General features: G+C 36.6%; 1 protein-coding gene across 1 annotated transcript; it reads right to left on the bottom strand.

Moving 5' to 3' along the window:
• Nucleotides 1–3162: 3162 nt before the first annotated feature.
• Nucleotides 3163–89782, bottom strand: LOC117329439 (gamma-aminobutyric acid receptor subunit beta-like). The gene is made up of 9 exons (XM_033887379.1): nucleotides 89672–89782; nucleotides 82140–82231; nucleotides 60612–60679; nucleotides 21636–21862; nucleotides 18121–18203; nucleotides 13543–13680; nucleotides 11678–11830; nucleotides 4702–4943; nucleotides 3163–4374 (listed from the first exon to the last, which is right to left on the bottom strand). The coding sequence occupies exons 2-9, from the start codon at nucleotides 82180–82182 to the stop codon at nucleotides 4006–4008; spliced, it is 1323 nt and encodes a 440-aa protein (XP_033743270.1). The 5' UTR covers nucleotides 82183–82231; nucleotides 89672–89782; the 3' UTR covers nucleotides 3163–4005.
• Between the last annotated feature and the right edge of the window lie 15445 nt (nucleotides 89783–105227).

The following is a 105227-nucleotide window of genomic DNA, read 5'->3' as shown; positions in this document are numbered from 1 at the left end:
ATACTTTCCCTTTGTTTAAACCCTGTGGTATATTTTCCCTTTGTTTTAACCCTGTGGTATATTTTCCTTTTGTTTTAACCCTGTGGTATATTTTCCTTTTGTTTTAACCCTGTGGTATATTTTCCTTTTGTTTTTAGCCTGTGGTATATTTTCCCTTTGTTTAAACCCTGTGGTATATTTTCCCTTTGTTTTAAACCTGTGGTATATTTTCCCTTTGTTTTAACCTTGTGGTATATTTTCCTTTTGTTTTAGCCCTGTGGTATATTTTCCTTTTGTCTTAACCCCGTGGTATATTTTCCTTTTGTTTTAACCCTGTGGTATATTTTCCTTTTGTTTTTAGCCTGTGGTATATTTTCCCTTTGTTTAAACCCTGTGGTATATTTTCCCTTTGTTTTAAACCTGTGGTATATTTTCCCTTTGTTTTAACCTTGTGGTATATTTTCCTTTTGTTTTAGCCCTGTGGTATATTTTCCTTTTGTCTTAACCCCGTGGTATATTTTCCTTTTGTTTTAACCCTGTGGTATATTTTCCTTTTGTTTTAACCCTGTGGTATATTTTCCTTTTGTGTTAACCCTGTGGTATATTTTCCCTTTGTTTTAACCCTGTGGTATGTTTGCCTTTTGTTTTAACCCTGTGGTATATTTTCCCTTTGTTTTAACCCTGTGGTATATTTTCCTTTTGTTTCAACCCTGTGGTATATTTTCCCTTTGTTTTAACCCTGTGGTATGTTTTCCTTTTGTTTTTACCCTGTGGTATACTTTCCTGATGTTTAAACCCTGTGGTATATTTTCCCTTTGTTTTAACCCTGTGGTATATTTTCCTTTTGTTTTAACCCTGTGGTATATTTTCCTTATGTTTTAACCCTGTGGTATATTTTCCTTTTGTTTTAACCCTGTGGTATATTTTCCTTATGTTTTAACCCTGTGGTATATTTTCCTTTTGTTTTAACCCTGTGGTATATTTTCCCTTTGTTTTAACCCTGTGGTATATTTTCCTTATGTTTTAACCCTGTGGTATATTTTCCTTATGTTTAGCCCGCGGTATATTTTCTTTGTGTTGGAAGCCTGAGTTAAATTTTCTTTGTGTTTGTAGCCTGTAGTATATTTTCCTTATGTTTTAACCCTGTGGTATATTTTCTTTTTGTTTTAACCCTGTGGTATATTTTCCTTTTGTTTTAACCGTGTGGTATATTTTCCTTTTGTTTCAACCGTGTGGTTTATTTTCCTTTTGTTTTAACCGTGTTGTATATTTTACTTTTATTTCAATCCTGTGGTATATTTTCCTTTTGTTTTAACCTTGTGGTATATTTTCCTTTTGTTTTAACCCTGTGGTATATTTTCCTTTGGTTTTAACCCTATGGTATATTTTCCTTTTGTTTTAACCTTGTGGTATATTTTCCTTTTGTTTTAACCCTGTGGTATATTTTCCTTTGGTTTTAACCCTATGGTATATTTTCCTTTTGTTTTAACCTTGTGGTATATTTTCCTTTTGTTTTAACCCTGTGGTATATTTTCCTTTGGTTTTAACCCTGTGGTATATTTTCCTTTGGTTTTAACCCTGTGGTATATTTTCCTTATGTTTAGCCCGCGGTATATTTTCTTTGTGTTTGAAGCCTGAGTTAAATTTTCTTTGTGTTTGTAGCCTGGGGACTATTTTCCTTATGTTTTAGCCTGTGGTATATTTTCTTTGTGTTTGTAGCCTGTGGTATATTTTCCCTTTGTTTCAATCTTGTGGTATATTTTCCTTATGTTTTAGCCTGTGGTATATTTTCCTTTTGTTTTAATCCTGTGGAATATTTTCCTTATGTTTTAGCCTGTGATATATTTTCTTTGCGTTTGAAGCCTGAGTTATATTTTCTTTGTGTTTGCAGCCTGTGGTATATTTCCTTTTGTTTCAATCCTGTGTTATATTTTCCTTATGTTTTAACCCTGTGGTATATTTTCCTTATGTTTTAACCCTGTGGTATATTTTCCTTTTGTTTTAACCCTGTGGAATATCTTCCTTTTGTTTTAACCCTGTTGTATATTTTCCGTTTGCTTTAATCCTGTGGAATAGTTTCCTTATGTTTTAGCCTGAGTTATATTTTCTTTGTGTTTGTAGCCTGTGGTATATTTTCCTGATGTTTTAACCCTGTGGACTATTTTCCTTATCTTTTAGGCTGTGGTATATTTTATTCGTGTTTGTAGCTTGTGGTATATTTTCCTTTTGTTTTAACCCTGTGGTATATTTCCCTTTTGTTTCAATCCTGTGGTATGTTTTCCCTTTGTTTTAACCCTGTGGTATATTTTCCCTTTGTTTTAACCCTGTGGTATATTTTTCCTTTTGTTTTAACCCTGTGGTATATTTTCCCTTTGTTTTAACCCTGTGGTATATTTTCCCTTTTGTTTTAACCCTGTGGTATATTTTCCCTTTGTTTTAACCCTGTGGTATATTTTCCCTTTGTTTTAACCCTGTGGTATATTTTCCCTTTTGTTTCAATCCTGTGGTATGTTTTCCTTTTGTTTAAGCCAATAGTAAATGTTCCTTATATTTCTAACATGTGGTTTATTTTCCTTAAGTCACGAGCCTGTGGTATATGTATTTGTTTCTCGAACTTATGGTATATTTATATGTCAGTATTCAAATTTGTTTTTATGATATTTCTATTTGTTGAAAACTATTTCACAAATTATACGGAAAGACTACTGCGGTGTTGACGCAGAATGCCAAGTTTCTCGTGCTATAAAAGTCCAGCGGGGATAGTTTTTGTTTTGTTTTTGTTTGTTGTTGCTGAATCTGTTTATTAAGATTGTTGTATAATGTGAGTACGTAAGCAAAGTATGAACCGAAATGAGTATGAATACGAACAATGCATAGTCACCATTGGCTATCGCCGAAGCCCAAGGACATAAAGATGTAATATAGCGAGCTTTGTATTAATTCACATCAAAATTAGTTATCAATGTATCACGTTAAGGATGGCAATCAAATCAGCATGTTTAAAACCTGAAAAGTTAGTACCGTCAACACAGTCACTTTCTGTACCTCACTGCTAAGCTATTGTGTGTTATCTGAAATACTGGCGATATTTTCCCCATAAAACGAATACGAAAGCAGTTTAATGTTTAAACCTTGCATCCATGGAAACCGTGTTACAGACAAAACAAAGTCAAAACAGTATGTGAGAAATATATTTATCTGTTACTCCGTGCGTAAGATAAGGTAAACAAACACATATTTACAAAACATGATATCGTTGGAAAGATAATGAAAGCACACACATCTTATAATATTGCTGACCGTGAAGGAATATTGCTCGAAGACAAGAAAATTTCAAAAAAACATCTATAGACAATGTTTTACAATGTTCAGCTTGGTTATTGCAATGTGAAATGAATAAAAACGTTCAAACATGGAAACGAGTATGAACTGCTTTGTACCTATTAAGCGTTATGATACCAAAGTAGTTTTGGTTAAGGTAACATTTTCTCAATCACCTCGGTGGTCATACTTGCACTTCCTGTTTGTGAATTACATCAGCGACACAACGTCAACACCGAGTGACGTCACACACATGATGCAATAGCTCGTCCAATGTTTGTCCAGTCATTTGATGTATCGTAAGTGTGAAAAATATATGTATGGAGAAATTGGAACCAAAGAACATTAGTTCTTTCCTTTCTGGTATCACAATTAAAGATTTGAAAACATTAGCTCCAGGTTCCAATATTTACATAATAGCTATTTTTCCTGTAACACTTTGTAAACATCGAGTGGTTTGCTATAAATATCTCGGCCTGTTGAAATTTACAAATAAAGGACGTAACCGTAAATATTGTTTTGTATGAAGTCGTTGGCCTCATCCTCAGACAAATTGAGCATAGTTGATTTCAGGTGACATTGCTTGAAGGAAACGGCATGGAAACCTTCAATTAGATCGTATGAATTCCGCCTTGACCTTGCTTGCACTTTCGGTGTTCTGTTTTCCTATTACGATGGATGTGACATTTATATATGATGATCCTTCTAGAACAGATAGAAGCCCCAATAACAGAAATTGAAGAGAAGGAAGAGAAGAGGAAAAAGTAGCCGTGAGTATCGGTCTATGTTGTTCACGTCTTTCACTCTAGGGAATTTTACTTTACATTTTTTGAATTTCGGTTTAAGATTTGTATAATATTTTTTCTTTTTATTCACTGTCGAGTTATGTTTTCTTCTCACTAAGTCATCGTGTAAATATCCACGTGACATACAAGTCCGCGGGAGGTCGGGAATATTCGGTGGGGTTTCTAAGTGTTCTTCCTCTATTGTAATTTTAGTTCCCTGTGAATTTCTTATAGCTACTATTGGCGACATTTGTACCTCTTCTGATTCTAAAGGTTTTTCATCGACCACCTGAAAAAGAAAAAGAAAAGGCGTTGACAGGAATGCTCCTTTATACATTCGTAACATACACCATTATCAATATTACTGCTCTATACAGAAGTGATTTTGATTTCTATTTAATTGTCAGGCGTATTAAATGATGAAATGATAACATACAAAATTCACGTGTTCTAATCATTATAATTGTTATGATATATCTTAACCTTATAGATATCGACAATTATACCATGGAATAAAATCTTAATTAACTAATGCTCTTTATTATTATTGACATCCATTATGATTCCTTAACAGGGTACGGTATTATCTTAATAACAATTAAAGCTGCATATTTACATCGGGTTCGTCATCAACAGGTTGTTGTAGTGTGATCAAACCGTCTTTGAATTTTTTCGTCTTTTTCTTTGCCCTAGCTCCCCAGAATGTGTAGTTAACGGCGGCATATTCTAACAGTGCAGCAAACACAAACACAAAACACATGACAAGATAGATGTCTATAGCCTTGACGTAGGAGATACGAGGCAGGGAGGACCGAACTCCATTGCTGATTGTCGTCATTGTCAAAACAGTGGTAATACCTGTAATGGATAGGAAACATTTGTTTGTTTTTGTTTAACGTCATATTAACAGCCAGGGACATTTAAGGACGTGCCAGGTTTGGAGGTGAAGGAAAGCCGGAGTGCCAGGAGAAAAACCACCGGCCTACGGTCAGTACCTGACAACTACCCCACGTAGGTTTCGAACTCGCAACCCAGAGGTGGAGGGCTAGTGATAAAGTGTCGGTACATCTTAACCACTCGGCCACCGCGGCCCCAATAGGATACATACATATATACTTGTATCCTAACCTGTGCATACAGACAGCAAAACAGAGAAACAAAATAACTGATATCTGTACAAGAATCTCCGTCTGCCATCGGTATACAACCCGGACAGTTTTACATTTATTTAAAACTCTGAGCCATGTAGTACGTTTTACGTTTGTAATTACCTAAGTAAGTACATACAGAACAGTTACGACGTACATCAACTTTATGTCCTGCTTAAGACTTTATAAAAACAGAAAAAAATGGAACAAAATCAATTTGCCTTTCGGTGCTACCCTTCAATGGAACTGTCATTCAGAAGAGTCCTTGCCTCTACACGTTTCGCTTTGACTGATGTAGAAGAGGCGGCACATCAGTTAAATGTCTAATCAATTAAGAGTTACAACAGCAGTATGTAGTTATTTTAACTCCATATATAGCTTGCGGCTTTTGTGAATAAAAATTGACTAAATGATCATGACAGTTGTTGCTGTCTTACGGTATAACACAGAAATGCGTTTCACCAATCTGTACTGTCGTACCTTTTTATAGATTCCGACACTTTCTGTTTTCTATTGCACCAATATTGAGCAAAACTGCGTGCGAAAGAAGTATTTGCCAGATGCACATATTACAAAAACGAAGCTGTAGAGTATTCCTTTGCATCTATTAATGTCTACGACTTGTCCACATTTCCCTAAAACTGTCGTTTATAGTATAGGCATGGATACACCCCCAACATAAATGTGGCGATTTAAACACACATATACTAAATAAAATGCCCGTTTTCTCCCCAAACGTCTCTTCAAATTCGCACCATTCCGAAAAATTACATAACGTAGCATGTCTATCCCCACCGAAACGTTATGAAAACCCTGTATAATTTTACTGGCGCTGAAACCCCCGTACCGCAGTAGCTCCACGTCTGTGGACTGTATGGATTTATCACGAATTGATTGTATTATTTCGACTTCTTTTAGTTTAAAATCAAATCATAAACCAACATTGTGTCCTAACCATATTCTGTTACTGAAGCTAAGTGTACTTTGAGGTCTTTTCCGTGAAGAATTATCGCGAGACTCCAGAGAGAACACGTTGGCAATTTGTCTTTCCTATAGCTGATTCGCATGTGGATTGCATATTGATTTGTTACGAATCCAGTGATAGTAGCAAAAAAATCTTAGAAATTAATTTTAATTTCAGCAATTGGAAGAATTTGATTTATTTCTTGACGCTCATTAAGTCATTTTGCATTGTTTTGGGATTGCTTTCTATCACGGCCATAAATTTATAGAATGGCTACCCCACAGATATGGAATCACACCCCCAACATCTAAGATGTACGTATTCAATGTCACCACATATCACCGGCGTCTCCTTTACACTCAGCACATACCGATCTGGTGACACACCAATGTTCATTGAACAAATCTACTCCAAAGCCACCAGCGTTTTTTGTACTCTCTACTTAAATCTATACTTATAACATACCACCAACAGCTACACACGGTGAAAATATCTTTATCCCGAAGTCACGTCACCAACATTTCCTGTACAATGAAATATCCCTATCCTAACCTGAAGTCACGTCTCCAAAAATTCCCGTACTTTGAAAATATTCATATCCTAATGTAACATCACCAAAATGTTTTAAATTGAAAACATTTCTATAAAAATAGCTACACTTTTACTACAACACATCACTTACAGGGACCCGATATATTGTATCTGTCAGAGTATTTCAATTGTGTATAGACTATCTTAGACGTCTCAGGTGGACTTAGTGCTATCAATTTACCGAATGTCAGTCTAGCCCCCTGAAATCCTCTACACACGCCAGGCTCAGCGGCGACTAGAATGTAACACATTCTAATGTCCCCGCGACATCGCCAATATGGAATATGCATTTAAACATATCCGTACCACAGAGTCACTACACGACGATTCGAGAACATTCATTAAAATGATATACAGAAATGTATATTCGGTGCGAGATGACATCATATATGCATAGACAGTCTGCGTATCTGTTAACACACGTATATCTCAAAGGGTGCACAATTTATAAAAAAAAAAAAAAAAAAAAACCTACTTGCATTGGTTTCAACTTTACATCAGCTTGTTCATACACCCGATGGCTCCTATTCACCACCCTAGGTCTTATATTGAGGATGCAACCTAACTCGGATTTGACCCAGATTTGTACGCCAGGCGTCGTCGATTAATCAGAAGACGCTTTACCTTCCGAAACATCTGGTCTAATTATCCTTGTGCTATTGAATGCTTAGGAATGGTCTCCATTAAAACCTAAATTTAGTACGTTTTATCCTTGTATTATAATCCTTGTGCTATTGAATGCTTAGGAATGGTCTCCATTAAAACCTAAATTTAGTACGTTTTATCCTTGTATTATAAGTTTTTAGTGGTAATTATGCTTTTGTTTGCAAGTCGGAATTTTCTCAATTTAAACAAATCAATATCACAATTATACATATATAAGATTTTCAAACTTTTGCCCCCTTGGTGCTTCGCAGGATATTTCTTGATATATGTTTATACTAAATCATTTTCCATACGGAAAATAATGATATGAGAAAATATAAGCATATATCAAAAGGGAATATGTATATGACCGTAAGTAGTAAGGTTGTAAGTGGCAGACACTTTTATTTCAAGAAAGTGGCATTACACGTTTTTAAATAACAGTATACTTTAAGTTAATGGCAGTTCAAATGATATCCGTGATTGTATGAATTATATAAGTAGACAATAATTGGATAATTGTAAGTGACAGAAAGATGTATGTACATGTGGCACTGAGAGATACCATCTACTTAGACGAACGACACTACAGTTAAACATCAGGAATATACACAGTCTATAAGCGCACGTTTCCTTCCATAAGTACTAAAATCACTTTTATTTCTCGAGTGTGTCAGTTTAAGTACTTCCTAACTACAGCTGGTGTGGTTTACAGTCGGCAATACCTTAGTTATTGTACCAGAGCTGTGATTTACGTATTTATAACTTAATTATATTAGGTTACTAAGCAATCATTTGGCAATATCATTACATAATTACACGTGTACGTATGCCGTTTCCATTCATAATCTCTGTTCGAATATCAGTTTGAGGTGTACTCGTTTCGAACATCACGTGACTTTTTACGGTACTCTGACGATGTAATTTAATATAAATATATCCTATAGCTATTTAATTTGCGAACATTGTTGCAGGTGTGATAATCATTCTACAGCTGGAATATTTATTTTTCAAGAAATTGGCAGAGAACGTAACACGCATCGTACATCATTAAACTGTGTCACGTGTCAAAGGTGTTTGTTCGTCGAAAAAGATTTGAAATGTGAGTGTGTGCTTCATTTGCAGGAGAATGATAAAAGTTACACATACAAGTATGCATAGTCACACAATAAGTCTTCGCCTTTTGTTTTTCATTATTTTTCTGAAGGTTAACCAGAATCGATATGATTCCATGCTCAGTGCTTCAAAACAACGAGCCAGTATATGTAACTAGCATATTTGGTGAATTACGTTGTGAAATCAGTTTGTCAGAATGAATAGAACTGGTTGTATAAGGCCAGTATTGATTTGTGTGTGTCTGCCTAATGCATCGAACACTTGATACCAACTGACACAACAGTGTGGGTAAAGTATGTAGGAAGCAGGAGAAGCCTCACGCCAGCTCTATAGTTTCCTGATATATATATATATATTGTACAAGCTAGCACTTTGTTATGTGGGAAAACTTTACATAGCTTACACACAAATAGATTTGTTTGTTGATATAGCGAGAGTTTTAGACAAACCTAATGTTCTGTAGACTCGAGACAATTAGAACTAGTTTATAATTAGATTGAAAGCGATTTGGAAATGAATGTATGGGGAAGCTAAATGTTTTAAAATCAAACTTTAACGAAACGGATCCTGTAAATTTCTAATCAACAGACATTCCAGTTTAGAGGGATGATGCTGGTGACATCTGGAAAATTTATGTGAAACAGAATGAGAACACTGTTATGTCATCAAGAAGGAGAATTTAATTCAAAATCGATAAATTTAGTATCACAAATATCCACACACTGAGGAAAACAACGACACACTTTAATAAAACAAAATTACCACGTGTTGCCAATGGTTAGGCGCATTACTTACTATCTGTGATGCTAAAAAGAAGATATAATCAATTCATGCCACGTACGCTTATCTTAACATCTTAAACATATCTTAACATTGTTTTTAGGAAAAATGGTTCAACTGCTGAGGAAAAGATGCAGATTTCTGAAAAAAAAACTTCACAGGTTAACGATTTTTCCTAAAAACAGTCTTAATACTATGTTTTTAGTTATTAATAGTTTATAATAAAAACATTTTTAATTAGTGAAATGCATCTTTCTGTACTTAATATGTTTGATATTCGAAATCGTTATTTGGTCAAAACAGAATCAATGTTTCGGTTTTATAGAGACATGTCCGGCCAAAAATTGTCCCTTCGGCGTGTTATAGACTATATAGTATAACTGTATTGTTATTTTATGCAATATATGTAACCCACAAGAACTTAAAGTGTTCCGCAACAAACATTTTTCGCATTTTTGTAGTAATTAACATTTATCAATTTAGCAAATTACAAGGTAGAACTATGGTTAGCCTTGAGATATACTAACAATTAATCAAGTTACTTCTGTTGCACCAGAGTAGAGATTTATATGCTATTTAGATGACCCTTAATTCCCTGCTTAGGCCCTAACTTCGAAGATGTCAATGTGTTAATTTCAAGTGTCGAACTATCAATCCAGGAAGTTGGGAATAACCTTATAGCTCATGTACTAGCAGTACCGCAAGTGGGGAGCATCCTTGAGGTAATCTTGTAGTTAAATGTGTATCGCTATTAAGGTTGTTTCGCTTGATATGCTGATGAGTCCCAAATGCATCGCACAATGCAAATGTTTATGGCTGTTTGTCATTCTGATTCCTCTCATCGAAGCTTCAAATATGTATTCCATACCTCCTGCGTCTAAAAGTATAGGTCGAAGTAAACTGTAGATGTAGCACCTATCTGGTATTCTTAATTTCTAGTTCATGAGGGTTAATACAATTAACGGCCAATAATGGAATACAGGGTTGAACTAAAGCAAGCTAATTCACCAATATACAGTAACAGAGCGGACACAGTGGAGCTTGTTATTGTATTACTGTGTTATACGAGGAGCAAAATGTTTGCAGAGGCTTAAGATCAAGGACAGCAGCGTGTCTTTAAGTGGCAATAAAATCACTTTTTAAGAAGTGCCATTTCTATTATATCTATAGGTCGATGCAAGCCAAACCAACCGGTAGACAATTTGATTTTGTTTGTATCAAGAGGGAATAGAAGAGGTTGAGGAGAGATGTAAAGATATACCAACTTCTAACATTAAACATGATACTTAAGCAGTGTAATTTTATGGATAAAAACCTTATAAATCTATGAAATTATGAAAGGATGATGTCTGCAATCTAACCTATTAAAATGAGATTCTTCGACAGGAAATAACATCTCCAGTTATTCCTTTTTACATATAGGCCTACATGCATTAAAATTCTAACACAATCCTTCTATACCAAATTCCTCTTTTTTTTCTCCCTTGTTACTACGTCACTTTTAGTCCTTGGTTAGGCGTTCGCCTCTGTGAGGAAGGCTTTGGGTTTTGTCCACTGAACGAGACATATCAGAGTCTCTAAAATGGTGGTTGCTTGCGCAGCTCTTGCAATAAAACTAAGGTATTTGTCATGGTGTAACTGACCGATGGGAAGCAAGGACTGTCGCTACTACGGCCTTAATCAACCTTTAGCTGAGTACCTGGTATATCAATATCATTTATGACTCTTCCTTATGAATATCACATTAGAATAAATAAATAAATAACCATTTTCCCCTCATACTTAAATTATACAATCCTTAAGTTGGGTCAAGATAGAAAAGAACATTGATGGATAGTACATTTAGGAAATATGTGCAACTTATTTGGGGTTATCTTACGCCTAGCCCGAGTTTCCTCTGGCCCTGACACCAGACATGGTGTCAGGGCCAGAGGAAACTCGGGCTATCATACGCCACGCAATGCATGCAATTAGAACTAGGCCTGTTATTTTCCTGAGCCTTCAAGGTTTATACAGTACGGCACTGTGTAACGCTATTGTTTCATATTAGAGCTACATAATGTACATTTCGGATTTTATTGCATACACGAATGATAAGTCAGTAACTATCTATAATATAAACATAGTGAGGTGATGGTGTTTCAATAAAGGTAAAGTCATTTTATTTACACCAATAACGCATTGTCGTAAGTAGATGAACGTTATTCAAGGAACGTTAATCTAAAGTCATTTCTGCCAACAGAGAGGCACTGATGTTTGTATTAATATACAGGAAGCAAAGGATCTCTAAATCGCAAAAATGATAGACATTTAATCATAAAATCAAAACAACTTTCCAGCATACGTACCTAGTGCTACTCTAGCGGAAGTGGCCTCGTGGTTTATCCAGAATGATACCCAAGACAACATCACAATCAGGATTGATGGCAGGTAGGTTTGGAAAATAAAGTAACCAACATTTCTGTGAAGTTTAAAACTCAGCGAGAGCCTTGGGTAGTCACCTGTAATAAAGCACGTGCTGTCTATCAATAATGTTAAGGTACCTATTTTGTAGTGATGAAAACCTGAAGAGTTTGCATGATTTGTATGATAAAATTTAAGTCCACATGCATATATCAAAGATACATATGTATATGTGCTATTAGGTTTCCCCTGTATGATTGAGTTATAAAAATAAATCTGCACACCATAATATCATATTATATACAGAATAAAACGTAATTATATGTTGTGAGTTTTGAAAAAAACAAAAAACAAAAAACAAAAAATCTCTTCCACTAAATAGCATGGAAACACCCTGAAATGTGTAAATACTGTATTGTTGCATTGCAAAACACATTATATTGCGCAATATCACTAATTCTCTAAACTTCCCTAAATATTTCATTTTAACCCCCAAAATCACTCTATCTAAAAAGTGAACAGAACAGACATCTGATTTATTAGTGAATCCGTTCTTTTGGACATAAACTAAATTGTAATCAATTGAATGACAAATCGTGGAGTGTGATTAATGGTACCGTATGACCATATATCAGCCATCAACAACCTATTTACAAATGAAATAATTGAGTAAAATGGTTACAAATCCGATTTATAACTATGATAATTATATTATATGCCAGTTTTAATTATACTACTTTCAGTTTTAATTAATTAATGATCTAGGACCGTATAAGTGATTCTTAATATCAATATAACCACATTACACATATATCTTACATGCAGCTTCACCTATTTGATTAAAATTGACTAATTAATAAAAATTGTTACCGAAAGATAATTGGCAATGATTTGAGATTGGAGTTATCGTTACAAGTATACGAATGGGCTCTTCGTTTGATAATGGTCGATGAATCATAGCTGCGTCTTGCAGTGTTCGAAGACAATGTACATGGAAATGAAACAAATAAACAATTAAATTAAGATACATGTATGTAAAAAAAACTTTATCACAAAGCTTGCTGAAATACATGCATGTAAATTATTAACCTCACTCATGAATGGAGAAGAGGTGCGTGCCTATTTACATACCATACACCAGATACCAACACGTCCAATTACCCTTTGTGCTTTGTTTTTGAGATTTCAAAGTGTCTCCATGTCATCTACTTGTTATAACAAAGAAATATGGCGTAAACGTGGAGATGAGCTGTGAATATGTAAGATCTGTTTTGGTCGACGTGTCAGGTCAGAAAAAAACTATAACAAATTGACATTAGGATCCCGGTGGATAAATGACTGTTGCTATATGTATTGCGGTCTAATTTATGATACGTTGTCATGAAAAATACCAGGAAATGTTTGGTTCGTTTAGATTTGTGAGATATAGGTGAGCCACCAAGGGAAATCTGGGAGTGTACACAGTGTCATAGACAACTGTAAGCGACGATATGTACTTTTATACATGTGCACCTTTATCCTATATCGGTACAAAATCATGTAAGATAGTAGGATCTCAGGTGATAAACACATGGTAAGTAATGGAACTATCAGACTTTTTCTATTTACGACAATGTTGGACGATTTCTATATCCGATAGACCTTAAACACTCCCATTCTGTATTTGTGTTAACCCTATATCATGAAATATGTGTATCTGTCCGACATATGTTATGTTATACAGCGTTATATCGTTGGCCCGGCTTGTACGTGTTCTGATGAATATACATTATCCATTTGGGTTTCTCCTTATGCTAAGTAATAAACTGACCTGTAGAAAGACTTTCGATCTTTTCTATCGTCCTGTATTCCACGATATCAAACTGTGGCAGCTGCACCTTGTCGACTCCCTGGACCGACTCCTTCCCATTCCGCCAATGAGGATAGAGGTCATGAAAGTCGTACCCATCTGTGTGACGAGAACAAATAATTCACATGTCAAGGGGGTCTTCGCAGAGGGGATATGTGTAACTAAACCAAAATTTGTAGAGGTCATGGAGGTCATACCTATTTGCGTAACTATATATAAGAGACCAACCAACCAATTGTTTTCCCATAGACTTTAGTGTTAACGTTTTGGAGTATTTCATTCAAATTCTTGAATTCAATATGACAATTATGGTTTATAACAAAAGTTTAGGGTCTGATATAACACCTAATCAAAAAAAGAGTTGGGTCCTTCAGCTCAAATTTTCTCCAGGGTAGCCATTTTGAAAATGGGTGAATTTCGCAGTAAAAATTCTCAAAAATCTTAAATGTTTACCTGTTAATTGCTATTACCTGAACTTTTGGGGAAAAATCAATCGGACTTACGAAATTAATATCATCATTTTTTATTGATAGCTACCTATCAGGCTACATATCTATTTTCTCGCTTCATAACATACTGGCCAATCAGTGGCTGCCAGACATTTTATCCTTGGCTCAACTTTCAATACACAGGGGCTGTTTCAAAAATATATTTTTTCAATTGGTTGGTTGTTCCCTATAACAGAGGTTATAGATGTCATACCTACCTGCGTAACTAAAACAGAGGTTGTATATGTTATACATATTTGCATAACTTAAACAGGGATTGTAGATGTCATACCTATTTGTGTAACTATAACACAGGCTGTAGATGTCATACCTATTTGTGTAACTATAACACAGGCTGTAGATGTCATACCTATTTGTGTAACTATAACACAGGCTGTAGATGTCATACGTGTTTTCTCTGTAATTGATTGTTTTTAATTGTATTTATGGCACGAAATTGGGACAAATGTTTTAAAAAAACTACAACATTCTCACATATGAAAACTAAAAACATTCTAGCTTATTTATTTAATTATATTAGCCTTACGGATATCGTTATGATTAAACTGTAAAAATCACATGCACTATAATGTTGAAACAGTTTCATGAAGTAGTCATACGTGTTTGGAGACAAAGGCAACACATACGATATAGAATATTCGATTTGCGGATTTTAACTCAATCCGGAGCGTGACAAACGAGTCCAGACAAAGCTGTGGTCTCTGCCTTGATTTGATATATTAGTACCATATAAGGGAACATGGCTGCCTGCGTCCCTAATATTAGATTATCGTGGCACCAGACAAAACAACGATTGTATTCGTGATCCGACTTGGTTATAATGCATGAAACGATTATTAAAGAAGCTTTATTTTTTTCTTTGTATCTGTATTATATCCCCCGCTGTTTCTGCTCTCAAGCTCCCCTCAGACTGCCATGTTATCATATCAAACATAGATAAGAATCCTTAAAACACATAGGAAACTACAAAACAAGTGTCTATTAGATGTCTTTGTGTACGATGCGTACCCATATACAATTTTACCCATGGATATATAATGTTGATTCGTGCACATATTTACCATTGTATGCATATGGTTTGTTTTGGTTTGGTATTTATACATATGATTTATAAAATCAAGTTATTCAAATTTTTAGGATAGATATACAATCTTTCAACATGATGGGGTTGAGTTATAAAAGATATGTGATTAAGTAAATATTGTTATTGATATTGCTTTTCTTTTCTCAGATTGAGAATTTTAAAAGTTTACATATTATAATGAAAACTATACCGTATGTTACAAGGTGTTAATCACTGAAATAGATAATATGATATAGTTTCATTAAAATAAGTTATCCATCTATTTTTGATATAATATGGACCATGGAAAGGTATGGGGTCACCTGCTCGACCACGTGGGGTTTCTCCGGATACTCCAGTTTCCTCCCACAGTAAGACACCTCACCCGCTTCAATCAGCGCCATCAAGTGTGTTTAATATAATAAGTTGATATAACTGACATTATTGGCAAAATATTCTTTAAATGAAAACATATGTTACTGAAAATCTCGAAACACACTCTCATTGCTTTGCATGGCACAGATATGAAGTACATGTTTTACTGGAGTGGTATTTAAAAGAGATACACTATTATGTTTCCTTTCACAGCTTTTCATTCATATGTATGAAATATTCTGTAATATTTAGATAATGCAATGCAATGAGGCAGAAATGAATCTTTGATACGGTGTAGGACTTTCGCGAAATTGGTTTACTGTTAGTCCTTACATTCCGATGAAATAAATGCTATATATTGGTACACCTTCCACAATAACGGACGGAATGCTAGTATATCAGTATTCTTAGTGTAATATGTCAACGTATTGTACACAGATCTACTGGAACAAACAAAACGTCAAACACACACCTGACGTGTCAGCCTTTCTACACTGGACTATATTTGTTATTTCCAGCTATGGTATTTATTTAAGCATTGAACTGCTACCAAATGGTAGTATACAGCCGATATGAATACAATTTGGGTGACAGATAAATATATTTGAACTAGATGACGTCAGTGATAGGATAAGCGGCAAATTTAAACGCGTCATAATCTACAGAAAATAAAAAAAATCTTAACGAATGTAAATATAAGCATTGAACTGCTACCAAATTGTAGTATACAGTCGATATGCATACAATTTGGGTGACAGATAAATATATTTGAACTAGATGACGTCAGTTATAGGATAAGCGGCAAATTTAAACGCGTCATAATCTACAGAAAATAAAAAAAATCTTAACGAATGTAAATATAAGCATCGAACTGCTACCAAATGGTAGTATACAGTCGATATTAATACAATTTGGGTGACAGATAAATATTTCATGTCGCTCTAACTGGCGACATTCTATTTATCTGTCACCCAAATTGTATTCATATCGACTGTATACTATCATTTGGTAACAGTTCAATGCTTAAATATCAACTGTCGATAATCACACACGGAAGCCAAAGTTCATGTTAGATTCTCCACTATACGTCTATAGTTGTTCCTACCTGTAAGATATGTGTGGCACTTTGAATGTCTGCCATGTCTGGACGTATATCAGGCGTACCCCACCTACTCGCATGTTAAATGCCACCCCAATGTATGGCGTAAACACTTAGTCAGATCATGGCAACCAAGCAATGTCAAGTTGATACCATAATTTAAAGAATCATTAGTGGAACTTTGTGACGTCACTACAATAAACGACAACCGGCGGTGTCGGACATGTTCCGCTGACAGGAAGTCATTCTGTGATATATCCCCGCGTAATGCAAAGAATGCATTTGTCTGCACTTTTGTGGCGCGCACGATATATTTGTTTCACTAAGAGTACATTACGTTGCTCGTGCCAACTTGACACGGTCGTTAACAATGTCCCACGACACATTTCTAGGATGAGCTGATTGAGACGAGTCTTTTTTCATAATCATATATCTCTTTCTTTCGTGCATTCAGTTACTGGTGGTTCCTAAACTGAACAAAGATTGCAAATTAATAGCAATAGGGTGCAGTGGGTCATCTGTTCATGTATGGTACGGCTGTAAGGGATTTACACGAAACTGTATAATACTTATACGCCAATTTCTGATTTGAGTATTTTCCAGACAAAAGTATAGTTTAAACACCTACAAGTCATAAAACCCCAGTAAGAATAATTGGGCTGTTGATTGAGTTTGAATGGCAACATCGTTACTATTCAGTGGTAAATCCATTTCTTTTATTTTTGTTTTACAGAAAGACGACCTACAGGTGACCTGATGGCATGCTATCATTACATCTTACAGTAGCCGCTTATCATCATGTGTTAACAATAGCATGATTGGTCGGACAAGCTTATAATCAATAATCAGCTATAATTAATTAATTATTTTTGGAGTAATATACCTCCTGTCTATACAGTGACCAACTCAATATTCTTTGTAGTTATAGACGGGCTAACTTTGGACTTCATTGGACTATTAATTGCTAGGAAGACAGGCAGTTTCGATACATGTAAATATATACGATCCGATTAAGATTTTTGGAGTTATGGCCCTTTATACATTTGCATTTATAGTGTCTGCTCATCATCTTGAATCGTCTTGGAGCGTAATCACCATAGAAGCTTGGACAGATTGATAATCTGTATTATGTGACAATTACATTTACCTTTATATACCGCCCCACGGTAACCTTGTTGCGATATAATTACTGTAAAGAAATGTTGTTTGGGTCAATGGAATTTTCGCGGTTTGATAAAAAATGTATGCGTTTTCGCGGAAATCATAAAAGTGACCACGTGTTTACTAAATATATTTTCAAGGTTTACATTTTCACAATTTTCATTTTGCCTTAAAAAAAGCAGAGAGAAAATCTTTTGAATATAAGCAACCTTTGAAGTATCACTCAGTAGGTGTACCCGTAAGCGGGAATAATTCGGGGGCGAGTGTGTAAATTATTGTAAATGAAATAATAATCCACGTAACTCATGCTGATTCAAACAAAGCTTACTCACAGCTTTCTATTTCCACAGTGCAGTTTTGTACATCTAAAGGATAATTATGGAGGTCCATCATGCAGGCAAGCGTTGTTGTGAATCTGTAAAATATAAACACCGTCTTTGTTTGTATGAAAAAGGGAGTAAGTAAATAACCTTCATAAAATTGTATAATTATATCTTTTTACGGTGAATATCCTGAATATACGTTTAGTTGCAATGTTAGGAAGAACAGAGAAGCAAACAAAATTGATGAACTCCTTGAATATAAACATTATAATATGTTCTTTTGTTCCATGTAATTAGTCAAGCAGTCTAAAGGGAGCGTCCAATGAAAAACAAAGTAATACATATTTGTTAGTTAACTTTACAAAGACATACAGGAAACATTTATAAATATAGACTAAATGGGATTGTTCTTATTGATAGAAATTGGTAAAAATGAGCCTTTATTTTCTAGCATGAAATATATACATTGTACTCATATTTATACATTTATATCAATATATATTTCTTTTGGAAAAAACAATACGGATGACACATTAGTGATATAATGAGATGTACAGAAGGAATACTGACGAGTAATCGCACACAACCACGTGGTTTTTATAATTCATTTTTAAAGGAAATCTTTCATTTCTGATAATATTTTAGCCGTAACTATCCCCATACTCGCTTCCATAGTTGCGAGAATCGAGTGTGATGTTGGACGGTTATCATGGTTTTTGATCTCGTACAATCTCGTGTAATATTAATACTTAAATGTTAAATGCAGGCCTTGGCTAAGACACATACATGTATATGTTGCGTTTACATAGTTTAAGTTCTAAAAGCAACACAGAACACTGGCATAGTAATAAAACAGCAATTCTAATTCTAAATAGATAAAACTAGGGCAATATATAAACAACAATACAGACTTTGAATGAAGATTCATGAAAAAGTACAAGGAGAATGACACTAAGTGATCCAGGGGTGGGAAGCGTCTTCTTCTTCATCGACGACAACTGCCAAACGAATCTACGTCGAATTTGGGTTAAGTCCCATTCTCAAAATGGGAAATAGAGGGGTGACAACGGAACCACTAGGCATATAATTAAGAATCAATCTCGCTTGCTATAGGTTGAATCTTAAGACAACATGTCTTTACCCTTAGATAATTAATTCTTACCTACAACTCAAAATGCAATCCAGACAGTTGTAGAAATAGTTAATGTGGTTTTGACTGCTAAGGAAATAGCTTATACAAGATGGCGTCTCTGACAAGAAAATTACGTGAATGGATCTGACTGGCAGGGAAATGGTTTATGTGAATCTATCTATATTGGAAATGATTTTTGTTCATCTAACTAATGCGTGGATGGTTCGAGTGAATCTGACTGCCTCGAACATCATTGGTATGGATTGTGTTTTTCGAGGTGAACCCAGTTATATTACAGAGCCGATCATTGATTACAGATGGCGTAATATGGCCATCGTTAGTTTTTGGATTCCAAAATATTTCAATTGAAACATGGATTACACTGGAAAGACCCTAATAACAAATGTATGCACGCGCTGCTTTGTTAATACATGTTTTATAGGCCACTTTCCTGCTATTTAGCAATTTGAAAAACATTGTTTACACATGGCGTAATATGGCCATTGATAGTTTTTGGATTCCAAAATATTTCAATTGAAACATGGATTACACTGGAAAGACCCTATTGACAAATGTATGTACGCGCTGCTTTGTTAATACATGTTTTATGGGCCATTTTCCTGCTATTTAGCAACCATTAACTTACTCATTTACCTGTTAATTACCATACGCACTCATCTCCAGTTGTTTAATTAACTCATGGTAATAACTATTTTCTCCGATAACTCTACTTTATCATGTGTGCCTTTTTACTTTCCTGTATTCCGCATTTTCATTATCATTTTCATTTTAACTTTATTATTGACATTTTCATTCACACTTTCATTCACATATTTAACTAGACGTAGAAGAAAGAAACATAGGCTGTGTCGTTTTATTCCTTATTTGGTTTTATATACTAGTGAATTATTACCTAAATGTGTTATCATATATGTCTTCATTACCACCTGCATGAATATCCAGTCATTAATATCTCATATCCCATGCTGATGGGATGACTAAACTCTTTTGTAAACAGACTGAATCGGCATTTTCCTTCTTTCAGGTTTCCAAATGGTGTTCAGGAAGATTCCGAAAAGCAATTACTATTCTAGTTGCTGGGAGAGAGTGGTAGTGTGTTGGACAGGGTGACAAACAGTTAGTTTTAACGGCTTATGTACGAATGTTGAAGGGTTCACGATCATACTACATGAAATGCAAAATAAGGAAGAAGTGTTTATCATACATGATTTAGACAAAGAAAACGAAAAAATACATATTTTTTCATTAGGAATAATTTTCCAATATCCAATTAATTCTGGAGTTTCATTGAAGATTAGTATATTATAATGTGCCTTCTAAATGCGCGCTTGTGACGACATGTATTGAATAACATGTTTATATCTGCAATGAGAAATCGTCACTATTGGCAAAACTGTCATACAAGCATCTTATTCCCAACACGTCCTCAGAGCCAGGCACAAAGCATTGTGCAAATATAATTGAATCCATCATTATAGATATCTATTCTTGAAAGGCAATTTCTTTGAGTCGTTTTATCTCGTTATAGATCACAAGAAAATAGTATGAAGCGGGGTTTTCGTGGACAATCCTCTATAGAAGCAGGGAGTGGTATTGTAAGGTTCAGCGAATACAATGATGACATAACATTTATACACGAGTGCTTAGAATACAGCTATAAATCAGATTGGGATGGCGGGACAGACAGCTTTTAGGATGTAAGTCGTGAACAAAAGGTTTGACGATCGCTATAGGCCTCATTTATGTCCCGGATTAATCCTAAAGAAAACATCAATGCAGAAAAACATTTTTGCCGAACCGTTTTATTTGTGAGTATATATTGTTACTACTCCCATCTCTGTGATATATGTACTGCTTTTCTTTAAATATCAATTTATCTTGTCTTAAACGACCTCGGGTATTACAACGATCGAACAGTGTATACATCGCATATATTCCATGGCAAAATACAAACTGTTTAACTGCTTTTATTCCAAACCTTGTTTCGATTTAAACTTTAGATAAATCCATAGAACTCGTCGCAAAGAACTTTCTATGATCGAGCTAAGAGTAAAAGGACCCTAGAACGTTAGACAACTAACCTTCTCTAATTTTTATAATTGTTATGTGTTCCATTCACCGTGTTTACTTGTTTAATTACCAAATAAATATATTTACGTATTAACCTCGTTAATTATATTTTAAACCTCACTTTATTAATAACCTCGACTCATCCTGTCATTCATTCAAAACATCCAATGCGAACCTTCAATTGAAGGCAAATATGCTGATTAAATATTCCACTCCCTATTATAGGTATTTGCCAAACTTGATTCCTTAACACAAGGTGTATTTAATTGGGGTACATTAACAGCACTACCAGAAGCCTTACCTCATGCCGTAAACTACAGATCCATTTCCATACAAGCGAATCATTTTATTTTTCTCTGTCACTTCGTGCAAAAATGAGTTCTTGTCATTAGCGAAGAATGTATCAGGTACCCAGATTTTCTCGGCAAAGTCTCCGGTCAATGTCATTGGTGCACCGTGATTGTAACGGGCAAAGGCAAGTCTATCATCCGCCCAGTACTGGTTCAGATAAATGGTGATGGTATAGTCCTGCAAATAACGATGGAAATAGAATAAAACAGTTGTAGTCATTTAGTAAAGAAAGTGGTTTTATTAACTAATGACGCGGGTTCATTTAACATTGTAACATCTGGAGCAGTACTTGATAGATCATCACGTAGATGACAGTAATAATGTCATAGAAAATGATTTGCGAATGTATCCCAGAAAAGACACATATTGCAAAACCGAACCCGTCACACTTGTGTTATTTCATTTATTGACACAAACAACAATTTAAACAATTTTAAAGCAACTGTTATACCGTATCTATATATAATGGTGAAATCGATATTTTATACGGACATATATTGCTAACATAGAGTTAACAATTTCACATATTTTCTGTTGACAAAGGCCTGGTTTTAAAACAAGATCAAGACTGTGTCGGGGAAAGGTATGCCGTTATAGTACATTATTCAGTGTTACAATATTCACAACAAGACCAAATGTGTCGACCCAGATCCCCACAAGAAGATATCAGGATAAACCAAGTGCCAATCGAGATTCTGAGATATATAGTATGATGGACCGAGTGTGTTGACCCAGATCGCTACAGAAAGAAATTGGAAGACACAGATCCTACAAGACGAGAATAGGATGAACTACAATGTAAGTGTGTCGACTCAGATGATCCCCACAGATAAATAGTAGTCGACACAGATCCCCATAAGACGAGAATAAGATGGACTAAGTGTATTGACTCCGATCCCCACAGATAGATAGTAGTCGTCACATATTCCCACAAGACGAGAATAGGATGGACCCAGATCCCTACGGGGAGATGAAAGGAAAACAAAGTTTGTTGATCCAGTTCCCCGCGTGGATATATCAAACTGATCAAATATGTTGACCTTGTTGCCCTTGAGGCCACCAAATGTGTTGATCTACAGGAAGATAGCAGGATGGGCCAAGAGTGTTGATCCAGCTTCCCACACAAAGATTGAAGGTGGACCAAGAGTGTTGATCCAGATTTCCACGGGGAGATGAAAAGGAAACCAGGTTTGTTGACGCAGCTCCCCACAGGTAGAGAGTAATCCTACCAGTGTGATGACCAAGGTCCCTCAAAGGTAGTAAAGTTTGTTGACCCAGTTCTCAATGGGAAAACAAAGTGTGTTGAGCCAGTTCCCCAACAGGGAGATACATGTAGTAAACCGAACTGTGTGCTGATCCAGTTTACCCACGGGGAGATAGTAAGTCGACCACGTGTTTTGACCCAATTCCACCACGGGGATATAGTAAATCGACCAAGTGTGTTGACCCTGTTCCCCAAGGGGAGATAGTAAGTCGACTTAGTGTGTTGACCCAGTTCTTCCCACGGGGAGATAGTATGTCGACAAAGTGCGTTGACCCAGTTCTCCCACGGGGAGATAGTAGGTCGACCAAGTGTGTTGACCCAATTCCAACAAGGGGAGATAGTAAATCGACCAAGTGTGTTGACGTAGTTCTCCCACGGGGAGATAGTAAGTCGACCAAGTATACTGACCTAGTTCATCAACGGGGAGATAGTAAATCGACCAAGTGTGTTGACCCAGTTCTCCCACGGGGAGATAGTATGTCGACCAAGTGTGTTGACCCAGTTCTCCCAAGGGGAGATAGTAAGTCGACTAGTGTGTTGACCCAGTTCTCCCACGGGGAGATAGTAAATCGACTAGTGTGTTGACCCAGTTCTCCCACGGGGAGATAGTAAGTCGACTAGTATATTGACCCAGTTCTCCCACGGGGAGATAGTAAGTCGACCAAGTGTGTTGACCCAGTTCTCCCACGGGGAGATAGTAAGTCGACCAAGTGTGTTGACCCTGCTACCCCACGGGGCGATAGTAAAGCGACCAAGTGTGTAGACCCAGTTCTCCCACGGGGAGATAGTATGTCGACCAAGTGTGTTGACCCAGTTCTCCCAAGGGGCGATAGTAAGTCGACTAGTATATTGACCCAGTTCTCCCACGGGGTGATAGTATGTCGACTAGTATATTGACCCAGTTCTCCCACGGGGTGATAGTAAGTCGACTAGTATATTGACCCAGTTCTCCCACGGGGAGATAGTAAGTCGACCAAGTGTGTTGACCCAGTTCTCCCACGGGGAGATAGTAAGTCGACCAAGTATGTTGACCTAGTTCCCCACGGGGAGATAGTATGTCGACAAAGTGCGTTGACCCAGTTCTCCCACTGGGAGATAGTAAGTCGACCAAGTGTGTTGACCCAATTCCAACAAGGGGAGATAGTAAATCGACCAAGTGTGTTGACCTAGTTCTCCCACGGGGAGATAGTATGTCGACCAAGTGTGTTGACCCAATTCTTCCACGGAGAGATAGTATGTCGACCAAGTGTGTTGACCCAGTTCTCCCACGGGGAGATAGTAAGTCGACCAAGTATGTTGACCTAGTCATCAACAGAGAGATAGTAAGTCGATCAAGTGTGTTGACCTAGTTCCCCCACGGGGAGATAGTAAGTCGACCAAGTGTGTTGACCTAGTTCCCCCACGGGGAGATAGTAAGTCGACCAAGTGTGTTGACCTAGTTCTCCCACGGGGAGATAGTAAGTCGACCAAGTGTGTTGACCCTGTTCTCCCACGGGGCGATAGTAATCGACCAAGTGTGTTGTCCCAGTTCTCCCACGGGGAGATAGTAAGTCGACCAATTGTGTTGCCCCAGTTCTCCCACGGGGAGATAGTATGTCGACCAAGTGTGTTGGCCCTGTTCCCCACGGGGAGATAGTAAGTCGACCAAGTGTGTTGACCCAGTTCTCCCACGGGGCGATAGTAAGTCGACCAAGTGTGTTGACCCAGATCGCCATCGACCCTTTAGTGTATGTCATGTCGTATTGTCCACATATCCACAGCCAAGCATCACCTATTGACGTCCGAAGTTAATCAGCACATCGTCAAGTTATTGACCTCTCCTGTCAATTATCACACCAGTATTTGCATGTGAAATGTTCAGGTCCTGTATTTGGTCAAATTGTAGACATTCCGAGATTGATTCAATCAAATTATGAATATTTCATGTCGGATGTTGATGTATATAATAGTACGTGTACGTTGTATTGCTGATACTAGATTGATATACTCGTCCTATTAGGTTAGCAATACGATCAATGACCGAAATGATGAATCGAGTGCACCAGTGACCTCCGATCTGACCAGTTGCTCTTTGGTCAGCCAGAGTACACAAGGCGAGACCATAGTTTATCTACTGATGCTTACGACAGCTCCCTATGACGACCACGAGACAGGTACCACCATGTTATTACATATGTTATAACACCAAGGTGATACGACATAACTATATATTTATTTACGTAAACTCCCTTTCAAGCATTAAATGGCGTCTAGGGTTCTTTTAAAACCGTAGAAAATGTGTAGTTATAGGCGTGTGTCATGTCATAAGAAAATAAACGTGTTTCAAAGGTCTTTCAATAAATTCTATTATAAGTGTCATCAGTCAAGTTATGATTGACTGAATTATTACTTGCTGATTATATTGCTGATTATTTTCCAATTACAATCTCGGAAAGGATTGTCTTCGCAATTGTGCTACCTCGCCATCCAGGAGTTAAAGACCGCAAGGTAGTCTGTATTATTATACTTGATAGACGCTGTAATATTGCAGCACCGGACACACCTCTAACAAAAGAAATGAAACAATGACAGTTCTGATGAATAGGGTGGGTGGTCAAGTTGTGATAAATGTTGCAGATGCGCCTGTACGTTTATACTTTTGTGGAATAAAATAATGAATGCCATTCAGTTCTTTACTTTGACCCTTTATATGTATATGAATGTCACTTTAAGCGCTTGGTCTCCTTTAACCTTGCCATTGGCAGTTTCTCTTTTCATGGTATCTGGGCTAATGGCCCGCTGATAAGGTGGCCTTGGGATCCAATCTTACACATATATGTCTCGTCCCCTTAAGGTAAGCTTTGTTGAGATGTAATTCGCTTGTTTTTTGGATGTCAGAAAATGAGGGATTCGTCGAGCATTCTTCCGAAATGCCAAACATACCATTTATCTCGGTAACAGTGTAACGACAATCCTTCGCAACGTTTTCGTAGCAGTAATATTATTTTTGGTGCTGAAAGGACTGGTTAATCTAGCTGTGCTTCGGCATGTCAATTGTATCATTCTGAAATCCATTGACTTAGGGAAAACGGTTCTTAAAGTGACAATGAAAAAGCCATGATTTATATAAATATATCTTACATATAAGATTCAGTGAATCACAATTAGTCACCGACCTGCATTTTAGCATTCAAAGTTATGGCATTGAACAGGAATACATACCGTTTATCAATGCATAATTTGCTCAAATTGGACATTGTTGAAATTACGAACATGTTTTGATTTCTAAAAGCATTTGCCGTATTTTACTCCATGTTTGTACGGGAGACGTAAAGTGACATTATTTTACTCCATGTTTGTACGGGAGACATAAAGTGACATTATTTTGACGGCATGTTTGTACGGGAGCTGTGAAGTGATATAATGTATTGAAAGACCTTCGTACGAAGCTAGTTTTGATTTTACTATCCGTGTTCCACAGGTTTGTTTAGAGTCATAAGTATTCTGCATATAAAGTTTTGTTTTAGTACGAGTCTTAAGGGTCATCTAAATAGAAGAACGGGATAACGGTAGAGCTTTATGTCCCTCCTCTGGCCAAATTTCTCAGAAATAACCTAATCAATTCTTAGTAGACCTTGCTTTTGTCATTTAATTTTCTAAACTGTTTGGCAATTTCGGCAAAATGAACGAAAAATGCATGTTTCAGGAGAAACTATACAGCTTATGTGGATCACATATTTTACACAAAACGACCATGTCGCTATGTATACAAGTGCCTATCGGATGTAGGAAGAATTTGACTAGCTATGTCTCCATAAAAGCTTACACATTTGCTTTGTATGGAACTTTAAATGCAAATGACAAGTATGAATGGTATTACACATACAAAATGTATATGATACTTCAATGGGTATGGTAGTTCAATTATCAGAAATGCTTCAATTGGATACCATTAAGACTTCTGAACATAGTAGGAAGCAAATATGTAGTTAAACTGTGGAGTTTGGGTTTACTTTCAAGAAATCTGATTATTCTACCTTTAACTCGACGATCAACTGTTTTTCCGGTGTTCTCGCTATGTTCAAGAGTTCTTATTAGGGTCTAATAATATATTTTTTCATAATTTAAATACATTTGTAATGAGTAACATATTTTTGTAAAGACATATTAAGAGGGAGCTTAAATTATAACAAGTCATTACTCTGGTGTAATTCAAGAGACGTATATTGACCATAAGTTAGTATGTATCATGGCTTAACATGGGCATTGATTTTGACATGTAATTTGCCAAGCTTTCTGTCAATTCAAATTTTTTTTTTTTTTTTTTTTTTTTTTTAGAAAAATGCAATTTTCTGGAGAATCTATGCAGTTAACGTGGATCACAGAAGAGCCATTCCATGATGCTTTCAAGTGTCAATCAGATGCAATAGGGTCATTTGTTTGACCGGGTCTTTAAAAGCGTGCACATTGATTATAGTTTTGACCCTGAAATGGTTGTGAATTATATCACCTTAATATGGTACATAAAGAGGTACAGTCGCATCTTTGTAAAGCACGTTGTGTGTTACAAGTAGAGGTTTTGTATCGAGTGGTGATGTTCATATTGAACAGAGGAAGCTCGGCTCAGCAGGTTGTTTTCTGTTGAGGTTTACATTCGATATTTATATTTTGCTCTATCAGTGCCAGGGATATATCTAACAGAGACCATTTTCCCACCTTTGTACATCTAGACATGGATGTATATATCACCAACATGTACCTCCTGATAAGGATTTGTAAAAACGGGTATATCTAAAATGTGTTACGAGCACCAGCTTAGATGATCATGCCGCTTTTGTAATTTAGTATACACCACCCTGCAGACGTAGGCGCCCTATCCTTCGCCCCTATGTCTGCCAGACAGGAGTTCACTGCCCAATTGCCTGGTCCCGTATTAGGTTGTGTCTATGTGTGGTGTCATTAATATTTACTCCTTCTCCAGTCAATGACAGAATAGCAGTTATACTATTGGTATTAATTTCAAACCCGGAATGTCTCCTGTTTTATATTTCAAAATAGTGCCTACTCCTGAACCACTCAAAACAACATAAAGTCATTTGTTTACTCCACGAAGGGAGAGCGTTTCCTCCATCACACGTGACATCCGGTGGGCGATGTTATCCTGGAAGATCAGTATGCATTAGTTCGCATGGGCAGCCATACACAACGCAATTAAGCAATGCAGCTTTTCATGTAGGATCTTTTAAATCAAACATTTTCAAATTAAGCAAGGTTTTAGCTAAAAGAATAATGATTATTATCAATTTGATGACAACTTGTGTGTTTAATCAATGCACTTCACCATTTCGTTGGTTTGCGCATTTCCTTATGGTATCATTTCACCAGAGTTGTAATTCGTGTTATTGTATAAAACTAATGTGGGTGCTCTGCTAATGACATAACCGCCACTTATAAGAGTGTCTAATACAACAGACACAGATCCCAAACCGTCAACAACAAGTGAGTCTGACACACACTACCCCTAGCTTCCTCTTAATACCAGGACCTCCTCCATGTTTTCTGGTACACGTGACCCATTTAACCTTCAAAACGAAATTTAAAAATAGCAAAACATACCGTAAATCATCATCTGCCTGAATTACCAATGCTGACTTGCAATGACAAGCAACTTTGAAAGTGCTGATTGCTAATGAAGAGGTTTTTAAATTAATAAATATTGATTGATTCCAAAGGGTGATATTCTTGGTTGTCTAACCCGATGCTCTGTCGAGGGTTAAGCAATCAGAAATATTACCCCGAGAGTTGAAGATTTTCTGTCACATCCTCAACGTATATGCCTGTAACATCATACTGTAAACAGATAATCTGCCTGTTTTCAGCAATCTGAACAAACATTTTATTATGAAATTGGTAAGTCAAGTTGTAAAGCATTTACAAATGTTAAGACCAAACACTGAATGTTTGTCACAAAACGGGAATAGTAATATATGTACTAAATTCTCTTATATTGGATCATTGCGCAAGACCTCGACGACTTTTGCGATACTTTTGCTGTTACATTGAATGAACATCTAAAAATGTAGCTGATACGATTTATCAGAACAGTTGTAGATCTGCTTCCTTATTTTGTTATCGCTAAAAAATATTTCCAAGTACATTCTAATATTCAATAATAGAATAGTTTTACAGAAGTTAAACAAAATTGCGTCGTAATTTGGAACGGTTTTATAGTTAGGTGACCCAGCAAATAAGGAAGAATTCTTTTTCTTATGTATGTTTTTCTTAAATACGTTAAGGTAACTCTGATCAATTCTGACCACTGGTCATTGACAATTGTTCTACAACAACGACCTACATCATCGTGCTATCTAAGTATCATTCAAGTGTCCAAAGCTTGGCTGACACAGTACATCCAGTGAGTAGGTCGGATTACACTGGTTCTAACGTAAACATCATAGGGACATGGAATATATTCGGCCTACAATTACTTGTTTTGAAAGGCGCAGAAACCCGCCTGCACAATTGTACAGATTGTACAAAGACACAAGACAAAAACACATATCAATACAACCTGATATACATTAGAAAACTGCATCATGCAAAATAATTATAAGCGTTGATGTCAATTATTTTTTAGTTTCATAGAGTATGCAAAAAAAAAAAATGGTTGCAAACTTTATGAATCCGCGTAGCGGATTCTTACAGAAGTTTGCAAACAATTTTTTTTCATACTCCTATGAAACTAAAAAATAATTGACATCAACGCTTATAATTATTTTTTGAAAATAATTTTCTAATTCAAAATATGATTTATGTACAATTTTACTGGTTTTATAGGGGATTCTTTTTCTCAAATCAATATGCAACGTCAATTTTCGTATTGTGACGTCACATTTCTCGCGCTATTCTCGGAATTTTTTTCATAGAGATATGAAAAAAAAACCTCAACCAATCAGAAAGCCGCATTCTGCTTACAAACAATGGAAAATTGATTATCCTTCTATGACTGACAAGTGATGATAAGGGCATGATACTAAGTAAATATATCGTGTATTAGGACACTAGTAACACCAGGATCGTTTAGTATGTCTGGTTTCTTATTAATGTCACACATAGCCTTTGATAGGTAGCTATGCAATGGCGATGTCTTCATTTTCCGCACAGGTGGATTGTAAGCTGTAAGCAGATATTCTCGTTTAATGACATAGACATTGCCCCAAACAGAAGGTATATCATATAGATCGTCAGGTGTAGTGGATGGTGTCACGGGATTGCTGTGGCGTGTCATGAGTTTTAAACTGAACATCCCGTGGTTTGAGAGAGATGGATCTCATTACAACCAATTATATACGTAGTCATGTGTTACACATTTTCTGGTGTAATGTACGCAATTATCATGTCAAAATATACATCCTTTAAGTCACTATCAGGGTCACATCATCAGGTGTAGACACATATACATGAACACCAATGAAAAGTATTAACATATAAATTAAACACAAATTGATATATATGTATTAGATTTTGTATGATCTATTCCTTGTACAACAACATTTTAATTATATAGAAATCAATTCAAATTACATGCGCAAAACTACGAAACTACGTAAACGTTGTGTACTACAGTGGTGATATAAATGCTGTAGTATGTTTCTAAAACCTGTCAACAATATGGCAGAAAGAAACAAATCTCCAATGTCAGATTTCTTATATGTGTAGCATGTTGTTGTAACAAACATGTTTCCCATTTTGATATACACTAGCATTGAATATCCATGTATTACAGTAATACAGGTCAGACGCACAGACATTAAATGTCATGTCCATCGAGAACATATCACGTGACGTCATGCAGTTTTGTCATTGCACCATTCAAGCCAGTGCATAAACCGCATGAAAAATGGCGATATGACGAATGATTTATACCGTAATTACAAAAAATAAATCGTGCGATTTATCAACGCTGCTGACACGCAGTAACATGGCGTTAACATGAAAGTTTGATGTCCAACGCTAGTAGTGGACAGCGAACGTGTCCGGTGTCCCGTAATCAATATTAGGCTCTGGTCAGCAGGCGTTTCAGTGTCCACTATATCAGTGTCACTCGCGGACACATTAATAGGTCATCTGTAGTCACGGGGTAGTCGTCGTGTAGGGGCAATTACAGAAAGCCATTGATGGTAACGGGAAATATGCCTAATGCATAGCTGCTACAATAGCTCAGTAGTAAGGTAGGACTGAACTTGAAGCAGTTGAAGAAATCTATATTTTGGCAATGATCGAAATTATTTTACAATACGGTGCTGGTAGCTTCTGACCTAATTACGGAAAGTTGATTGCTGTAACGTGCTATAATCTTCTGATTATGCCGCAATAATCGACGTGTTTTACAACTTAGATGCCACGCTTGTTAGAAACAGGTCAAGAGTATTGATAATCCGGATTCGATCGCATACAAGTGGTTGTTATTGCCACCGTTTTTATTACCATAGTCTATGTGATATTTCCAAATATCTTCAATCTGACGCGGCACGACACGATCTAGGTTGTTTGTACCATTCATTCAATGGAAGTCGTAAACTTTTATTTATATATTTATTTATTTTACATACATGCTAATCTTTAGATAATAATTCATCTTTAATACTCAAGCACTTAACCAAGCTATGAGGTCAGTGTGGATTATATATTAATGATTTTTGGGATACTTTGCAACCACCTGCGGGAGGCTAAATATCACCAGCGAAATACATTAAAAAGATCTGGTCAAGGTAGGAAATCCTTTTCAATATACCAAGCACATTAAATGCTATTGATCTATATCAGAGTGACGGTTGTCGTCAATGAAGCAGCAGGCGCTTACAATTGCGGAACACCAGGTCATTTTTCCACCGACATATACGTCTCCTTTCTAAAGTTGTCATCACCTTTATCAAGTTTTAATTGAAATTGATGTTGAGCTTGCACGACGATATTCTAGGAATGCTGCTTTAGTTGGATTTCAGTAAATACTACCAGTAAACATGTGATCGCTGTGCCGAGGGACCGCGATGGCCGAGCTGTTAAAGTGTCTCGACATTTAATCACTAGCCCTCTATCTCTGGGTTACGGGTTCAAAACCTATGTGGGGCAGTTGCCAGGTACTGACCGTTGGCCGGTGGATTTTCTCCGGGTAGTCCGGCTTTCCACCACCTCCAAACCTGGCACGTCCTTAATTGACCCTGGCTGTTAATAGGACGTAAAACAAAACAAACCAAACGAGGATCTCTCGCGAATGAATATTACACTTTTACACGATTTGGACATCATAATAACACCTCCGATAGAAACCACAACATTTTGTACTGGCCTTTGTTGTGAATTCTGGAAGTTCGAAACAACAATGGATTTCTGAAGCATTAAGCCTGTTCGTAGTAAGGTCATTTTCGTCATTTTCGGTTTCTTACAAAAGTAATGATGCATTCTGCAATACCTGAGAAATATGACTAAAACAATCCACTCTTTACATAATAGGTTAAATGATTTCACGGAGTAAGAACAGGGCAGAATAGAACTCCATTTATGCAGTAGGACAAGAATACAGAGTGAATGATAAAGGGCACCGAAAGGATTACGATATCACCAATATTCATACTGTATCCCACAACATGTCGTAAGAAGGCGATTAATAGTTGGATACCCTACACGATGAAGACATTTTGAATAATACTATATTCATACTATTGCATTTTGATAATAGGAGGCGACTAAAAGCTGGACTCTCTGGTCTCCCTATTGCGATATCTACGGGGCATCGCAGTGACTAACATGATCTGCATCATATCAACGTGATAACAATATTTTCTTTGGCCAGTATTAAGGTATTATATGGTATTACATCACTAACGTTCATTTATGGACTCGATTTTCTGGAAATGATATAACGGAAGTCAACATTCAATTATTCGTCTTTTGTACCTCCTCATCCAGCATGCAGACCATTTTTCTGATCTGTTTTAAGTTTCCTTTAACTTCGCCTCCTGTATTCAACACTTAAGACTTTAGCATCACTAACGAGTCCTAGACAGACGAAACAGCTACATGGTCTAACTAATTTCGGCGTCCGATTCTCAATTTGGTTTGAAAGGTACTTATATAATGTGTGTCTTTTGTGCATTCCCTTGATCTCATTGAACTTCTCTGTAGTGAGGGAGGGGATGAATTTCTAAGAGGATACAAAATGCCAGAGAGAAAATGACCTTGTGATTCACACAGGAGTATAAAGCATGAGTCTTATTTTGATCCCTTGATGATGCGGGTGAGCGTGATATTATAATGCTGTTGCAATACAGCTTATCCTTGATTGTCATCGTTTTTAACAGAAAATTTATTATGTAGCTTAAAATTATATTTATGAGCAGAAGACATTGATCGATCTGGTGTTTTCGTCAGGAAGTTTTATAGAATGCCCTGTTTCTGCCTCTAAGAAATTGTATTGATCCCAGCATAGCGCCGATTCCTCACAAGTCAAATGTAACCTTGTACCATAACAACGTAACGAGTTAAACTAAGACTATCATATTAATGTATGGACATAGATCATTGTTTATTTATAGATCTCTACGAAATGTTGCGTCATATGATCAAGTATTTCTATAATTGAAGTCAATGTATTTGCGTAGACTCCATAAAGTGGTGTACACTTTTGTACTTGAGTCCTCTCAGAAAGTAGCCACGTGTTAATTTAGCATTGTCGTCCTTCTCATACTTAATTGAGCATTGTCGTCCTTCTCATACTTAATTGAGCATTGTCGTCCTTCTCATACTTAATTGAGCATTGTCGTCCTTCTCATACCTAATTTAGCATTGTCATCCTTCTCATACCTAATTTAGCATTGTCATCATTCTCATAATATTGTATATCTATTTTGATGACATTAATATATTTTATTCTTAAAGTGGTATATGTTAAACTTATATATTTGTTTGAGTTAACATGATATTATACATGTTTTGGATACTTATTATGTACATAAATCTGTGGCACTGCTTCCTGAAATACCTCCAATGTTTTTATCTCTGTCAAGGAGGGAAGAAACAAAACAGAATGTACATCCAATCGTAATAATTTGTAACACCAGACAATGTTACATTTAAAAGCATTTAACCCGGTGTAAGTATATTGCATGAAAGTAAAGTATTGCATATTGCTATCTGATACTGAACAATGCATTGTGAATGACCTTGTGCCGTAGACTGGCTGCCGGCTAAGACTGTAGAAACATATCGAAGACAGTGTGTATAACCTTTTGTATAAGAGAAGGATCTCTGAGTGTGATAATGTTTTGTCTGATGTTGAACAGCCCATCAACAACTACGGCCATTTGACCATGTTTGTGAGCTCCCAATATATGTGACTAAGTACATGTATGCCGAAGACATTTTTGTTTATGTTTATTGTCTAGGGAAACAATGTTGATCTCTTAGTGTCATTCTATTTACATATTATATCGGAGGCAGCCAACACGACAACACGCCCGGTCACCCCACACTATTATCGAGTTATCTAGTCATTGCGCACATCCCTTAAGGCTAATTGTTGAGCCGATAGCAACCAACACGTCTCGCTATTTAAGATTGGTATACCCAGGCCTGAGAACAGAACCTTTTGTCTACTTTACTGGAATTAAAACTCTATGGTCAAAGGTGACGAAAGGCATCGAAATGTCTAAGAAAATGGCAAATGATGGCGAACTAAACCAGAAGTTTGGGATACAAATAATTGGAAATTGCTGCTGTGTATAAATGCACAGCGCAAATACCTCGTCTTTAAATTGGTATTGCTATTCGTCTTGTACCTGCTACTAGAGCTGTAAGACACTGACACCCAGCCCTAAGGATTTGGAAGATGATAATCATGAACAATAAAATATCAATATATATTTCTTGGTATGACCGTGAGTAAAGTTTATTTAGAATACCACATTGAAAGGAAAGTTGGGATATTATGTATTCAATGTGACAGTTGTTACTGTATACGTCGTATCTTACAAAACCTTATTTTCAATTTTAATGAATACGAATCATTGAATAACACCCAATATTAAAGTCGCCTCAACACAAGGCACACCATAAAAGTAATTGTCATTTCAAATGTGGATACAGGACACCTTTAATTTTGTTTAAAATACGTTTTATATTTAGTAAGTAGACAGTTTTACTTGCGTCAAATCTATACTCACAATCAGCTGACAGTCATAGGGTCTCTACCGGAAACATTTACTTACACGTGGTCAGCTGACATTTACGAGGCCCTTCAAATATCAAAATCTAAACCTGGTAAGCTGATACTCGGATAGAGACACCTACTTAGTTGACAGGTATACAGAAAACACGTGAAGATGAGGAAGATAACGAGACAGACAGCCTTGAAGCTACATGCAAAATCCGGTAATCTTCCCTAAACCCCACGTCTGGCTTTGTTATATTTTTACGGGTTGCTGGCGTGGAAAGTCTTATGACTTCAAGTAAATGATTAGGGTTTAAATAGTGCATTGAGTACAACATACATCCCTACCCGATATTAGTGTACTTAGTGTATTCGCGGATGTACAGCAAAACAATTAATTACAGAGTAAAATGCTACTCATGATTTTGTGAAATAAAGCAGAGATACAAGAACTGTCGTTGTAAAGCACACTTAAGCAAACACATAAAATAAACTGAGCGACAGAATATCTAATAAATAAGCCTGTTTTGTCGAGGTCAAACACTGCAAAGGTCAGAAACGAGCGAGTTTGCAAAGAGAGATAACTCTGGGAAGTGGAGGTTTTATAGTGGACAGGATGAGGACGGTATGACGTACTGAAAACGTCCGACTTACGATCGCTTTAACCTAAATAGTAATTCTATAGACATCATCTAAATTAACTGACCATTATCTTAAATAAAACTGGGCCCAACGACAATTAGAACTCGAGTCATACATCAAAGAGAACTGAGCTCTATACAAAATACAACTGAGTCTGTATCAAAAAGCCCTACATCAAATACAACTATATGCCTACATCAATTAGAACTCTAGCCTTATATCAATTAGAACTCAAGCCCTACATCTCTACATCAAAGAGAACTCTAGTCCTAAATCAATTGGAATTCTAGCCAAACATCAATTAGGATTCTAGTCCTACATCAATTAGGATTCTAGTCCTACATCAATTAGGATTCTAGTCCTATATCAATTAGACATCTAGTCTTACATCAATTAAAACTCTAGCCATAAATCAATTTGAACTCTAACCTTACATCAATTAGAAATCTAGCCCGACATCAATTGGAACTCTAGCCTTAAATCAATTATAACTCTAGCCCTACATTAAATAGGACTCTAGCTCCCCTACATCAATAAATCTAGCCCTACATCAATTTGCACTCTAGCCATACACCAATTTAAATTGTAAGCCTACATCAATTAGAACTCTAGCCTACATCAATTAGAACCCTCTGTCTACATCAATTAGAACTCTAGCCCTACATCAATTAGGACTCTAGCCCTACATCAAAGATAATTGGGCCCTAATGGAATATAACTTAGCACCCAGAATCAAACAGAACTTAGCTCTATACAAACATAGCTGAGTCTGTAACGGACCTGACACCCGCCAGTAAAAAGCAGAAAGGACCCCCTATGTCCCTATATCAGAAAAGCATTATTATTGATTGAATCGTCAGAATATGACATGTTGATTAGACATTGATGGGAAAACGTATTTCTGGTTTAGTAAGATAACTTAATATAAATATATATAGACGGTATACCATAACAGGAAATGAATTTCTAAATTGACATTACATCTCCGACAGCTAAAGGCTAGGATATAGCGGCGCGCTGAGATCCGAGGAGGAGGGGAGCCTTGTGTAAATAATGGCGTCTAGAGATGGCTAGGAAGGGCTCAGCAGGTGTTATACTGGGTCCGAACTGAGCAGTGATGTAGTATGGAGGTTACATTTACTCCTAGTGTACTGGCGCCGGTCACACCACGAAAACCGGGCGCTCATCACTTATAATTACCGCACAAATCATTAGGAAGCACACGTCAATACTAGAGCCTTACAATGATACGGCAGTCCATTACGATTACATAAGGATAGCATAATGATTTATGTACGGTAAAAAATAATTGTTTTTAAATAAAATGTCAAATTGGACGGGGTATAAGAACATGCTATAACAGAGACAGAACGTAAGGATGGAACCGACAATGTTATATAGTAATAAAGGAACAACCATATTTTCAAAGAACTCTCAATAGACAAAAATGGCTTTGGGAATAATCATATCAGAAACAACTGACATTTAGTTTGAACTTAAGTCATTGCGGTGTTCATGGTTATGCAAAAACGCATAAATGTAATCTTTTTTATTTGCAGAAATTACAAATTTTAACATTTGCCCGAAAATCCCTGAACAGACTTGGGGTAAAGAACCAGCAATCATCAAATGCTTACGGTAGAGGCTGATAGAATCCACCTCTGATATGAGGTAATGGCTGTATGACGCGGTTTTACATTCCATACCCGGTATGTACTGTATCAATTACTACATACACACATATTTAATTAAATGTGTTATACAAGTATATATATATACAAGTTCACTCAGACAATACATTGACATTATACCTTAGATGTCAATTAAGTACAGATAAAAAATAGTTGTCTGGAAGTGGTATATGCAATATGTAAAATGTAGCGCGTATGAATTTGAAGGGAAAACAGTAATATGTATGAGGACAAGACGACTAACAATTGGTCTTTAAACAGTTTGTCAAATTAATTTGTACGCCAGTCTCTCCGGGTTTTGGAGAAAATAAACGAGATACAAGCTAAATTACTTCTAGGGAAGAAAACATAGTTCCGCATCTAGCAGCGCGTGCAAGCGTTACAGACTATATCAAAACTGCAGGAAATTTGAAATTCACGGTGTGGTTTATAACAGGATTATGAACCAAAAAGGCAAGTTTATTTTTTATTTATCACCGAGAAGTTTTTTTGGTGAGCTTTATCTGTGTAGGCGTTACGAAGATGACAACCGGGAATGACTAGCATCCGTGTCCTGATTAAAATTTTGTTCGGGTGTATTGTTTATTCCCAAAGGATAACTATCCATTTTTGTTTTCATTATACCATGCATAACTGCTAATGGTCAGTTTCACTCGCCTTCTTTCGATGGATCAGGTCTGAAGGAGGTAACACTAGCAAAACGAAGCATCACATCCACATGAAATTTAAGCTATAATAATCAACACATCTGTGAAACAATGCCTTGGTATTACAACTTGACCTTGTTAGTTAAATATTTTATTCATATAAGATATCGAACAATCCAAAATTACAGTCCCAGGTTCCGAAAAAAGTACATCACGATACAAACAATCAAAAGCGAACAACAATGACAAACACTAACAACGTCCCAAGACGACCCAACCAATTCTGTAAACAGGGTTAAGAAAGTGTGTTGTAGTTTTTTCTGGAACACAATTACCTTTCTTCACGTTCATCGCTGACAATTCAATTTTTTCTGTACTTTGTAAGGGATTTCGAGGCCTGCCTTCCACCTTCATCAATTCCAGAGCGCTAAATAACTCGGGCAAGGGAAATAGAAATAAAACTGGTGCTTAAGATGTATGAAGTGTGGAGAAGCAATATCGCTAAGCTGATCTGGAAACCATAAACCACCACAGGAAGAATATTTAAGTCTTTGAAAATATGCAGTGTGGATTAGATTAACGACCTGGGCTGAATAGTAATGGTATCGGTGACCAATAGCACGCCGATATCCCACTAATCTAAGACGAGAGAAAATGACCCAATCTATTTTTTGCCCTTCTACTCGAGAAGGTAATAACAACGGAATGAACCACTCTAGGCACCTTCCCTCAATCGGTGGACCATGGAATAAAGCATTCAATCCAATAGACCTGATGCTGATCACAACCTTTGGAAAACAAACCAGGACCCCTGCCACGGCTCAATGCCAGAGGAATTGCAGAACCAATATCGCGCGCGTGTATATGTGTGTTGTTAAGGAATCGAGCACCTCACGCGACCCAGATATTCATTTGTGCTGAGGTAATCCTTTTAATGGTTTTAACCGCCTCTTGAGTATGAAAGCCAAACCACTTTTACGCTCGGGATATATCTATTCATTGATAGACAAAGATAGACCTTCACACCAACTACGGCAGTTGACGACATTCCGATCCAGGGCTTAATTGGTTTGCCTCGGAGGCGCCTCCGTGGATTTCACGTCATCTAAATATGTACAATATATACAGACCTCCCTACATCACTGCTTCATACAGCAACACACATATAAAATGTCTGACAGAAGCAATACCGTCTGTAATTAAGACAAAGGGATTCGAGACATGCTACTCTACGATAAATGAAGCACCTAGAAATGAGTTTAAAGTGTCAGAAAGGAACACATTAGTGTAGATATTAGGATATATATCATGTAACAGCCTGCTATTTCACGGTTTGATTGTGAAATATACCTAGTGATATACACAACCCCCATCTGATAAAATATGACAGACATCTCGATGGCTACATGCGACAATCCATAAATAAATTAGGTGATCAGCTGTATGGATAATTAACAGGTACAATTGTATGTTTATCTAGGTCACAACACATTAACCTTTATGTGTGTATGAATCTCACAACAAGATATACATTTTAAGAAAGTAAAATATTTTCTGACTCAATGATATCAGATTTAACCATGAATGATAATGTCAGTGTTCCTGTGCATGTGGTATATTTGCTTTTATTGTTCCAGGAAGGAAAGGAGCGGAAATGCTGCGGAGCCACATACCTCCAAATTCTAACCAATTATGCTATCTGTTCACCGGTAGCTACTTTTCCTAGTCAACAGTGCCTGTATCTTTTTGTTAAAATGTACCCCTATCCCTCGTATTAAGTATAGACTGCTGCTTGAGAGGTCGGTTACTCATTAGATCTTATGTTAAAGAAGAACAGAAATGTGTGATAGCATGGGGACATTTTTTCGGCGTATATCCGAAGCCTGTTATCCGGGCCAAGAGGAGTTTGTATAAGTTGATATAACGAATTTATTGATATTCCGTTATCGAAATTAAAAAAATTAAAAAGATAATGTTTATAAATTAAAATATCGCATTTCTGAATATCTTTACATCTGACCTCTTGTGAAATATTATCATAATAGTCTAGTTTTTATGTATTTTCTATACAATGACGCGATATAAAGGCATATAATGTTGTTACCATATTGTTCATTTGGCGTCCTACATAAGTAGACTATGTGCATAATATCGGGCTTTACAAAAAAATTGCGCACTGACATCCGGACTGAGAGGGATTTATAGACATTATTGTAAAAAAGATCATGTTTATGATTTAAAAAACACAGTTCTGAATATCTTTACATGCATCATCTGACTTCTTGTGCAACATTATCATAACAATCTAGTTTCAGGTATTTTCTATGCAATGACACGATATGAAGGCATACTCATGTTGTTATTGTAGCGTTGATTTGACGTCCTACATATTAAAGTAGGCTGTGTGCACGACATCGGGCTTTACAAAACGTGCATAAACATTTGTTTCATTGTCAATGAGTATTGTTTATCGAGCAAGGACTTGATGTGAGATGCATGCATGCATTTTAGATGATTTGATGTTTAATCATACAATATTCTTATATATAGAAAAATAGATGAACATGTTAGGCCAATAATATCACTGATGACTCCTAGAAGAGCAAAACAGCTGAATAATGCAGTTTGATTCATTGTAACCCTATGGCATCTGCCTCTCGATTTAAGGTAGACGGTTTCGACCTAGGCGGCCGGAGTTATATTCCCCGATCGGACATGAGATGATACGAAGTAACCTACCCGACCACGTGGGTTTTCTCCCAGTTTACAGCTCATATACCATACTAGGACCCCTCGCGCGCTTCCATCCGAACTATCAAGCGTTAATAATACGTTATACAGCATACATTGATATAACATGTTTCGCATATTATGTATTCATTTCTAACTCCCAATTTGTTTTGAAAGGTACTAATATCCAGTGTGTCTTTTGTAGAATCCCTTGAACATGTCAGATATTTCGTTAAGACAGATTGATGTTGCAAAACATTACTTAGTGTTTGAGTTCGATAAGATGATATGGTGGAATGGATCGGAGTGGAAATTGGAATAATCTGTCATATGTTCAAAGTTTGTCTCTGTGAAATGTTGATCCATACATGAATATACAAACACTACGTCCAAAAGAATCTTTTCTTGAATAACTGTTGGATGAATTACAGAACATTGGAATGCGCGTAAATTGCAAAAATTCAATTTTATGTAGGATTCTTGAGATAACAAGGAGACATTAGGGAGAATTTGCCATGCCGATAACCTCGTGTATCTCAATCACTGTCAGGGAGTGACACAACACGACATGTGTCGGGCTACACTGGTCAAGGACACCACGTCCATGTCGTTATGTAGGCAGTTCATTGATCCATATTCTGATTTAAAACTCGCAAATTCCGTTGGGTTTAGATAAATGCTGATGTATGCCTTTATTTCCCTTCCTTTGTTTGCTGGTAGTCAAAATTACTTCTATTTCTAAAGTCAAATTTATAAGCTAAATAATGATAGACATAAAACAACAACATCAATACGAACGAAATATCATGAGTTTCACTGACGACATGGTGTCATAAAGTGTAAGAGAAATGACGTTTCTTTCCACACCATGTTTAACTAACAGCTTCATTTCCTCCGTAAAATAAACACCAGTAGGCCTTAGGATAAGTCACCGAGTGGACGTGTCAGCATCAGTACCAGACATGAAAAATCTGAATTAGAATACAGGGCTACGTAGACAGTGGTGTCTCGCACAGTTTCATGACACACAGGTTTGAATTTGGTCATGGCAACAGGAAATGCATTTTTATGACAGTCTATGTAATGTGTACATATTGTGTTCATGAGTCAATATCTAGGGTAATTGGTAGCGTACATCGTCACCATAACGGGCTTATTAATACAGATGCGCTTAGAGAGGATTTTTATAATTAGAAATTAAATCTTGTTTTGAGAACCCAATAATAGAAATACAGTATGTATGATCATTTCTTCTCTCCTTTTGTAGATGTAGTCATTGATTAAAGCTTACTGGATAGGTTTTATGAGTATTGTACAACGAGGTCATGTCCCATGCGAACAGAGGACGAATTTGGTACAGAAATATATCCTGAGTGCAGACGAAATAGGGTTTTGGGTTTGATGAACATAACAAGCCTCCTGTGGAAAATTGCTTGCAGAAGCAACACACAAACGGACACAAATCAATATCACAGGTGTATTTCACGGGAAGGTAATCTCTACGGGTCGTTGTCCTAATGCATGGATTGTTCGACCCTAACAACACCCGACAAGAGAAATACGAGAGTAAAGAAAAATGTTATCCGACTAATAAACCAATACTAAAAATTACCAAATACCAAAACCAATAGAATAACTATGGGAAGTTCAAATTTAACAGGATCACGTGAACCGGAAGTGTAAGCGTCCTCTATTTTGATGGCCTCAGCCATGGATTGGAGTTATACAAGTTAAGGTAAGCAATGTTGTAATTTTTTGAAAGCCAGATCTAAAGTTTTACCAATGCATCCGCGAAGTCCAATACTTAGCGATGAAAACATCGAACTGTATGGATCCTAAGGTACTAGAAACATATTTTCCGATGGTTGAGAGTAGCCATAAAGGTTTTAAAAACAAGTTATCTTAATTTAACTGATTCATCGAATTTCTATTAATACCGTTAGACGATTATGATATTCGGAATATATTAATGTATATATGATATTAATGATTTGTTAGCTGTAGCCGACGTTGAGTGGCATTATTGATATTGGGTTGAACTACGTCAGTAGACGAGTAAGTAAAAATGGATATAGATATACATTGCTGTTTATCAAGGACCACATATATGCAACTTAGTTTAAAAAGAGATTTAATGTTCAGCTAATTTTACAGTACACACATGCATTTTATTAGTTTTCGTGAATTGGTGTTACCCTTCTGTTCGAGTGACTTCATTGTGGTTGTTTTTGTTGAAGCAATTTTCCCCTTCTAATTTTCTCTACATCAATTATGCACAAGTTCCAAGCTCTGGATGGGGAATTTACTTGATTAAGTTATCTAGTGCTTTCTATTTAGCAGGTTTCATGAAACGTTGACTGGATAATTTATATCGTCATGTTTTGGGGGACATCTAATTTTATCGATATGTTTTGGCGGACCTCTAATTTTATCGATATGTTTTGGCGGACATCTAATTTTATCGATATGTTTTGTTAGACATCTGTTTTTATCGTCATGTTTTGTCAGACATCTGTTTTTATCGTCATGTTCGGGGAACATCTGTTTTTATCGTCATATTTTGGGGACATCTAATTTTATCGATATGTTTTGGGGAACATCTGATTTTATCGATGTGTTTTTTGAGACATCTGTTTTTATCGTCATGTTTTGCGGATGAACGTGTTAGATATCCATGCTGTTTATTTTCATATATTTTGTTTTATCTTCTTGCTTTGTGAGATATCTGTTAATATCTTCATGTTATGTGTGGTACATGGCATATCTCCACTTTGCACGATAATGCCATGATCGCAATAGGTGTAGTTTTATAGCGATAACGGCAGTAATTTAATTACATTTAAGCTATCCTTACTCGAGACAAAGTGTTTTCAAATATTCAAAGATATGTATTTTTGATTAATTTACATACACCCGAAGTCAAACTAGCCTTTTCCCTGTCAACATGTGTCAGTATTCGAGCACGAACTAATTTCCGTCCTGAACAAGAAACGCGAAATAACAAGTATATTTGATATAATAGAGCAGTTACAGAGCGCGATGACGTGTTATCATTGTGCAGTAAAAGCGCATATCAAGATCATTACATCAAATAAGGAATTAAATTACCTCCAAACGGGCCACGTGATATGCGTAGGTTATCTTGCCCGCATATAGAATGCCTCGTTAACGTTAGTGGTTATTGTATAATGTCTATGTACTGTTAGAATCGTGTTTGTTTCATTGACAGGGATAGCTCGAATGTAGAAGTTTGGCTGCTCTGTACGAAGCTTGTCGAGTGTTGGCCAGCCAAACTCTTTCACGTTGCTGATATATCCCTGTGCACTCTTCTTTGATTATTGTTCTCGCATACTTAAACCAGTAACAAATTGTAATGTTTTTGTGAAACCTATTCATGGCTCCATCATTAATGTCCCACGAAATGTGCCTAAAAAATAATGACATTGTTAATTTGCGCCATGGTTACGCTGCATAAAATGATGACGATACCCAATTGTAAGTAGCATCATAATACAGGACCACCCTGTGGAGTATGTTAGAAATTATAATATTTTATGTAGTGATGTTATTGCCGCAACCCTGCTGAGAGGGAGAACAGGAAGTTTTTGATCTACGGTTTTTACAAGCACTCCTGTTATATCTTGATATAGACCATATATGGATTATAGAAACCAATCGAATTAACGTTTTGTAGAACTGTCATGCCACATTTAACTTTACCGTACAAACACTGTAACAGGCGGTGAAATAAAGAGCACAATTGTGACGTACTTCATTAATTAATATTGATTTGATGGAAATGGAAGGGGTCATATGAAGAGCAAATGCCGTTTCGATACCACATCTAAAGGTAAAAAAGAAGAATGATCTAAATATGAGTGATTGGCGATTTTGAATTCCTTTATTGTAATATGTCATTATAAAAAAGATTAAACATAATCATTTGCATATTGATCATGCTGTTACCAATTAAGTTAAATCAACATTTGCTCTACCGATAACCTTAATTTGCGAAAGATATTGTAAGTAGTCAACGTAAAACAGGTATGAAAGGTGTCTCACTAGACCAACATAAGGAAGTGTACAAGGAGAAGAAGACCAGGTGCCCCGTAAGGATAAGAGTCCTTGTTTTATCGAGGACATCCCACATACAAATCTAGGTCAAATACGGGTACATTTGCATTCTCAAAGTCAAAGTAGGGTGTTGACAAGAAGAGTTTCGAACACTTCTGACTTTATGCCGCGCAAGGAAAAAGGACAGTAAAAACATTTTTGTAGTGAAACGTCGAAATTATAGTTAACAATGTTAGGGATTGTCAATGTGACGTCAATTCGATGTACCGTTATGTCAATACAAATGTCAGCTGTAATAGGGGGAATAGGGAATACAGAATGTTTTTACATTTCTAAATATAATCACAACAATCAAATACATGTATCACAAACGTTTTCATGCCTTGCTTTCCATGTGTAATAGGTACAAATGACATATGTAAGTATGATCCAAGATGACATGCTTGCTAGAAAGTGTTCGCTTCTCCTAGTTTTTGTTACAATTCATTAAATTTGCCAAAACAAATGTTGTGCCGTTGAAGAATCCAGAGGAATACATTCAAGTGTCATGTCAGCTTGGCGACACTGGGATCGTTCGACAAACACCAGAGTTTAATAGAGCGACTCACCTCAGTATGGTCGGAACTGATATATTCTATTATTAAACATGATGGTTAGTATTTCAAAACAAACCCCTTGAGAATGTACCATTAATGTGCAGAAATATAATTACAATATATCACTAAAAACCAGAGAGCTACTTATAACATTTATATATATATATATATATATATATATACATATGTTAAAACGCAGTCAAACGTTGCTTCACATTCGTACCCCAAGGTCAACATGTACCACAATTCAACTTTAATAGGGGCCACTATGTTCCTTTTGTCAGACACATTGTCTACTAATATCATGATGCCTGAGAAAAAACATAAATAGCAGAAAGTAGTCATACACACCGACATTACTCAAATTACACGCGCAGTGAAAGACCAATTCGAAAGATATTTTGAATGTGCAATAGTCAGCATTAAATTGCATATTAATATGTGTCACCCAATGCGATGGACCAAGAACGCTAAGGTTCTGACAACAATGATTTTGTAATCATTAAGGGCATAAAGGTTACACTGAAGTTGTCTTGTTATCATGCTAGTGATTCTCTATGAATATAAATAGATTTTTTTGTCAAAGCAGAATTCACAGAGTCTTAGGTTGGCACTCAAGTCGGCCTGTACATTTTGGATGAAAACTTATATTTTGTACATAGTGTATGTACATGTAATGGACACTAATAAATCTATATAGAAGAAGAAGCTACTTATATTATAGTGACGCCGTCTACTTAAAGTGTCACGGTAACATTGTTATCGTTTAAAAAGGCAGTAGTCTGTTGGTGTTAGCCTTCATCTGATTTCTGTTATATCTACATATGGTATGGTGTGTTGTTATCTTAACCCTAACTCATGTTCATCTTTCCTGGGATATTGGTCATATACAATTACAAAAGAACTGGGCGCGATTTTATAATAGAAGTTTGTCATATACAGAGATAAATCTATCGCACTCAGATACTAGATTACTTAGCGCTATTGATACAAACAGTCAGGGCCACCTCCAAAACTCACACAAGTTTATATGCATGGTATGATGTCAGTCTTAAAAAGCAATAAAGCTTCAGATTTGATCACCGACCTGACAAAATGATCTGTATCAGTCAGACACTTGAACCGATAATACACATCTACAATGCAACTAGCGGTTTAAACACGCCCTAAAAACGCAGACGTGATTAAGAAGATAACAAAGGGAATCGCATCCACCAACTGGACCTAGCAATATTGAACCAGTAATGGTTGCTAATGCAATATACCTCACGATCAGAGATATCTTGGATGTTGTCCAAAATGTACCAAATGTAAATCTTACAGCCTACATATTATTACGGGAGAGAGTGTTTTTATCATGGCATGTTTGATAGAAGGGACGTCACCTACTAGTTACGTATGCGCTATACGTCCGGTGAATAACAGATGTTTTGCTCGTATGACCAATTGGCTAACGCAAGTTCCTAGAATGACTAATTAGTGTTAAGAAATATATTAGAATAGTGAATATTGGCTAGTTTGTTAATTTCTTTTCACTTTAATGTATAAGCAGTTTCAAATGGAAATCAAGTACAACCAATAGAAATACGTTTGGAATTACTCCAAGGTTTCAAAATGCAGATAGCATGATGTCAGATTATCGTTAAGATCGTGTCGAAAATGACCACTTACTATTGCAGTTCAATAAATCCGTGTGCTGTATAGACATATGTCGAAATGGCCCCCCAATTTTATCTTATTTCATTTTTTTAGTATGTATTTATCTTTAGTCGAATATCTTATTACTAAAACAACTTATATATTCTGAAGTTCTGTTTCTTATCATATTTGGACATCCAAGTTACCGATCATTCTAAAGTGATTTTCACACTGGATATATTCTTGATGGGCTCATATGACGCAGATGTGGCAAGTTGGTGATAATCGTATAGAAGTTGGAAGAATAAATTCGTTACAAGTTTGTACCCTCATAGTATGGTATACAAATACCAATGTACCTACAGAAAAGTGACATCCGTAATGTATTCTGACACACAGACGATAATACAGAGCAGTCCCCGATTTGTACAGTATGTCAATTTTCCTCAGTGGACCTGTGCATTATTTCTTTATGATGATGATGAAAGAACACAGACATGTGCTGAACTTCAATTTAAGCTAGGTGAGGAGAAGTAAAAGGGACGATTACGTACGTGATAGGAGGCTAGAGATCACCGTAAAGGTCAACATTACAGAAATGTCTATGCCGCAACCGATAGTTATGTGAAGACAAAAGTAGCAACAAAGAACCACCCTCTCCTTTCCGCACAGTATCTTAGATACTTTAGGTTGAATTGGTATTATATGGACCAGCCTTTTTGTTCAGTCCATCATACTTTACCAATAAATGATAGTGAAGTGTATCTAGAAAAAACATTGGTCGGTGCACACATACGTAGGTTCGTGAAAGGCCTCTTCTTGAATATTGCGACAGTCTCCAGACAGGATGAGAAGTTCTCTAATACCACATAACCGCATGGACGGTGGCGACTTCACCACTCGACATATCACCACTGGCTCGTCTGTGAAATTAAGGCATTAGTGTGACAATAGAAAATTATTCCCTGATTAATTAGGTCTGGTGTGGTAAGAAGCATGAGCTCCTAAAATAAGGGGGTTGGAATATGTATGTCTGCATTACTTTATACAAGCGATGAAAGTGTACATCAAGCATGACAGGTTTAGATGTTCTTCCATTTATATAGTAGAATATATCTACATTTGCTACGTGGCAGTTGCAAACAGCATGGACACGACGCGGTAAAGAGAAATATGCTGTTTTCTTTTACATTTACATTGGATGTACCATCAATAAGAAAATAAAATACTTTTCATTAACTTACACCGTTAATATATATGTACAACTGATGTGTTGGCCAATCTTTTTGCCGCTTCGTTTAATGCAATACAACTGTAAAGAGAATTGCAGTCGTGTTATGTTCGCGCTGGGGAATAGTCGTGTATGATTAGGCTTTCTTGAATACAGGATGTAATCACGACAGAACTCCTGCAGAGTCTACAACGTGATAATTAAGTATTTACCTTATATCATCATGTTTCTGTCCTAAGACGATAACAGATTTCATCTTATTATGTTTAATTTCAGATTGATTAACATTGGATTTGGAAAGGGGGTGGGTGGGTTGGGGTTTGGGTTTTGGTTTGTGCTTGTGTGTGTTTGTGTGTGTATTCTACACCGTCGGGTAAATGAAATAGTAATTTTAAAACCAAAACCATCCAATATGACGAGTGTAAACAGAGAGCAATTTAAAGATTTACATGAGCACTGAGAAAGTTCAAGGGAAAACCAGATGTAGGAAAAGGACGAGCGTCCAGTGCTTCATCGACGACACCAGGTACAAATCTAGGTACACTTAAATATAATAATCGGACAGATCAAACATCATATAAAAATGAGTTATGCCAAATGAAATGAGGGCGTTGACCATAAAGCATTCCTATATTTTTCATCAAATGAAATCACACAACAGTAATATTTGGAATAAGGTTGTAAATCGACTATGAAAACAGAGCGACACAGTTATTCTGCTCGAAGTCGATAAACCGAGGATAAATCATGAATAAAAATATAAGTTCAAGGAGGATAAGACAAGACGGAGAAGACCAAATGTATCGGGAGAATAAGCGACGGACATCCGCACAAGGGAATATAATATCTCTAGATGATACCATAACGTCCACCATAAAAAAAAGTTCATGGTGTTCATCTACCTGCGTCTCTTGGAAATCGTGATAATGGGAAACATCCTTGAATGTCGAGTCAATTGGGACATTTAAAACCCGTAGATAGGTAAACATTGTCGATACTATCTAGAAATGGAAAATTAACATTTGGGAAACAGAAATCATCTCTTATTGTACCGGTTCGTTGTAAGCTGTTCCTGCAGGTTGCATTATCAGTAAAGATCAAGGTAGGCGGCTGATGTTGAAGAGTCTGTGGTGTCTCTTCAAGGTATATCCAATCAATATCGTCAATTTATATTTGTTTTTGTTTTTGTTTATATACCTATAAATAAAATTGATGGACTTTACATGGCCTCTCTTGCCTATTTTAATAAGCTCTTCAGTATACATGTATTAAGTCCCGCTTTTAAACGAAACTTAATCGGTCAACAGATGTAAAAAGTTGTTTTCTAACGGGTATGTAAATAGTCTTTAAGAAGGTCTGTGACTAATTACAGCAAACAACGTTCTCATGATTATATCTTCGGTACACAATACGAACAAAACATAGAATTTTTCAAAATACCCTCAAATACGTACAAGTATTACAAGACCAAGTCTTCCGAAAGAGCACGAGTCTTGCATCATTGACGACATCCTTTCTGCAAATCTAGGTCAAGTCCGGGCTAAATCACACTCTCAAAATGGGACCTAAGATAATATATCGATATAGGGGAGAAGAGATATTGCTACCTAGAACTGGAACGAACACAATGTAAAAACAACTTCTAGTAACTTATCTTAATCACTTGTTGACGAAGGTTGAAGAGTGCGAAAGGTCTTACTGTGGGAAGAAATCGAAGAACCTGGAGAAAACATGGGTTGTCGGATAGGTAACCCCATATATCTTCTGGTTCGATCGCATAATTGAACCCCAGTCGCCCTGGTTAAAGTCGAGTTGACTTCCACTGAATCACTTGCTGATCAAATATGCGACATAGACACAAACGCTTTCCTGTATATAACTCTTAACATTCAATACGGTGTTAAATAAAGCTCTCGGTTTAAACAGGCGGTAAAAGCTGAGACAAAGGCCAGCTGGACCATAAATAACTATGATTGAAACATTTTGCTATTATCTTTGTTGAAAGCAATGTTAAACAGCCTGTAAAACTTATTTTTTTCAAAGGCATAAATCAAATTTGCGGTATAGGTTGGTGTTTTGACCACGGATTCTCTGTAATGGCGTTCTTTTCAACACCTCACTCTGTGTTCGTGGTGTAATACTGCTCCTGCGATTCGTCTTGTGTTGGAAACTTCTTCCCACTTGACGTTCTTAATTAGTTTGTCATTGCAATAATCTCAGCTTTCGCTTGGGTTAGACAACATAACGCGTTGACAAAACCAATGTTATTTTCAATTTCCAGTGCCATAAAAACACATTGCGAGAGCCTCGGCAGGACTTTACCGTCCTAAGCCTTAAGCTTGCTCTGTGACTGACAATTTATAATCACACTCTCTGTGACCTATCAAAACAATTTCAAATTTCAGTTCAAATCGAGGCTGGACGTCTCTGTGTAATTGTCACGGAAAGAATAATTAATGTTCCTGATAGTCGATGTCACCTTCTCATCGCGCAATGAATCGACAGCGGGAACTGGCGTTAGTCGATATCATTGATGCACTTGTATTTATTCGAGGTAGTTGTGGTAATGAACAGACATGATGAATGCAAACTCTGTCGAAATTATCAACATGATCCCAATCTGTATTTCTCACCGATTTCAAGAATGTCATGATACTCATGTTAATAATCAAACAAATGAAATATATTCACAAACCTAGAAATGTAATAATGAAAGTGTCATTAATTTTATCAACGACAATATAAAACAATTGATGGAAGAGAAACACTAACGTTTGAGAAATTACATGTATGAATAAAATACGAAACAACTGACCTTTTAAAATGACAGAACAATCGACATGCAATATGAAGCAATAAAATACTGCACACTGGAAAACAAGCTTTTAGGTATCTGAATACTGCGGAAGGCCATAGAAGGAGCAGATCTTCTCGAATTGACTGTTGCTGTATCTTGTTAATGAAAAAGTACAAGCGCCTTGTACCACAGCATGTCACATCACTTTTAGAAAAGTGCATCTATGTCATTTTTAACTTTGATACATCAGCAACTTGGCCTCTCCAGGCCTGTAATCTATGTCTGGGCGTGATAAGATGTTTTAGACAAACCATGTCCCGAGTACCACAGCGAACAAGTGTACCAGTATGGAGAGCAAACTACAAAACGAGAAACCACCGAACATGTAAACTGAAAATACCGAAACTGTAAATGATACATTAAGTATAACATTTAACAGCTACTCTTAAACATACACCTTAGAGATCTGGCATGGAGATATCATGCACGATATTCCTTGACAGATGGCGTTATAAACGGCTCTTTTCCAAAAACATGTCGTTTTAAAGGGGTTATTTCAGCGATAAACCAAATACAAGTGGCATTTACGATTAGCACTAGAACATTGATCTAGCGGTTTGTTTAAAATATTTTCTCCACAAAGACATGGAAGCAAGGCAAAGAGGAAATGCATTTGTAGTTCAGAAATGTGGTTATATTACCTTGATTGATTGAGGAATATTAACTTCTTTGTTCAGGCTGAAAGCGGGCAAAACATAATGGTCATATTGATGATATTGACAAATTGACAATACATGCTGCTTTAAAGCAACCGTAAATACTCGTTGGGAAGGAACATTACATTATCAACAAGGCCAAAAAACGGCATGGCCAATGGGCTACGAGAACAGGTACCATAGATACCCTAACACAGCAAATGGTTCTTACGAACACGAGAAAACTAATCTTCCGTCACTAAAATCCAGCTGAACACCAGTTAATTATGGCGACCGAGCAATTTCTGTAGCGAAGTTAAGTCTCTAAAAACAGCATTGAATATCCCAATAGTCTCCTAGTAGTGCAAATCTGAAAAAGAATCACCTTAAACACGGAGATTTCCTTGGGTTAGTATTATTTTACTGTCTACTGACACGATGCGGCCATTTGATTATACTGACTGATGTCTCCAGAGTGCCATTAATATGACGCGTCACCTGAACACTGCCAACGGGAGTGCCAATCCTTACAGCCAAGAACAACCAAATAGCAGCAAGTACATTTTTATAGCCTTGGGAGATTGTTTTGTATTTGATTATTCTGTATTTTTGAGCACTGTCTTTGATTCAATTGTTAATGTTATGGATAATTTAGACGAAAATGTCAAAACGGCGTGTCATATATAGACAAACATTAGTCAGAATAGCATTAAACTTGGTTTACGTCGTCTATGTGTACAAGGCTACATACTGTGCCCTGTATATCACACTAGATCGTGAGGCTTAAGTAGAAAATGCCAAATCAAACTAATGCAAAGACTTGGGGTAACACCCAAATCGATAGCCCAGTAGGTTCCCGAATCCGCGTCGCTCTCAACTGATCTCCATCAGATTTAATGATATCACAGAGAGGGGCATTTAATTAGATGGTGTACATTACTTCATTTACTTGCACACATCGAACCAATGCACTTTGGCACCAAACCATCACGTTAACAACCAACACATGCCGGGACACGAGTAAACATGATTTTTTTTCACTACATATACAGATATTAAACACAATGAGTTAAGAACACCGGTGTTGTTGTTACGAAGGTTTGAGGCATAAATGTTAAATGTTTTGTATCTAACATACACTTTTTGTACATTGTATGGTCCTTGCATGTACATGTACATTGTACATTATCAAGTTGAATGTATCAAGCTGTTCAATTCAGGTAGGGCGTGAGAATTGTACCTGCTGCCCCCATCGCATGATCGTAAGAGGCGACTAAATTTGGGATCTTATCTTTTCTCTTCTTTCTGAACAAGTTTCTTCTTCCTAATGTCTCCCTTGACAATGCCTCACTTTTGGCCTTTAGTTGAGCGTTCGCCGCTGTGAGGAAGGCTTTCGGTTATGTCCCCTAGTCGAGACATACCAGAGTCATTAAAAATGGTAGTTGCTGCTCCTGCTTAGCGCTCAGCATATTAGGAGTGGGACGACTGGTTCGCCCGTTGTCATTATAATTTGACCGGGTGGGGTGTGATGCTATAGAGTGTCTTCGGCAGTATGCTTCAGTGAGGTAGCACTATAAATCGGCAAAAGTTCCGGCTTATCACAAGGAGACTTAACACGAACATACCGCAGCCTCCCAAAACACATACGCACTCACCACACGCATGCATGTCGCACGCACGGGAGGCCATCCTTAAATGACCTGTTCAATTCCTCGACGCAAACACTGTCCTTTTCAGAACGTTCGTCCCATCGGAATGGCTGTAGATATTTATTGCTAAGCGAATCGGTGTCATAATGTTCGAAACCAAACCTATGTAACGAGTGAAAATTGTCTCCCGTCGTCGGCCAGAGAACGAGTCCAAAATCATCTTTTCCTCATTTGTGTATATCTACATATATACATTTATCATTCATAGCAAGCCTCTAGTTTACAACCTACGTATATCCGAATGTGTGACGTTATTTGTAGTTACGTTGAGGTAAGATTCCTCTTATTTTTTATGTGCATCATTTCGAACTGAACTCTTCAGCCATACTTTGTTGCAGCGTAGGTTTATACTAGTCACGTGACTAAGTTCACCATTGACCATTGTAGCCTCAGGTGGATAATCACTGATATCGTCATCTGATCTGGGAATATCTTATTACGTAAGGGAAGCGGCATGGTTTTACAGTCCTTTTTCAAACTTGTAATAAGCATATGTTTAAATTAATTCTATCTAAATCTCATAGCAGCGAGTCACTATAAATGCCAAAGCTTTATATTCGTTAAACGCGGAGAAGATAGTTTAGCCTCAATTAAATTCTGAACTTTTTACTTTTATTGTGTTGAGTTTAATTGAATCGTAGAAAACCTAGCAAAGAACTCGACGTCAGAGGAGCTGTTTGAAACAAGCCAAGACGTGTTGGTAAAGCAAAAATATTTCCCTTCAATGTTGGCATATGAATTGCAAGTAAATTGCACATCATGGGAGAATGCTGTCATTTAAATGCACTGCTATTGGTTAACATAGTAAACACGTACACGTATTTCAGTTATAAAATGGTTAATATGTCACCCTGTTGATTACATATATTATTTCCTAGAATTAAGGAAAATCAACATTTTAATCCCATATGTAAAATTAAAGCTTCACTTCTACGACAAACGGTGAACGTACGACACTACAACCAGCAGAATATGTCACCATCATCACATACCATGGTATAGCTTACTACTCAGATGTCCTCGGGGGATTTATCTTATTTTCTGTTTATTAATCTTTACAATTGCAAAGTCGTATATTACTTTGTCTAGTTTGATATTTCTCCATGTTTTTGTTAATTACAATTTCACATTACGTATAGGCGATTGTTGTTGTAATTTCGGAGACAGGACATTATATTGATAATCCTATAACTACCTCCCTTGAGAATGTGTCAAGCTTTAACGATAATGAATAGAATACCAAAGTATAGACATTAGTACAAAATAAAGGCCCGTAAAGTGCATAGTAATCTCTGCATAGCCGTCGTAGATTTGAGATTCGCTGATGTTTTGTAAAATTGATAAGGGCAGACCATCAAGATAATTAAACCCCAAAATAAGCCGATCGTGCACAGCGAATGGACGAAGCCTCTAAAATTATACAAATAGCTCGACGTGAATCGCGAGTCTCACTCACACAAACAACTGGAGCATTGCTGCAGTGCTCTAACGATTCCCGAATCGGAAGCAAATTGAAGCTGTGAGTAATTGATATAATTAATCAGACTTAACTCTCGATGATACTGTGTTCGGGCTGAGTCTGCTATCCTATGCCCAGATTACCACGATACCTACAGGGCTTACGCCTTTTCCATCTCGACACAGTCGACCATTTCATCGTTATGCTTCAGATAACCAAAAAAAAGCAGTTACTATTTTTGAGAGCATCAGTTATTTTCTTTGTCGTCTATTATGTAACAATATAAGATTATTATTTCACCACAAATCAAAATTATTTCGGGAAAGAATAACAAAACATAAATTTCCTAATAAAAAGGTGACATACAGTAATCCGTCTAACGAAGTAGTTTATCTGCTAATTAAGAATGACACACGATGGGGGCCGCGAAGTAGTTTATCTGCTAATTAAGAATGACACACGATGGGGGCCGCGGTGGCCTGCCCTGCAGGTAGGGCGTAAGAATTGTACCTGCTGCCCCCATTGCATGATCGTAAGAGGCGACTAAATTTGGGATCTTATCTTTTCTCTTCTTTCTTAACAACTTTCTTCTTCCTAACGTCTCCCTTGACACTGCCTCACTTTTGGCCTTTAGTTGAGCGTTCGCCCCTGTGAGGAAGGCTTTGGGTTCTGTCCCCTGGCCGAGACATACCAGAGTCTTTAAAAATGGTAGTTACTGCTTCTGCTTAGCGCTCAGCATACAAGGAGTGGGACGACTGGTTCGCCCGTTGTCAGTATAATGTGACCGGGTGGGGTGTGCTGCTGGGTGTCTTCGGCAGTATGCTTCAGTGAGGTAGCACTATAAATCGGCAAAAGTTCCGGCCTATCACAAGGAGACTTAACACGAACATACCGCAGCCTCCCAAAACACACATACGCACTCACCACACGCATGCATGTCGCACGCACGGGAGGCCGTCCTTAAATGACCTTAGATGTTAATAGGACGTTAAACAAAATAAACCAAACCAAACCAAGCCGCGGTGGCCGAGTGGTTAAGGTGTCCCGACACTTTATCACTAGCCCTCCACCTCTGGGTTCGAAACCTACGTGGGGCAGTTGCCAGGTACTGACTGTAGGCCGGTGGTTTGTCTCCGGGTACTCCGGCTTTCCTCCACCTCCAAAACCTGGCACATCCTTAAATGACCCTGGCTGTTAATAGGACGTTAAACAAAAACAAACCAAACAAACCAAACCACACGATACTAAATGGTAATTGGTAATTTAAATGATACCACGATAATGGTGTTGTTTTATATCGTATTAGAAAGATGCCACACGGTACGTTTTCGACTTAAACATTACATATAGAGTATATTCAAATAAAAAGCTGATACACTGTATACCGTCTAATAAAATGGCGACGTACGATATACCCCTTCTAGAGGTTAACAATTTCTTGTATCAATCTTAAAGAATATAATAACTGTTTTGTTATATAAAACAATGTTAACCTCTAGTGCAGGAATTAGCCAGTTTAAGGTTAACGTTGCATTTTGGTCGAAGCATGTGGGAGACCTCTTCGCCAATCACAGAAGGGTTTTTTCTCAGTCATATAACAAATCACAATACAGGCAGAAATCAAAGGTCTTCAGTTTCTATATTATATTTGTACATATTTATCTTTCAAACAAATAAAATTCCTTATTAGTATATAACAAAGTCCACTGTCTGGTTGTTCTCCATTTAGAAACAAGGGGTTCATATGCTCTGGCCGTTCTTATTCAAGAAACATAATGTCCGCATGGTTTAGTTGTTGTAAATTTAGAAACATGTGGACCATAAAATATATATTGACCTGCATGTGACCATTTAGAACAATCAGAACAATGGAATATCTTAGCATGTAATGTTTTCTAACAATACAATGGCAAACCGTTTATTCTCTAATCAAACGATGACACAGTTTATCTCCTGTGAAATGTGACATGCTATAAAAAGTCTCAACAAATGGTATTTGATTGTAACTTAGTTTCTATGTGATACCATATAACTTAAAGATAGCGATGGACCTTATGAGATGATCGTATAACCCATAGTTTCATAACGCGGCAGCATCGGCCATTTATTTACCCATGCACACTATCTTATTTCTTTTACTGCAAAGTAGTAATATCGTGTTGGATAGTCCAGTACATACTGATTTCAGATCTGATTCAGATTCGAAATTCGGAACATGATCACAATAATTAGTCCCTCAGTATATTTCCGCCGCTGTTACTGGGAATTCGGTTGACCTTTGATGGCATGAAAACAAATCACCTGCATGCAATTAGCTTAATATGACAGTTGGGTCCACGAGATTACAGTTTAATTACTGCTATTTAAAATGTAATTAGCCTTTTTTGATAGGTTGATCGATACATTTCATACCCGTAAATGTGCCTGGTAGTTTCGTTGCCACTTGATTGGTTCTCGTTTCGAGAACGCTATTTCAATTTATGCTACCTAGAATTTAGATCGATGAATCCAACGATCCCTTCATTGCACCATTACCTATTTTTCTATGATCTTCGGCAGATCTTCTTTTAACATTTTACTCTTGTATCAGCTTTTGCAGATAACGACCTTGCTTCATGCATGTGCAGAAGACGGAACCTAAGTAAAACATTTTCAATACGGAGAATATTACATGGCAAATGCTCCTTTATAACATGTCAACCCAATATTTATAACGTTCTAAAGACAAAACGATTCATCGTCGTATTCCTTTCAACATTACAATTTTTAAATTCAATGACGTTTTGGAAATATTACGTCAGCATATTCAATACACACAAAGGTAGATGCGTAATAAAACGTTCCAAATCAAACCTTAATGGGAAGGGCGAAAGTTACAAAGATATGTGGGAATTAGAAATGGACTTTTTTTCAAGTTTGGTACTACTATACACAATTTAAATTGCTTGAAAACATATGGCGTATTATCGTAAGTGGTCACGCGATTCACTCCAGCCATTCAATCAAATGATCTATTGTCTGAATAATGATCTCATTAAAACATGAAAATCTCTGTATACATGCAGGGAAACAGTGTCTAGCCTTCTTTTCCGTCGCTTGGACCTGCAACGATTGGTATCGGATGTCTCCATTCCGTCTAGTCGGTGTCATATACTGGCACGAATGTCTTGAAATAGAAAACGTAATTCGTTCAAAGTTTGGAGGCTCCCAAGGCTTGACACCAAATTGGTTTAAGACTTAAGGTTATATCAAATCACACTGTAATTCCGACGAAATTGGCCATCCTTGTCTAGATCTGTTGGTTCATGGCTTGGTCGAAGCACAGGGACCACGGCACTGATTGGCCGACACCCATCGCGACCTTGCATTTCTACTGTACGAAGTTATCTTTACCGCATTCTTTCTTCTTCCATTTTTTCCTTACAAAGTATGCGTAATTATGATAGGTTAACGTATATTGTTGCCATAGGGACTTATACTGTATTATCAAATCTAATTAACTTTCACATTACTGTTATGCTTGGTAAACATTAATTTTCACCATAGCATGCCTCTGATTCTAGTTTGTAGCTTCATATCAAAGTGTATTGTCCATCGAGAGTCAGAATATAATCCTGGTATCTGAAATATACCCAGGCGACTACGATTAATGATTTACCTAAATAGTGTATGGGGTCCAGGGCTAGGTTATACTTTCATTTTGATTAGCCATTTAGCTGTCGAGTGTCCGGTTGATCATGACGAACAGCGGAAGTCTGGTCTTCCAAGGTCATGTTCATCGGGAATTGATGCATTCTCCTGGCAATCTGGCAGTTTCTACCTAAGGCAACGCCTTAAGAATTCCACCATCTCCACAACCAAAGTTATATGCTTCCTAGGCAATTGTTTAAATGACTATTTCATATTGACAGCTGTCGCAGCTATTGTTATATCGTCCTAATAAGCTATCGCGATTGTCTTCACAAGAGGTCCAAACATGTCGGTTGGATGTCCGGACTGAATGAATATATTGTCTTGAAATAAAATCTGACACGCGGGATAGAAAATCCTTTTGACAACGAAATCGCTCTATAAAAACGACTGACCGATGGTACATTAATAAAAAATTGCTGCATTTTTAGGATATTCGAAACTGATAATGAATCAACGGGTAATGCTAATGACGTGATTTCGAATCATCGTTTATGTAATTGGGCGTCCAAAGTTGTAACCATCGTGATCACATCTTATGACCCAACCCCGACCAATGCAGTCACCATGTCACACATCGAGAGACAAAGCTGTTCATTCTAATCGTATTGATAATTTGCAGTAAGGTGAGGAATGCAATATATGATAAATTCCCGACAGCGGATAGCTGTGAACCCAAATATTTAAAGTAAAAACTTGATATCATGAATTCTGACCTCATCAAGCTTAAGACCACCACATACGAATGATGAAATAGTAGGAAAACTGTTAGAAAATTCCCCTCTAAAAAGGACGTTTTACCACCCCGTCCTAATTCTGTCAACAGTTACATTTGATGTAATAATGCTTGTGTTCTTATGTAAGAATACAAGAGAGTAAAGTTTTAAAAAAAATATGTCAGCTTTGAAATATTGAATATATTGAATTGTTGAATATATGATTCAAATGTAAACCTGTCTTTCCGTTTCAGGTAACACTGGTCACAAGATGTTTCAGAATCAATTCGAGGAAGGCAATAGAAGTATGGTGGATGTTCTTTGTATACAGCTGGTTATCGACTATAATATTTTCGCAATTATCTAAAGTTGTGAGGGTTAAAAAGAATGCTTTTAATCTTGTTCTAACACCTATAATCAGATTGCTTTCGTAATAAACAGTATATGGTATTGTTGTTTTCATATATTGAGTGTTGTGCAGCAAAATATGCATGCGTATGCATACTGTTTAAAACTACAGCTAAAGCCTTTTGCCTTTCTTATATAATCTGCAAGATTTTTGTTTGTTTGTTTTGTTTAACGTCCTTTTAACAGACAAGGTCATTTAAGGACGTGCCAGGTTTTGGAGGTGGAGGAAAACCGGAGTACCCGGAGAAAAGCCACCGGCCTACGGTCAGTACCTGGCTACTGCCCCACGTAGGTTTCGAACTCGCAACCCAGAGGTGGAGGGCTGGTGATAAAGTGTCAGGACACCTTAACCACTCGGCCACCGTGGCCCTCCAAATCTGCAAGATATACACTGATAAACTTTCATAATATTCATATTATTCAGACAAACCAAATCGTCTACGTACGAACGTGCATGTTTGTAATCGGGTACATTCTAACAAAACATCGTTCGACCAATTATATCCGAATTCGACCGGTCATTTCGATCAACAACCGTCTGTAAACCGAACAAATACCCATGTCCCATGCATGTTCGGTTTATAGAGGTTCCACTGTATGACAAAGAGTCAGGTTCTAAATGTCGACAGATATTATATAGCAGGATTCTCTCAATTTCTTATGGAGCATGATTTATCATAACAGTAACATTAAGATATATTTCAGATACCACCTGACGTCATCCGTCACTATGTATGAGGATTAGTACTCACCATGTCCACTTCTGAAATAGTGTCAAAACTGGCGATGATCAACTCTATTCCGATGTCCAGTCTCTCCCCTACAACAAACAAATAAGTACGTACATGATTTTTCTGTAATGGTTGATGAAGCAGAAGATGATTACTCTTTCTGAATGCCTGGTCGTTTTTAACAATATATATAGAGTTTAATTGGTTTTGATTCTGAGACCACGGTCGCGATAACTCAGTCGGTAAGAGCTCTCGTCACGTAACCTCAGGTTAAGATCCGAGGTGCGTGGCACGACGCTCCCTTGCCCGTGGTTGTTTCTGTTGATCTGGAAGCTAAGGAACGAACCGGTCTGTGCTGTCGTAGTTTTTCCATGGGCAAGACACTTTACCCTGTTAACTCTAGAGCTTGTTTGGTTTTCATTAATACCAGGTTGATTTAGCATGAAGCTACAAAATGATATTATGTAAGCCAAGCTGTGTATAGGTTTAGAAGTCATGGTTTATAGAGTCAAGTGTCTATCATTTAAACCGAGCATTGACCTCAGTGGTCTTTGCATGATTTTTCTTTTAAAAAGATAAAAAGAACGTCCTTCGAACATGTATCGCTGTCAGATATCAGTATCAGCAATTTAAATGCCAAAGCTGAATTTGCAATGCTACCTCTGTGCACTGAACATTAATGACTTAAATCCCTTCTCTATCCATGCAATACGAACGATGTCAGTTACAGATAGAAACAAACAACAATCTGTGATTAAACTCGCAATACAAATGGTTACTGATCGTGATACTCATTGGGCAAAACAAGCTTAAAACTGTTGTGTCGAATTCAACTTCGATTAAGATTACTGGCAAAACAGTTTTCTTATCGGAGTAGTATGTCATCAAGAGATATAATAGATAATAGGAAATATTTCCAAACTCTAGTTCTTCACAATGTTCCAGGCTAACCCGGTGTCGCGAGCATTTACTTTTATAACCAGGATTTTAAGGATACCATGGATGTAACTTTAACTTCCTTCGTAATATTATATCATTAGAAAGAACACAAGCTTCATGTCGCAACAAAGTTTGAGAATCTCCTTCAGGTAAAACATGACGTTTTCTTTAGCAATCTATACACTACAGTTTAACAATTCTTAAGACTAATTTCATGTTTTCTAATATCAAAACCCTCTAGTATCACTGACGAGTCCTAGAAGGTTGAAATAAAAAAAAAAGATAAAAAAATGTTTCAAAAATCTAATATGATCTATGTGGCTTCTTGTGACAGAAGCCGCGTTGCGTCGAGGCCGATATGTGTTCCGACAGCTTGTAAAAGAAACCAATGTGATCCTGATTATCTGGTTACATTAAGGATGTTTAGACGAAGTGGCGTTTCGAAGAGTTTTCCATTATCGGGTTCGTACCAAACGGGTTCGGTATCATAAAATGGAACGCAATTGAATCTCAAGCGAGTTCCCAAGATGGCGGCCATCACTCGATTAAAAAAACGATTTTTTTTATTCTTTTTTTTTTTTTACAACTTAATGGATGTAAAATCAATAACTAAATAGTTCCTGCAAACATTGACTTATATAATTTATAAAATTGCATCGCAAGTGGAGAGTCCCCGTCTCGTTTAAAAAAAAGCATGTTTGCAAGACAAATTCAAAATCACAGTTCCGCCATCTTTGACCTTAGAGAATTGAATCCATGAAAACCGGTTCGGTTCTGCTAGTACAGGGCTTTTTCCATTATGAGTACAGCAGATTCGTACCGGTACAACTTGTACGAACAACCCGATAAAGGAACGCACGATTATATAATTAGTGTTGCTCGAAATGAAATGTCAGGAGGCTCACAAGATAGAAATCATAAAACGGCGTGCCATAAATCTAACACAAAGGGAATCACATGGCAGATCATCATTATACTGTTTTATGTTGTATAGACTTAGGTGACATCTTTATATATTTATATCATAAGTATGACTAAAGCCTTCATGTTTATCTATAGTTTATCTATATCCCGTGATTTCATTAGGGACACAAGGATTGGCATGTGAGGACATGCATATGATAACCAACATTTCGAAATCCCAATAAACCTAATAAGGCTCCATAAGCAATCAATCACGTTAGCTTTTCTCAGATGAAGTTGGAAAAAAGGATGATAATAATTATGATGCAAGAACGTTTAAACAAGGCACATGGCTAATAATACAATTAATTGGATGGAGATACCTATACACTTATATGATAATAGGAACCACTTTACGAAAGGCAGTCGATATAAGCACATGTGTATACAGTTTGATACAGTAGAGTCAAATATGAATTGAACTGCATCACACGGCTGTTTCGGAATGCTAGGGCTCGTCTGTGATGGTAACCCTAAAGTGCTCACATATAGAAGGTGACGAAGGAAAGGAATAAGCTGAAAGAAAGGTCGAAACCTTGATATGAGGCTGTGCAATAGCCAATTACTAAATACATTTCATAATTTTCAATATTGTATTTCATCAAAATGTTTAACACATGTGCGGATATCGAAACGTGGCTTGCTTGCAAGTTGAAGAAAATCTCGGAGACTGAAATCTAGCAACAGTTTCTACGATCTGCAATCTCTTTTGATTAATAAAAAAAAACCCACACGATTTAATCATCTTTCAATAGAATTGAGTTAGGTATAGTAAAGCCGAAAATGGCTCATACAGCTGTTCCGTCGTCCTAGGACTCCTCAGTGACGTTAGGGACATCATACAGCTGGAGTCTTTAAAAATGGTAGTTGCTGCTCCTTGCTTAGCGCTCAGCATATTAGGAGTGGGACGACTGGTTCCCGTTGTCAGTATAATGTGACCGGGTGAGGTGTGCTGCTGGGTGTCTTCGGCAGTATGCTTCAGTGAGGTAGCACTATAAATCGGCAAAAGTTCCGGCCTATCACAAGGAGACTTAACACGAACATACCGCAGCCTCCCAAATACACATACGCACTCGCCACACGCATGCATGTCGCACGCACGGGAGGCCGTCCTTAAATGACCTTAGCTGTTAATAGGACGTTAAACAAAATAAACCAAACCAAACCAAACAGCTGTTTCGTCATCCTAGGAGTCGTCAGTGATGCCAGGGACATTTTACAGCTGTTTCATTGTCCTAGGAGCCGTGTCAAAAATGATATTATGGTGCATGAGACGTAATATGAGACTACTAGATCAGGCAGAGCGGTATCGTGTATGTGACGTGACCTGGGACTATCAAATCAAACATAACATAATGGTTTATGTGACGTGACATGGGACTATCAAATCAAACAAAACATAATGGTTTATGTGACGTGACATGGGACTATCAAATCAAACATAACATAATGGTTTATGAGACGTGACATGGGACTATCAAATCAAACAAAACATTATGGTTTATGTGATAGGACATTGGACTATCAAATCAAACAAAACATAATGGGTTATGTGACGTGACATTGGACTATCAAATCAAACAAAACATAATGGTTTATGTGATGTGACATTGGACTCCAAATCAAACAGAGCATAATGGTTTATGTGATGTGACATGGGACTCCAAATCAAACAGAGCATAATGGGATATGTGACGTAACAATGGACTACCAAATAGAAATGATCATGATTGTATATGAAACGTGACATAGGGTTAGCAAATAAATCGTTGCACCAAGAATCCCAGATGTACAATGTAATATTTTACGTAAAAATCAAACTGAAAGATAAGTGTTTTAGACGTAACAAAGAATCTGTGGCCAAACACTGCCGTGAAAAAGGACAAGAACGACAGGGATGTGTTATTTAGCACGAACAGAATGGGCGTGTGGGTTGCATGTCTGCAGCTAAGACATGTATGTGCACACGGTTCATCTCAGACAATTTCAATACTAGACGACAAGATAACTCTACTGTAAGTATGCAGCCCACCCAATACTGTGACCAATATGCTAAATACACGTAACTGTTAAATCTACAGCACGTCATAAATACATATTTTATACACGCGAAAAAGTTGATACAGGTGCAGACAGATACCAGCGACAAAGTTTTTATCAATATTTGCACAATGCACCATTTTCGTTCTGCATATCATCGAATATCTTCTGGGTTTTTTTACTGATCTCGCTGTTCATGTGCATCATGAAAAGGAAGTGTGATTCCACCAATACTAGGTAGTATGCTGAGTAACCAGTTTCTACTACCCCATCTGTCATGTGGTTATGATGTCCATTGGTTAAACCACTCATACATTTTCACACTTCCTCGAACACATGCACTTGTACATAAACAAAACTGTCCTTATATAAACATGTTTGTTTAAATATTTGTACTTAGAGCGACATAGTATCTCCGATCAGCCACCATGTATATAGAGTACATGTTCATGTTTATCACCGAGAGTGTCAAATAAATATGTCAAACGGCATAAGAAACAATTTTCTTGCTGTCAGTCATCACGCATGTTTCGTTGATTGGTAAGTCTACACACCAACGTGCCTTCGAGGTACACGGAGGGGGGACTCATACAATTACTATCGACAGTGATATTTATAAACGTTTTCTTGTATCTACATACATAACTGTTGTTACACGAGTATATTTGTGTTGGTCACATACTTTGCCATTGTTAGTATAATCATGTATTCCAACATATTATATCTAGATAAGATAGCTGGTACTGTTCCTCCTTGACCCTCCTTATAGACAGTATCATATATATGCTATGATTACTATAATATTAAATGTACCACCGTGCACATGCGCGGGAGGATATTTGGACACATGCCCGATCAGTTAGTTTGATCGATGTCAACGCGGAACTAAGATAGATTTCCTAGAAATCGATTAACACTGCTGTGGGATTTAATGTCTTTTGTTGTCACCCAAACTCGAGGTCCGGAATTCTGCTGGAACCTCCATTATCGCGAGGGCGGTAACATTGGTTCTAAACATTAAATATATTTCATCGTAAGTCAATGTTAATGCTGCAATTAAAACAACGAAATGAAATCTGCACAAATGTTATTCCTATCTGTGATAACCGCACCCACTTCAGACTAACACTGCGTAAAAATGTGGCATCGATGTTTGTGTTTGATTACGTCTAAATGCTATTTCAGGCTGACCTATAGCCTTATTGGGACCTCTGATATCATCAAACAGTTGTATGTAGAGATGAACACCGATAATATCTAGTAACTTACCGAGATATGTATATAAATATTCAGGAACGCATTAATAATTATATAAGAGATAATCCTAAAATTAGTCGCCACTTACGAATCACGAAACATGACAGGTTGTTATTGAACACAATAACTGGTAATTATCTGCTCACCAGAAATGAATTACAGCGGCCTACATGAACTTATGCTTTAGTAATCCCCAAAAAACTCCTTCAAATAGCCATACCTACGAATTATTATCATTTTTTTCTTTTTACTACTATTATGCTTAGAAAAAAAAGAAGGTTCAACTGGAAGTTTGTTCATTAAAAAAAAAATAAAGCAATTAACCAAAATCTTATTCCAGACCAAGCCTTCCAGATTATAATGCATTGTTTATGTTTGGTAAAGAATAGATAGCGTCAGCTCTAGTCCTGGGGATTAGACAAATATTCCTTCTAACTATACACGATAAGAAGCTATATACATATACTGACATAAAAACGTTCTCTGGATAAATGTCCTTCATTATACAATAAATGCACAACAGGTATTATTATTATTGGTTTATCCGTTGTCAGCACCTTAACTCACATTTGAGATTGTGACCTAATCCAAATTTGACATTGATTTGTATGGCGGATGTCGTCAGTGAAACACAAGACGCTTATTCTTCCGGACCATTTGATCATATTCTCGTTATAATTTCAGACATCTCTATGCAAAATAAATATTGTTTATATTTTATTTTACCCTCGTTTAATCGAGTGTGAATTATGGTTTTGATATTTTTTTTTTTTATAGTGTTTTTTTTTTTTTAAATTTTTAATTGATTTGAGTAAACATATTCTTAACGACAAATTTAAACAACAATATCACCAAGAAACATGGCCTAGCGAACGCAGAAACAGTATTTGTCTGTTATGCAGATACAGACTGAAGTAAGAATAAAGGGGAAAGGTTGGTGTAGGATTTATTGGGTGCCTACATGTTATCTACCTGTCTATACCAGTATAGATTCGTATTCTAGACTCCGGTATTGATTCTGAGGCCGGTCATATCATTCTAGCGGCGAAGTGGAATTAACTGTGAAAAATCTGAAAGAAACAACATCAGCAAAGTTCTACGAAACTTGAAAAGACTGGACTGAAATGATTTTCTCCGGACACTGGAAATGATTCATTGGCTTGCAAGGTCAAGGTCGACAGACGTGACGTTATGGAAAACCTTACAGGGTGGGTTACATATCGACATCCATTCTATTTCAGTACATAGAGTGTATTCTGACAGCTAGGTAAATGGACGTCATGGTAACATTATAACAAATTCCTTATCATAGTCTTACATAAGACATATCAATAAGTCCTGTCACAGATATGATTAATGCATGTTACAGAGGCTGAGCAATCTTTGCATCAGCTCCATCTTACATCAGGTATTGAGATGTCATGAGATCCCTGGAATACTCTCGGTCTTCGAAACCAGAAAAGTACGCAACAGAAGCTTTACTCGTTTCTGTCGGATACTTCAACCTCCTAAAATACCAGAGAAAGACAATACAAGCCTGCTTTATATCTTGATAAGGTCTTAAATTTGTATTAGAGTATAATGGCGGATAAGAGCATGCTAATGGCTTTCGGCGACATGTCTGGTACGATATATAGTTCTTAGACTGCTAGACGCTATAATTTATTATAGCTAAAACTAAAAACGAGAGCCTCAAGTCAAATTACCAAATGTGATAAGCATATTTCTTTGCCATCATTCTACATGTAAACACAATTATTCAACGTGTAATTGATTAAACATTTGAGAGTTAAATGCAGACGCCGCACAGATAGTTTCCCTATTGAGCTAGCTCCAAAACTACATTCAAATGTATTGGTAATGGTAAAGAGAGTTACTGATATTGAAATATAATAATAATAACATTTTGGGCATGCTGTGGAAACGTCAATGAAAAAAACTGCGTGGTTTTAATGCATTTATGGTGCTTTGTAATGCACCGTAACAATGTCGCTATAATACTTCGGTCGCTACATACATGTCGATTTCTTCACTGAGGGCTGTAAACAAATTAAACTTTCTTAGATTTCATTGCCAGAGCAAAGTCACATTACCACCTTTGAAAACAATTTCACGCAAATATCGCAACGCCATTATCACTGACGTTATTTAAATGTCGTTCTCCTCACCACACTCCACACTTTACAACGCAATTATCACTGGCGTTATTTAAATGTCTCTCTCCTCACCACACTTTACAACGCCATCATCACTGGCGTTATTTAAATGTCGTTCACCTCACCACACTCCACACTTTACAACGCCATTATCACTGGCGTTATCTAAATAGAGGATATCTAACAGTGTCTTCAGTAATACCAAATATATTTCACGAGTGGGGCTAATATATTTGGTATTACTGAAGACACTTAGATATTCTGTTTATTACATTTTTTATCAACGAAAAACCTACCCCGTATGCTAACTAGGCCTACAGCGAAACTTTGCATACAAAAAAAGTAGTTCCCCCTGTCCAGGTGCTGACATATATGTCGGGCTTTCTGATTGGTCAATTATTTTGGTATTTTCTAATCATTAATTTGATTGGTCAAATCAGCAAAAGTGATATTTTTCACTAAAAATATGAATAATGAATAATGAATGAATAATGTTTAATATTTCACTGGTAAAAATGAAATAAATGTCGTTCTCCTCACCACACTCCACACTGTACAACGCCATTATCACTGACGTTATTTAAATGTCTCTCTCCTCACCACACTCCACACTTAACGCCATTATCACTGGCGTTATTTAAATGTCTCTCTCCTCACCACAATCCACACTTTACAACGCCATTATCACTGGCGTTATTTAAATGTCTCTCTCCTCACCACAATCCACACTTTACAACGCCATTATCACTGGCGTTATTTAAATGTCTCTCTCCTCACCACACTCCACACTTTACAACGCCATTATCACTGGCGTTATCTAAATGTCGTTCTCCTCACCACACTCCACACTGTACAACGCCATTATCACTGACGTTATTTAAATGTCTATCTCCTCACCACACTCCACACTTAACAACGCCATTATCACTGGCGTTATCTAAATGTCGTTCTCCTCGCCACACTCCACGCTTTACAACGCCATTATCACTGGCGTTATTTAAATGTCTCTCTCCTAAACACACTCCACACTGTACAACGCCATTATCACTGGAGTTATCTAAATGTCTCTCTCCTCACCACACTCCACACCTTACAACGCCATTATCACTGGCGTTATCTAAATGACGCTCTCCTCACCACACTCCACACTTTACAACGCCATGTTCGCGCCCAGGACGGTACAACCAAATTGACGTCATACACTCACACAGTATAAACAAACAACATGTTCCGGGCGCTCTGAAATGTGACAAGCTGTGCTTGAATTCCATATGATATCCGGACAACATCCGGAGCGCAGTAGAAAATGTCACTCAAATATCCTTGTTGCTGTTTAAAACACATTTCACTATCACGGGCGCTCTGAATGGTGCCACGTCATCCCCTCGCGCTTTGTAAACAATGTCACTTCACCATCGTCGGCGCCGTAATTGCTGTTGATTGTACAGTGTTGCCTCAGACGCTATAAACAGCATTATGTGAATAATGGGGTCTATATAACTACGTTACCATCTCGGGTTACGTCAATAATATCACGTCACTACAGGGGTACTATTAACAGTGTAGAATTACAAAATATCCATCGGTTAACAGTAACATAACTTTAATGAGAAAAAAAAAGAAAAAAAATTAAGAACAAGTTTTTATTTATTTTTCTTCTTTTTTATTTACAATTGATAAGATTGACGTATATATTTAGACAATTTGAGAATAACGATACAAATACATTTCCTGAAATTGGTATACAAATCAGGAAAGGTAAGGATTCAGGCAAATTATTAGAAGTTAAATATTCTTTTGATATCAAACTGTTAACAGTAAGATTCTAAATCAAATTTTCAAGAAAGTTTTCAGAACTGATCCAGTTCCCATGTACAAGCAACACATTTTCTCTTACTTAAAAACTCGAGCTAAATTGCTTAATTAGCGTTTACATTTGAATGCAATTAAATGGAGGCATTTGGGATTCGGCATGACTAAAGGATTGCTAGGCAATAGCTTCCGTGAAAAAAGGTAATGTAAGGCTTCGAATCACTAAACGGTTAGATGTCGACATTTCCTGAAACGATTCTACTTATGGAACTGTTTCGAACCGTTTTTCACTGATGACTAAAATCTCCCGTGATACACATTAGGAGGTAGATGAATAATTCTGCTACATCTTTATGTGTTCTATGCCAGAAAAGGAGATGGCTGTAGAGAAATCAAAACAAAACCGTGTCACAGGCTGAAAACAGGAAGTGTTTACATTAGTACTAAGATAAATGTCAGTTGTTTTTATACTAGGTCATGTTTCATTTCATACAAAAAGTGTTTCGTTGGCCAATACAATTTGCCCTAATTTATGCATAGATCTGAGAGTAACTAAACATTCAACAAATCAGTAGGGTTGAGAGAGTTTTTCATGACGTATGTATGACTATAATCAAAAATTAATAAGTTCAAAAGTAATTCATACTTTTGTATTCAATACGTTTCGGCCAGAAAACGGATCCAAAGCGTTCAATCAGAATAATGTTTTTTTCATGTAACCTTTAAACTTCCGGTATCTCCATGTTGTATATTTGTAAACACATGATCCACCTATTGATAAACCGGTTTTGTTATAACATTGATATTTGATTTTGCTTAAATCAATCACATTAGGCAGTTGCGGAGAATTGTTCTTGGAGGGATCTATCATTAATTCTTTTGCTGTCCTTTGGATTTGTTTCGATATCAACCGTAACTCATTGTCCAAAGGAAACAGTTACATTCGTTAAACACAATAATGGTGAATAGCGAATAATGATAGTTTTGGGTTTTATGTTCCGCTATATTGCAGCAACAAAGCCGTCTCTAAGCGGTTCACAAATTAGCAGCCAGCCAACGTCTTCCTCAATTCCCTCGAGAGAAAACAGTCGGAGCTGCCACGTCGGCGCTAACAGCTTACACAAAACATTTTTCGCACTGCCATATCACGTACACTTTTACAGCTGACTCATATGGAACACAACAGAGTAAAGTACCTTGTTCAAGGATACAACACAGTGCCCGTGTTAGGACTCGAACTAGAGACCATTCGGTCACGTAGCCCTGTGTCCTACCACCGTGCCTCAAATGGATGCTGCTTTGGAAAAGCAATATAACTTCTTCTTCTTTCTTTTTTCTTCTTCTTTTTTTTTAATTATTTGAGATCAGGCCTTTATTGTTTATTCAGGTAGAAACATTGATGAATTGGGGACACATTTAGGGAAATAAACCTTGATATATATATATATGTTATGGAAATGGGGCCTTTTATTGGCCCATTAAATTATCTTAATGTAAAAACCTGTGGCTGTCATTATAGAAATCAAAATTAGAACAATCGAAATAAAACTCTTTCGAACAGAAATGAGTTCTTCTCACGATAGCCTAATTAACTTTCCTTATGAAGATGGTAGATTCAACGTAACAATTCCACATTTGCACGGGTTGCGATAATTGATATCGATACATCATTCAGAACTTGGTATACCAACCATGGCTACTGAGGTCCAATTGATTCCAACAAAACATTTTCGGATTCTTAATAGTCAAGAAAACAGTGTTAGTCGGCACTAAATGACATTCGTTATATATACACAGCGTTTACGACATTGTCTCGTTCCTGTTGTATATTCCTCCTAATACACGCACAGATGTCAATTATATCTTATATAACGGCTTGATCAATACTACATAAACGACGTGATGGTTTGGAGCCCTGTTCAGTTTACTGTTTCGCTGTATGATTTATTTAATTCCGTTTTGCCTCTCGCTGTCATTCCCGCATATAATTTTTTGTGCAATATTTCATAATTTCTCTCTTCGCCTAGGTCTTTGCCATTTACATAAGCCGAGATCACGTGCTGGAAAGGACGTTGCTAAGCTACAAAACGCTTTGTCCAATACAACTATTACATGATAGGCAATAAAAACTTATTTATGTTTATAAATAAACCAAGAATGTTCAATGGTGCCTTTCTGTAAGTGTCATACAGCACAATTTTAACTAAATATCACAACTGCGGAAGAAATATTAGTTTAAAATCAAAACTAATACACTTTGGTTTTATTTAATTTGGATATCGTTCATAGGAGTTTGGTTGGAATCAAGATTTTATATTTCATTGAATACATATGTACAAGCTTTCAACCTCTTGGGATAAAGACAGGGTAAGCTTGATTAACAAATTGTCATGCACGAGAGGTGACAACACTGTTTTACCTAAAGGGGTGATTGAATTTTCTATGTCCCGTCATTGCGTTTTCGCCATGACGTCGTATAAATAGGTGGAATTCCTCGAATCGCGATTCTTAAGTTCGGTTGATAAAATATGTTATCATTATGCCTACGACTCATCGCAATCTGAGAATTAAATGTTGAAGAATTTCAGCCTAAGTCTGAGGTTAATTGATATCGAATACTTACTGGTAATTATTTTCCGTTCATTGTGTATCAAATTATCTTAATCATAACAACTTTAGGATTCTTTGACAATTCGAATGGCTAACCTCTTCTATGGTTTACGTGCGTGTCTTTGCGACAAATATGTAAAACCACCATACAGACGAGACAAAGACTAGCATATGATATCTCACTTGCTGGCTTATGAGATGTCACTCACTAGCATATATTTACATTTGCTCCGCATTTCCCCATTGACACAATGTTGGAGACAGTTGCCACCATATGCCTATAACACCCAGTGCCTCAGGCTATAACACCCAGTGGGTCATGTGACATTAAAAAAGGCTGAATTTTTTTTTGTTGGTTCAGTTTTTTTCAAAGATGACGGAAATGGTAAGACAATGTAAATATAAGTATTGAACAGTGGTTTTAATGTTGTTATAGTCAATATGGCAGCAAGATTATGGTGGGCAAATGTAGCATGGGAACCCGGAACCCGATGCCATTTGCCCACCATACATCTTGCTGCCATATTGACTTTAACAACATTAAAACCACTGTTCATTGCTTAAATGAGCTGTCACTTGCTGGCATATGAGATGTCACCTGCTAGTAACTGAAATGTCACTTGCTCTTGTGCAAGAAAATGATACCTCACAACAAGTATGGATTCACAGTTCCAAGTTCAGAACAAAAGTTTTTTTTTTTTACGTTTATGTCTCCACTTACAGGTAATAATACATGGTAATACTGTAACCCAGGCCAGATGTCAACCCAGTCCAGATCTGTTCTGCATGTGATGTGTGACACGAATGTCTGTGTTACATGTATATCAAAGTCATCAAATGCTATCAATTATTTGATAAGTCACGAACGTTTTTAATCATGTTCAATTATCTGATATGCATGTGCGCTGCACGCTATATCATGATAAATAAGACTGTTTTAATGAACTTTCTGGTTCTGGTTATTAGCTATTGTTTACAAATACTCTACCAGATACACTGCCATTTTGCTAAATGAAGACCCTAATCATAATATCAAATTGTGAATTGTTATAAAGCGCACACTTTGAAAACCTTTATGTACTAAAAGATCGTTATTCAAGACAAATTCATCTGTTTGTTCATCTGTTATTGTAATCCCTTACAGAGCACAAAGACTGCGTGGATCAATTCGCGACACCAATATACATCATAACATTGTAACATTAACCAAAATCTGGGTTAAGCACCAATTGGCCGGATCATTGAATCCGGCTCTGGTACCGAAGTTACCAATGCCTAAATTTCTTTCTTTTGACATTTCCCATCTATTTGATTGAATAGTTCCGGGTCCCAAACATCATTTCCACAATATCGGGACTAAGTTGCCTCCAGACAGGAATTCTCATCCCTGGTTTGTGAGAAGGAAACCATTGCCGTCCGTTTTTAAACTAAAAGATTGATGGTTCTGTTCCGAGTCGTTACAAGCTGAGTAATTCTGATATGGCATGTGTGGGACGCTTACAAGAAAAGAAGCACATATTACCAAATGCAAAATCCTGATGAGATGAATTGGTATGTTGATGGTCTGTTTGGAAGACTTTGTTATAAAGCCGCCTGTTTGAACAGAGGTTGTTAATGTTGGAAGAATCCATTTAAGAATCGTCAGGATCAGTCAACTTATTTTCTTGTGTATGGAATAGGAATACGATGGAGGTAAACAAATCCACACACAAATACTCACGTATCTTGTGTGTAACATTTACACCAAAATGATACGCGGTTGAATAATGGAAATAATGGAAAGACGCCATTTTGACATTTAAAGTTTACCTAAAAAACATGAAACAAGTAACCAAATAATGGAAAGACGTCATTTAGACACTGAAAGTTTATCTAAAAGACATGAAACAAGCAGCCAAATAATGGAAAGACGCCATTTTGACATTGGAAGTTTATCTAAAAGACATGAAACAAGCAACCAAATAATGGAAAGACGCCATTTTGACACTGAAAGTTTATCTAAAAGACATGAAACAAGCAACCAAATAATGGAAAGACGCCATTTTGACATTGAAAGTTTATCTAAAAGACATGAAACAAGCAACCAAATAATGGAAAGACGCCATTTTGACACTGAAAGTTTATCTAAAAGACATGAAACAAGCAACCAAATAATGGAAAGACGCCATTTTGACACTGAAAGTTTATCTAAAAGACATGAAACAAGCAACCAAATAATGGAAAGACGCCATTTTGACATTGAAAGTTTATCTTAAAAACATGAAACAAGCAACCCAATAATAGAAAGATGCCATTTTGACATTGAAAGTTTATCTTAAAGACATGAAACAAGCAACCCAATAATGGAAAGACGCCATTTTGACATTGAAAGTTTATCTAAAAGACATGAAACAAGCAACCAAATAATGGAAAGACGCCATTTTGACATTTAAAGTTTATTTAAACCAAATAATGGAAAGACGTCATTTTGACATTGAAACATAGACAATAGATACCAAAGCTCATGTGTACGTGATTGGTAACATAGGTGTCCAGATAAATGTTTCTAATGATGTTACTTCTATCAAAAATGTCATAGCTGGTACATAGGTACGACGCCACAATTCGAACATTAGAGTAGATAACTGTTTGAGATCATCCGTATTGATAGCGTGAATCAGACACATTGTTGAATAACCCCCAGACCTATCCCGATAGGGAAATTATGTTATGTCTTGGCAATTTACAACATTGACACATATTGACGAGTTCTACAGGATGAAGTACCCATCTCTGATCACCAAGCTCTAAATCACGTAAATGATATATCTGATTATGAATAATATAAGGAAGAACAAGCGTTTAAATGAATGAGTAAGGTAAACAAAGCGAACAGATGATAAAGTAAGATAAACAAACCAAGCAGATGAAAATGTCGCTTATATAAAGCGCGCAGATGATAGAAAAAATAACATTGATTCATGAGACGTAGAGGTTGATGTCAATTCTGAAGACGCAATTATGTAACTATGAACAGCTTTTTGTGCCATTGTTGACGCACTGGTATATTGTCTTCCTTGTCCGTCAACAAATTAACCTTACAGCGTAAAACGTAAGCCGATTTCACATGTGTTGGCGCCTCTTGAGGGACTCAGTATTAGACAATTGCTACCAATTAATTAATTTAGGTGGAATGGCTCTATCAACCGCATGGTGGGATTTCGTTAATACCTCATTATGGAGAGAACGGTGTCGGCGAGATAAGTGATCTATCGACCTAACTACTAAGAACTTTAGAATCATGATGGGATGGGCCAGGGTGAGTATTCACTCCTCGCTCTAAAGGGTATGTAGTGGACCATTATAACTGGGATGGAGGTACCAACTTAACCTAAACAGGACCCGGCCGAGAAATCAGTTATCACGAGGTAGATAACTACGTGAAATAAACAACTGAATCCATAAGTAAGTTTTTAGGAGAGGAGTTCCGGGTATGGTGCTGGACACCGTATTACAAACGTAAGTATATCAACTGTTCATTAGTCATCACCCGGGAAATGGGAGTTAACACCTTGCTGCCAAGGTAAGTACACACGCTTTCCATGTGCCTGTCTTAAATGTCGCTGGGCTTGATACTGTGTTCCCAAGATGAGTATACACTTGCGGCTGTCTCGTTGATGACGGGGAAGGTTCGCTGGTAGTCTACACTAGTCACTCAGACACGTCTCCGTATATAACTTTATCAGCATTTAGAGACATCGATTTTACTTTATCTAACACCTTATACATTGTGAAACCATGCATCGTCTAGCGAGAGCTGTCAAAGGAATAAAATATTCGTGAAGGGTCAGCTTTTTCTTCCTGATCAAACAGCCATTGGGTGCTACTCTAGTGGTTGTTTATTATTATTATGTAATATGATATGAACACTTTAAATTCTGCAATTTCCATTCGACTACAACCAAGCCGTGTTTTATCTTTTTGTTTTGTTTTGTTTTATGTTTGTTTGTTTGTTGTTTTTTTTGAAAAATCACAATTGGGGATCTAAGCTGACATTTCCAAATAGTATAAATAAAGTATGTTTCTACACACTTAAAATGCATACACCGATACTGCTGCTTAGTCGGGTCAACAAGTCGTACCAGATAATTAGAGCCTTGTAAAAGTCTGGATATAGTGTGGTGCAGACCAATAGCATCAGCTTTTTAAACAAAACATGTGAAGTAGCATGCACCCAACAACCGAGGATATATCAGAACGACAGGGATCGAGAACACGCCAAAACAACAAGACCTTGGGAGACACAAAACCAACAGGACCGAGGAGTCACAGAGACTACAGGACCAAGGAGACACCCAAACCTGCAGGAACCGAGGACACATCAGAACAACAGGGATCGAGGACACGAAAGAAATCGAGGAAACAACAAAACAACAGAACCCGTGGATACATCAAAACGAAAGAAATCGAGGAAACAGCAAAACAACAGAACCGGAGGAGACATCAAAACGAAAGAAATCGAGGAAACAACAAAACAACAGAACCAGAGGAGACATAAAAACGAAAGAAATCGAGGAAACAACAAAACAACAGAACCAGAGGAGACATCAAAACGAAAGAAATCGAGGAAACAACAAAACAACAGAACCCATGGACACATCAAAACGAAAGAAATCGAGAAAACAACAAAACAACAGAACCCATGGAGACATCAAAACGAAAGAAATCGAGGAATCGTTTTGATGCGTTCTGTTTCCGTTGATTTTTCGTCTTCTTTTGTTATGCTTCTTAATCTTTAACTAAACATTCATTATGAAATGCAATAAGTTATATTGGTTTAAAAATGTATTTTGTTGTTTTTATATCGGTTGACAATAGATACATAACAGGTCACGTGTTTATAAATTTCTATTGATATTATAAGTTCTATTTCCACTTCCCTGTTCCACGTCGGGGATCAGGCCAATAAATGTAAGCGCGTGTTTCTCGTAGACAAATAGTAATGGTCAGTCTTGACCACCGTTATATTAAGTTGGGCAGTAACTCCCACCACATCGTGTCGGTGGTCAATTTGTCTCTGGTACGCGCTGAGATATTGACATGGGTATAGTTTAGTTCTGTTGTTCCCCCGATGCAGCTTCACAGTAAATGAATTACATTTCTCATGTTGTGTCCGGAATTTGTTTGCACTACATGTGTATAATGGGGAACGAATCTTATCATATTAATAATATCACTAATAATCTGTATAACATGGATCGGACAAGATGACCGTCTTTATACAACCAGTATAGAATGGATAATGTTATACTAAGTTAAACGTTACCAGTGTCCTTGCTTTGTACATAACCCCTTGATATGTGTATGATGTGGATTATAAATGTGGCATGTTTATTGCGAGTTTTGCCAAAGACGCTCCCGGGACACCTGATCTCATTATTTTGATATTTGTTCGATTACCTTCTCATATTTTTTCCCTAGATATTACTTCACGGAAACAGTTATACCATACATTGACCTTGATTAATACAAGATTTGGTTGGAATAAGGAAGAGACTTAAAGTGTCTGTTCAGTGACACTATGATCCCTAGCCACCAATCGCACTCGCGACCCTGCGAACTTTAGGTTGTTGCAGTGCCAACTGTAGCGCGTGGTCTCTGGCGATACCCAAGTTAAATGATACTGGAAAATTGGTTACTGATTTGTAATCATCATGCATGTTATATTGAACAACCCTTCTGCTTAGATATAAACAAGAACGATGAGTGACGCTTACAAAGGTTTTGATAGGAACCATTGCAGCAATCAATTACTCTTAAGATTTTAAACGAAATGGCAGGTAATTAATTAATTAACTCGAGTTTACTTGTGTTATGGTATAATACTAACAATGGTACATTAATACACACATTATATGGCAAGGAAATATGCATATAGCTACATCAAACTAATGAATCACAAAAACTGTGTAGGGTGTTTTTATTTTTAATGGAAGACGTTTATCTGACTCTAGGTTTTTTAAGACATTTTATTTTTTTTATTATTTTTCTGATTTAATTTTTTTTTTTTTTTTTTAATCTTTAATTATTTTTTTTAGTTTTTGCTATGTTTTTTTTACTATCATGATTGATTAGTAAACTAACATTACCATACCGAGTGGTAGGACTTGATATACCTGACACAGCCGGGGAGGATGATATTGGTTTAAATTCCTTTTCTTTCACTTCTTAAAAGAACTGACAAACAATGGGGAACATTACCTATAGCCACGTCAAAATGATATAAATGATACATCCTTATAGACTCTAAATGATCGCGTGCCGATTGATTTCGATATGTCCCCTACACAGTTAAAACTGTGACTGAAATGTCAAAAGTCGTCCTCGTACTGAAGAACCGGCGCATTGTCTGAGAAATTGATGGACAATCGAGTACACATATTTCTTGTCTGAGAAAACAAATTGTTGGACAATCGAGTACACATATTTTTTGTCTGAGAAAATTGGTGGACAATCGAGTACACAAATTCTTATCTGAGAAAATTGGTGGATAATCCAGTACACGTGTATCTTGTCTGAGAAAATTGGTGGATTATCGAGTACACGTGTATCTTGTCTTAAAAAATGGTGGACAATTGAATGCACATGTGTCGACATGTGTCGTGTCTGAGAAATTGGTGGACAATCGAGTACAAACGTACCTTATATATCCGTCATTATCACAGAGAGAATGTATTCTGTCAGTGGGAGGTCGACGGTCAGGTAGGTGGTCTTCTTACAAAATATGCATTCATTATTTAGCACTGTCATCGGATAGAAGTTGGAATTGATTTAAGTTAATATTAGATTATTTAACGTAATATAAAATTGTTGCCGAATAATGTTTAAACGATTGACTGTCCTAAAAAAAAGACAAATGTCTTCAATAAACGGTTTCTTAATGACACATAAGATTTATCTGTTTCAATAACGACGCTATAATAGCAAAATTTGATTAATGTTTTGAAGTCTTTAGATGTGTAAGCTTAATCTCCGATATCTTGATATGGATATCAAAAGCAAAATTAAATTATTTTATGACATTTATGAAAATCAAGCACTTTGTAAACTACTCCTCACTGATGTACTCATTCCCTGATTGATTGAAATACGTCCCTTTACTCATGTTTAACGCTCAGCATGTAATGGAATGGGACGGCTTGTTGTCGGTATAGTGTGACCGACTGAGTTGTATTCGGCAGTGAGGTAACACTACAAATGTATATAGCCGACATCAGGTTTCCTTATACAAACACGAACATACTACTGCCTCACAAACATGCATACACTGATTTCACGCTCGAATTTGGCTCACATAACCTTAAATAACCATAGCTGTTAGGACGTTAAATAATACAAACCCAAACCAAACCATTTTAGTTTCATATGGTATTCGTGTGGGTTATTTTAAAGTTAATGCAAGCATCTGGTGATAGTTTTGTACCATCCACAACTGTGATAGATACTTTTTGTCAAGATGAATATACCGTAAATTATATATATATGCACAAGCATCAGTCATACCAGCGTTAAGTTAGGGAGTAATCATGAAAAAATATACCTGATGTTCAAACACAGATTTCCATGAGAAAATTGAGTTTCTATGCTATTTTCTGCAATTAAATTTGCTTCAATATTTCCAAAATAATATTTAATATTAAATTGAATATTTTTAGGGGTTTGTAATATTTTTGCAATGATTTATTTCAAACGGGTAACTATCTACAGCTGTTTCGTCATATAAAATATATGCCAAGGCCAAACGTGATCCGAGTTACACCAAACTTCTGTGTCGAGTTTAAATGAACACTTTCGAAGCACATAAATTTGTATTTTGGGTATTTTAAATACATCCATTTGACATTTAATGCCAATGCTCTACCGACATTTAAGTTGATCTGTATAATTAGTTTTGGTAACTAGAGTGCGTGTCTCAGTGTAATATCATGAAGGACGACCTTGAGTTTTGTATCTTTTATCAGCTATCGTCCCGTATACCAACGTCAAGTCACACACACCATCATACTGTTTCAAAGGTCACAGAGATCAGAGAATTCTAAATAATCACACACACCATTATACTGTTTCAAAGGTCACAGAGATTAGAGGATTCTAGATAATCACACACACCATCATACTGTTTCAAAGGTCACAGAGATCAGAGAATTCTAAATAATCACAAACACCATCATACTGTTTCAAAGGTCACAGAGATTAGAGGATTCTAAATAATCACACACACCATCATACTGTTTCAAAGGTCACAGATTACAGAGGATTCTAAATAATCACACACACCATCATACTGTTTCAAAGGTCACAGAGATCATAGGATTCTAAATAATCACACACACCATCATACTGTTTCAAAGGTCACAGAGATCAGATAATTCTAAATAATCACACACACCATCATACTGTTTCAAAGGTCACAGAGATCAGAGGATTCTAAATAACTTGTATGGCTTAAAGACGACCTGTATCATTGTATTGATGTATAACTTTCAACTGTTATAATGCTGTTTTCCTTAAACTCTTTGTATTAACCACAATGAAATCACTCGTCCCTTTTAAAACATCGCAAGACACAAGCACTTAATATATTAAGACTATTCACGTACATTGACGGACAAAAACCTTTTTTTTCTACCGGGAATTGTATATGACAATTTATTTTTAATTACGTTATAATAATTAGATACAGTATATTTGAAAACAAATATTTTGGATTAGCTGTGGTGACAAAAAACAACAACAAAAATACCGAGATAATAACACAAACACATGAAGTATCGAATAAAGAATATCAGCCGTGTTTCTATTTCTTAAAACCAATACAGCGCATGTCAAAATATTACAAAGTATTTAAGCATTGATGTCATTTTTTTTTTTTAGTTCCATCGGGGTATGAAACAACAATGTTTGCAAACTGTATGAATCCGCGTAGCGGATTCTTACAGAACTTTGCAAACAAAATTAGTTTCATACCCCGATGAAACTAAAAAATAATTGACATCAACGCTTATGATTAATTTTTGAAAATGATTTTCTAATTTGAAACATGTTTTATGTACAATTTTACTGGTTTTAAATGGGATTCTTTTTCTCAAATCAACACGCAACGTCAATTGTGGTATTGTGACGTCACATTTTTCGCGCCTTTCTCGGAATTTCTTTCATAGAAGAATGAGAAGAATTTTTCGACCAATCACATTTGAGTATTTACCATGAGAACAAAGAAAAATTAATCATATCAAACACAACACCACTTCCTATTGTTTTCTACTAAACGACTTATATATAAGAAACACATATAGTAAAATCGTCGCAATTTAAACACCCCGGCCAGTATAACAGCCAGGACGTTTTGTAAGTGATATAGAGTGAAGTAAAAGCAAAAAACATTTACAAAGTAAGCATATCGCTTCCGCTGATAATTGAAAAAATATCCTTGAAATACTTCCTCCAGGTTGCGAAGAGAATTGGTGGATTTTACATGTTCATGATACAATTGAAGGTAGCTCGGCAATCCAAGAAATACTTCCGCCAAGGTTGCGAAGGGACATGGTTTTGAATGTTATTGACACAAGTTAAGGTAACTCGGCCTAACAGCATTATATCACAATTACTTGTAACTAATGGCAGTCATACCTTTGTGTTGTCTACTGGCGAAATACTAGGCGAACAATGACTGATAGTAACATATGATAGAGAACAGAGAATATAACAGTAACGATGATGACTAAATGCTTACCCCCAAAGTTTGGCCGTAGTCGGATGTCATAACCTTCCAGCATGTCCTCTATCGTAGCCGATGTGTTAGACAACGGGACGGTGTCAGACGCCCTGAAATCAGATAGTCTAACGCTCAATGCGATGTCACATTGTACAGTAATTGTTTCACACACAAACACACAAAAGCTACATTCTAATTTGAAGTTAATGACTATTTTACATTGATAGCAATCTCTCCTTTTATATATCAAAAGCAGGTATATATGCCTCTTGTATAATCTCCTAGCTCGAGGACACCCGATATGGAGCAAACTGTTAATAATCAATAGAAAAGTCTAACTAGCAATGGTTACCATCAACGATGCTTCCATCAAAATAACCAATTTAATGAGTTTGAAATATCCAAATCAATCAAACCGGTCTTTTACGTCATCAAATAACATTTAAAGAATTTTCAAATGTCCATACGGATAACGGTTTGAAAGTCTCCCCTTTTTTATACTGAACCGATCTAGTCAATGTATTGAATGCAGATAAAGAAATTGCTATGTAAATGCAATCATCCTTATATGTTTTTTTTCTATTGATAAATGAAATTGAGGCATAATATTGTCAAAGTGGTAATCGACTAATCATATTAAGGAATATATATATACATATATATAGATAATGAATATAGTTAAACAATGGTATTATGTCCCTTCGTTTCTATGTCTAGGCGAATAAGGTACCAAGGCGATGTAATTATATGTTGGCATTTAATACTCAAGTAATCATCTGGATATTACGTACCTTAGAGACAAAATATGTCTGTACAAATATATAGGGTTGTACAACGCCACCAAGTACACCATGATTATTGCCTCGAAACATGCCATGCCATTTATTTACCATAAAAAGGTTCCAAGGCCAAGCAATAGAAAATAAACAAGATTCTACACAAATTATATGTTTACTCTCGTTTTTATGGCTTTATCCACTTAAAATGGCTACAATAACATGTCTCCTATATAAATTCCAGCTGCTTTGTCTCCCAGGCCATGTATTACAAACAGTTGTCAAGGTTAAAAGAAACATGGGTAGCCTCTATCAGCCGACTTTGTTTCCTCTTTGACTAATACATATACAGACATACTAATGATATCGTTACTTCGCTAACAGATGTTTTAGTCCCAAGGCTACTGTTTGATTTATACGACCTTCTCCTTTAACACATGTCTACCAATACGAATGATTTGTTAACTGTATTTTTTCTCTTTCGCCTGGAAAGTTTAATCACTTATGCCTTAACCTTTTCCAGTTTCCCCACACCGCTTTACAACCAATGTTTTCTTGTGTGATAATTTGTTTATGTTGATTTCTGCATTTGTGACATCCCTGATAAATGACGTCTTTACCAATATCAGTGTTTTATGTGAGTAAAGCTAAATGCTGAATGCCTAACATCGGGGACTATTTCACCATTACCTGACAATACAACGGTGACTACGCCGACGTCTGAATGGATTCGGTATTAAAGACAGATTTACATAGAGATATTGAAACAAATACAAAGACAGAATAAAGGGCATCAGGAGGATAAACAAATATAAAGACAGAATAAAGGGGATCCTGGAGGATAAACAAATATAAAGACAGAATAAAGGGGATCAGAAGGATAAACAAATATAAAGACAGAATAAAGGGCATCAGGGAGGATAAACAAATACAAGGACAGAATAAAGAAGATCGGGGATGATAAACAAATATAAAGACAGAATAAAGGGGATAAGGAGGATAAACAAATACAAAGACAGAATAAAGGGGATAAGGAGGATAAACAAATACAAAGACAGAATAAAGGGGATAAGGAGGATAAACAAATACAAAGACAGAACAAAGGGGATCAGAAGGATAAACAAATACAAAGACAGAACAAAGGGGATAAGGAGGATAAACAAATACAAAGACAGAATAAAGGGGATCAGAAGAATAAACAAATACAAAGACAGAATAAAGGGGATCAGGAGGATAAACAAATATAAAGACAGAATAAAGAGGATCAAGGAGGATAAACAAATATAAAGACAGAATAAAGGGGATCAGGAGGACAAACAAATATCAAGACAGAATAAAGGGGATCAGGAGGATAAACAAATATAAAGACAGAATAAAGGGGATCAGGAGGACAAACAAATACAAAGATCGCTTCGTTGATGACACCAAGCAAATTAGTTTCCTTAGCATGGGGAGATTTCTTAACTTTCTAATTTTCCACAGGAAAACATTATAAAACTGAAGTAAAGTTCGTAAACTAAGACTGCATTAAACTGAAAAAAAGAGATAAAAATAAGACATACTTGAGAAAAGGAATATCATCATGTTAAGGAACGTAATGAACCATTTTAATGAGTATGTACAAGCTAATGTATATCATAACCAGTATTGTATTTAGGTGTCACTGCACGCTGTCACCTTTATCACACAAAAACTTTATTTTTTAAATCCAGTACTGGTCATGATAGACATAAATCAAGTCACATTATGTAACATTGACGAAACCGATGAAAGACCACATATATGTTCTCTGTTTTTAAAATCATGAAATATCATATATGTTTCCTTTTTCTTATAACCTGCCGCAGTAAAACCATGAAGTTATGCGCATGTACAATCTTATACCATACTACTTGTATAAGCCAGCTTGTTTGTGAAGATTTTAATGATGTCATGTAAACGATCAAGAGATTTCAGGTCCGTTTTTATAATAAATTGTATATATTTAGTTCCAATCTTTAACGAAGGTAAATGGTTTTAGCGGTCCGTTATGTCGCAAAGCCAGAAAAGTTGAATCAGGAGAAATCAGTCGAAACGCAAGACATTGACTCGTTATCAGATCGACACGCAGGGCAGTGACGTTGTGATCTGATCAACACACAGGACAGTGACGTCGTTATCTGATTGACAGGCAGAACAGAAATCGTTATCTAATAGCGCCCATGGCAGTGACGTCTTTTTCTGATCGACACCCAAGGTAGTGACATCGTTATCAGGTAGACAACCAGGACTTTGACGTCGTAATCAGGTAGACACCCAAGACAGTAACTCGGTATCTGATCGAAAATTAGGATAGTGACGTCGTTTTCTGATAGACACCCAGAATAGGGACCTCGTTATCTGATAGACACACAGGACAGTGACCTCGTTATCTGATAGATACCCAGGACAGTGTCGTCGTCATCTGATAGACACCCAGGACAGTGACGTCGTCATCTGATAGACACCCAGGATAGTGACGTCGTTATCTGATATACACCCAGGATAGTGACCTCGTTATTTGATATACACCCAGAATAGTGACGTCGTTATCTGATAGACACCCAAGACAGTGACGTCGTTATCTGATAGACACCCAGGACAGTGACGTCGTTATCTGATAGACACCCAGGACAGTGACGTCGTTATCTGATAGACACCCAGGACAGTGACGTCGTTATCTGACAGACACCAAGGACAGTGACGTCGTTATTTGATAGACACACAGGACAGTGACGTCGTTATCTGATAGACACACAGGACAGTGACGTCGTAATACGTAAAAACGACAAGAAGAACATATCAAAATATATTGAAGTGCGAATCAAAATACAAATTAGTTTGTAATATATTCTAATTATTGAATTCAATAAAGATTGTTAGATTCTAATGATTTGTTGCAATACGAGTTGGTTTGGAGTTGCATTGTTTTACGTCAACAGCTAAATTAATTTAAGGACGACATTTAAATACGAAATAGAGAGGACTATATCAAAGTTAATTTAAGTGCAACGCAAATTCGAGACAGTTCTAGACGTGATTACATGATGGAACTGTGACACGCTACCGCTAACTATCGAAGCCTTGGCGTAGGTTACAGTTTGTGTTTTCGTAGGGAAAGATAAATATGCAAGTTTTTTTTTTTATCAATTAGCAACTTTTTCGAGCTTAATAAGCCAATTCTCGTTTTTGCTACATGCCGGTTATAGATGTTACGGTGACTAACGAATAAGCAATTATGTGTTGACTACATACAATTTATCTTAATAGATTAGACACCAAAAGAAAGTAAGAAAAACTCACTTTACATCATAAACCAACTATATACATCGTAAAACAATGTTACAATGTCGCTCAAAATAATATTGACTCATGGGTGACTTTCGCCAACCATTTGGGCCCAGTTATTCAAAAGGTGATTAAGCTAATCACAGTTTAATAACAATTTTTAAATCCTGCTGTAATCATTTCTTGTAAAACTATCTTGACAAAATTTCCTGAAACACGGAGGTTTTGAAGTAAAGGCGAAATGAGATTTTCACTAATCAAGTGATTAAGCTAATCAACTTTTGAACAACTAGGCCCTGGTTGCCTGCTCCAGTTCTAACTGTGATCAGTGATTAGCCCTAACTATGGTCTGTGATGGCTTAAGACATTCGAACAGTCGGCAATTGCAAACGTTTCTCTGTTTGTTACAAATTATTCACTGTATTTCGCATTATTATATATTATGTCTGCTTCAAACTGCTATAGATCTATATATGTGAGTGTCTCAAACGATGATACATTTATGTCTCAAACTAATATGTCTATATTTCTTAAATTTATTTTCTATGTCGCAAACTACTTCCTGTATATCAAGGTCCAGGTCCACTTGTAGATAACATGGTTATAGCAATGATAAAGGTAACTGATTGAATTCTTCACCTGTCGATATCCACTGTAATGATTAAAATTTACTAACACTTTTGGCCCATAACACAATTCATGAATCCCAGAAGAATGTTTCAACTGTACGATGAAGTTTTATATTGCTATATAGCATACATAATGTTACTTGATGTCAAGGTGATGTTTTATTTTGATACTATTCCTATTTTATTGATACAATGTAGATTGTATAAAATACGTTTGTATAACCAGATTAAGGAAGAAATGAAATAAAATAAAACTAGAGCATTCCGACATTCTACTAACATTGTAATAACTGACGATGAACCGTGAGTAACAGAAAACAAGACAACTTTATTCATTCCACGTTAAAGTTTTGTAAATTACAATCGTGTACACAATTTTCATCAATGAGATAGAGGCAATGCCATCATGTCGAAAAGTTCGATAATTAAAAAAAAAGAATCTTCTCGTAAAAAAAAGGCATTTGAAAATAGTTCAAATTATAGAAAATTTGAGTTTGGGAAGTGTTGTAATGAATTGGGTTCTCGGAAGTAGATACATTAGTTAGGAATGTAGCACCAGAAGCGTGTAGTAATCGTATTAACACGCCGATGGTAGCAGCAGGCCTCCGGGCTAGGCCTGATAAAGATGCTTGGAGAGATTTGCGATCTTTAATTACAATAGGCATATAGACACCCTGTCATTTGAAAGTACATATGGAGCAACAGATTGTTCCGATCGGAACCTGTTCTGATAGCTAAAATACGCCGGTAATTTACTCAGAATAGGGAATAATGTTCATGTGTACTTTTGTATAGAAACAATGACTCATGTACTAGCCGTTTATAGAATAATATAATTACAGAAAAAGACAAGGAAACTATTTCCATTGGCATTCCAAATTAACATTTGGCATTAAAAAATTTTTTTTTTAAATCTGTAAAGCTAACAACAATTTGTATAGTACGGTTGAAGGACTGATACTAACACACCATCAATTTGGCCTTGTGTGTCGGATCTTCGCACAAATATATGTACATCTTCCGTACAGAAGCAGAAAAAATTGATGTAGGCGTTATTGACTTATGTCAAAAAAGTTATCGACAATGTCTATTGCTTACGTATGCTTAAATTGAAGTAAAGTACATTATCAACTATTTTGCATTTCTTTAAATAAGTATTCACAACATAGCAATCATTATCTTTGTAATATAACACGATGATGTTGTTTCTCTTTTATAAAGATTTCAATTAAAGTGTTAATCTATTTTTACAACTTTTGCAAAACATGTATTAGTCAATCTCGTTTTCCCGAATGGGAGCGTGCCAAGGGGTCTAAATACAATGCACCTGATCAAACATTACCATAGAAATAGTTCACCCTGATAAAATATGGTCATTTCAACATTACAGCTTAATAAATATCACCATAGCAACAGTATAGCTCTACATATGTATCACCATAGAAACAGTACAACTGAATATGTATCACCATAGAAACAGTACTACTTAATATGTATCACCATAGAAACAGTACAATTGAATATATATCACCATAGAAACAGTACTACTTTAAACATGTATCACCATAGAAACAGTACAACTGAATATGTATCACCATAGAAACAGTACAACTTAATATGTATCACCATAGCAACAGTATGATTTTATATATATCACCAAAAAAACGTACTACTAATATCACTGTAGAAAAAAGTACAACAACATTTTACATGTACCTGTATTTTTTTCTGAAAGACAATAAGGGTAACGTGTATTTATTAATGAGTAATTTAATCAGTACATGTATGTACATTTATATATATATTATAACACAAGTTTTAAAAATGGTTATGATAATCCTGTAAATATATAGAAACACCCATGTTTATATGATCATGGGAAGAAAACATAATTATACCCATATCATGAACAGATTGAACAGATTTTGATAAAATCATAATCAAATTATCCGAAATGGTGCAAAAGGATTGAACTACCTCCGTAGTACCAGAACCGGTTATGAATATGTATTACAATGAAAAACAAGCTCTTTCTCGTTTTTCGGGGTTTTTTTTATTCATTTTGCTTTTCTATCAATGAAATACTACCCTTTAAAGGACCAAGAAGGCGTCCAAATTGATGTCATGTCCGATCAGTATTTGGTGTACAAAAATGAAATGCTGTCAAATACCGGAACCAGTTTTTATGTCCTAAAAACTTTCCCATTTGTGACCAGCTATCATGTCCAAATTTATAACCATACCAAATCTGTCCATCCTCGGACCAGCTTTCGGAGTAACAAAGCGGAAACTGTCTGTATCAGATAAGAGGGTCAAGCATAAAATAAAACAAACATATTGCTATGGCATGAATAAAACCTTTAGACATAGAACCAGCCTCTCTCTATCCAGTGTTTCGAACGTTTAGTGCTAATAGCAAGCTCTCATCTGTCTCTGCCGACTAAAGATCACTTCGAGTGTGCACAGCATGAAACTGTGAGAAACCCACCGAGACTTCCAATTTCGGACAAAACCTAACACAAACTGCTTGTCAAGGTCTTCGATTATTGCGTGCAGAAACATATCCGAGCGAATGAGATTTTCAGTCGTAAATCTGAGTTCATTTCAATGAATTAATGTTGACATTTCAACGCTAGAACAATAAAACAGTTAACGTAACACCATACCATTTCTGCAACCCCGTCAATTGACTGATTTGGTTTTGGCCAATAAGTTAGGGAAATATATGAGAGTAAGCTTTCACGTCAATCTCAGCACAAGTGTTGTCTGACCGAGTGTTTGGCCAGCGGAAGGAAAACACTGGACTCAAGCACCTAAATCTTTCACTACGGGTACTTACCAGTACGTATCGGCGTACAGAAGGCAGTAGACTGGTTGTTACCCTCCAAAACATTTCCATGACATCCTGCAAATCCACCTGCCGCACCACCATCGTCTGTAACTGAGAGAAACGCTATATGTCGTCTGCTTCTGCTGCAAAACCATTTTACCGCGCACGCGCATTGTTTTCTTTTCTTCGACGCCAGAGACAAACGTGTGGTGTACGTAGAACGGTGTGACGGGAATCAATCCAGAGTGATGTTTGTTGCCAATATCGATTATTAGGCCAATGAATTTCTCATGTTGGCTATCAAAAGAATTCGTAGACATACACTGATTTTTACCAATGTATGAAGAAATTATTTTTGTTTGTAAAATAGCTATCGATATAAAAGATGACAGGTCATTTTGTTGACAAATTGTCGGTCAGTCCTAAAGTATTGTTTTCTCGTTTTTTATGTTAGACTCTGTCGGATCCTATTTACAGCTAAACTACACAACCCTATCGTCTCCCGACCACGCAATACCTCCATCAATGTCCAGGCAAAGAATTCGTTACACGTTATGATTCAAAACAGGATCTTGACCACCGAATATTTGTATAAAGGGTAAATGGCATTGACTTTAACATTGACTCTTTCGCATTTGAAAAAAAACCAACTAAAAAACTGTCAATCATCGTTGGAGAATTTAGATATATATTTTGCTACATTTATGTTAATACATAAAAAAATATCTTTGGACATTTTCGCCATGGTTATTGCAATGGTATATCCCAAGTGAAGATATGTCTTCAGATATTCGAAATTTGTGGTCACCGAGTCAATGAAGGACGAATCTGTTCAGAGATGTAGTCTAATTTGTTTTGGCTATGCTGTTCCTGACTTCCGATTTGTATTGGAATGTGTTAATATCTTGTCTATGTTTTATACAACCCTTTGTTTCCAACCTACAACATGTATTAGGGTTGTTGCCATGATGTGCTCACGAGACTTTTTTTTTTATTTTAGAAGATATATTTTTTTACAAAAAAATCTTCGATTATCCGTTCATTCTTGTTGCAAAGTACTATTACGAGAAAAGAGAATAATATGTATATGCAATGCATGTACACATTTTCGTTTAAGTTATCAATGCATAAAGCGTCGATGATTTAGTGTTTGTAGTTCTTGATTATTGTCTTTTTTCTTAGAAATGAATTTTAGACCTTTTTATCTAAACTATAACGATTATTGCTATTTATATAAATTACAACAGATGTTCGGTAGGTATCAATAGCGCTATATCTGATATTCTAATATGCAGTATATTATGTAAAGATGATTACAATGTACTTTATGTCTCCGAAACAGATATATATGGAAACATGTATTGTACTACATCATTCTTATCATCCGTTACGAATGATAATATCGATATTTTTAGCAATTCGACCTGTATATAGACACCACACCTCAAAACTAGGTAGTTATGAAACTGGATAGGGTCACAAAGTCTACGTCATTCCTTAAATACCTATTACTAACATCGATATGATGAATAAGACCAGAGCAATATTGACGACGTTGTCTTATTAAAGATAAACTACAAACTATTCCGTCCGAGCCATTCTATTGTAATGTTAGACGCAGCGATCCAGTAATGGATGTGTTCTTTGTCATCCTAAAGACGGCGTAGACAATTGACTTAGATATCAAGTACACAGTAGTACGCATATGGTCCACCGTGTATAGCATGGAAATCACAAAACAACACAAGCTGCGTGTAAACATATTCATTTATTCTATTGCCTCTGTTCTAACACCAGGCATTATGACTGGTCTGGTTCATCACTGAGGTAATGCCATATGACACCCGCCGAAACAAAGGAGGGGGTGCTCCCATAATTCTCCCCGATCCCATCAGCAGGCGGGCTAACCTAACAAGCTGTCCCTCTGGCATGTCCTCTAAGTCGGCAACACTGTGTTGAATAATACTCAAACAGTGACGTTAGCATATATTTGGAGACATGAGCGCCTGGGATATCAGACATCAGTTTTACATAAATACTGCCTATCTGTGGAAGACGTATATATATATATATATATACAATAATACGAATCATTTCAGAAATTAAAAAAATATATATACCGGAGAAGTCTCAACATACCGAATTAACTACATAAACTGGTGTCATTACTCAGAAACCTCAAAACATCATGCTACATCTCACAGCTATTTCCATATATAACGAATCGACTTGTTTGTAGAATATTTAATATCAGGCGATTTGTGGCTAGGTTCCTTAATATATGTTTACGTCAGTATGGCAAGCAATATCCTAACTTCCATAAAAAGGTAAATTTGGCCGATGGATTTTCAGGCTTTGAGCCTCGCTACATCAATATTCCAAGCGTTTTATGGAAACCTTGACATTAAAGATGTCGACATCAAGACTTGCACCACATGGGGTAATTCTGGCAAAGTGGTTTGGCTAATCAGTCAGTCTAGTTGCTATTCGTTAGCCTTTTATCTCCACATAGATTCTCTAGTATTTGTCTGATACTATACTTCATTTGTGTAAGGTTCGGTAGCTCAAATATGCACGTTACTGTGTATATTTTGGTTTGAGATATTTAATGTTTCCAATTTTTTGTCATTGACATGTCCAAATGGCGTACAAAAAGTTGAAATAACATGGGGTCAAATATCCGATTTAGAGCAATACCCGAAATAAAAATTACCGGACAGAAGTATTGAGCATACAACATCAGATCTCAAAAGTGAAATAGACAAACTAATATAACTGAACGACTGCATCAAACAGTATGATCGCCCCTACAAATCTTTACATACAAATAAAATCATTCAGGTAACCAACGATGACAACAACCATGGTGAGCTCCTTACAACTCCAACATCACAAAAAGGAAGATAGCTGACGACAACCATGATCTCCTGACAACTCCAACATCACAAAAAAGGAAGATATCGGTTGAGTACGTAGGACAATAGTAGCTATGAGGTCAGTTTAAAAAAAAAAAAAAAAAAACACATCAATTTTCACCTGTTCATGATTTTGTATACATTTGAGTTAAACACTTAATAGATCCGAGAGTTGCCTACCCCACAACTCATCCTCCTAAAACTAAAACAGAAAAGAACCTTTATCTTTACCTAATGGTTGTTTTAATGCTCATCACAATACCAGGAATATTGAGGTTAAATCACCCTATGACGGGTTTTTCGTGATATGTTTTTATTCTCCTTCAGTCTGACATTCAGTCTGGCTCTTTTTCCGCTTCCCAATGATAATATCCGTTTCCACAACATACGTTACTGACATTTTACGTTTGTGCTGTTTTTAATATATTTTGATTTCCGTTTTAAGATTTGACTGCTGACAATCATACCAAGGTTTGAAGGAAAACAGTTATATATAAGCCTATACATGACGAGATTTGTATATGAGGCAGAAGACGTTTACTCTTTCGGAACATCTGGTCTCATTCCCATTCTCGATAAATCACCGTAACAATATGCATCAGATGCCACACTCTATTGATTGGTTTTAGAGCAGAACAACGGTTTTGATCATAATCTTTATATTATATGACACCTTAAGAAGTCTTTATTTTGTTAAGGTATTTGGACTCCGTTAGACTCCCGTTAGAACAAACTATCATGACAAAATCTGACTTTTTTCAATTGTTTGGTTGACATACATGTATCATCAGCCTTTTAGGTTAGTTCAAATCATTTCTTTCGTCAAACATGACTACTCGATTATTCCAACCAATATTTGTAGTTTTCATTTTATTGAATAATCCATACCCTATCTAATTTTCGTCACTGTCACGCGATACTTTAATGAACTCATTATAAACTGTATTTATGCTACCATATATGATCCCCATTCCTCTCTTAGTTTACCATCAATATTCCTATTTCTTTGTTGATTGGGTATACAAATGTATCATTATGTAAATTTATCATTCCAATATCTGAAATATCTATTTAACGAGTTCACAAGTAAACGATAGCTACCTTCTGTCTCTGGGGATTAATGATACATCTGAAAACCTCAAAAGGGGCTGATATTGGTGTTTTATTGTGGTATTAAATCTGAAAACCTCAAAAGGGCTGATATTGGTGTTTTATTGTGGTATTAAATCTGAAAACCTCAAAGGGGCTGATATTGGTGTTTTATTGACCACAATACTCAAACTGTACACGTCAGCCACACATTTACTGAGCGTTGTTTACATTAATTAAATGTTAATATTTAAATGGTGTGTTATATGTGCTGGTATAATGACGAGGATGAATAGCAATTGACTTTCAATTATCTTACTCTATCCATTAAAGATTACGTAGATATTAGTGTTTGTATCCAACTGTAATATTGAAACAACAAGTTAAGGAGCATGTTCAAGTCTTTCTCTGGTTTTCTAAGCATGGAGATCGATCTAAATGTCCTCGGATGTTTTATGAATTGACTTTGGTATATCACAAATAATAGCGGATTTTAACGTAATGAATATACACTGTCAGGTTCATCATACAACCAAAATTGTCTGATGAAGGTGACAAAGGCAACATGTAGTCACCAAAACGTCATGTGTATGTGATTCTTACCAACTTGAAGAACATGTATCAGGACAAATGGTTCTTCTGTACAAGTAACAGGGAGTTACCACATGCCCGACTAATTAAGCATTGAACGGCTTTCAGTTGGCATTCATATTGACTATGAATGCCAACTGAAAGCCGTTCAATGCTTATATTTACCACCTGCGATTTTTTATTTGTCGGCGAACTCTTTTCTGTGATAAATTATTACGCAACGTCATCAGCCAATCAAAAATGGCGTTACATTTCGCAACGTCAAAAATTTTGTTATGGAGGTATAACAAAATTATTTCAGCCAATGAAAATGTGTGTTTCATACAAAATTGAATTATATACTATATATACCAAAATACAGCAACCATCAATATCACTACAACAACTTCAACAGGAGAATGGCAGGCGTTCCGGGAGGGTAAGCTTTATCAACAACACCTGTCATGTAAATATAGGTCAAATAAGGTAAAATCTTGTTGTGTTCTCATTACGAGAACACGGATAATGAAACGGTTTATGTCGGAATTGTTTAGCGTCCTGTCAACAGATAAGACCTATAAAGAACGTCATCTACGTGGGAAATGCATGCGCTTCGTGTGTGAGTTTTGTATTTTGAGAGGCTCCGTTTTTTTCGTGTTTGCCTCATTGTGGCAACTCGAAACATATCCTGACTTTATAGTGCCATCTCACTAAGGTGTTAAGGTATCCCGACACTTTATCACTAGCCCTCCACCACTGGGTTTCAAGTTCGAAACCCGGGTTGGGCAGTTGCCTGGTACTGACCGCAGGCCGGTGGTTTTTCTACGGCAACTTCGGCATTCCTCCACCTCCAAAACCTGGCACGTCCTTAAATGATCCTGGCTGTTAATAGGACGTTAAACAAATACTGCCGAAGACACCAAGCAGTATATTCCACCCGGGCAAATTATACTGACAACGGCCGAACCAGCCGTCCATCTCCAATTATTATTTCCTGTTAATGAACGTAGAAATGATTAAGGTTTGTTTCTTTTTATTTAACGTCCTATTAACAGCCAGGGTCATTAAAGGACGTGCCAGGTTTTGGAGATGGAGGAAAGCCGGAGTACCCGAAGAAAAACCACCCGCCTACGGTCAGTACCTGACAACTGCCCCACGTAGGTTTCGAACTCGCAACCCAGAGGTGAAGGGCTAGTCATAAAGTGTCGGGACATTTTAACCACTCCGCAACCGCGGTCCCCTAAAATCATTCAGGGCGTACAGCCAGGTCAACGAGTATACCATTTGAGGAAAACACAGCTATGTTTGATTTCAACATTTAAAGAGGTCAACTTTCGGACACAATGTATTATAAGACGTTTTTAAATTGAATTAAAGTTCCCGTAGAAAACCCACCGGCCTGCGGTCAGTACATGGTTTGAAATGGTATACTTGAGTGTGTCGATAAATTCCAGAACAGCAACACGTTTGAAAATAACCTATTAAATACAGGTAATTAGTACTAGGGGAAACAAATATGTGATGACGGAATCGAATAAGTAATGGAATAAGGAATAAGTAATCAACTTCATGGAGGTTACAGGAAATAGATTTTGATTGTCTCTCAAAAAAGATGAAAGGGAACAACAATTCTAAAAATTTTGAATGTTCAAGATATTTAGATACTTGTAGTGAACAATCCACATGCTGTTTAGATACGAATGATTTCATGATATCATATGTACCAGACAAGTCTATCTGGTATGTTTTTGACATGTAAAATGAAAATTTACATTTCATAATACAACTTCTCTGGAAATACGCAATTATCCTTTGAGTTTATTTCATTTCATATTTAGAGATGCACTCTTAAATGTTTCGATCTATTTTATTACACATCCATAAACGTGTCTGCCAATTTATATCCGTTTTCATCAATGCGGTATATTGGTGATGTACGTGATCTGTCCAGACTCTATGTGTGTTAGGCTCAGCTCCAGACCTATAGACTACAGTTGTCAGATCCCACAATGCCACGTGGGTTACGTAATACTTTCTATCTTATCAATTACACAACACACCATTTTACATTTTAAAAGGACAACTTTGTATTGAGACTTTCAGGAACCGCCTGAACAAGCTCGTCATTCATTCAAATGGTTTGAACACAGATCGACATAGCAAACTAATAATAGAAACAAACAAACAAGCAAACAAAACAACACAAACACACACACGTAAACTGAAAAAATATCTATATTTCTGATTTTAACATGTTAGTAGGTTTGTACCTTTTAAAATAACGCCTGGCTTTACTGATCCCGTTACTAGAACGTGAGAATCCAGACCTGGACTTGTCAATAGCATAATGAGAAAGGGTCAGTCCAGCCAATTGTGTCCAGTAGACGGTACACCCAAACATAAACATATATACATGTTGATGTATGATTTGTGTTAATGGGATTGTCTTGTATGTATTGTTATGAATTGAATAACGACGACAGACGATGTTTACTGGACATTGTGGTGTATACAAGAGGCGTCGTCTGACATCGACCAATCTCTGCTCCCTCGCGCATACAAACCCCCTCCCCCCGGGCAAGTCCATACATCAACTATCAATTACTGATGGAGAGCTATGTACTGAAGTCTCGGCCATTTATAGGGGAGACACGTCGTGCTGTTTCCGACGGTACGGAAGCACCGTAATGGTATTTATGTTTACAGATCCATGGAAAGTACCACAATTCGTATTTATAGGCCGCGGAATGTCCCACAAAGAAATCATCAAACTGTCTGGTTGCATAAGAAAGTGTGAAGAGAAGGAGTGACCCCATTATAACAGTGCATCGCATGTTGAAATTGTTAAACATAAATGTTTTCTTGAGAAATTCGTTAACGATACAATAGTGACATACCATATTTTCTTTAGCAGTGATTTCTAAATGTAACATCCATTTTTTTTAAATTTTCTTTGGCACCGATTTACCATACAGCTTTTCGTTGGCAGTGATTTTCTGTACAAGTTTTTGTCAACAGTAATATACAATACAGGTTTTCGTTAGCAGTGATTTACTGTACCGGTTTTTGTTAGCAGTGATATACTGTACATATATACTATACAGGGTTTCGTTAACAATAATTTACTGTACAGGTTTTCGTTTACACTGATATACAATACAGGTTTCGTTAACACTGATATACAATACAGGTTTTCGTTTACACTGAAATACAATACAGGTTTTCATTTACACTGATGTACGATACAGGTTTTCATTAACACTGATATACAATACAGGTTTTCGTTTACACTGAAATACAATACAGGTTTTCGTTAACACTGATATACAATACAGGTTTTCGTTTACACTGAAATACAATACAGGTTTTCGTTAACAATAATTTACTGTACAGGTTTTCATTACCAGTGATTTACTGTACAGGTTTCCATTACCAGTGAATTACTGTGCAGGTTTTCATTACCAGTGATTTACTGTACAGATTTCCATTACCAGTGAATTACTGTACAGGTTTCCATTACCAGTGAATTACTGTGCAGGTTTTCATTACCAGTGATTTACTGTACGGGTTTTCATTACCAGTGATTTACTGTACGGGCTTCCGTTAACAATGATTTACTATACATGATTTCTAACTGTGTATGTTAGTACATGTATCAGTAATTAGTAACCATACACGTTTCCTCTTATTTTCTTAGTGCACATTTTTTAAAGTTTCTATCTAACCTTATCGAAAGTACATACAGCTGTATTATCGTTAAAAATCATTCAGGAAGGTGTATAATAATCTACGTTTTAGACGGGACGAAGTAGCAGTATCATGAGACACAGTTTCTCTCTAAGATACCTGGGAAATTTTAAACTTTACTGAAGTATCAATAGAACAGAAGTGTTCTTTTTCTTTTGCTGATGAACAGCCTTATATCAAGAGGGGAATATGAGGATGGTTTCTGGAAAATAAACTATTGCCGGGGTTATATGATGACAACGACAGCAGAACACAAAGCGGGGAATCAAAGAAGCAGTTTGTTTTTGTTTAACGTCCTATTAACAGCCAGGGTCATTTAAGGGCGTGCAAGGTTTTGGAGGTGGAGGAAAACCGGAGTACCCGGAGAAAAACCACCGGCCTACGGTCAGTACCTGGTAACTGCCCCACGAAGGTTTCGAACTCGCAACCCAGAGGTGGAGGGCTAGTGTTAAAGTGTCGGGACACCTTAACCACTCGGCCACCGCCGCCCCTGTCAAAGAAGCAGACCGGTACGATAAGTAAAGATATGTTTCAGTGGAAGAGACGATCATTTTAGAACCAAGTCCCTGAGGAAAATGTGTTTCTTAGGTTTGTAGCTGTTTTCCTATGTAAATTACATATGGAATGGGTACTTTCTATATACGAGAATAAAGAGTAGGGTCTTGAGATTTGGAAAATCAAAAATATACACTCCTACTAACAATAGAATGACGTAGGATTCGAGGTGTAAAAAGGCGGGAATTCCCCAGGTGGGGGTTCCCCAGTGCACTATAAATGTCAGGGTTACTGTCTTTCGAGAACCAGTGTGCTCTGATATGCCATTAGACATGTACAATAACAACATGTATCCGATAGAGAAAACTTCAAACTTTAATTTTATATAAATTTCACATCATTTGAACTACAAACGAGCGTATGAACGGATGGGGTCACTTGTAATAACATATAGTAATTTATGTATTTGTGCGAGTCCTTCAGTCTTCACGTTTTCACCACGGACAATAGAAGAAAACACATAATAGATCTCCTTAACTTTGATATTTTTGGAAAACATTTACTGAAGTAAATGTCTGTAATGTTTGATTCAATCGAAACATTTATCTCATTTTCAAACATTTAACTAGTTTTTAAATTGTCTTTACACGTATCTCAGTACAGATCATTTAATCTCCGTCGTAAGAACTGATAATAAAGTGAAAGTATTGTACCCCTACCCATGTTATATAATATGTAAGATGTCGACTTGATATGGGATCTTACATTTATACTTCTCTCTAAAGCATGCTTTATTCATGATGTTTCCTTGGACATTGCCTCAAGTTTAGATTGTAGTTGAGCGTTTGCCCTTTTCATGAATAAAATAGGCTTAGACCCCAGACCATCCGAGGCAGAAATAAAACATATCCCGACATTATCACGAAACTGAGCCGTAATTTAAACGAAGGCAAAATATTAACAACCCTTTATATTTGTCCTGGGGGCCTTTGAAAGGGAGAATAAGACCAAGTGTTCCGACAGAGAAAGCGTCTTCTATTTCATCGACTTACCTCAGCCTATGGAATTCGTACTTGCAGCTAGAGCGGTCTCTGGGTACATTTTTTTTCAGAATCGCTAATGACATTTATTTTCTTACGCGGACAGCTTTGAAGCGAATGTCTTAGGTGTAATATTACTTGTGTGTATAGTATTGCGTATATATATATACGGATCTATATAGTCAATCGTGAGTTGATTTGTTTTAGACGGACATTATTTAAGCATTGAACGGCTTTCAGTTGGCATTCATATTGACTATGAATGCCAACTGAAAGCCGTTCAATGTTTATATTTACCATCTGCGATTTTTTATTTGTCGTGCGATTTTTTTTTGAAATTTTCAAATTCAAATTTCAGTTGGCAGTTCATAAGCTGGTGAACTCGCAACTGAATTGGTAGGGTTATATAGTGGCAATGCCATACAATGGTAAATATTCTACATTATTAAACTTGTGTATAACATTGATGTATGTCTATATAAACGTTAACAGATGTAGGGCATTGGTAATAAACTACTAACGAAGTGGGTAGCGTAATCGACCACGGGGATAAATTGTACTTTAAGGACCGAAGATAGTGCTGTCAATCAGTTATCAATAAAAAGGCCAGTGAACTTTATATTTTAGTTTATTCAATACTTGGAATAATTTGTGTATTACAATGATATGGAAACACGTAAACTCGTCCCCTGATATCATGAAACACGCATACAAATGTATCTGTGCCGATTTTATGTCATTCCTCAAATCCTTTTGCTTCAGGTCAATGACATCCGGACATCAATGCTTCACTTGAAAAACATCAATCGTTGAATTAGTTGGGAGGCGAAGAGCCGCAGCAGTCCAAAGTTTCACGCACTCGGAACATCTCGGCCGATTCCCTTAGGTCATCTTATCGGCCGAGTAGATACGAATGTGTTTTAAGATGTCTTGGACTACTGTTAAGCCAGAGAAAAACATCCTTAATCTATGTAAATGTATTTGTGTGCAATACCGGACGAAAGTAGGCAGCTACCAGTCCATGCGTCGGCTAGATATCAAATATTTCAATTTCTACTCAAGTTAGACTCAATGAAACTATCAAATTAAATATGTTTCATTTTCCGTGAATTTGACCGGATTAACATCAATCTACGCGTATGAAAAAAATGATAGTGCACAAGCCACCCGCTTCTGCCTGATCATGGTAGGCCTAGGTCCAAATGATACGTGTACATTAGGCCTATGTGGGCAAAATATCAACAGCCTTTTTTTGTATACATGTCATGTCTGTATAATGTAGAGGAGTATACATGTCATGTCTGTATAATGTAGAGGAGTATACATGTCATGTCTGTATAATGTAGAGGAGTATACATGTCATGTCTGTATAATGTAGAGGAGTATACATGTCATGTCTGTATAATGTAGAGGAGTATACATGTCATGTCTGTATAATGTAGAGGAGTATACATGTCATGTCTGTATAATGTAGAGGAGTATACATGTCATGTCTGTATAATGTAGAGGAGTATACATGTCATGTCTGTATAATGTAGAGGAGTATACATGTCATGTCTGTATAATGTAGAGGAGTATACATGTCATGTCTGTATAATGTAGAGGAGTATACATGTCTGTATAATGTAGAGGAGTATACATGTCATGTCTGTATAATGTAGAGGAGTATACATGTCATGTCTGTATAATGTAGAGGAGTATACATGTCATGTCTGTATAATGTAGAGGAGTATACATGTCATGTCTGTATAATGTAGAGGAGTATACATGTCATGTCTGTATAATGTAGAGGAGTATACATGTCATGTCTGTATAATGTAGAGGAGTATACATGTCATGTCTGTATAATGTAGAGGAGTATACATGTCATGTCTGTATAATGTAGAGGAGTATACATGTCATGTCTGTATAATGTAGAGGAGTATACATGTCATGTCTGTATAATGTAGAGGAGTATACATGTCATGTCTGTATAATGTAGAGGAGTATACGTGTCATGTCTGTATAATGTAGAGGAGTATACATGTCTGTATAATGTAGAGGAGTATACATGTCATGTCTGTATAATGTAGAGGAGTATACATGTCATGTCTGTATAATGTAGAGGAGTATACATGTCATGTCTGTATAATGTAGAGGTGTATACATGTCTGTATAATGTAGAGGAGTATACATGTCATGTCTGTATAATGTAGAGGAGTATACATGTCTGTATAATGTAGAGGAGTATACATGTCATGTCTGTATAATGTAGAGGAGTATACATGTCATGTCTGTATAATGTAGAGGAGTATACGTGTCATGTCTGTATAATGTAGAGGTGTATACATGTCATGTCTGTATAATGTAGAGGAGTATACGTGTCATGTCTGTATAATGTAGAGGAGTATATATGTCATGTCTGTATAATGTAGAGGAGTATACGTGTCATATATGTATAATATAGAGGAGTATACATGTCATGTCTGTATAATGTAGAGTAGTATACATGTCATGTCTGTATAATGTAGAGGAGTATACATGTCATGTCTGTATAATGTAGAGGAGTATACGTGTCTGTATAATGTAGAGGAGTATACGTGTCATATCTGTATAATGTAGAGGAGTATACATGTCATGTCTGTATAATGTAGAGGAGTATACATGTCATGTCTGTATAATGTAGAGGAGTATACATGTCATGTCTGTATAATGTAGAGGAGTATACATGTCATGTCTGTATAATGTAGAGGAGTATACATGTCATGTCTGTATAATGTAGAGGAGTATACATGTCATATATGTATAATATAGAGGAGTATACATGTCATGTCTGTATAATGTAGAGTAGTATACATGTCATGTCTGTATAATGTAGAGGAGTATACATGTCATGTCTGTATAATGTAGAGGAGTATACATGTCATGTCTGTATAATGTAGAGGAGTATACATGTCATGTCTGTATAATGTAGAGGAGTATAAATGTCATGTCTGTATAATGTAGAGGAGTATACATGTCATGTCTGTATAATGTAGAGGAGTATACAGAGTTAAAAATTAAAAGCGGCATTATATTAATGATATCCATGCAAAACGGACAAATGCACATAGTTGTCATTCAGTCTTTCAGGTAATACTTGTTAGCTCAACGACAACACCTTAAAAGTACTGTCCCATTCAATCGAGCACTTTTTTATAGCGAAATATTTTAATTTTCTATTACCTATTCATCCTAAAATAGTCGATTTCAGTGTTCGTCAGGTCCTATATAGGGTGGTTACTGAACTGGTTATGTGAAATAAAGTATTGATAGTTTTAAATGTTGCTTTTCTGGAATCTAATGACCAGACCAATAACACTTCATTGCTTTATCGATTCTACTGTGTTGCAGGGTCAAAGTTCAGACTCCAAAACTCGTACCGAACATGCTGACATGCTACATGGAGATATTCCCTGTCAAAAGCTTGATTAAATATCGCGGATCTCACAGTTAGTGTGTTGAAATCAATATCCTTGAACCTGGGTCAAGAACACAAACGTTGGGATTCTGAATCAATGATTGAATTTAAAATATTTTTATCAAAGTTTTCATTTTCAATTTTCAAATTGCGATTAAATTACTCCACCGTACACTGTGTTGATTAAACCAAGGTCCTTTTCAGCGTATTTTGAAAATCGAGATGGTTTTTCGCGTATGATCATAACTTATATGATGAATATACAAATAAATTGCACGTGGTAGTTAATTAATTATTGGTTAGTTGGATAAGATACGAAGATAACACCCATGTCTCTTCATCACCGATACTGGCCGACCGTCTGAAAATACTCAACACAGTGCAAGTCACCGCACAAATCAGATTGGTTAGCGCCATGCATGTCAATAGAAATTAAATGATGGACGTGCTTGTCCTTTCCATCTAGGCCTGGTCTCCATCTCTCGCCGTGATCGCCGTGTTGTTTTTTCCATTGGGGTTGAACATATCACGTAAAGGTGGCCTCTAGAGACAATGGGGCCGGAACTGACGACAGCTATCTATCAACGTCACCTATAGTAGACTTCGTTCATACACATACAATGTCATGTGATAAGACTCTACTTATATATTTGTACATAGCCACCGTAACGAGTACTGACAGTACCACACTGACCGCATCAACCGAAATTTAGGATTGAATAGCTATCTGGAAATGGTTTAAATCTAACAATTCTTCATACTGAAAGGGAGATAACTCGGAAATAAGATTGGACTATACACTATATTAAACTATATATTGCTCTAATACCATGTGTATATCCTTGTATTAAGTAAAATGCAGATATCTCATTGAGGTCTTTTGCTATATAGCACTATAGCAATGGAAATACATACAGTACATGTACAATGTCATTCGGCTACCATCGGGAGATTCCGGTACCCTTCAACGGAATCTGCCGAGATGTGACGAGTGGTACAATGTAAATCAAAAATCGAGTGTTATCATTTTTTTTTTTTCGGATATAAGTATTTATAATTTATCATCGAAATTTCTTATTCCATGTAACCCATAAGTTATCTATTGGAACGCAGTGGCCCGACCGAATGTAATACACAGCCCATCACCAGGTGTTGCGTATGTCTCGTTAAACATTTTAAGTTGTAATCATCTATATATCACATTGACTGAATGATGGTTCATATCGGCCTTGTCTAGAGATATTTCCTACAGCGTGATACAACAATATAAATACCAGCACGTCAACATAAACGTCATCTCATTCTAAAAGTTAGAAGTTAGAACAATTAACCAACCGAATAATTTTGAGTACCTGTATGTATTTTCTGTCGTTACCTGGTATATTCTACCAAAGATAATGACATTATTTCAAGGTTGATACATATAACCAACATAACTTTATATAAGTGATTGGTGATGGTATCTACATGATCTCAAACTAAAGTTGTTTATTACAATCCTCTGGCTGTATTGAATTACTGCAAATACTGAAAAAATTCTGTAGCGTAGACGCCAAGGGAAATTTACAGATAAAATCTCGGGCACATTGAAATGTCAACATTTCGCTGGGTAAACAAATTAGATATACGGGCTTCGTCATGTAAGGGATGTATCGCTCTCTGAAGCGAAGACAGCATACGGGTATTCTACGTGGCGTCACGAAGTCACCATCACAGCATACATATACATATATCACGTGACACATGTTGGATACTTTCACTGCACTTTTATGAATTAAGCATCAATCAATATTGATCCATGATTTTTTGTGATAAACATTTAACGTCTTCGAGGCTCTTAAACATATCTGTCTTGAAGTCTTTTTATCGCAGCCCTGGTTCTCATATAACGAACATAGCATTACCTGGATTTACATGGCACGTGCAGTCCATCAAGCAAAAACGCTTACCCTACCTAAACACACGGGTTCTTCATCCATGTAAGTTTTTTTTCCAAATGTTTTCGTACATTTATAGTCCGCTGGTCGCTTGGTGCATCTTCCCAATCTCGATATTTACTTTGCGCACCGTCCCTCTGCACATGGGCGCAATGAACTCTGCATGGTACACTTTTGCCCTTTGCATGTAAAAAACGACAATACGCAATGCGATTGAAAAAAACCCGACAGCGTGACAAAAGTAGCTTGTTAATGCGACCAAAAAAAATCATGTCGCATGGCGCGTTCGTTTTTTTCGCATAGCGAACAGACGCTCTCAGCATGACGGAGCGC

The sequence above is a fragment of the Pecten maximus genome, chromosome 6 (assembly GCF_902652985.1).
Source record: "Pecten maximus chromosome 6, xPecMax1.1, whole genome shotgun sequence".
Lineage (NCBI taxonomy): Eukaryota > Metazoa > Mollusca > Bivalvia > Pectinida > Pectinidae > Pecten > Pecten maximus.
Note: the sequence above shows the minus strand (reverse complement) of the source record. Positions and strands in the feature narration are given on the sequence as shown.

What these genes read in the sequence shown, in the direction of transcription:
- LOC117329439 (XM_033887379.1), bottom strand. Translation starts at nt 82,182, where the DNA reads ATGCTGGAAGGTTATGACATCCGACTACGGCCAAACTTTGGGG. An exon ending in TCTGTAGTTTACGGCATGAG is followed by an intron (nt 18,204 to 21,635) that starts GTAAGGCTTCTG and finishes TATATTTTACAG; the next exon opens with ATTCACAACAACGCTTGCCT. An exon ending in GATCGAAAGTCTTTCTACAG is followed by an intron (nt 11,831 to 13,542) that starts GTCAGTTTATTA and finishes GCTTTATTACAG; the next exon opens with GTGACTACCCAAGGCTCTCG.